This window comes from Rhinolophus sinicus, chromosome 13 (genome assembly GCF_057876585.1).
Source record: "Rhinolophus sinicus isolate RSI-liver-muscle chromosome 13, RSI-T2T, whole genome shotgun sequence".
NCBI classification, from domain to species: domain Eukaryota; kingdom Metazoa; phylum Chordata; class Mammalia; order Chiroptera; family Rhinolophidae; genus Rhinolophus; species Rhinolophus sinicus.
Window position 1 is genome coordinate 339,623 of NC_142513.1, and position 103,767 is coordinate 443,389.

At 59.8% G+C, this 103,767-nt stretch overlaps 7 protein-coding genes across 41 annotated transcripts; 2 read left to right on the forward strand and 5 right to left on the reverse strand.

Annotated features, from left to right (window-relative positions):
* Positions 1-1,427: 1,427 nt before the first annotated feature.
* ZBTB46 (zinc finger and BTB domain containing 46) lies at positions 1,428-46,423 on the forward strand. 4 transcript variants are annotated; one of them, XM_074318020.2, is made up of 5 exons: positions 1,428-1,648; positions 20,601-21,564; positions 29,809-30,072; positions 41,324-41,499; positions 41,709-43,792. In XM_074318020.2, the coding sequence occupies exons 2-5, from the start codon at positions 20,634-20,636 to the stop codon at positions 41,769-41,771; spliced, it is 1,434 nt and encodes a 477-aa protein (XP_074174121.2). In that variant the 5' UTR covers positions 1,428-1,648; positions 20,601-20,633; the 3' UTR covers positions 41,772-43,792. The 4 variants fall into 4 exon arrangements, with proteins under 4 accessions (XP_074174121.2, XP_074174120.1, XP_074174118.1 ...); XM_074318017.2 differs by lacking the exon at positions 41,709-43,792 and adding an exon at positions 43,799-46,423 and having other exon boundaries at positions 1,429-1,648; XM_074318018.2 differs by lacking the exons at positions 1,428-1,648; positions 41,709-43,792 and adding exons at positions 2,050-2,202; positions 43,799-46,423.
* A 1,037-nt stretch (positions 46,424-47,460) lies between these two features.
* Positions 47,461-51,027, reverse strand: SLC2A4RG (SLC2A4 regulator). Of its 4 annotated transcripts, none has more exons than XM_088789031.1 (8): positions 50,894-51,027; positions 50,459-50,598; positions 49,438-49,547; positions 48,827-49,011; positions 48,649-48,749; positions 48,462-48,571; positions 48,092-48,428; positions 47,461-48,000 (listed from the first exon to the last, which is right to left on the reverse strand). In XM_088789031.1, exons 1-8 carry the CDS (start codon positions 51,002-51,004, stop codon positions 47,889-47,891), a joined length of 1,206 nt encoding a protein of 401 aa, XP_088645157.1. In that variant the 5' UTR covers positions 51,005-51,027; the 3' UTR covers positions 47,461-47,888. The 4 variants fall into 4 exon arrangements, with proteins under 4 accessions (XP_088645157.1, XP_074173645.2, XP_074173644.2 ...); XM_074317544.2 differs by having other exon boundaries at positions 48,092-48,183; positions 48,268-48,571; XM_074317543.2 differs by having other exon boundaries at positions 48,092-48,571.
* LIME1 (Lck interacting transmembrane adaptor 1) lies at positions 51,005-54,651 on the reverse strand (the record flags this gene model as incomplete). The annotated part of the gene is made up of 7 exons (XM_019753380.3): positions 54,085-54,651; positions 53,232-53,350; positions 53,035-53,083; positions 52,871-52,964; positions 52,403-52,773; positions 52,220-52,306; positions 51,005-51,475 (listed from the first exon to the last, which is right to left on the reverse strand). Coding segments are annotated over exons 1-7 (1,200 nt in total), but the record flags the coding sequence as incomplete, so codon positions are not given.
* Positions 54,652-54,720: 69 nt separating this feature from the next.
* ZGPAT (zinc finger CCCH-type and G-patch domain containing) lies at positions 54,721-63,617 on the reverse strand. Of its 3 annotated transcripts, none has more exons than XM_074317542.2 (7): positions 63,484-63,617; positions 61,861-62,494; positions 57,088-57,221; positions 56,735-56,899; positions 55,833-55,952; positions 55,335-55,743; positions 54,721-55,127 (listed from the first exon to the last, which is right to left on the reverse strand). In XM_074317542.2, exons 2-7 carry the CDS (start codon positions 62,436-62,438, stop codon positions 54,989-54,991), a joined length of 1,545 nt encoding a protein of 514 aa, XP_074173643.2. In that variant the 5' UTR covers positions 62,439-62,494; positions 63,484-63,617; the 3' UTR covers positions 54,721-54,988. The 3 variants fall into 3 exon arrangements, with proteins under 3 accessions (XP_074173643.2, XP_074173642.2, XP_074173641.2); XM_074317541.2 differs by lacking the exon at positions 63,484-63,617 and adding an exon at positions 62,951-63,104; XM_074317540.2 differs by lacking the exon at positions 63,484-63,617 and adding an exon at positions 62,899-63,031.
* ARFRP1 (ARF related protein 1) lies at positions 63,065-69,999 on the forward strand. 6 transcript variants are annotated; one of them, XM_074317545.2, is made up of 8 exons: positions 63,065-63,198; positions 63,906-64,004; positions 64,250-64,337; positions 64,512-64,594; positions 67,502-67,583; positions 67,785-67,855; positions 68,444-68,544; positions 68,612-69,999. In XM_074317545.2, the coding sequence occupies exons 2-8, from the start codon at positions 63,912-63,914 to the stop codon at positions 68,697-68,699; spliced, it is 606 nt and encodes a 201-aa protein (XP_074173646.1). In that variant the 5' UTR covers positions 63,065-63,198; positions 63,906-63,911; the 3' UTR covers positions 68,700-69,999. The 6 variants fall into 6 exon arrangements, with proteins under 6 accessions (XP_074173646.1, XP_074173647.1, XP_019608945.2 ...); XM_074317546.2 differs by having other exon boundaries at positions 63,073-63,198; positions 63,911-64,004; XM_019753386.3 differs by lacking the exon at positions 63,065-63,198 and adding an exon at positions 63,560-63,699 and having other exon boundaries at positions 63,911-64,004.
* Positions 69,946-71,761, reverse strand: TNFRSF6B (TNF receptor superfamily member 6b). The gene is made up of 3 exons (XM_088789033.1): positions 71,068-71,761; positions 70,762-70,965; positions 69,946-70,344 (listed from the first exon to the last, which is right to left on the reverse strand). Exons 1-3 carry the CDS (start codon positions 71,744-71,746, stop codon positions 70,058-70,060), a joined length of 1,170 nt encoding a protein of 389 aa, XP_088645159.1. The 5' UTR covers positions 71,747-71,761; the 3' UTR covers positions 69,946-70,057.
* Positions 71,762-71,970: 209 nt separating this feature from the next.
* RTEL1 (regulator of telomere elongation helicase 1) lies at positions 71,971-102,849 on the reverse strand. 22 transcript variants are annotated; one of them, XM_074317522.2, is made up of 37 exons: positions 102,434-102,552; positions 101,688-101,913; positions 100,587-100,782; positions 100,197-100,290; positions 99,681-99,762; positions 99,416-99,476; positions 95,867-95,942; positions 95,218-95,302; positions 93,107-93,172; positions 92,367-92,517; positions 85,742-85,780; positions 85,590-85,668; positions 84,580-84,677; positions 83,852-83,907; positions 81,787-81,873; positions 81,411-81,485; positions 81,211-81,292; positions 79,177-79,309; positions 78,964-79,077; positions 78,844-78,884; positions 78,616-78,701; positions 78,428-78,505; positions 77,971-78,048; positions 77,432-77,578; positions 77,244-77,359; positions 77,034-77,157; positions 76,804-76,948; positions 76,489-76,685; positions 75,798-75,893; positions 74,442-74,643; positions 74,166-74,306; positions 73,526-73,642; positions 73,123-73,353; positions 72,875-73,036; positions 72,669-72,773; positions 72,493-72,593; positions 71,971-72,375 (listed from the first exon to the last, which is right to left on the reverse strand). In XM_074317522.2, exons 1-37 carry the CDS (start codon positions 102,529-102,531, stop codon positions 72,292-72,294), a joined length of 4,149 nt encoding a protein of 1,382 aa, XP_074173623.2. In that variant the 5' UTR covers positions 102,532-102,552; the 3' UTR covers positions 71,971-72,291. The 22 variants fall into 22 exon arrangements, with proteins under 22 accessions (XP_074173623.2, XP_074173639.2, XP_088645152.1 ...); XM_074317538.2 differs by lacking the exons at positions 81,787-81,873; positions 102,434-102,552 and adding an exon at positions 102,680-102,849 and having other exon boundaries at positions 74,442-74,640; positions 76,489-76,658; XM_088789026.1 differs by lacking the exon at positions 102,434-102,552 and adding an exon at positions 102,680-102,847 and having other exon boundaries at positions 72,493-72,773; positions 101,688-101,795.
* Between the last annotated feature and the right edge of the window lie 918 nt (positions 102,850-103,767).

Genomic DNA, 103,767 nt, shown 5'->3' on the forward strand with positions numbered 1-103,767 from the left:
CCCACCTCTCCAGGGCCTAGGAAATGTGGGCCTGTTGTTCCAGAAAATAGGGGTGTGCTGCAGAGGGTCTTCCAGAAGAAGGGCTTGGGAAGGGGGCTCCTGGGCCGGCAGGGCCAGGCCAGGCCAGGCAGCAGGAAGGGAGCCTGCAGAGTCATTTACAGGCGCCGCTGGCTAGCAGGGAGGGAGTGTCCGAGCCTTTCATCCCTGGCTGCCAGACCGACGTTCGCCCTTGTTCACTCAAGGAGAATTCCACCCCCCAGACCTGCCCTCCCACTGCAGCCCAATGAATGCCTCCTTACACATCCTGAGAAAGCATCCATAATGGCCCGCCGCCTCCCACCTCCCGAGGAATTCCGCGGCGCTGGGCCCACAGGGAGGCAGGGCGCAGACGGCCCACGGCGCCTCCCCATTGGATGGCAGGGCCGTGCTCGACTCCCCTGCGCGGCTGGTCAGCCACAGGCTCACCTCCCTTCCCACCGCCGCGCCCGGGAGAGGAAGCGAGGTGGCCTTTGCCCCCGCATAGGCCAGCCAGGAATGCGGGGCCACGCTTCCCATTACACCCGCCCGAGGGCTTGAGAATGGGGGAAGCAGGGACGCGCAGGGCCCATCCAGGGCAGCACGATTCCAGATAGCCTGCGGGGGGTGCGGGGCCCCGCACCCCTACTCGACAGGCGAGGCGGGAAGGATCACCGCGCACGGTCGCGGATGCTAAGTTATCCAAACCCATGACCCAGTGGCAGGCACTGTCACGCGGCCTGCGCCCCAGGTGTGCCTCTCCCTGGGCGCGCCGAGGTCCCCCGACGGCGACGGCTTGCGGTGCCCAGGTCTTCCGCACCGCGCCCTTGCGGGGCTCTGGGAACGCTTTCTCGATGCACATTCGCTGTACAGCGCGCGGCCCGCAGAGCAGCCTGGGCAGGGGGGTAAGTCGCGAAGTTTGCGAGACACGCGCGGCGCGACTGCGCGTCGGGGCTCGGGGACAGCCTGTGGCCCGGGTCCCGCGCGCCCCTTAGGAAAGGCGCCGGGGTGCGCAGTCGGGCAGGGGCTAGGGTTCCCTCTTCCCGACCCGCGTCTCCCATCCGGGTGGTCTTCCGGCTGCTCTGCCCCTCGGGAAGGGGCGCGGGTACCCAGAGACCCCACGCCGCGCCGCCTCCGCGCCCCGCCAGCCCAGGGGAGGGGGCTTCCCACAATGCCCAGCGAGCTCCAGGCCGCACTTCCGCTGTCCGGCCGCCCACAGGGGGCCGGAGGAGGACCGACCCCTGCCGCGCCCCCTCCCGCCCCGCGGCGCGGAGCCCGGGGCTGAGCGAGGGGCGGGGCGCACCGGCCGGGCCGGCGGGGGCGGGGCCCGGGGCGGTGGCCGCGGCCAGGGCGCGGCGCGGGCCAATCAGCAGCAGCGGGCGCGCGCCGGGGGCGGGGTCGGGGTCCGCAGGCGGGGCGCGCGCGCGGGCGGCGGGGGCCGCGGGGTTGGAGCGGGCGCGGGGGCGCGCGCCGGCCTGACGGACGGACGGACGGACAGACGGACGGAGCAGCCGAGGCGAGCGCGCATCTCGGACACGCCTGGACGCAGCGCTCGCCCGGCGGTGGCGGCAACCACCGGCTCCGGTCCGGCGGCCGCGGCGCCCGCCCTCGCCTGCGCCCCATGGGGTCACAGGTAAGCGGCGCCGGCTCATTGTCCGCGCGACCGGCCGGCGCATCGCGGCCGGGCCGGGCGGGGGCCGGGCCGGGGCCGCTCCGAGCCGGGGCGCGCCCCCGCCGCCTGCTGCCCGGCGCCCGCCCGCCCCGCCCCGCGGGGGCGCCCTCCTGGCGGCGATCGGCGCGCCCCGTTCGCGGCGCTGGTGTCGGCGGTAGCGACCCGGGCCGGGCCCCGCTGGTCCCCAAGCTCGGGTGGCGCGGGGCGGGGTGGGCGGGCGGGGGCGGCTCGGGGTCCCCGCGGGGCTGCTCGCGGAGGCGGAGGCGGCTGCGCTGCCCCGCGCCCCTCGCCCTCGGCGCCTCCTGCCGCGGCCGCCGCGGTCCCTCCCCCGTCACCTCCGAAAGGGGAATTTTCCAGCTGGTAATTTCTGCTGCGTCAACGCCCGGCCCCAGGAGGCAGCCCGGGGGCGTCGTGGCGCCCCCCGCCCGTGCCGCCCTGCGCACCCCCCGCCCGCGCCTCCAAGCCGCACCCGGACCCGCCCGCGCCGAGTTTGCCAAGAGTCGGAACTGCGGGAGGTGGGTGCGGGCGGGTCCCCGCGCCCTGTCCGGCCCTGGGGGTTATTGTCTCCCCCTGAAGCTGGGCACCGGCCTCGTCTCCATTTTAATTACCGACTGAATCGGGGCGCAGGGGCCTCGGGGCCGGGCGGCTAGAGGCGCGTGGAGGGGACGAGGCGCGCGGAGCGGACCGGACGCGCAGAGGGAGCGGGGTCCGCTGCGATCCGCGTCTTTGTTTCTCTGTAAATAGACATGTCAGTTTCACAGGGTAGCACGAGTCAGTATCTGACAACTCAATCCTGATGGCAAATGGGGAATTCCTGCGCCAGGAGGGGGCTCTGGCTAGTTGGGGTTCCCCCATCCCCGCCAACAAATTCATTATCGTAGGGTTAGCGGACCACGCACAATAGGGCTGCACCGAGGAGCCTGGGTGGGAACCAAATGCAGTGAAGAGCAGATATGTTCTGACACAGAGGAAATATAAACAAAAGAAAGTTTGACTGAGATTCTCAGCGAAATTTCCTCATGCTTTCCCCGCTACAATCTCAGCGACGCATTTGTGGTGGATTACAGTGGCAAGATTGTTACCGGCATTGTTTAAAGAAATGCTAATTAGGCAACGCGTTTAGCAACCGGCTGTGCACAGACACCTGTGCACCGAGTACTCACGTGCATTTTAATTGTATCAGTTTGTAGACTCGTTCACATTGGATTTATTTTCCAAGGTTTGGTAACAGACTTAAGATTCACTCTGTTGCTGGCGCGCATGCTGTCTGTGCAAGGCGACATTTCCCCGCCACGAGGGTGGAAAACAGTTTGTTCATGGAAAGGAAATGAATATAAGGGATTTTTTCACATGAATAATGAGGTAGAGAATAGTACTTTACCAAAGCAGAGCCCTTCAGTTTGGTATAGTTTATGGTAGATTGTTTTGAAGTGAAACTTTGGGGCGCCTTGTCATTTCAGAAAGGACATAGTGGGTGGTAATGTGCTTAGGCAGAAGTTACTGAAGATTTAAGTAGGAACTTAAACACTGCGTCCCAGGAAAAGCTAGTAATTACTTTCACGTCCTTCAGTGAAGGGAAGGGGTGAGGGTTACTGTGAGAGCTGGTGGAATGTGCTCTTTCCAGGCTGTCCAGAAACCCCAAATTCAGTCTCAGGAACACATTCAGGTAAGTCTCCCATCGAGGCCACGGATGGAAGAACTTTGTTTTCAGCAGATGAGGTAATTTCTGTTCAGGTTTAGCTGTTTCATGTTGGAAAGCCGGTTTCTGTGCTCAGCTACTGTTCATGTCCACTACCCGCTGCTTGGGGTCGGCCCAGTGTTCCTGCAGGGGCACCTGCCCTCTGGGATGCTGTGCCCCCCCACTCAGTTATCCAGGGTCAGCGTGCCCCCGTGCCCCTCGGTCACATGTTAGTCCCAAAAGGCTGAGGTGACACAGTGGAGCTGCTCCAAGGACCTGGGGACATACCCTGAAGTGTGACACCCTTTTATTGCTAGGTGCTATGTTGTTTACAAACATGTTAAACTAAATTAAATTTTAACAAGGGTGAACTTTCCAACGTTGTCCTTATGTGGGGTTTTTCAAATTAAGGGAAATTGGGCCACTGTGTCCCTGTGGTCTGTGTTTCTGGGACAGCTGTATGGCTCTCCTGCTTTCTTCTCAACCAGAGGTCTTAGACCGGCCTCCAAGAGCGAAGGAGACCCACTTTGTGTGGGGTGTTGAGAAAGTGTGAGCTGGCGCTGACTCCTCACTTTGGTGGTACTTTGTTCTCAGATGCCCTCTTGGCTGCTGTGTTAAAGTGACAGGAGAGTTCTAGAAACCATTGCTCCTCTTGTGCCCACACCTAGTGTCACAGCACCTGCCGCAGTGGTCCCCTGTGCTGGGGCTTATGTTCCTGCCCAGCTCATGTGCTCAGGAAAATGTCGGCTTTTTCTTGTCTCTGACTTGACATCCTTTACCCTAATGTTGACCAAGTGATGGCAGATTGTCAGGACTTCTGTGACTCTCCACTCCCCCACCCCCGTGAGGAGATGCTTCTGGTGCCACAGGTTTGCTTCAGAGGCCTGTCTACTAAGAGTAAGCGTGAGGCGAAATCTCTGTGGAGGCCCAGACGTACTTAAGTCTTTAGATACATACGGTTGTCCTGGTTTCATCCTGCTCGCATGTCCTTTGATTAGCTGTGGCTTTGCTACGGCCAGTGTGGCTGGGGTGTCAGGCCATGGGTCATTGAGTTTCTGCCCCCATCGCTGCCATTCTGGCCTAAATACTTACTGTCCCTCACACGTGCACTCGGGCTTTGTGTCCTGGTCTGCTAGTGATGACAGCATAGGCCCGTGGTTTTCTCTATAGATGGAAAAGAGAACTAACCTTTTCTGACGAACTGAAAGTTGTTCCATTGAAGAATGAAAATAAGCTAGACCAGTCAGGTTTGACCTCAGTGCGGTTTACGTCAAGTTTTCTGTTCATATCTGTCAACAGTGCCATTTCACTGTTGCTTAGATTTAAACATTACAGAGTATTTTAAAACATCATTGTTTGGATTTTTAAAAATCGCTAACCTAGGTATTTTAGAACAGAAAGTTAAGAGGCAATGTTATTGGGTTTTCAGCACAGCAGCATTTACAGAGCTTTTGTGTTTTGATGTGTTTTTTGAGTCGTATCAGCGACAGTCCCAGGGTTTCTTATTAATGACAACTCCGGCATCGTTGAGGACTTGCTAGGAGCAGCCTTCAGCCAGGTTGGGGAGAGAGTCCTGCAGAGGGGCTGGTGACCTGTTGGGATGGGGGGGCACACAGGGACCATTGAGGTGGCCTGGTATGGGTGACAAGTGCTAGTGAGAAATGGGCCTGAGAGCTCGGAGGAGGACGCAGAGCACAGCACTGGGTGGACAGAACGATCAGAGGGAAAGGATGTCACGCAGACACCCCTCCTCACCCCCGCCCAGCGCTGGACCCCACTGTCCAGCCCTCACAGCAAATTCTGTCCTATAACCAGTGAGGGGACAGGACCCTTTGGGGGCTGCCTGACTGTGGGGTGGGCGTGAGAAATGATTGCAGTTTCAGATTCTGCCTTCCCACGCTTGTGTCCCAGCACACATTGTCACTTCCTGTAGGTCCATGTGTGTAGACTGTGCTCCGTCCTTTTGGAAGAGTTCTTTTCCTGGCGTTCCGAGTGGCGCCTCCATCATGCTCGTCAAGTGAGCTCGGTGTGCAGTCCCCTCTCCCTCTTGCGTTCCCTTTCAGCAGGGTGGCACCTCCATCATTTCCAATTGCACGCAAAACGGAAAAGAGCCATGACTGTGGGAACTATTGGTTTTTAACATGTCCCTTATTTAGGTAAAATTTGGACAGAATCACCACTTGCATGAGATACAGGTATTTTTTGTTTGTGAGACATTGTTGTTTCTCTCTTTGCTTCATGTCTCTCCTTCCATATAATCTGCAGCTGCTGTGCAGAAAGTGGTCCTGCCTCAGCTGGCGTGTGCTGCACCCGAGGCCCCGTGTCACACTGTCCCTTCTGTGTGGAGCAGAAAGAAGGCACTTCTGTGTCTTGGGCTACATTCGGAGGGCTTACGGGTCTCACATATCAAGAGCTGCCCCTGTGAAAGGTGGACACGGGGACAGCGCAACCCACGTGGCTTTGGGCAAGTCACTTTGTCAGTGTGGGTCACCGGCCAGTGCAGGGTCAGCCTGCGCCCTTCCCTCCTCAGTGACACGATGCCCTGGGAGCAGGAGAGAAACGACTCCTGACTGAGCAGAAGAGGAGTCTGCCAAGCCCAGCTCGTAGCTGCAGTGCTGACTGCTGCTCTCCAGACACACTTTGTGAGCTTGTCCCACAAGCAGAGCCAGAGCTCAGGCACTGTGCTGGGCTGTGAGAAACGCAGAGCTGGTGCTCGGGTTCTGGAGTGTGGCGGGCGGGTGCCGACGGGCAGGCTTTCTCGAATCCACGCATGGCCCAGTGGCAGAGGTGCAGCCGGTGATGTGAGTGACACATCTGCACAGCACCCAAGGCGGGCCTTGCCGAGGGAGACCAGCCCAAGGGGACCTAGCAGATAGGAGCTGACCACAGCGAGAGGGTGGACTCAGTCAGTGGAAAACCCATCGTGAGGGTGGCCCAGCAGGGTCCGGGAGGAAGCGAGGGCTGTCTCGGGGCATGTGTGACTTGAGGACGCGAGGGCTGTGCAGAGTGAAATGGCAGTACCCACATGGCTGGTCAGGAGCTCAACGTCGGAGGGTCTCTGGAGCTGGGAGTCTTGCTCCGATGTGGTCGCTGCATGCCCAGGGGCACTGGGCACGTTGGCCCTGACCCGCCCTGAGCTTGCGTTCTCTAAAGAAGCCTCGTGGCCCCTGAAACCTGCCGCCTGTAGTGAGAACTGGCTGTTCAGACGGGACTGGGTCATACAGACCAGCCCCAGGGAGGGCACCCTGGGGCCACATTCTCTTACAAAGGGAGTGAGGAGTCCTGTGCTGAGGGCCCAGGAGGAGCGAGGCCACCACAGGAACTGGGACAGAGAGGGGGGGATGGGGACACGAAGCTCTGGTCTGGGGAGTGATGGCAGGTGTGCCTGAAGAGGAGAGGAGCGTGTCGTCAGGGCTCGCCTTGCCTGGGGTCCCCTCCCTCGCGGCTGCTCCCTCGCCCAGTATGTGCAGTGTGCTGGGCGCCAACCCGCTTTCCCTAAACAGCACCTTCTGACTTTCTGGTGTGTCTCTGGATCCAGGCATGGGAGGAGGCGACCCAGGAGCCCCTCAGACACCGTCTGCTGGGCCTGTGTGTGCACAGCTTGGCTCTGGGAGACTTCCAGAGCTTTCCATGAATTCTTGAATTCTCGTTTGGGGCCTGTCACACAAACAAGGCGACGACCCTGGCAGGGATCTTTCCAGGGACAGGCATTCTGTGAGCTCCGTGGCCCCCATCCGGCTGCACCCCCTCCCCACACGCACATAGTGTGGCTTGCTTGCCGGTCATGCTTCGTTCCTGCGGGTCGGACCTCTCAGTTCCCCTCCATCACCTTTCTTCCTCATTTCTGAAGTGTTGATGGTGAGAACTCACTGTTGAATAAGGTTTGCAGGTGGTGACTTTCCTGTACAGACCTTCTGAGGTAGGAGAAAGTTGTGGATATGAGTCTTGCCGAGTCCCGAGCGAGAGGCCAGAGGCCCCGCCAGCGAGCGCTGGGGCCCCTGCAGACTCGTCTTCTGTCCTGAGCAATTTCGGAACCTCATGAAGTCGCTCTGTCCTGTGATTGGATATGACTGTGACTGACTGTGTGTGCGTTTGTAATTTTTGATTTCTGAAGGGAAGCTAAGGGACTCAGGACACTTGCTAAACCACAGCCGTGGTTCTTGTCTGGAGCCAGTGAGGCTCTGCGAGGAATTCTGTCCAGCGTCACGTCTCGCACCAGAACCCGTTTATCATATCTTACCACCTTTGCTTTCGTTTTCGGTTCTGCATGGGTAACTCCATAAACAGGAAGTGGAGATTTTCCAGGAGGCCGTTTCCCAGTGCCTACGGTGATGCAGAAACACGTGTCTGTCATTTCGTTGCTTGTATGTTATTTTGTGCGAAGACTGTTTTCTTCAGCCTCAGTGTTTCGAAGAACTTCTCTGAAACCAGCAGCAGCCACACTACCCACCGGGGCACCCACCGTGCATTCGTGATGGCCCGCTGGGCACTGAAGAAAGTGGTTTTACAGTTGGGTGCGTTTCGACTTTCCCAGTTGTTTTCTTTACGTTGCTGGCAGAACAAGACAAGGGCAGTGAAAATGTGACAGTCTTTGGACGTCCCCTGTAGTGAAAGGCCCCAAGTCAGGCTGATAGCCCTCCCTGACTTTGGTCGGACAGGGCAGCAAACACTTGGGTGTCGGCAGCCGGTGTGTCACTGTGTCTGCCTCTCTCCTGGTCTGGCTTGCTGATCCCTGCTGCTGGTTTTGCTTTCTTCTGTGTGCTGGAAACCCGGACGCCAGAGGGCCTGGAACAGAACAGCTCCCTGCCCTGGGTCCTGCTTGCAGGACAACCGTGGTTCTTGGAGACGGAGCAGAGGCGGAGTCCGTCCAGGTGCGCGTGAGCATGTGCGTGTGTACCAAGCGGGTCGGGGAGGCTCCGTGCCAAGGAACCGTCCCCAGGCCCAGCCAGTGCACTCCCGCAGGTCCGGGTCAGCCACAGGCCCATGCATCCCGTCCTCTTGGATTCCTCGGAGACCGTGGCCGTGCTGTCCCTTGGAGGAACCCAGCAGGCCGAGTGCCGCCGTGTTTGCGTAACATTACTCGTAACAACCTCATCTTCTACTTAAACCATTGTTGCCTTGTCTTAGGAAGCAAGAGCATCCATGACACCAGGAGGTGGGTGTCTTGGTTGTATTTTAGGGATACGCACTAAAAGGAGCACGTAACTATTAGGTTAGATAGAGATGCATCCATGAGTTGGTCTGAAGCCGTTTTGGGGGCAGCATGGTGTGTGGACCACCCCATAGTGGTCCGGGATACGCCTGGGTCCTCCCTTCATTGCACGGCTGCCTCGGGCGGCCCGTGGAGCACGCTGGTCTTCTCACGCTCACACAGGCATGCAATGTGCACACCCCACCTCTCCCTCGCAGCCGCTGGCGGGAACAGCACTTTGGCCACAGTGTGGGGGAGGGGCGGCCCTGGTGCCGGTTCTGGATTCTGATTGAGCGGCTTTCCGGGGTGAAGGGCTGGACTGGCTCAGGCCCAGCGCACTGCTGCCAACGGGGCTGGGGGGTCTCCTTTTAAGAGCCACTCCCAGCCCGTGTCACAGCCCTTTCCTGTTGTCTTGAATGGGAGCAGTTGATGTAAGTCAGCTTGCTGTTTGTGTGAATTTCCCGGGGCTGTGCTAACAAGTACCACAGACCTGGTGGCTTGAAGCTGTAGAGATTTATTCTCTCACAGCCTGGAGGCCGGAAGTCAAATCTCGGTGTGGGCAGGGCCCCCAGGAGGGTCCTTCCTGCATCTGCCAGCATGTGGCAGCTGCCCCGGCCTGGGTGTCCTGTCTGTGGACGAATCACCCCATCTCCTGTCATGTTCTCATGGCCCCCTCCCCTCTTCTAACAAGGACACCAGTCATACTGAATTAGGGTTCACTGTAATGACTTCATCTGACTTGGTTTTATGTAGAAAAAGCCTGTTTTCCAGATGAGGTCCCGTTCCAGACACACTTTCTGTGGGACGTGACTCATCGTCGCAGCCTGTATCTGCCTGACACATCTCCACATGCATTTCTCAATCCCAGTGTTTCCTGGGACTTCTCTGTCCATCACCAGTGTCACCTGTCACGGCGTTTGTTCCCTTCATGCTACAGCAGGCCAGCGTGTCAGTGACTGCGCCCACAGCAAGCAGGGCTCCTGGTCTGGGACACACTTCCAACAAGGTCCTTGCTCTGTTGGGTCCTGTGTCCCGGCAGGGGAGTGACAAAGCCAAGACAGATGGCCACACTTGCTGTGCAGACACAGAGGTGCAGAGACGTAGTGGGCCAGGAGGGAGGGAGGGACGGTGAGCAGAGGCTGAGCGCAGGCTGTCTGCGGGGCGCTGGGGGGGCCGCGTGCTGCGTGGCTCCAAAGCAGGATGGTCTCCGCTGGCACCTGTCTTTTCACTGCTAACTGCATGTGTGCCCACCCACAGGTCAGGCCAGAGCTTCTGTCCCCCAGGCAGCTGGTGGCCCCTTTTCAGGATGGCGTTTTTAGTGCTTCCTGTAAGATACGCAGGAGAACTAAGGATAGCAGCTATTGAAATATAGTCTTCAAATTTCAGAGAAGTTTCTTTTGTACTGTAGTACCACGTGGCACTTAACACATCACATAATATCGTAAGGGACAGGTCTGAAACTCATAATCTGCAGTTGCGGTGAGTGCAGTGGTAGAAGTGTCCTGGGTACCTGCTCCAACTGTGGGGGATGGGGCCTCTGCCAGAGGCTCCTGGGTGCCTCCTGAGAACACCTTTTGCTCTTTAGAAGTCAGTCTGGAGGCCTGGGGCTTTGGCAGCCCCTCTGTGCCGGGCAGGCCGGGGGTGGGGGCAGGAAGGAGCCGCCTGTGTTCCCCCCTCATGGGGGCCCTGCCCCACGCAGTTCTCAGCTTCCGGATGAGACAGTGGTTGGCCCCGTCCTGCGGGCTCTGGGACCTGTGAGGAAAGTGGGAGCCAAGCAGAGTGCCCTGTGGTGCCGTCACGTGACAGGTCGGGTGTGTGTTTGGACGGCTCTCACATGGACGCTGAATTCTGTGTCCAGGACGTCCGTCTCCCTTGGTGCTGCCCCCCCAGCAAGCCTGTCGCCCACACCTTTCATCATCGAGTTTCATCAGTAAGGAACTTGCTTTGGAGGGAAAGGGGATTTGAGCAGATAGCCTCAGGTCACATCTTCTCTGCTCTGGTTTCTTCCCGTTTTTCTGTCTTATAAACTTCTCAGCATTGACGGAAACGACGTGTCATTGCCTCTCTAAGTTGGGCCCCGTTTAGTTTTACTGTGTCATGGTTTTCTCGGTCATTTTCTAATTGTCAGAACTTTTCATTTTCTAATTGTCAGGACTTTGTTTCTTTTTTACAAAGAGCAGTGCTGGGAGCATTTTTGAACAAACTGGTATTATCGGTTGTTTCCTTGGGTGGAGACACCACCCGTCTGCCCACCGAGTACTGCGGCTGCCTTCCGGAAGGATGGGCGTTTGGAGGTTCTCTGCTTGTACATCACCACCGTCTATGGGCCTTTATGATTTCACATTAAATTTTACCAGCTCCGTAATTCCGATTTTCCTTTGAACTCTTTTCTCCGAATCTAGTACATTTCTTTTGGTACCTTTTAGGCCCAGATACCTTTCAAATCTTCCCATTAAGTCACAGGATTAACTTGGATTTTAAAGGAAGAGAGTGGCTGAGGCGTTTGTCCCGCAGCCCACCATGACCTTCCCCATCAGTCAGGCCGGGGCAGGCACATGGGCTGGGTTTGATGACAGGGGTGAAGTGTGGTCTCTGTGGCACGCAGCCTGCACCAGGCCAGCAAGCGCTGACTGGACCCCCGGCCCCCCAACCTGGTGCAGCCCCGAGGACGGTGAAGCCACCACGAAGGACCGGGGTGGTGGGCATCCTCCCCACCGTCTGCCCTGCTGAGCAAGCGCTTTCAGTGCCGATTTCCTTCAGTGTCACTTGTCAGTAGGGCAGACTGGGAGAACCCCTCATGTACCCTGCAGCCCCAGAGCTGGTGGCCCCTACGGTGCACCCCCTCACAAGTCCCCAAGTCACTGGCAGATCCCAGTTCTTTCCTCGTGAATCATGGAGTTTCATTTCTTAAAGGTCCTTGGAGCTGGTCCCAGCCCAGGACTTAAGAGGGGCTTTCCCCGGGAGCACTCTGCCTCCCTCACATGCTGGGGGTTGGGGGTGAGATAGGGCCCTGAACCTCCCTGCCCTCCCCTGCACTGCACGCCTGGACCCAGCCCAGGGAGTAAGAACCGGTCCCTCCCTTCAGGGCCCTCTGATGTGGTGCCCGGATGACCTTGGGTCCAGATGACCCCACCCTGGGGCCCACTTCTGCCCCCCTGCCTTGGCCTCCTGTGTCTGTCACAGGTCCCTGCCTCAGGCCCCTGCAGCCTGGCCTGTGCCCCAGCTGGTGCTATCCTCAGCCCCCTTGGTCAGAGGCTCCAGTGGCTGCTGTGAGGGTCCCAGGGGCCACTGTGACCTGCTTCCTGCAGTTGGCCTGGCCGCTGGTGCCGTGGACAGGAAGCCACGCCATGAGGCAGGCCTGTGTGAGGTCCCAGCTGCAGCCTGCGCCCAGTCTGCTTGGGGCTCACCGCCCCCATGGAGTCCCCACCCCTTGCTCCCTCAGGTTCTAATGCGTGCTGACCATGTGGAGGCCGTTGCTCCTGCAGAAGTGACAGTGGCACCTGGAAACCTGTCAGCTGAACGGGCTCACTGCTGGGAACCAGAGCACATGCGTGAGCCGGTCAGCGGAGACTCGGTGTGAACAAAGGCTTGCCCCTTCGTTCAGGGTGGTGCAGGCCCGTGACTGCCATTCCTGCCGGCGGTTTCCGCGGCTGCCTTCTCCCGCCCCCCCCGCAGGTGGGCAATGTGCAGTGATGCAACTTTTAAGGAAAAGTGACTGATGAAGATGGTAGCGTGTCCTTTGATATAAGCAAATGTTGCAAAACGCTAACAAATGGTGCATCTGGCTAAGGGGCAGGTGGCGGTTCTCTGAATTATTCTTGCAGCTTTTCCTCAGCTTGGAAAGTGTTTCAAAAAAAAGTTGAAAAAGACAAGCAAAGACTCCACCGTGTTGCTCCCACGTGGCTTTGTTTCCCGCGTAGACACTCGTGGCAGCAGGCAGCACTGTGTTTGGAGTGAACATTTCAAGTCACAGCGTCACTCAGATTGAAAATACCCAGAAGTCGTTTTTCTGCCTTGTGGAGCCTGTCAGCTTTCTATTAAAGAAAACGTAATTTCTAAAGGTGACGTGTGGCTTTTCAACTAGGGCTTTTGTAACAAAGGCCCACAAAGTGATAAAACAATGGAAATGTATCTTCTCAAGTTCTGGAGGCCACAAGTTTGGAATCCAGGTGGGAAGGCCTTGCTCCTCCCGCGTCCCCGGGGGTCCTCCTGCCTCTTCAGCTGTCCAGGTGTCCCAGTCCCTGCACTGTGGCCACGTCCCCCCGTCTGTCCACCTCCATCCTCACATGGCCTTGCCTCTGTGTGTGTCTGCCCAGATTTCCCCTTTTTATAAGGACCCAGTCCCGTTGGGTTATGACTTCATCGTGGTTAAATCTACAAAGACCCTATTTCCAATTAAGGTCACAGTCACAGGTACTGGGGGGTTGGGACTGCACCATGACTTTTTTGAGGACGCGATTCAGCCTGTGGCAGCAAATAGCTGTCTGTCCCCTCCCCCGACTTTGCTGTGAGCTGTGGCTAGCCCTGAGCATCAGAGCCCACCTTTCGGCTGCACGTGTGATGTCACACTCTGATGCCCAGAGCGTGTGTGCTGTTACATCCGGAGGACATCGGGGGAGCCCTGGTGGCCGGAGCTGGGATGTCTTGGGTGGGCGGCTGGTGGGCACGTGGCCTCCCTGCCCACCATCCAGCCCTTTCCCAGGATCAAGAATTTGCCATCTCGTCTCGTCCTGTTTCTACCAGCACTTACTGTGGGACGTTTACAAAGTAAGATTGCGATATTGCATGTTTAATGCACAAAAGATGTTATAGTTGTGTTGACCCCGAGAGCATGCACTGAGCCTGTTCAGCATCGGAAGTGGTCCCTGTGGGGAGTGGCAGCCACACTCAGGTCAGTGCGTGCTGTCGTGAGGGGCCCCAGAGGCTTCCTGGAGGAGGCGGCAGTCCGGCCAGAAGGGGCTCCCCAGCCCTCTTGATTCCACCCAGAACTTGCCTTTCCAGGTCTGACCTGTGAAACGAGCACATCTGTACAGCTGGATGCCTCCTGCTTAGCCTGGGTGAGCCGAGAGGCGTTTCAAGGATGAGCGTGGTTTACAGATGGAAGGTCCAGAGTGGACCTCACAGGAGGTGCGAGGGAGCACGAGCAAAAAGTGGTGACCTCTTCCCTTTTCCCTTCCCCTCCCCACAAAACAAGAAATTCCCCAGACCAACTTCCCACCCGTGGAAGGAAGCCGAGAAAGGGGAAGTTCAGAGAGCTGCCCTCAGGTGGGCACACAGCCCTTTATCAGAGGCCCTGCCAGGTCCTTTTCTGTGCTCAGGGCCCCAGGCCACTGTCCCATGTGCTGGAAGCTGAATTAGGACGCCTGGGAACCCTGCTGATGGCTGCGCTTGGCGCTGGCCTCTGGGTTTCCCGTCTTGGTGGCTGGTGCCCCAAGCACCCTGAGGCCTGGCACAATCCTCGGCAGGCCCCAGCTCTGCGCTGGTTGCAGAGTCTCTCGCTGGCCTGCCCCTCTCCTGGTCATGGTCACTGTCCTCACCCTGCTGTCTCTGGCCAGATTCCCCGCGCACAGTGCTCTCGGCGCCTCTGGGTTTGGCTCCACTCCGCCTGTCCTGAGGCTCAGGCACATTGTCTCTCACAGCTCTGTGGCCAGCGGGGCCCGGGAGGTGCTGCTTCTGTCCCGGTGATGCTGGTGGGCTGCAGTCCCGGGCTGGGGCGGGTGGCTCAGCGGTCTGGCATCTCAAGGGGTCAGGGCTCGGCCTGGCCGTTGGAGTGGCTGTACTTCTCTGTCCACACCGTCTCAGGTCTCTGCTCCTACAGCGAGTAGCTGGGCACAGACCCATCCAAGTGCAGAGTGGGTGCCACTCCTTAAGGCTCAGGCCGGAACTCGGTCAGTCCTAGGCCCGGGTCAGTGTGGGGGTCGCCCAAGGCCCTGAACCCCGGCCCAGGCCTCCCCAGGCCTGACTGGTGTGTATCCCCTACTGGGAAGCGGCCCCCAGCCCAGCCCCTCCCCTGCAGCACCTCTGTGCTGACCTGCAGGCACTCTGCTCTGGCTTTGCCCTCTTGGGGAGCCCTGTCTGGGCAGGTGGGCAGTGACCTCAGAGCAGGCCCGTGCTTCTGTGCACAACTGGGGCTGATACGTAAACAGATTGGGGTAATGTGTGAAGCGGATGAGATCCCGGAATTCTCCTACAGTTAGAATTTCCAAGGCACAGGGCCGTGTGACGGGAGGCAGGGCCAGGAGGCAACACCCCGCAGTTTTTGGAAAGGAGGGCTCTCTGTGGTCAGGGTGGGGTGCCTCAGAGAGGAAGTGACATGTAAGCAGGTGGGCAGGCACTCCAGGCCTCGATGGAGGTGAGGGAACCGAAAGAGGCCTCAGCAGCAAGGGACGGGAGGGGCCGGGCAGCAGGCAGTTCGCCAGTCACAGGTTGGCATTTTTAGGTCATGCTGGCTGGAGTTGGGAGATGTCAGGTCCAGCAACCAACGGTGTCAGCCTGTGCTCACAGAGAAAATTCGCACAATAGCGCTTCCCGTCCCCCATCTGAAGACTTCTTAGAGTGTCTTTCCAGTCAGGAGCTCACTTTAAACCTTAAACCGGAACCATGAGTGTAACAACAGGGTGCATATAAATGCCATAAAGTGATCGCTCATCGCCCACTGCTGTGCCGTAAGCTGGGCTTTCCAGCACAGAGGACACATGTCGGAGTGGGGGTGGCATCCCCTCCACACAGCCGGACGGAGCCTGTTCCAGTGGGACAGGGACCGAGGGGCTGATTTCCGGTGGTGACAACGACCGGTGTTTTCCTACACACCGAATTACAGAATCACGCTGCTGGCTTCGGCAGTGTGCCTGGTATGTAAGAATGGTGTGGGTGTGCTGACATTTCTTCTCTGACCATCCCGGAACCTGAGAAGGGTCTCCCCGGCCTCTCTCCAGCGTCTGGTGGCCCCTGGATTCAGGGCAGTGGCACCGTCCGTCCCACCCTCGCAGACGCTCTCCCTGTGCATCTGTGTCCAAACCTCCCCCTGGACGGGGTCAGGACCTACCTCAGTGACCTCAGCTCAGTCCCATCAGCAAGGATCCAATTTCCAAAGAAGGTCATGTTCTGAGGTCCTGGGGTTGGGACTTCAGCACGTCAAACTGGAGGACACGATTCAGCCTGTAACAAATGTCAACAAATTAGCACAGTTGTGTAGTTGAACAAGAAACTTTCCACAAAATCAGGTTTCTGATAGCTCTACTGAGGTGTAATTTACACATAAAACTTCTCTCATTTAGAGAGTGTGATGGATGAGTTTGCTCACAGTCCTGAAACCACCAGGTAAAGGTGTCCCTCCCCGGAAGTCCCCCAACCCTGGGAACTCACCCCTCCCAGCCAGGGCCTCCGCTGACCTGCCTGTGCTTCCCTCTGAAGACTGTCTGCACTTTCTAGGCTTTCATGGAAAGGGGCTCATACACTCTCCCTTTGGCTTTCCTGCAGCACAATTATTTTGAGATTCATTGTGTGTATGTGTGTGACGTTTAGCTGGGCACAGGGGTGGGAAGGTGGCAGTGTCCCCCTTCCCGCCGGGTGTGTCCCCCTTCCCGCCGAGCATGTCCCGCTGTTGGAATAAACCTGCCTGTTTATCCGTTCACCTGTTGATGCACATTTGGTTGTTTCCAGACTTTGCCTTATGAGTAACGTGCTCGAATGTCTGTGTGTGATCCTTGTGTGGCCGGCCTCCACTTCTTGGGGTGGGTTCCCAGTGTTGGAATTGTTGGATCCTATGGTGTTTGTTCAACTATTGAAGACACTGCCACGTTGGTTTCCTGCATTCCCACCAGCAGAGTGAGGGTCCCAGCTGCCCCTCAGCCCCCTGACCGCATGTGGTCACCCTTCTGCTTGTGATGGGTGTGTGGAGACATCTCACTGTGGCTTCACTTGCGTTTCCTTAAGGGCTGATGAAGTGGAGTGTCTGCCCGTGTCTGGCCATCCGTGTATCTCCTTTGTGATGTGTCTGTTTGAAATGTGGCCCATTTAAAAAAACCTCACCAACATCATTACGAAGAGCAGTTTTTAGCGCAGTAGAGTGACCGGCTCAGACGTCTGCCGCTCACCTCCCTCCTCGTGAGGCCGAGGGAGCTGCTTGGCCACCGTGACCAGGCTCAGATGGGGTTTGGTCCTGCACCAAGGGCATCTTGCTTCCAATTTAAAACATTTGTTACCTTTCATTTTAAGGAAAACTTTGAATAAGCTAAGCCTAGCCGACATGCAGAAGTTAGAAGTCAGAGATGAGAAGGTGAGATGAAGCCTAGTGTGAAGCAGCTTTGGGAGGGAATGACTGGACCTGAGGGAGGAGCCTGCTGGCCTGCAGGTCCCAGATCCCTGCACAGACCTGACGCTTGTGTGGCTTGAATGGGGACACAAGGTCTAAATTGCAGTTTACACTTTTATTCTAACAAATTGCCTTCCTGGTAGAACTCATTAGGGGCAAAAGAAAAAATCACCCCATCCTGCTCCCGGAATTAAGACTTTGAATACACAGTGCAGCAAATGAAATATATTCATAGCGGTCTTCTCATTTCATGGTTCGTGTGCATTTTCCAATACGGTGATTTATTTGGCCTTTGCCCATGAGGCACTCGTAGCTGGAAATGGCACCGAAAGCCTCAGGCACGTTGCCCTCCCAGACAGGCCGGGCCTTCAGCTGGCATCCCTTCCTATGTGGCTGCTTGGTGACGTGCACTGTCACCGTGGTCCTGGTTGTCTGTGGTGGGCATGGGCCAGCTCACGAGCCCCTGGCACTGTTCAGGCCAACGTGACTCTTGGGGTTTGGTCTGCAATGTGGATTCAAGTTGGTTTGGTGCCAAAGTAGTTGTTTCACAAGTGATTCTGGCTGAAACTGAATTATCCTGAGATTAGTGAGTTGTAAATAAAGTAAGTAGTAGAGAAACTACAGGAGAAATACAAGCGGGGAGTTTGGGAACTCAGCATTAAGATGGTGCCACTGGCAGGTGATGCTGGCATCACTTTCGTGCCGTCTCAGGAAGCAGCGCTGTGACAGGTATCCCCTTCGCCCCTTGATCTCACCCAGCCCTTAGCTTAACCTTACAGTGACCGGGCATCTGTGTCCCTTCATGGACCACAGGCTCCCCTCTGAAAGAGTCCCTTACTCATAAGGGTGCCACACGTGGACCTTTCAGTGCATGAAAGTGCCCTGTACCCTGTGCGTCAGCACAGAGATGATGATCAGCTTACCCATCCACAGGTGTGAGTTCACATGTGTGTCCTATGGACAGGTGTGTCCCTGGGACAGGTGTGTGTCCCCGGGACAGGTGTGTGTCCTGCGGCCAGGTGTGCCTCCATCAGACAGTGTACACCACCAGGGCAGGGCAGGTGCTCTGCTGTCCTTGCCCTCGTGCTGTGAGTTTACTTTAGTTTCAAGTGTGTATCTCACTTGTCAGTGGTTACATGACACGACTGCTGTTCTGCCCAGGGCACCTCCATTTTTAGGGTCGCAGCTGCTGAAAGGCAATGGCAGCTGGCCACAGGGCAGCCGCTCTTCCTCTGCGGTCAGGTGGGTGGGACCCCCGCGATCGGCTTCCTGACTGTGAAATGCACATGTGCCCGCTCTCCTGAAGCTTCCGCAGGGTCCATTCCGTGCATCTGCTGGGTTTCCACAGCAGGCTGATCTGTGTTAGAGGATCACTATTTTAGATTCCTTTTCTTTTTCACAGACAGGCAACTTTTTCCCCAATGAAAGTTGTACTGTTTTCTTACTACCAAATCTCTATGCAGTACATAGCTGATTTTTAAGCTGCCCTGGTTGAATGATAATTTGTTTCGTAACTTTCCATAGGAGTTGAATTCATTTTAGCCCTGTGAGGTTGTTGTTGCTTCTACAAACGGCACTGGGCTTTCTTCTCCTTCTCTGTGCTCTTCCTAACTCTTGAAGGATCTGTTTTACTGGCAAGTGAAGAGACTCGTTCAAGTCGGATCTCAGATTGTGTGACCTGCGTTGGCTCATTTGCGTCTGTGCCTGAAGCTGAGGTCCTCCCTTCACAAGGAAGGAGCAGCTGCCACTCCACGTGGAACATTCAACTGAGGCCTTGAGTGTAAATGCTTGATTTCCTCAACTTGAAGCATGTTTGGTCCCTCCCCAGGTGTGAGGGATGAGGCCACTCCTGGATGGAATGTCTGTCCTTGTACCGACTCCGACACAGGGTGGGGGACAGATGCTGGGTTATAACCCCGCTTCTGGGGCTCTGTGCACTCGAAGTCCAGATCCCCTGGTGTCGTCTGCGGGCACACGACGCCTCCCTGCAGCCCATCTGAACATTCTTCATATTCTCCTCTTCGGTGGCCTGTCCTCATGGGGGACAGGCTCAGCTGCTGTTACTGAAAGGCTGACACAGGATAGAGGCGGCATGTTTACTTCCTGTCTTCGAGTCTGGGGGCCAGTCGGGGCGGAGGTCCGGTTCTCACTGTGACCCCAGTGCCTGGACAGCACCAAACTGAGGGGGCAGGTGCAGTGGGAGGTCACCAGGGCCTGGGCTGGGTGTATTGGCTCCACTCTCACAGCAGGTGCCGCCAGCAGGTGCAAAGGGGATAGTGGGAACGGCTGCCTGTGGGAGACAGAGTGAGTGAAAGCCTTTTGCGCTTTCCTGCCTCACTTTCCCTGCCTGTGAAATGTGAAACAGTAACTATTTTTTTTCACAAAGCCCTTTAAAAATGATTTTGGGTGTTTAAAAACACTTTGTAATGACTAGAGGAAGGCCTGTGTGTTGTAACAAATTTGAGCCAACAAAGGACTTTTTAAGCTACAACGGGCAGAGTGCCCCTCTCACCCCCCAGCCTGGGCCCCAGACACAGACTCTCCCTGCACTGGAGCGCGTAGGCTTCTCCCATTAAGCACATTTTGGGTGAGCGCTGCTGCTGGACGAGCTGGAGAATGGAGCATTTAACAGGGAGCATCAAACGCTACCAACTCTTTCTCCAGGAGTATTGGGGCCAAATGTGTCCCCTCAGAATTCATGTGTTGAAGTGCCTCAGAGTTTGACGGAATCTGGATGTAATTAGCTAAGATGAGGTCACACTGGGGTAGAGTGGGCCCTAATCCAACATGACCAGTATCCTTATAAGAAGGGGACACTGGGACAGACGGGCACACCGGGACAGTGCCATGTGAAGATGGAGGCCAGACGGGCGATGCTTCTACAAGCCCAGGGGCTCTCAGCAGCGGTGGCAGCAGGCGTGATGGGTATCCTCCTGCGGCACCTTCAGAGGGAGCAGGCTGCCGACCCCGTGGTCCGGGACCTGGTCGCCAGGCTGTGCAAGAACACAGTTCTCTTGCTTAAGCCACCTGGGCCGTGGCACTTGGTCCCTGGGAAACCAAGGTGGGCGGCAGAGAAAGGCTGAGGCAGGAAGGCTGGGAGACGCAGGCGAGGAGCACAGGGCGAGAGGGGTGCCCAACGGGGAGGGGTTCTGTGCCCCAAGAGTCTGACCGGCTGTTTCCTGAGGATGGTGAGGCGCTAGTCCCCTCGCGTCCATTCCACTTACTGAAAACCTGCCCTGGAGGCCGAGCTGGTGCCCGCAGCCCGATGCAGGCTGCCCGCCTCTGGAGCTGCTTGGGCTGCATTCGGGCAGTTTGTTGGGTGACGGCAGTTACAGCTGCTTTTGGTGGGGAGTCTGTGTCTGTTGTGATTAAGGTTGTTCCTTTTAGGGTGAGGGATGAGGACACAGATTGTCTAACCTGGATGTGCCGTTGGGGTGAGGAAGCCGCTTTACCTACTGACGGGCGCTTTCCTTGTTTCTGGAATATCTGCTTTTTGTTCTGCGTTTGCTGCGTGTGGGATCCTGTCCAGGGCTCCGTGTCCATTATGACGGCGGCAAAGCCTTCAACCCAGGGCCTGCCCTCCCGCTCGCAGCCGGTGGAGGCCCGGCACCCCTGGCAGGGCGCTCGGTTGCCTGTGGTCACGCGCCTCGGGAGGCCTGCCCTGCGCCGTCCCCGCCCTGCCTGGCGGTCGTGTCCACTGTGGTAACTCTTGCCTTCTTCTCGTCTGCAGAGTCTGTAGGAGAGGCAGCGGCGAGGCTTCCCCATGAACGACCGGAAGGAAGACATGGAAATCGCGTCCCACTACCGGCGCCTGCTGCGCGAGCTGGACGAGCAGAGGCAGCACGGCGTCCTGTGCGACGCATGCGTCGTGGTCGAGGGCAAGGTCTTCAAGGCTCACAGGAACGTGCTGCTGGGCAGCAGCCGCTACTTCAAGACGCTGTACTGCCAGGTGCAGAAGGCGTCCGACCAGGCCACGGTCACACACCTGGACATCGTCACGGCCCAGGGCTTCAAAGCCATCATCGACTTCATGTATTCCGCCCACCTGGCCCTCACCAGCAGGAACGTCATCGAGGTGATGTCGGCGGCCAGCTTCCTGCAGATGACGGACATCGTGCAGGCGTGCCACGACTTCATCAAGGCCGCGCTGGACATCAGCATCAAGCCGGACGCCCCGGACGAGCTGTCGGAGTTCGAGGTGGGCGCCCAATCTGGCAGCGGCGCGGACGCGCTCATCTCCGCCGTCATGGCCGGGAGGAGCATCTCCCCATGGCTGGCCCGGCACACGAGTCCCACCAACTCCTCAGGGGACTCGGCCATCGCCAGCTGCCACGAAGGAGGAAGCGGGAAAGAGGACCAGGAGCCCAAGGCCGATGGTGCCGACGACATTTCCTCACAGTCGCTGTGGCCGGGCGACGTGGGCTACGGGTGTCTGCGCATCAAGGAAGAGCAGGTGTCACCCCCACACTACGGGGGCAGCGAGCTGCCTTCTGCCAGGGATTCTGCAACCCAGAGCTCCTTCTCTGAACAGGCTGGAGGGGATGGCTGGCAGCCCACAGGCCGGAGGAAGAATCGGAAAAACAAAGAGACCGTCCGGCACATCACACAGCAGGTGGAGGATGACAGCCGTGCCGGTTCCCCGGTGCCATCCTTCCTTCCAACATCCGGGTGGCCGTTCAGCAGCCGCGACTCAAGTAAGCCTTCGATTTGTCATAGGTGGGGCTCAGACCCTGTCGGGCGCCAGTGGCCCAAATGCTCTGTGTCAGTGGCCCTGTGGCTGCTCATTTTGTAGACGAAGCAGCACATTTCCAGGCTCACATCTGCAGCTTCCCGTGGGTCACCTCCTTGCACAGTAAATTGGTGTGAGCACAGGGAATGTGACCAACGTGTCCCAAAGGCCAGTACAGTGTTGGTGTCACCGACACACACGGGCTGCCTGGTGGGGCTTTTCTGGAGCCCAGGGCGGCTTGAGCTGTGGGACCGATCTCTGGAAAAGTGGGTGACACTTGGAAGGAGCCCCCAGCATGAGGGCTGTGAGGTGGGCTTTCCCTTGTATTGGAAGCCTTTCAGAAGCACTGGTTGGGTAACTTAACTTTAAAAGATTTAAATGGTAACATTTTAAAGGTGAGAACATGTATTAAGTGGCGTGACTGAAGGCGGGGGGCACCCAAGCTCGCTCCACGGGCTCTCTCTGCCGTCACCCGCCTTCAGGTCTGGATTTCCCGTCAGCAGACTTGTGCCTTGGTCACTGTCATGAATATTGAACAAAACGTCACCTGCATGTGTTTGGTCCTCAGTAAAAAGTTTGCTTTGACCGGGCGTCCTGAGGACGTAGGGCCATCATCATAGGGCCATCGAGCTCCCCTCACAACAAGGGGCCCTTCCTACTTGCCAGCAGGTGTGGCTTCAGTAGTTCAAACTAACTGACATGGGGCTTTCTTCTTGTCTCCCGGACTAGTAAACAGCAAAGGAAATGTTTACTAAATGCCAGGTGCCCCTCCCCGTGCCGAGCATATAATTACATTATGCAGAGCTTTCCGAGTGGCAGGAGGGGCATCAGGCACAGTGGGGACGTGAGGGCTGCGGCGGGGGCGGGGGCTTAGGGACCAGCAGAGCTTGGTCCAGAGTGGGACGGAGGCTTCTTAGCAAGTGCCTGTGGAGAGAGGCCCCTCCAGTAAGCTTAGAAATCAACAGAGTGAATGGATGCAGGTGGACGAAGGCAGCAAACTGCCCTGAAAAATGTCACAAATGTTAAGCATGCTGTGTGCTAGGGACACTCGGTCCCCCGCCCGGAAGGCTTCTTGGGGCTCCTGGGTGAGCCCCAGTCCTGCTCTCCTTAGCAGGAGGAGTGCTGCCCAGGCCTGCCCCCACCACCCCACACTGTAGCATTAGTTTTTGTCATAATACACGCATACCATAAACTTCATCCTTTCAACCATTTTTAAGTATATACTTCAGTGGCATTAAATACACTCACTGTTAGGCAGCCATCACTGGTATCCATTTCCAAAACTTTCTGCGGCTTCCCCAAACTGAAACTCTGTATTCAGTAAACAGCACTGCCCCGGATACACGGCAAGATACACCGCAGCCTGTGTCATGCACCCCTGCACGTGCCTCACCAGTTGCTTTGACCAGGGTCTCTCAGCCTGGCTGGCTGCTGCTGCTGTGGGGCCATTCTGGGCACTGTAGATGTTCCAGCGACCCTGGCTTCTGCCCACGGGATGCCAGTAGCAACCCACCCCCTAGTTGTGACAACCAAAAATGTCATCAGACATTGCAAATGATCCCAATGGACGGCCCCCCAGAACCGTTGGACTTTAACTGAACTAAGAAGTCTAGGTGTCTGAGCTGATATGAAAGCCACCCGTCCCCCTGCTAGCTGTGACGAGAGGGACAGCAGTGTCCCCGCCAGCTCCTCCGTGCTCTTCCACCAGCACACTGACACCTGAAAAGCAGCAGTGTCTGCCGAGTGACGAGGACAGGGCACCCCTTCACCCCTGTCACCCGTGGGCTGTGGTGCTGGAGGCCTTCAGATTAGCGTCACCGACGTCAGAAGAAATGTCGGCTCCTTCAGCCCATGGGCTTGATGTTTTAAATGCAGTTGTCGAACAGAAGGTGTTTTTAGAATCCAACAAGTGATTTCGGCTGGTACTTTTGTTAACGTCTTAAGTCCCTTGGGTTGTCAAGGCAACTGTGAGCCGCTCCTGCTAGATTATTCCGAGTTGCTAAGAGGAGGACGTGAGCTTGTGGGCTCGCGTGGGACGGCTTCTGCCTGCCTCATGGTGGCCGTTCACTCCTGCCTCCTGGCCCCCGGTGGGGTTTAGAAGTGTAAATTGTGCTCCCCAGTGGAGCCCAGTTTGTTTTCATTAAAGATTATTACATCTTAGAGAAGAGTATTTTTATTCTCGTCCTGCTGGTAGGAGACAAGGGCCGTCTGCAGAGAGACGTGTCAGGTGGTTACCGCACGTCACTTAGGGCGCTGGACGCACATCCTGACTCCTCCGTGTCCTCACCTGGATTTGTGGTGACTTGGACCTGTCAGCGTTTAGAGTGACTTTTTTCTGAGCAAAAGGCCAGTGTGTTTTAACCCAGCAGCTTGCGAGGAAGAGAGCATTGGAATTCACACCTGATCACAGCAGCGGTCTGGGACCCCAGGGGTGGCTCAGGGCCTTCCACTCCTAGTTCAGAAACCGGCACAGGAAGAGCCCAGGTGCCTTGTGCTGACGGCCTGATATCCCGCACACATCTCACGTCCCTAAGCGGCTCTGCAAACATGAGGCTCTGGAGCTGGATTGAAAGGTGTGGGTTGGTAAAGTGCGTGTACCTGAACCGAGATGGTTGGGCCAGGACAGTGGGAGTGTAAGACGCTTGGAACCACAGAGCAGCTGTGGTGGGTGAGCAGCCTCCTGGCTCCTGGCCAGCAGTGCCCCTGGCAGCTTCCCTCCTGCTGGGGAGGGGAGCAGCTGGCTTAGTGCCCGGGGTGGGGACTCCTCTCACTGTCCCTGGATAGTCACTGGTGCTGAGGGAGGAGCTGGTCCGAGGCTGGTGGCCTGTCCTCCCTCCTCGAAGGTGGGAGGGAGGAGTCATCTGGCCTGATTGATTGTCAGAACGGACTGCTGTCCTTTAGGACGCAGCATGAAAGGACTTGTTTGGAGAAGCAAGACCTTGTGAGGTTAACTGACATACCTACCTGATTGGACCCGTGAAGAATGAATGGGGTGCGTGTACCCAGGGTTCCCATCCTCCTGGTTTTGGGGAGAGTGCAAAGGTGCTCTGTCCATTTGTGGAAGAGGTCGTCTCTTGATCATGTCTGTTGAAGAAAATCGAAGTGATGCCACATGCTTTGCCAGTCTAGCGGGGCTGGTACTAGACCTGCTTGCAGGACTCAGACTGATGGGGCTGTTCCCGAGATGGGGGTGGGGGACTTCAGCTGCTGTGCTGCTCAGTCCTCAGGTTTGAGCACCTGCTGACCCCCACTCATCTGAGCACCCGCTGACCCCACTCATCTGAGTACCCGCTGACCCCACTCATCTGAGTACCTCCTGACCCCACTCATCTGAGCACCCGCTGACCCCCACTCATCTGAGTACCCGCTGACCCCCACTCATCTGAGCACCTCCTGCCCCACTCATCTGAGCACCCGCTGACCCCCACTCATCTGAGTACCCGCTGACCCCCACTCATCTGAGCACCTCCTGACCCCACTCATCTGAGCACCTCCTGCCCCCACTCATCTGAGCACCTCCTGACCCCACTCATCTGAGCACCCGCTGACCCCCACTCATCTGAGCACCTCCTGACCCCACTCATCTGAGTACCCGCTGACCCCCACTCATCTGAGTACCCGCTGACCCCCACTCATCTGAGTACCCGCTGACCCCCACTCATCTGAGTACCCGCTGACCCCCACTCATCTGAGTACCCGCTGACCCCCACTCATCTGAGTACCCGCTGACCCCCACTCATCTGAGCACCTGCTGACCCCCACTCATCTGAGCACCTCCTGACCCCCACTCATCTGAGCACCCGCTGACCCCCACTCATCTGAGCACCTCCTGACCCCACTCATCTGAGCACCCGCTGACCCCCACTCATCTGAGCACCTCCTGACCCCACTCATCTGAGCACCCGCTGACCCCCACTCATCTGAGCACCTGCTGACCCCCACTCATCTGAGCACCTCCTGACCCCACTCATCTGAGCACCCGCTGACCCCCACTCATCTGAGCACCTCCTGACCCCACTCATCTGAGCACCCGCTGACCCCCACTCATCTGAGCACCTCCTGACCCCACTCATCTGAGCACCTCCTGACCCCACTCATCTGAGGACCCGCTGACCCCACTCATCTGAGTACCCGCTGACCCCCACTCATCTGAGTACCCGCTGACCCCCACTCATCTGAGTACCTGCTGACCCCCACTCATCTGAGCACCTCCTGACCCCACTCATCTGAGTACCCGCTGACCCCCACTCATCTGAGCACCTCCTGACCCCACTCATCTGAGCACCTCCTGACCCCCACTCATCTGAGCACCTGCTGACCCCCACTCATCTGAGCACCTCCTGACCCCACTCATCTGAGCACCTCCTGACCCCCACTCATCTGAGCACCTCCTGACCCCACTCATCTGAGCACCTCCTGACCCCCACTCATCTGAGCACCCGCTGACCCCCACTCATCTGAGCACCTCCTGACCCCCACTCATCTGAGTACCCGCTGACCCCCACTCATCTGAGCACCTCCTGACCCCACTCATCTGAGCACCTCCTGACCCCCACTCATCTGAGCACCTCCTGACCCCCACTCATCTGAGTACCCGCTGACCCCACTCATCTGAGCACCCGCTGACCCCACTCATCTGAGCACCCGCTGACCCCCACTCATCTGAGCACCCGCTGACCCCCACTCATCTGAGCACCCGCTGACCTCCACTCATCTGAGCACCCGCTGACCTCCACTCATCTGAGTACCCGCTGACCCCACTCATCTGAGTACCCGCTGACCCCACTCATCTGAGCACCCGCTGACCCCCACTCATCTGAGTACCCGCTGACCCCCACTCATCTGAGCACCTCCTGCCCCACTCATCTGAGTACCCGCTGACCCCCACTCATCTGAGCACCTCCTGCCCCACTCATCTGAGCACCTGCTGACCCCCACTCATCTGAGCACCTCCTGACCCCCACTCATCTGAGTACCCGCTGACCCCACTCATCTGAGTACCCGCTGACCCCACTCATCTGAGCACCCGCTGACCCCCACTCATCTGAGCACCCGCTGACCCCCACTCATCTGAGCACCTCCTGCCCCACTCATCTGAGTACCCGCTGACCCCCACTCATCTGAGCACCTCCTGCCCCACTCATCTGAGCACCTGCTGACCCCCACTCATCTGAGCACCTCCTGACCCCCACTCATCTGAGTACCCGCTGACCCCACTCATCTGAGCACCCACTGACCCCCACTCAGGTCTAGGTATTCACTGACCCCCACATGCTTTTCCTCCAGGTGTGAGCTATGACCTGGAATCCCTCCTGGTGTGTCAGCAGTGCCCTCCAGTGGGACGTTTGGCCGAGACCGTGAGACTGCGGAGCCTGGGGGCCGTGGGTGGCTGAGAGGGCGGGCGCTGACCTCTGCAGACAACCGCGCCGTGACCGGCAGTCTTTGCAGCTCTGGCTCATCCATGGCCAAGGCCACACGTTTGAGTCACCGCCTGCACTTATATTGGTTTTGTTGCATGGCCAGCATAGCTACTTTTGCCGCTCCGGGGACGCCCTACAGAGTTGGGGGTGGCCACTGTCATGCCCCCCCCAGAGTAAGCGCTGCGGAAGCACCTCAGTGCGTTCTGTGCTGACGGAGGACAAGGCAGGCCACTTGGCAGGCCCGGTGGGGGCGTTGAGCCCCGCATAGGGAGGGGCAGTGAGCGCAGCAAACCTGTCATTCGAGGATCCGCGAAGCTCCTGGCGCTGCCCCCTGGACGTGGTGACCGGTCACCGCGGGAGACGGCGTGCTGGAGCGTGCGCGTGTGGCGTGGCGTGTGCGTGTGGTGCGCCGTGCGTGTGGCGTGCGCGTGCGTGTGGTGTGCCCGTGCGTGTGGCGTGCCGTGCGTGTGCGTGCCGTGCGTGTGGCGTGCGCGTGCGTGTGGTGTGCCCGTGCGTGTGGCGTGCCGTGCGTGTGGCGTGCCCGTGCGTGTGGCGTGCCCGTGCGTGTGCGTGCCGTGCGTTGGCGTGCCGTGCGTGTGCGTGCTGTGCGTGTGGCGTGCGCGTGCGTGTGGTGTGCCCGTGCGTGTGGTGTGCCGTGCGTGTAGCGTGCGCGTGCGTGTGGCGTGCCCGTGCGTGTGCGTGCCGTGCGTGTGCGTGCCGTGCGTGTGCGTGCCGTGCGTGTGCGTGCCGTGCGTGTGCGTGCCGTGCGTGTGGCGTGCGCGTGCGTGTGGTGTGCCGTGCGTGTGCGTGCCGTGCGTGTGCGTGCCGTGCGTGTGCGTGCCGTGCGTGTGGTGTGCCGTGCGTGTGCGTGCCCGTGCGTGTGGCGTGCCGTGCGTGTAGCGTGCCCGTGCGTGTGCGTGCCGTGCGTGTGCGTGCCGTGCGTGTGCGTGCCGTGCGTTGGCGTGCCGTGCGTGTGGCGTGCCTGCACGTGATGCGGTGCTTGCTGGTTGTGGTGCGAGCTGCTCTCCCCACGCCGACCGCCGTCAGCGTCTTGTCTTTGGGACGCGTCCCTTCACGGCGCTGTCCGGTTTTCACTGCTGAGTTGAAAGTTCTTTGTATGTTGATTACAAGTCCTTCGTCAGGTATGTGTTTTGCAAACACTTCTCTGTCTATGGCTCATTTATACTCAACATTGTGTTTTGAGGAGGCTATTTTATGAATTTTGTTTAAAGGTTTTATTGGGGGAGGGGAACAGGACTTTATTGGGGAGCAGTGTGCACTTCCAGGACTTTTCCAAGTCAAGCTGTTGTCCTTTCAGTCTTACTTGTGGAGGGCGCAGCTCAGCTCCAGGGCCAGTTGCCGTCGCCAGTTGCAGGGGGCGCAGCCACCATCTTGTCACACATTTATGGCCAAATGATGGGGGCCAGAGGTGCTTCTGGAAGCTGCGTGTCTGAGCCGCACAGCTTTCCCAGCTCTGTCATTGGCATCTGCCTTCTGCCTGGCGGAAACCTGAAGGTGGGCACACAGACCAAAATTGCACTTTGAGTCGACTTTAAGCCTGGAGGTTAGGTTTGTACAGAACAGCCAGTGACAGGAGCCAGTGCTGGTGCCAGTGACAGGACTGCTGCATTGGTCAGCGTCCCCTGGAGTGTTGTCAACGGTGTTAGCTTTTTCGTAACCGTAACAAGAGCGTAGGTCGTGGCTTCATGCAGCATCGGACTCTACGCACAGATCAGGTGCCATGGAAACGTTGCTTCAGCTTCCTGTTCTGTTGGTAGGACTTCTTTTTGACATTGTCGTCTTAAATTCCTTTTTCTGAATTCAAGCTGGGACCGAGGAAGACCCGGGAAGCCGAGGAGCCTCTGCGTTTCCTTCCTGGGCACCTGGCTTCGGCGGAGTCCCGCAGCTGTGTGCCCGGAGCCCGCTGGCCCCTGTGTCCCCTCTGCCTGGGACAGTGAGAACCTGGGGGGACCCGGGGCTGGCCTCAGACTCCACCTGCTGGGCACTTTCCCTTTGCTTTCTCATTAGAGGAATAGTAAACTCTGGAAAGGCCCACCCCTTCCCCCACTTCCAAAAGGAACCGCCAGAGTAGACACAGAGGCCAACCAGAGCCAGACGGCGGCGCCCGGAACAGTGGTGGCCATGCCTGTCACTGATTTGGATGCTACGAGTGTTCAGACATGTCAGACTTCTTCATTTGTCCTCCTTTACAGTCCCAGTCTTCAGAATGGACCAGTTACTTTGAAGTGTTATTCAGACAGTATTATCCTTATGTTAGGAGGTGTCCTAAATATTCTTTCCAGAAATCTGGGGCGTGACTTGTGTCTTGGGTGCCAGCAGAAAGACTCTGGGACGTTGGAGATGCAGCCCTTGGTGGCATGTCTTTGCTTGTAGCTGGATTGCAGACAGTGGGGATGCTTCACGTGTTCTAGTACAAAACGCCACTTCTGGCTGCAGGTCTCTGCACTGCCTCCCGCGGACGCCGCGGAAGTGCCAGCCCGTTTCTGTATTAAAGTTTGCGGTTTGCTGAAGGCGGTCTGACAGCAACACAGGCCTCCCCTTCTCTGATCCTCAGCGGCCCCCATTGTTCGCAGTTGAGCCCCAGTCCGCGGCCCTAGCTGTGACTTTGCCATGTCCTGGGGTACATCAGCGACCTGGCTGGCAGGGTGGGGTGGGACCTTACAAGCAGCTGGGAGGTTGGGAAGCTTGTTGCCATGGCTCCTCCTGAATGTGCCTCTTTTCCGCTTGAAGAGTCTTGACGTGACCTTCTGTTCTGTTTCCTCCCGCAGACGTGGACTTGACCATCACTGAGGCTGGTGGCTCTGACAACCGAGGGGAGAGGGCTGACCTGTGTGCCCACGTGGACGAAGGTCTCCTGGGCCCGCCCCTCACCCCTGAGAAGGACGACGTGCTGCAGCAGGCCACTGCGGTGGCCAGCCTGCGGGCGGCGCTCATGAGTAAGAACAGCCTGCTGTCGCTCAAGGCAGATGTGCTGGGGGATGACAGCTCCCTGCTGCTGGAGTACCTGCCCAAAGGCGCACACGCCCTGTCCCGTAAGTGCCGGCCCAGCTGGGCTGCTCGGCTCGGTTCTGAGTGTGGAAAGGTGCAGCAGGGATCAGGCCTCAGCCAGACAGTGGCTGAGGGTGTAGCGTGTTGGTTCTGGCCATCAGTGGGGGGTTGCAGTGCCCTCAGACCCCGCTGAGGTTCGTCAAGAGGTCACACGGGACCCGTGTGCTGTGGTGCTGGGTGCCCAGGGCCAGAAGGCAGTGGACGTGGGGCCGTCAGTGTGGCCGGCATGTGCCTGTTAGAGCATCTGTACTTGACACTGAGGCATCTAAACCTAAAACCTGACGGAGCTTAGAGTGCGCGTGCACTGAGCAGGCCTGGGACAGGAGCCCTGTGAGTAAGGATGAGCCTGTGAGGCAGGGGACGCAGGAGCCTTCCTATAGGAGGGACGGGTCAGGCTCCCTCTGCTGGCATCTGCCCTGCCTTTGCGCCGTGGGGAGAGGTGCCAGGGGCCTGAGATCAGGGTGCATCTTGCGTTTGTTCCCACTAGACAGTGCTGGTCGCACGTGGATCTGTAAGAAGCAGTGGACATTGTGTTTGCAACTTAAATGTCTCCAACCAAATTCCGGTTGCCCGGGATCAAATGCCGAACCCAGAAGCGGCTGGGGTACAGCCGTGCTGTTGGGCAGGGGCTCACCCCAGATGTCCTCCCAACAAAACGCGAAGGCGTTTTCACACCCACCACCCTGCCCGCCAGCCTGGGGGTGCCAGCCCGAGAGCGAGCCTCTTTCCCGTGTCACAGGTGCTCTGAAGAGCCATTCTGGGGACACGCATGGCAGCTGCCCATGTGCTGCTAAAGGAGGCACTGAGCGTGTCACCGGGGAGAAACACTGTTTAGTTGATACTCAGTGTGGGTGTGCAAGAGTGAAGTGTGGCCCTGTTTCTCTCCATGGGGGCCGGACGCACCCCAACATGGGAGGTGCCGAGTGCGGAGGGGGGCGGGTGCCCTGCCCGGGGTGGCTGTGGGGTCTGCATGTCGGGCGGAGGGGCCTGAGTGACCCCTGGTGGGAGCGATGCTTTGCTGACTGTGGTTGAAGTAAAGGAAGACCCGGCAGCGGTCAGATGCTGGGATTTGGACAGTGTCTTTATTTTCATCTCTGCTTTGAAAAACAGTAGTTTTATAGCTTGTTTTTCATGAACACTCGAACGTTTCAGGTTTTGTGTTGGAGTGATGAAAATTGCGTATAGCTAATAAAGACTATGATTGGAGAATAATTTTCCTGTTCCCTTTATTTCTGTGTCCTGCCAGTGTCCAGGGCAGGCTGGAAGCGAGGCCACGAGACAGGGCGTGGCTGGGAGTCAGCCGGGCTGTGTGGCATGTGCTTTTCAAACCACAGTTAGGCCCCGTTTTCTGCATCTGATTGGCAGTGGCGTCACTTACACAGCTGTTGTGAATTTAAACACAACAGCGTTTGTAAAGCATCGGATACGTGAGTGAAGTGTGTGCATGAATGTGCCAAAATGTCAGCCCCTCCCCCTCGCGAATCAGGGCTGCACTTGGCAGAGACCATTGGACTTGTGCCGGTCCTGGGAAAACTGAAAGGGGTGGTTCCAGGGCATTGGGGGCATTTGGCGTTTACAGTAGGCACGTCCAGCTGCTGGACTTCCAGCCGAGGGGACGACTGGGCAGGTTTTGTGGGTGACGAGGAAGGGGCAGGTTGGGGGCCTCCAGCTGCATCTCTGCTGTGACGGGCCCTCACCATCTCCTGGGGGCCCGGACACTCATCTGTCCTGTCTGTTTCTTGCCGCTCCGAATCAAACACCATGCGTCACAGACTCCAAGAGGGTGGCACCAGCTCTCTGCTGCCCCCACGTGGCTGATCTGTCTGTCACCAAGAGTGACAAGCGAAGGGATGGTTTCTTGGTGCTTTTTCCACTGTGTGTATCCAGGTGGGCTTGTGCAAAGGCCTATGCTGCATCTGTGCGGGAACCGTGCTGTGGACACAGCCGAGGGGTCCGGCCAGACCCCAATCTCACCACCTTCGGTCCAGCAGCAATCGTGTGCCGTGGACATGGCTCGGGCTCTGGACAGATGGGCTCAGCTCCAGCCGCGGCTGCCTTGGTTGCTGTCACACCTCCTGCCTCGGTTCCTCTGTCGCCCCAGCAGAGGCCCCATGTCTCACCCTGAGTCGTGACCCTGTATGGTGGGGCCTTCCAGGGCGGGTTTTTCTCTTAGATCTTGACCTTGTCCCATGTGGTCACTGCACTGTGTATTTTGTCAGTCTTGATGTGGGGCTGAGGGTGGCAACACCTGCTCTGAAACACGTGTATAACCACCTCACACACGTGTGTAACTGCTTCACACAAGTGTCAGCACAGCTGGAGTGGCTGAGAGCTGTGGCGGTAACCCTACCCTTCCATTTCTCACATTGCTGTGAAGTTGGCGAGTGGGTTTGGTGCTTTGTTATTTCTGTATGTTTAAATTCCTTGCCCTTCATATCCTAAATTTACTCCTTTTCTCATAAGATCCTGCCCCTTTGTTTCCCATACACGGTGAGAAGCGGGCAGAATCCTTTGCGGGTCAGCTGACCATGTGGGCTGTGTGGCTCTCGACGTCCGCCCGCCAGAGAGGCCGTAGAAACTGATGGGTTATTTTAAAACATCATTTTCTAATGTCCTAAGTAAAACCTGCCTGTTTCTGGGCATATGCTACAATGAGGAATGGAAATACCCAGAATAAAAGTTTATTTTCTGTAATCCTGTGGTCATCCTCCTGTGGCAGGTGGGTGGCTGGAGGAAGCCTGTGCACGGAGGCTGTGGTTGTGGGCGGGGCGCTGGTACACGGTCTGCCACACGAGAGAAGGGCTGAGGCAGCGGCGTCGCACGTCCGTCCAGCTTTTAGCTCCTGGGCGTCAGTTCCCACAAATACACTGCCCCGTCCCCTCTGCTCACCGCTTTCTGTTTCCAGACCTGCCATCGTTGGCAGGAGTACGTTTCCCATTGAAGGTGTTGTGAAGGGACAGGCTGGTGACTTGCTCAGGGTGGGGGCTGTGACATGGCAGGGTCTGGGTCCAGCTGGGGGACCCTCCTGGGAGCTGCACTGTAGACTCAGTCTGGAGACGCCCCTGCACCCCCAGGCACCCCCATGGCGGCCATCCTGTCCTCCCAACCGCTACCCTGCTGAGCACAGGGATGGTGTATATTCCTAAGGACCCGAGTACACGTTTGAAGAAAAGAGAAACGGCCTAAACTGGGCTACGCTGATCACAAAGCAGAGGCTTTGCCGCCCTGCTTCTCGCTGTGGTGGGCGAGGGGACAATGCCGCTTCCTGGCAGGATGCTGTGGCGGTCCCAAGCCGTCCCCGTGCTGCCTGGTCTGCTCGAGGGGACACTGGTGCATGAATGTGGTCTGGTCATGGCAGTGGTGCAGAAGAAAGGGAGGGAGGTTGCAGGTGTTTGAGAGAACCAGTGAATATGGTGGCGGTGCTCAGAGGCCCTTTCTGGATGGTTCTGGAACCTTCCTTTTAGAAAGTTTCCTTGTTTCCAGAGGTCTGAGTTCACAGATGGGTTCTTAATAGATTATGGCGCCTGAACTGATTTCTCCGTAAGAGGACTTCTGTTCTTTTCTTTGACTCTTTGATTGTATCACATGTTTAGCATCAAACTGACGTCCTACTTGTTAATAGTTGTTGTTCACTGAATAGGAGCCATGAAAAGCGTCATTCGTGGGTTGAAACGCCTCGTTTAGGAGTCGTGACTGGTGTGCAGTGAGCGAGGGGGACTTTGACCCGTGCGCCATCTTCTTGGGGCCTTAAAAATACCATAAGGACATGGTCACTGCTCGATTTCTGGGGAACAAACTGCTGGTAAACCAGCCCACGTGGATACAGGAGGCCGAGTGCTGGGTGGGACTGACGTCATCCCGAGACAACCCAGGCGCTAAAAGCATCACCTTAACTGTGGTGGGCGTGCGGCCCCCTGACACCACCTGCAGAAACAGTGTGGACAGTGTGGAGACCCCAACAGTTGTGGACAAATGGACCAAGTTCCCGCGAGCTCTTCCGGGAGAGAAACCTCAGAGGGCCCAGGGGCAGCAGGCGGGCGGGGCCTGCCGCCGTGCTCTCTGTCCACAGGGCGCCCAGCTGTCCAGGAGGCACGTGCGGTAGCAGCCGCAGCCCACCCTTGTTTTGGCCCTGGTTCCAGGAATATTTAATAAAGGAGTCGGAGACCTCTAGTGGGTCCTGGACGGACTCTGGGATGTTACAGTTTCTCGTTAAAGGGCATTTGGCAATGTGACTACACTTTTGATAAACAGCCAGCTTGACAACCCTGTGCATGCTTCTCAGCCCATGCTCCGTGTTCTCACAATGCTCCTGACTTCCTGGGCGACAACCTCTGTTGTACCATTTTGCCTCGGAGAGAGACCCCCGCCCCAGACAAGTCAGGCACGGAGACCCGGCACACCTTGCTTTCAGGGTGCGAGCTGGTGAAAGAACCCAAGTGCCTCCCCCTGCGAGACCTGGGCTTTGTCACACATGAAGGCGCTCTGCTCACTGCAGGAAGGTTAAGGATGGCGCTTCCAGAACGTTCTAAACCCACCAGCTGCTGCTCGTTCCCGTGGTTGAGACGCGTTTCCTGTGTTCCCAGGACCTGGCACCAGCCCAAGTCATATGTGGGGATGTGATGGCCGAGCGCCCCTCCACCCTCCCCTCAGCTGGGACACTGCACTGGGGCTGGCCAGACCGAGGCTGAGGACAGCCAGCCCCCAGCCCAGGTGAGACGAGCACACGGCCGCTCGGCCCAATCACCGGGCACAGTGCCCTGACCACGTGCTCAGCGTGTCCAGCGTGTCCCGAGCTCTGCGGAAGCAGCTGCACGGAGCTCCTGCCCCACACTCGGCCCAGCGGGCAGAGAGCAGAGCCCTTCCAGGCTGACCAAGGGCTTAGATTTTGCAGTAAATTCGTTTCATGCTCACAGCGGCGTGTTACTGAAGTTTATAGTTAAATGAAAATGCTCCTCTGATGAATCCTCCCCCAATGAAAAGAAGTCTGGGCCATGTGGCAGCAGGCAGGACAAGCCAGCTCCTGAAGCTGAGCGGCCAGCCATGCTGCGTCCACGTGTGTCGCTACCCCCGCCGATGACCCTGCTGACTCAGGGACCTCAGACAGGCCCTTCCTGTCCCTGAACACACAGTGGCTTATGTAAGGGGGTCTGTTAGATTCATTTGTCTCCTGAGAAAAAGGAAACCTTCACGAAGAGCTTAACCACGTCGCTTGGAGTTAATTGAATGCCGTCCCTGTGCCGTCCTTTCTAAGGGACGGTTTTGTGGGAAGCCTTGTGTTCCGTTAATGTGCGTTTTTCTTCCAGCGTCTGATGTGGAGAATTAATTGCAGGGTTCCTTTCCAGACACATGACAGGTCGTCTTTTTGGTGACTGGACAGGGACCTGGTGAGTAAGAGGTGACAACACGCTTCTATTCTCACAGTCTTCTCGATTTCACTACTTTCTGATGGCTTGTAACTCGTCTGTCTCTCATTCTAGATCAGTGCCTCTTGAGACCTGGAGACCTGGGCTGAGCGGCGAGGCTCCCGGGGTTTCGAGGGGCTGTGGCCTGTGCAGGACACTGGGCCTCTTTCCCCCACGCCGTGCGGCCGGTGCTCTTCCCACAAACCCAGGGGACATGCCCAGTCTTCTTGGGTGCTTGCAGCTTGGCCCTGAAGTCATGAAGGCCCCATGAGGAAAACACCCACAGACACCGACGCCTCCACTGCGACAATGGTTTTGGGGCGAGAAAGCCTTGACCAGGCGCCTTTGTGCTGGAGCAGACGTCGCATGTGCTCCCTCGGCGGCCAGGCCTGGCGTTCAGGTCCAGGTGGCCACCGGCTGATGGCAAAGCCACATTAGGAGCTGGGCCTAGGCATCTGTTTGTGCCTTTAAAGTGGTCATCCTTCAATCCCCACTGGCAGCCAGGTGAAGCCCTCTTGGTGCCCACGTGGGCAGGTGTGCCTCCAGGTGGCTGGGCATCACATCGCATTGTGGACATGTGGGGCGGGGGTGGGGGGGAGCAACAGGGAGACGCACCACAGTTTCCTGGGACAGAAACAGGTGTCCTGACCCATTACTTTCTCGGAAGTCCCAAGGACAAGCCCAGCACCACGGCCTGGTGTGCTCGCCGCACGGCCTCTCTCCAGCTGTGAAGGAGACGACCAGCGCTGCTGCTTTTGAAACAGTGCTTTGCTTGCTGTTGTCCCCTCGTTGCATGTTGGGCCCCACGCCTGCTCACTTGCACAGAGCAGGTGGCTGTGGACATGAGGGCACTGGGCTGGGGCAGAGGCTCGCCGTCCTTCAAGGAGCAGGTGGGTTAGGAGGAGGCACGTGGCACCTGCCACGCTATGGAGGAAGGAGAGTCGTGCCGTCCGGCAGGGTGCAGGGACTTCGGGGAAAGCTGTGCTTCCCATCAGTCTGACAGGTGCCCTGTGCACGCCCATCCTCAACTGGACGCCATCTACATGGGGGCTCGGTTTTCAGAGAGGCTTAGGGTGTTGCTGCTAAGGCAACCTGACTCCAGTGGACTCTCCAGGAGTTAAAAGGTGGCTCAGTTGGTGTACACCTCACTTTCCAGAGGTCAGGTTTATGTAAGTGGTCATTTGCGTTTGAATATCATTTCTAGAGATGTCCTTTTCTTTTTAATTTTTATTAGGGAATATTGGGGAACAGTGTTTTTTTCCAGGGCCCATCAGCTCCAAGTCGTTGTCCTTCAATCTAGTTGTGGAGGGCGCAGCTCAGCCCCAAGTCCAGTCGCCGTTCTCAATCTTAGTTGCAGGGGGCGCAGCCCACCATCCCATGTGGGAATCGAACCGGCAACCTCATTGTTCAGAGCCCGTGCTCTTACCACTGAGCCATCCAGGTGCCCGAGACTGCCTTTTCTTTTCAGTTGGTCATGATGGTTCTCTGAGCTATTAGGTTGCTGGGGGAGGACGTCTAACCCTGCGGTTACTCCGACTGTGGCCTCTGTGTTAATGGCCTGCACCTGCTTTTCTTGTTCGTTTGGGTGACTCTTTCCAAGGCACATGGAGTGTGGACCAGGGCCAACACGGAGACCTGCATTGTGCAGGGTCTCTCTGGGCAGTTGGGCTGAAAGGCCTTGGTTAAATTTTAAAACAATTTAAAATGTTCAGACTGGTTCCCTAGTACCTAAAAGACATAGGTTTGCAGTAGCTGGTAAAATAATGAGGGATGTAGGAAACATTTTTAGAATAAATAACGGTTTGATTTTGTTCTTATCGCTAATATTATTTCCCGTAAAACTGCACGGTCATCCAACGTATAGAACGTTCAGCGGTTCATTCAGGTACTCCGTCTCGTATACTGTTGAATTTCTCACTGAGAGACTGTGGCTCGGGTTGATTTCAAAGAGTTCTTAAACGTATCATTGTGTAACATTAATCTTTCCTGAATATACAGACTTTCAATAATGAAGGCTTGGTTCTTCATTTAGGTCAACTCACTTCCACAGAATTTGTTCTGTGTCTACATCTGTTTTGGGCTTCTCAGGGTATTTATTGTCCTCACAGAATGGGAACGGGTGGCCTCACAAACTTGGGTGCCCATCACGTGTGTGTGTGTGTGTGTGTGTGTGTGTGTGAGGGTGAGTGTGTGTCCTCGTCCTCGTTTCCATCTCAGAGTGGGCAGCACACTTGCTCTATTGGGTGATAACAGAACCGGCCGCGGAGGGTGGCGGGACAGGGGAGTCACACTGCTGCTTGACGGACAGGGCAGTCAGGGCAGACGGCTGGCCTCCTCTGGAGCTGTGGCCCGAGTGACAGTCGTTCCCTGCAGCTCAGCTCCTTGTGTGCGTCCCGCACCACACATGTCCTTCCCCCTCTCCTGTCTTGGCCACTTTTACAAACGAGCCTCCTGGTGGGACCCACCGGTCAGGAGGGCCCAGCCCAGCCTGGCCCGGGTGCTGGGGCCCCTTCCTTTGGGAAGGGTTGGCTCCTCCCCAGTGAAAAAGCTGCTGAACTGCTTGGGCTTTCCTTCCTGGCCAGTAGGCCGAGTTTACAGAGAGCAGTTATGGTGACAGCAGTACCGTCGTCTGTGTCCCATCTACTGGAGTGTGGCCTTAGTGGGCGCCCCACCCCACTCTGTGGCAGGGCCAGCGGTGACGGCTGCGCGCCATGTCCGGCGGGGACAGATGGCAGGGAGGGCACTTCTCACAGCTGGTCATCAGGAGGCGATCAGATCCATTGTAGGGACCTCCTTGCAGTGTTACTCACCAGGGTGAGATGAAAGGGAGGGGCCTCTGCTTACTGAGCTCAGCCTCAGCAGTTCCGACACTGCAGGGTAACGTCGTAACGTGGAAAGGTCGTCACAGCGTGTTAAGTGGCACGCGTTCTATGTAACTGTGTGTGTCATTGTCCCACTTTATAACTTAAAAGTTACATGTTTATGCGTAGAGAGCTTGTAAGACAGGTATTTCTAACCGCAGTCACTGTGGTGGAACACACATGATTCCTCAGCCTCCTGTGTGCTTTCATGTCCCTTCCACGGCCTTCACCACACGCACACATGAACACTGAAAGCCCCTGAAGGTAAGAAAATGCTTTCCTTCCTAGGACGGGACTTAGAAATCTGGCAGAGACCTGGAGAGCCTGCTTCTCAGGCCTGGTGGGCACTCAGAGGCCCTTTTCTGGGATCAGAAACCAGATGAGTGCTGGCGGGTGCGAGCTGTGGTGCTGGCCACACAGCTCAGTCTTGGGCCGTGATGGCCTCATGTCTGGCCTGGTCGTGGACACGGTCATCCTAGCAGCTGTGTCCCTGGCGTGCGCTGCCTGTCGTGGGGGCAGGAGACTCCAGAGCAGAGTGCTCTCGGGGACGTGAGTGGTTGGATCCCCTGGCAGGGCTTGCAGATGGTCTCACTGACACATGCTCTGGAAAATGTGGACATTTGCGTTGTGTGATTATTTAGATACCGTGTAAGGGTTCTTGGGAGAAAATTTAGGGCTTGTTTAAGAAGCAAAACAGAGTGTCCCGCTCAGGTTTTCCCCATGTTTAAGCAGGCGTGTTTCAGGAGCAGGCTGCAGAGTGACACATGCGCAGACCCCGGGCATGTGCATGGGCCCGTGCGCTTGGGGTCACTGCCCGGCACCATCCCGTTGGTGCCATGTCACAGCGATGTGGCTGCGGCTGGGGTCTGAGCAGCAGATGGTTGGGGGCCATGGAGGCATGCTTCACAGAGATGGTGGTGAGGGGTCCCTGCCTCTGTGTGATGTGGGGGCCTGAGGGAACCATCACGTCACTTGCAGCTGGCTAAGGGCCCAGGGCTTTGGGTCACCGCAGCCCTCTGCCCCTCCCCGCTCTCCTGGGCTATGATTTGCAGTGTTTGTCCTCATGTCTGCCTCCCTCTTGGTGCCTCCAGGGGTGGTCGTGACTGTGGCCAGGGCCTGCCACGTGTAGACGTTTGGTAGGGGTCTGAGCGTGTGCTGGGAGGCCACCCTGACCTGACCAGCTGCTCCCACTCCTGCTGGTGTTCGTTCCACAAGCCACCTTCGGCCGAGTCTGCTGCTCTTGACCCTGGTCTGTCCTCTGGGGACAGATCTGGCTGAGTGCTCTGTGCTCCTGCGGGTTGTGGGTGGCATGACGGCCTGGGTAGCCGCATCCAGACCGGGGGCCAAATGTCTGCCACCAGACTCCTTGCACAGGAGGAAATGCAGCTGCAGGACTTGCTCTCGGCTGTCTCAGTGAAACCCAGGAGGTCTTTGGCTTTCAGGGGTGCCAGGAGGACGCCCTTCAAGCTCAAGAGGGATTGACGTCAACTGTGATTGAAAAATTTAATAAGGGGGTGGGAAGTTCAACGGAAATAAGAGGTTCAAATTCCAGGTATAAAACACGTCATGGGGATGCAGTGTAAGCATGAGAGACATAGTCAGTGGTATTGTGACAGCTGGCACAGTGTGAGGTGGTTGCTGGACTTATCGGGATCACTTCTGTAGGTCTACAAAGGTCGAGTAACTGAGGTTCACCTGAAACTCATATAATATCGTATGTTAGCTAGATTTTCATAAAATCCATTTAATAAATGAAAAAAAAAGAGCGGTTGACCATGGTATCTGCACTGCCACTCGGGGTGAGCTGCCCCACTGCGGCTACCACCTGGGCCCCTAGCCCCTCAACCGCCCCCAAGAGACCACCTGACGTTGGAATGAGATGCCTCCGAGGCCATAGCGTTGTCCTGCTGTGGAATGTGGCCTCAGCCACAAGGCCGAGCTGGCCGCAGGGTGACCCTCCAAGCCCATGGCCTGGTTTCTTGAAAAGGCCGAGAGGTAGAAGGGGCGCCAGCCTCTGTCGAGGCAGAGGCCGCTCTCTGCTTCCACCGCGCGTTTCGGGCGGCCTTGGCCTGTCGCTCACTTGGCCGTGTCCACCAGCGGCACCTCCCTCTGCATTCACGGAGCAGTGCCGGTGGCCTGCGGATCTGGGGGCCCGGCCGTGGCTGCCTTCGGCCTCACCAGTGCTGACACTCTTTCTGTTATGATCCCATGGGTGATGTCACTGTGTTTCTGATGCTGACATGTAAGAAATTGGCTGTGTCTGAGAAGTGGATGCAGTCGCCTGTGACCTTTCTTTGTCCCAGGCCACCCGGTACCTCTGACACCTCAGGAGGAAAGTCCTGTGCCCTCAGGCCGGTGGAGACAGTGCCAGCAGGGGCCCTCGTCCGGTGGGGACGGTGCGAGCAGGGCCTCGGCCGGTGGGGACGGTGCCAGCAGGGCCTCGGCCGGTGGGGACGGTGCCAGCAGGGCCTCGGCCGGTGGGGACGGTGCCAGCAGGGCCTCGGCTGGTGGGGACGGTGCCAGCAGGGCCTCGGCCGGTAGGGAACGGTGCGAGCAGGGCCTCGGCCGGTGGGGACGGTGCGAGCAGGGCCTCGGCCGGTGGGGACGGTGCTAGCAGGGCCTCGGCCGGTGGGGACGGTGCAAGCAGGGCCCTCGGGCTGGTGGGGACGGTGCAAGCAGGGCCCTCGGGCTGGTGGGGACGGTGCAAGCAGGGCCCTCGGGCTGGTGGGGACGGTGCGAGCAGGGCCCTCGGCCGGTGGGGATGGTGCCAGCAGGGCCTCGGCCGGTGGGGACGGTGCGAGCAGGGCCCTCGGCCGGTGGGGATGGTGCCAGCAGGGCCTCGGCCGGTGGGGACGGTGCAAGCAGGGCCTCGGCCGGTGGGGACGGTGCGAGCAGGGCCCTCGGGCTGGTGGGGACGGTGTGAGCAGGGCCTCGGCCAGCGGCTGTGCGGTGACTCGCCTGCTGCCTTTCAGTGAACGAGTTCACGGTCATCAGGAAGAAGTTCAAGTGCCCGTACTGCAGCTTCTCGGCCATGCACCAATGCATCCTGAAGCGGCACATGCGGTCCCACACCGGCGAGCGGCCCTACCCCTGCGACATCTGTGGGAAGAAGTTCACACGACGCGAGCACATGAAGCGGCACACACTGGTGAGTATGGCGGGGCACAGCAGGGGACAGCCCGCCGGGCGTGCAGCCAGTGGTGCGGAGCGCCACAGAAAGCCCTGAAGTGAGGTCCACCCCAACCCCATGTACCCCGCGGGCTGTGACCCCAGGCCTGGGTGCAGAGGCACCACCCCCCGGTTGCCTTTGGGGCCCCTCTGCTCCCGCCTGACCTCAGCAATGCTTCCTCTTCTCAGGACCTCTGTCCTTGGCCCGCCAAGGCTCCCCACACGGTCACTTCCTCTGTGCCCCTGCCCTGAAGTCACTGTAGGAGCCCAGTCCCACACCTCCGTGCCCTTGAAAGGTGTTGATTACCTGTTTCTCGGGGGCGCTGGCTGGAAGTTGTCAGGTAGCAGGTGCTAAGTGCTGGATGTGCTTGGCCAGGAAATGATAGAAAAGGTCATCCTTGAAATGGAGGCAGATTCCAAAGGAACGCCAGGGTGCGGGACCTCTGTGTGGGTGAGATAAACCAAGGAGTCTGGGGGCTTGCGCTGGGGCCAGACCAGGAGGCTGCCCGCGGTGACTGAGCCCCCTTACATGTGCACTGGAGGTGGGTGCAGGACTGCAGGTGGGCCAGCTTGGGCTTGGAGCTGTTTGAGGGGGGGTGGTGGTGGCAGCCCTGGGCTCACGTGGGGCTGGGGAGGGAGAGGCCATTGGGGTGGTGGTGTCAGTTTGCAGTCTTAGGGGTGTCCAGAGTCATCTGTGGGTGCACAGGCGTGGCTGGACACCTGTAGCAGGCTGACCTGCTGACCATCAGCAGCAGACCCACCAGCGGTGTGGGAGCGAGGCCAGCCAGGCCAGTCTGGAGGGGCCATGTCATACTGGCCAGCATGACCCAGGTTGCCGTGGCACAAGAGTGGTGGACTTGGAGGCTGGGCCACGACAAGCGCCTCAGGCCTGGCCCCTGGCAGGGTGACCACTTGAGTGAACAGGGTCCTTGCCATGTGTGTCCGTCATTGTGTGAGCAGAGCCCACCACCTGGAGAGGCTCTGGCTGCATCGGGGTCCCGTCAGACTTGGTTCTCGTTGGCTTCTCGCCACCGGGCAGCCTCATCTAGCCCAGCTCAGCAGGGCACTTACTTGTGGGTGAGGACACCTGGGGGAGATCCCTTGAGGTCAGTTCAAAAAGCTGGCGGGGGGAGACAGCCCTGGGAGTGGGGGCCCCAGTTCCCCCAGGTGGGGTCCAGCAGAGGAGGAGAGCGACAGCCCTGGACCTGGAGGGCACGGCTGCCGGGCCGCTGGACATGGTGACTTCCCAAGTCCCTTTTGTCCGGCTCTGCTGCTTCTGCTTAATTCACAAAGAACTGCAGAGGCCCCACTAGCGAGTGCTTTAGAGAGAGGGGTCATGTCCAAAGAGAACTGCCTCTGTGAGTCACACTAACAAGTGCTGCGAAGTCGTAGTTACATGGATTGCTACATCTTTTCTTTAGCAAAAGCACATTCATACTTCAGTAAACACCATCCTACTCCAGGCTCACCATCCGCCTTCCGCTCAGCTTGGATGGGGCCAGACTTTTGTCCTGGGTTTGTGGATGGGCTTCCGGAGGGTCAGCATCCCTGGAAGTGTACTTGAAATGCGATGGCTCGTTTTTCTCTGTGGAGGGGTCTCCAGCATTCCCTTTAACTTCTCCAGGGCCCCGGACCCCGAGGCGGTACCTGAGCCCCCACTTCCAGCAGACGCAGGGGCGGCTTCCACTGGAGCAGTGGAGCCATGGTTGCCATGGCGTCTGCATCCCTACCTCTCCCTTCCTTCCAATAGCTCATTCAGACAAGTACCCAGCCATCTGGCCCTTGTCACTTGTGGTGTCCCTGTGGCTGGCACTGCCCCCGGCCCCACCCTGCCCACCAAACAGTATCCCTGTGGCTGAGCCTTTCGCTTTAGTTATTTTGTTGGGGGAGGGTTGCAGAAGCCCTGGATTTAAAATATATGAAAGAAACAGAGAACACCCAAGAGAGTCCTGGGGGCCATGTGGTTTGACACTCCATTTCTAGAATCGGCAGGCTCTGAGGGTCCCGCCCACCTTTCCCTGGGGGCTCCCCCCCAGGCCGTCCCCAGACCCCATGTCTGCTGCGCTGGGTGGCCCCACTCGGTAGCCTAGGAGGTCGTTACAGGGTCTTGGGCCAGGTGTGACGGGATGACGTGGGGGGCACCACCGAGTCAGGAAGTCCAGGGCCGTGACCCAGCCGTCCGGCGTGTTCACCACACAGCCAGGGCAGCTCAGCGGCCCCGTGCCCACCTGAACCTTGGTCACGACCCATCCCCCTCACGGGCTGCCCCGTCCCCACAGGTGCACAGCAAGGACAAGAAGTACGTGTGCAAACTGTGCAGCCGTGTGTTCATGTCAGCCGCCAGCGTGGGCATCAAGCACGGCTCCCGGCGCCATGGCGTGTGTGCCGACTGTGCCGGCCATGGCATGGCTGGGCCGCTGGACAGCGCTGGGGCCGACGGCTCCCCCGAGCTCTTCGCTGGCGACGGGCCCTACCTAGAGGACCCTGACGACCCGCGAGGGGAGGGTGAGGAGGAGCTGGGCGAGGACGAGGATGACGTGGGCCTGGCCCACGAGGACGCTCTGCTGGGGGACGACAAGGACGACGAGGACTCGCCCCAGGGGCCCCGCAGCCCCTCGGGGGGGCCGGACAAGGACTTTGCCTGGGTCTCCTAGGCTCCTGGCTGGGGGCTGGCGTGGGGGCAGTGCCACCCCTCCACCTGTGTGCGTGCTTCGGGGCTTCACTCGCCTGGCAGGGCCGTGCTGACCCCTCGCGTCCCCTCCTCCAGGTCTCCTCTATTCTGCTCCTGCCCCCAAGACACACACAGAGAAACCAGCCCTGTGGTCTCAGAAGCAGGTGTGGCCCAGCACGTGGGGGGCTCTGGGACGGAACATGAGGTTGGTGGGGTGCAGGGTGGGCTTGAGTGAAGGGAGAGGGTGTTCCCACCGTCTGTGGGAACAGCAGCGTGTGTGAGCTGAGCAGCAAGGAGGCCCATGGGCCCGACCTGGCCTCGGGACGCCTGATGGCCCAGTAGCCAGATCAGGGTCGGCGCTGCTCGGGTCCGAGAGATGGGGGGGGAGTTCTTTGTACTCCCGCGCTGTGTGCCGTGCTCCAGCCCACCCCGTCCCCGCACGCCCCTCGCAGCAGCCTGGTCACTGCCCGGAGTCCTCTGTCCTCATGGCTCTGCCGCCCGCCCGCAGAACCCAGGTCCTGTATCCAGAGAGGCCCTGGGCTTTGGTGCTCCACACGAAACCGCTGCAGAAGCCCCGCCGGGCTGAGGGCTCCCAGGTGCTATCTTCTGGTGGAGGCAGCAGCTGGGGACCTTGCTCCCCACTGCAGGCCCACTCGGGGTCCCTTCAGGGGACCCCACTCTTACTTCTGTGTGCACTTCCTTGGAGAGCCTGGGGCCGGCCCTGTCCCTGGGCTCTGCCCAGCCTGTTGCCCAGGCCACGCCTGCTGCCCCTCCCCACCCCTGCGCGCTTCCTTCGTTGCTGCTGGCACCGGAGGCCGTGCTCCTGACTGCCGGTGCTGCTCAGCCTCCGAGTGGGTTAGCGAACTTTCTAAGTAGTCATGCAGAGGCAGTTACGTGGAATTGTTGGGTTTGGCATTATTTTCCTCACTTGACAAAACACAGAGTTGTCTTTCCTTTGGCTTGTTGTCAAGTCCCCTTGCTGTCGGTCACACACGCTCACGACCTGTCTTCTCTTTTCCCCTGTGGAGAGCAAAGGCCCACCTCGTGCACTGCCGGCCACAGGACAGGCGCCTGTCTGTCTTCCCTTTTCAGGCTGCGTTCGACACCCCCTCGTTGCTGAGACCGTCCACCCTCCCAGCCACCTGGCTCCCACAAACCTGCAGCTCGCCCCACGGGAGGACTCACGGTGCCTGGCAGGAGACAGGGTTTTTATTTTCTCCCACAGACCCTAAACCAAATGGCTTTCACACGTTTGCTATTGTGTCACACCTATTCCTTCTAGGTGGAAAACTCCACAAAACCTCGACGCAGGTTCTAGTGGTGGCATGGGGCACTAGCCATCTGGGCTGCTGCTGGGTGGCGGGGGGCCCAGGCTGGCCCGTGCCGCTGCACACACGTGGTGCTGCCCTGGAAGTCCTGCCCGGGGGACAGGTCTCAGCTCTTGTCTTATTTATTTATCAGTAAAATCAGCCGCTGTTTCTATGAGTTCCAAGAGGGTGTCCCATTGGAGCTGTCACCTGGCTTGCCTGCCCCCCCTCCCTCCGCTGGGGACTCTGAGTTCCTGACACTGGTGTCCTTAAGAGAAAGGGCCAAGGTTCTCCCGAACGTGCTGGGGGCAGGAGCCGGGTGGGCGCTGAGCCCTCCACACTGCCAGCTCCTCCCGCCCTGTGGGCCAGGCCCACGCAGGAGCTGATGTGCTCCCCTGGCCGCCTTTCACCAGGGAGGCCTGGCTGACCGCGCCCGCCCCACCCCACCCCCGCTCCCGGGCTCTCAGAACTCTGTACCTCCCCCACTTTCTAACCCCTTTTCTAAACAGACCTACTTTCTTGTAAAATGGAACCAGACCTTTGTTATCAACAGGTGTCTGGGCTTTGCACCCATCCCACCTCTCAGGCCGTCCTGCCCACGCCTGGGCCGCCTCTGCCTCTGCACTCAGGACGTCTTGCTCTTTCTGACCTGCTCACTCCTCGCTCTGGACGGCCCTTGCTCACCTTTCTGGGGGTCCACTGTCAGTGCCACAGGGGTGTTTTCTTCCTTAAAACCAATACTGTACTGGAAGACTGAGGGCCCCCCGAGCGGCCCTGGTGTTCGCTGAGTGGCAGGTTCACATTCCGTGTGGTGTCCCCTCTCCAGAGGCATGGAGGGAAAGGTGTGTCATGAAGGGTTTTTTTATGTGACTGATCCTTTTTTTTTCAAATCAATGTTTAAACTAATAAATATTTTTTTACGAAGAGGAAGTGTGTAGCTTACATTTCACATTTTGTACTTTTTCATTTGTGTCCGTCTGTATCTTGGTGTTTGCAACACCTAAGTGGGAAACAGTCCTGCGGGTGGTGAATTCTTGGGGTGGGGGTGGGGCCGGGACCCAGACAACTTCTGCACCAAACTCGGATCCCAACCAGGTTGTACATTTGGACCCTGGGTTTTGGGAGTCACAACACTGCCAGGACTCAATAGGGACCTTGGGACCTTGATTCAAAAGACACAGCTACTGCTTCCAACTTTGCACATCTTTCTTTATATAAAACTCTGAGAAAATGCAAAAACTGGAATTTTTTGCAATATTATGAAAGATAATCTTATTTTCGCTCATTCTGTGACATGTGCAACTCTTAAAAAGCCATACTTAATGGTTGTTTTTTTATTTTTTGACCCTATGTTGTGTTTCGTATGCAGCCCTTTTAGAAATACTTGTAGTGAGGGTGCTGTGTGTGTGCTTTTCTTAAATATTTATTTTTTCAACATGCTTTCAACCTGTCAAAAAGACAAAGGGCAGTGCTTGAAGAGTGTTGATTTTTTTTCTGGGGATAATCTATATTATACTGACTTTATATTAATTATTATAAACCTGTGTTTGTATTGGAGATGTGTTTCTTATTGGGGGGAGGTTTCGTAATGGGTCGGTGGGACGTCAGGGCTGTCGCCTGCTTCTCTGTCGCCACAGGACAGGTAAACAACCTTCTCTAGTGGTCTTGCAATGTCTTGTCTGCCTGGGCTCCGGGCCTGCCTGCGGGTTTCCTTTCTGTGACGGGATTAGCTTAGACATTCTTGCAAAGCGATCACTTTCAATAAATTGGGAAATTGCTGCTCAAGCAGACGCCTCGTGTGTTTCAGTGTCCTATCCTCCAGCCTCATACTGGGCGGATGTGGCCAGAGTGACCCCCAGCACTCTGCAGCCTGTTGCTGGCCTTCCAGGCCTGCCCAGCCCACCACCCCTGCATGTGGCAGAGTCGCAGTTCCACGTCCTTCCCCCCAGGAGGCAGAGACAACTTCTGGAAAAATCGCAAACCTTTAATTTTTCTCCTCGCCTGGCAAGATACCTGAGCTTTGCAAACATGGTACCAATGTCAGCCCTGGGCCCTTGAACCATCAGGTCACCTGCGGGCTGGGAGGCTCCTCCCCGAAACCCCTGAAAGTGCACCCAGGACTGGCTCCCATGTGACCTCGATCCCGGGTCTATCCGCTGCACCCTTAACAAGTCCATTGACAGGCAGGGAGGGCAGTTACCCGGGGGGACCCTGGGGCTTTAGTGCAAAAGGCTGGTTTCTTCAGAGGCACTTTGAGTGGCGGGCCTGTCCTCCACCTCTGGGGGACCCCATTAAAAAGTAGACCCTGCAGCTAGGAGAGACCCCAGGCGGGGGCTGGGGGTGGAGCTTGGTGTCCTCTAACTCCCGAGGGAGAATGCAGGGCGAGGTGGCTCAGTCCAGAAAGCGCCTGCAGGCCTTTTTCCAGCGGCAGGCCGCGCACCACAGGTCCCGGCGCTCCGTGCCATACACCTTCCGGCACTTCTTGGCGTCACCTCGGGGCTTCCTGGGGGAGCACACAGGGGCAGGGATTGCTGTTGGGCCGGGACCTCCCCTGCCTGGCGCCTGCCCGGACCCCTCAAAACACACACACGCACCTCAGGCTGGCACCAAGCTTGGAGGGCAGGGCGGGCACGCAGGCCCCGCCTGTGGTGGGCTGTGGCTCCAGCTGGGTGGGTGCCAGGCAGCCCTGAGAGGCGATAACGCAGTGGTCTTGCTCCCCTCCAGAGCGCCCCGAGACCCGGCCCCAGTGGCTGCCCGTGACCTCACCCACCTGGTAGGCGTGGTCACTGTGGCACACCTGGGCGGTTGCCACAGAGCTCAGCCCAGGGGGTGGGGATAGGGCCAGTGGGTGCAGCAAGCCAGGCAGGGCCCGGGGCTCCGGCAGCTCTACGTGGGGGCATGCGGGCAGCATGGAGGCTGCGGTGGACATCGGTGTCAGGCTGGAAAGCCCACTGGTGGACGTAGGTGTCAGGCTGGAAAGCCTGCTGGTCAGCGCATCCAGCCCAATGTCCAGCTCCGTGTAGTAGAAGTCCTCTTCACCATCACCATCGCTCTGCTCTGGCTCCGCCTGCCGCCTGACGGGAACACAGCAGGTGGGAGCTGAAGCGGTGGCCCACTGGCCTGCCCCACCCCCACCTGCCGGCCACCGCACCCCAGGTGCACCAGGCGGATGTGTCTCTGCATCGTGGACGCCGAGCTCAGCACCTTCCCACAGCGCTTCCACAGACACTGGAACAGGACCTGCACCGAACTCTGGGTGACAAGGGCCAGGGTCAGGTTCAGCTGCCCACCCGCGTGTGCCCAAACCCAGTGCTGCCCCCAGGGCTCACCTTCCTTTTCCTAGGGGCAGGCTCCCCAAACAGGAAGTGGGCTGCCTCAGGGGGCAGTGGGGGCGACGGGGTGGCTGGGGAGCTCTGCTCACTGGCCAGGTCCCAGCCCCAGTCCCCACTGGGGCTGCTGCCGTAACTGCCTCGTGGCCTCACCAGGCTCTCCTGCCAGGGCTGTAAGCCAGGCTCTGCGGGGACATGCCAGGCCAGTGTCAGGACATCCCTGGGTCAGGCTGCTGTGCAGAAGCTGCAGCCATCAGTCCCTTGAACTCAGCCTCATCTGCTTACCTGTTCACAGGTGAGTTTGGTTGGCAAAACCCTCTTGGAGGAGGCAGTAGCCAGGAGGAGCTGGCCACAGCAGCTTGGGTACTAACCTCCCTAACAAAGGAAGGATAAATGGGGAAGGCCTGTGTGGGGCAATAACTGGCCAGCCAGGTGTATATGGACAGGTCATGGAGGCTTGTGGCCTGGGGCACTGGGGCTTTGGCCTCAGGGAGGGGGGTCCTGATGTCGTGTTTACAATGTGATGCTGTTCCCCGGCCCCAGGTTCTGGAGGAACAGCAGCCCTGGGCCCTGCCTCCACCCCTGCGCCATACCCTGTCTCTAAGTCTCACCTGTGCTGAAAGCTGCAGCTGGAGCCCCAAGCAGGAGGGGGCTGGTGGACAGGCTTGTGAGGGCCGCGGCTGCCATGACCTCATCCAGCCAGGCTTTTCCTAGGGGGGCTCTGGAGGAGAAAGGGGGTGGGGGTGGCGGGTGGGGCCCAGTAAGTACTCCAGACCCCTCCCCTGGCTAGGCATACACGTGCAGGCCTGGGCACGTGTGTGCACAGCAGGTTCCCTGCTGCAGGCGCTGGGCAGGAGGCCCAGCTCCACCCCCAGCTCGGGTTGCAGGGCCCCAGACCTCCAGGAACCCCCAGGAGCTTGGCCTGGGCCGGGGTCTCCCTGAAGCCTGAGTTATCTGCATCCATGGCTTTGTTCCTGGTGTCTCCAGACCCTGGTGCTGGACGGGGGTCTGAGGCCCCACTGGTGGGGCCAGGGCACGAGAAGCCCAACCCTCTCCTAATCACACATTAACCAGGGCTGTGAGACAGCAGCTGTGGGCCTAGGGCCAGGCGCGGAGGGGGGGGGGGGCAGGAGCAGCTAGCAGTGAACAGCAGCCAGGGGAAACGCCTCCAAGCAGAAGTGGGTCTCCAGGCCCCAGCCGGCCGGCCAGAGCACACTCCTGCCTGTGCAGCCAATCCAGGCTGTTGGGCACCCAAGAGGGTTTCACTGCAGGGCTGGAGAGATGGCGTCAAAAGCCTGGGGACTCCTGGGCAGTGGACCCCACGCCGGCCCACAGCCTCAAATGCACACACAGACTGACAGCGGCCCCCTCCCAGCTCTGGCCTATGGCCCCAGGGATTGAGGGGAACAGAGATACTAATACACTTATCGTTTCTACTCAACTCTTCCAGGGCTGGAGAGCTGGGGGTGTGGCCAGAACCAGTTCGGGACCCTGACCTGCGCTGAGACAAGCCCCCCCCACCCCCATCACCGTGGGGGGTGTCAAGAAGACGTGCCTGCGTCCCATCCACCACCCCTGCACACAAGAGAGCACGTGTGCGCACGCCCACCTCGGCCAGGCGTGCCGGCTCACCTGTGCGCTGGCACCTGGCTGTGCGTCGATGGTGTCTGGGCTCTCGCCGCCGCCCCCGCCCACGTCCCCGGGTCCCGCGGCTCTGGTTCCTGCGGGGTCGCGAACTCCAAGCCCGCAAAGCCGCCGCTAACGGCAGAGCCCTGCAAACCGGGTGTGCTCAGCGGAAGCAGCGGACCAGGGCCCCCAGTCCCCACCCCAGATCCGCTGGGAACCCCCACAAACTGCGGCCGGCGCGCCCCTCCCTGGCTCCCCGGCCGAGCGGGCGCGGCGGGAAGCGCCCCCGGCAGCAAGTGCCCCCAGCGGTCCGGCTCAGCCCCGCGGACCCACGGACACACACCGGCCGCCGTCCCACCCCCGGGGGCCCAAAGTTTGTGCAGTCCCGACGCCATCTTTGCAGCGAGCGCACTCTGGGGGCCCGCCCCCGGCGCCCGGTACCTGCGGCGGCGCGGGCACCGACACGAGCGCGGCCGCGGGGTCCCGGCCGGCAGCCCGGGGCGGGGGGCGCCCGCAGCCCGGCCCGGGCGCCGGGGGGCGCTCGGCCTGCATGGCCCGCGGGTCGGGAGCCGAGGCTGCAGCGGCGAGGGCGGACACTCGGGACGCAGCCCCGGGCCGGGCCGGGCTGGCGGGGCCGCCGACCCCCGCCCTGGATCGACAGCCGGCCGCGCCGCGCTGCCCCAAAGCTGTGACCTGCCCCGCCCCTTCCGCGCGGCCCCGCCCCCGGCGCGGGCCCATTGGTCTGCGCGCTGTATCAATATTCTGAGGTGGACCGTGGCCCGGGCCAGCCGCGCTCCCATTGGTCTGCGCTCCGAGGCCCCGCCCCTGGCCGGCTGCTCCCGTGCGGGCCGCGGGTGGGGGCCCAGATCGTGGCACCCGCCCTCCGGGACGCCCCTGGCCTTTTCGAAGTCCTGGCCGGCACGCGCCGCCACCGCCGCCGGGGAGGGCCGGCTTCCTCGCGGTGTTGCTCTCGTGCGGAGCTGCCAGATCCGGGGAAGGGGCCGCGTCTCCTTGGCGGGCTTCCTGGGAGCAGGTTATTCTTTAACGCACGACTACCCCCCCTTATGTAACCCAGGGGCTGGATGGTGGAGCCCTCCTTTGGCGTTCAGGGTCCAAGTCCCACCCTAAGGCGGCCACCCTGCCGCCGGCGGCACTGCCTATAGAACTGATTGTGCCTGGGGACCACCACGCCTAGGCCTGCCCCACTCCCTGCGGTCTTTGAGTCTGACCGAGGGCCTGTGGCCTCAGGTGACAGGGCCCAGGCACCCAAGGAGGGAGAGCGCTTGCGCCCGAGGTAAGAGGGTGTCTTTACTCCTTCCAGACAACCCCACCCCTCAGGCTTGCAAGAAGAGATGGCTGTGAGGCGCGATGTGTCCATCTTCCCTGAGCTGGGGATTTATTTAAGAAGCGGCTGGGAGAGGCCAGGCAGCTAGGGCCCTCAGGACGGGCAGCCCTGGGATCTGGGAATTTGTGCTGCCAGCTGAGTGTGTGTGGTGGGGGGCCGGGCCCCACACTGCAGGAACATCTGTACTTGATGTTCAGGGCAGGGAGGGAATGGAGTCGCCTCCCTAGGCTGCGGGGTGGGGAGGAAGCAGGAGGCCTTCATGTCTACTCATGCTAATAGCTACATCTGGGGGGTTCCTGGCGCTCAGGGGCCCGCATTTCCTGGATGCTCTCATACACGTTTTCCAGGAGGCCCTTGTCCACACTCAGGCCCCTGAGTGGGGGGGCCTCACAGGCCAAGTTGCTCCCCGGAGTCAGACTCACTCCCCCGTCCCTGGGGTCCTGCTGGTCTGTGGCAGGTTCTGGGTCTCTCCTTTTCGGCTTGTTGACCCTGGAGTACAGGATGTCCACCTGCAGAGAGAGCCAACCCAGGGAGAGGTCAGCACCGTCCACTCTGATGAGGACATGCCCAGCTCCTTCCACCCCACCTCACACCCTCTGCTTTACCTGAATGGCTGGGGTCCCCTCGGCGCTCCCCTGCTCCAGGTCTTGGGGCCCCAGACCTGCTCCCTTGAACTTCTGGATGCAAGCATACTCAGCCACCACGGACCTGGCCTCAGGCCCAGGTCTGGCACAGCTTCTGGTCAGCCGTGCTCCTGCCCACACAACAGGGCTGGCTGCCAGGCTGGCCCTGGGGATCGCAGCCAGCCCCACGTTGGAATAGGTGGCCTCATGGCTGATGGAGGGCTGGATGGCAGAGGTAGCAGGCCCGGGCCGGGGCAGTTCCCGCTTTGAGAAGGCTACCTGGGGCCTGGTGGTGCCTCTGGACCCCTCCAGACATTGCAGGTGCAAGAGATCCATGCTGACAGGCCGCGGGGCTGGGGGTAGAGTCACGGCAGAGGTCAGTTGGGTGGGTTAAGGGGGCACGGTGTGGCAAACCCCACCCACAGCCTGACCACTCCCAGCTCAGCTCACCCCTGCAGCCTGGAGGGCTCCGGCATAGCTCATGCAATCTGGTGTCCGACTTGCTGAGGGAGCAGAGGTGCGGTTGCCTCAGCAGTGGCAGTGACTGGGGGCAAGGAAGGCTGGTTGGTCCCCTGCTGACCGCGCCCTGGCCCAGGGGACAGCCTGACACTCACCTGCATCACGCTGCCCTGCAGCTCTGACTGCTGCCTCCGTGCCTGCTTCCTGGGGGCAAGAGGGTGGTGAGGCCAGGAAGGCAGAGATGGGGGCGGGGGCTTCAGCCTCTGGTCCAAGGAGGGCCTGCCTGGAGCCCTGCCCCCTCTGGCCACAGAGCTGAGCCAGGCTCCACGTGGAACCCAAAGGATGGACATACCTGTGGCAGGCTGTGCATAGCACCCAGAGCCAAAGGACCAGGGCCAGGCACCCTAGGACCCAGAGGGTGGGTGGGGCCGAGGACATCTGTGGCCCCATCCTGTGAAGTCCTGCACCAGCCTGGGGGCAGAAGACAGGGTGCTAGGGGCTGACTGAGAGGCTGGGCCCCCCCCCCCCGGGCAGCCTCACACTGTTGGGCGCTGTGACTCAGCACAGGAAACCCCAAGCGCAGCAGCCCCTCCCTCCTGCTGAGGCCGAGAGGACAGCCTCAGCGCCCACCTTCCCGCCTCTGGCTGGGGGCTCCTGGGCAGGTTTGAGGTGTGCTCTTCCTGGTTCCCAGGAGGAAGCACCCAAGTCATCGAGGATGACCCAGATGGCCACAGAGTGTGGCCAGTGAGGAGGGGGGGCAGCTGTGACGTGGCCAAAGCCTCCCTGTGGTCACTGCGGCCCAAACCTGAGAGCTGGGGAGGCCTCTTTGGCCACATCCATGAGCCTTGGAGCGTCAGGCCAGCCTCACCTGTAGCCATTCCTTTCCCAGACGTGTGTCAGGTGATGCCCCCTGGCCATTTACTAGAGCCGGGAGTCCCGAAGGGCTGGAGTCAGGCCTCTTAGCAGGGCTGTAGGGGACGGGGGTCCACCCACAATTGGCACAGCCCTTTAGTCCAGTCTGCCCAGACCCAGGGAGTGGGCTTCCCACACCAGAGGGCCCAGGCTGCTCACCTGATCACAGCCCAGGTCCCAATGCCCTGACCTGGTAGGCCCTAGTCTCCCAGAACCCAGCACTTACCTGCCCCCAGGAGGGCACCAAGGGGCCTGGAGACCTGGCCAGGCTGGAGGCCAGAGCAGGCACTTACCAAGGCCATGGGCACAGTGGTACCTCGTCAGCCCTATCTGGGGCAAGCCGGTTAGCTCGGCACCCCAAGGAGTGGTGCCTTTCTGCAGCTCTCGGCAGAGCTCCCCACCTCACTTCCTGCCTGTGGGTCTGACTGCATCTCAACGCGGGTGCAGCTGCTCCTGCCGCAGCCCGGCAACCTCACCCACCTGCTGCTGCCCCCGCCTGGGGTCTAGACATTAGTCAGTGGGTGTGTGCTGAGAGCCGACCTCCCGTCATCACCCAACCAAGTGGGCATGCGCAGGCGAGGAGACAGACATGGCACAGGAAGGGGTGGTCTCATGCCGCTGAGGCTCATGGGTGTGGCTGGGGGTGAACCTGGGCTCCCAGACCCACCCCCCAGGTCTTCCTGCCCATTCACAGCTCTGTGAGGGCCTGATATGGGCCAGTCACCTCCCACCAAGCACCCCGTTTGTGGCTGTCAGGCATCATGGGGGGACCCTAGGTTCTGATCCTAGGCTCCATCTCAGAGCCCCATCTGGGACAGCAGGGAAAATGAGTGCTCCTGGGCTCTGGGCCCCTGGCCGCGGCCTCACCCGCCCCTCCCTGCCCCGCCCCACAGCCCCTTCTCCCCAAAGACAGTCAGCCGGGCCTCCACTGACACCACAGCACGGTCACTTTAATGTCCTTCCCAGCAAGACTCCCTAAGACACTGGCGGGTAGGCTCAGTGGGCAGGTGACGTGAGAACGTGACCCTGCAGCCCGTCTCCATTTGGCAGTGTTCACAGCCCCAGGATGGCCAGAAGGCTGCCTGCAGTCTAGCCTGGGAGTGGCTGGCCGTCTCCTGGCGGCATCTTGTTGCTGGGCAACGGCTGGTCTTCCTGAGGGCAGCTGGGAGCCAGCCGAGCCATCCACGTGTGCAGGGCTTAGAACTCTGTCATCTTCCTGTGGGTGTCTGCCTTGCCCTGTGCCCGCTGCAGGCCCGCCTCCTGGGCCCGGAGCTGCCCCAGCTGCCGCTGGGCTCCTGCCAGCTTCTCCTGCAGCTGGGCCACTGTCACGCTGTACCTAGAGAGAGGCCTTCAGTCACACAAAGCCCCAGGCTGCTGTGGCCACGGCCCGTCCTCCCGCCAACACCCAGAGCCTCCTCAGAGGCAGCCCAGCGCCCTCGGTTGGGGCAAGCTCTTGCAGATGAACTGTGGGCTGGGCACCCAGAACAGGGCTGGAGGCACGGTCACCCTGGGCCCTGCCCTCTGCAGAGTGCCATCCCCGTACCGGCCGGTGTTGCGGGCGAGGGCCTCCTGGATGCTGCGGATGTCCCGCTGGGCCTGCTCGATCTTCTCCTCCGTCTGGAAGAGCCGCAGGCTCAGGGCACGCTTGGCGTTCTTGCTGGCGTGGTACATCTCCTTGCCGCTCCCCCTCCCTGGGAGGGCTGACCCTGCCTCCAGCGCCCCAGGGGCCTGGCCTCGCAGCTTCTCGTTCAGAAAGTCGAACACGCCCCGAGGGGGCGGGCGGCCCTCGAGCCTGCCACCTCGCCCCCGGCACTTCGGGGGCCTGTTGGGGCGAGCCTTGCCGCCCTTGGCCCCCTTCTGCAGGGTCTCCATGCACTGGTCCAGCGACTTCCCTCGAGGGAGCACAACAGCGTGGATGGGTTCCACCCGGCCCTCTCCGTGCCGGCCCAGACCTGGGGACACATGGGGCTGGCACCACTGCTGCTTTGCCCTGGCGGTGCTGTGGCAGCCCCACCCTCTCCCTGCTGCGGCACAGACTCACCCTTGCCAAACTCGTAGCCCATCTTGGCCAGGAGCCTGGAGCCTATACCCCGGGTGTGCACCTCCCAGCCAGCGAAGGTGGAGCTGCAGGGCCCGTGGTCGGTGGCGCTGGCTTCCACCACTGCAAGAAATAGAGAGCAGTGGCTGGGCCCAGCTGGACTCAGAGTACCCTGGGCTCTGGCCAACAACATTAGCCCAAAGCTCACAGCTCTGGGACAGGGCCATGATCCCCTGCTCCTCGGCCTCTGCCCGTGGTGTCGTGTGACAGTAGGCAGAGCTGATGGCAGAGTCTGACACAGTCGGCCCAGGCCACAGGAGTACCGGCCTTTCCCCACAGGGCCCCCCCACCAACCCCCTTCCCACGGCCAGTGTCACATGCTCAGCTCAGTGCCTCCCTCCATCACCTCGGACATGGACCATCCCACAGGACTGCCGCCTCCCCGCACCATCCTAACTAACCCCGCCGGAGGGCTGTACAGTGCCAGCCAGTCCCCTTTCCTGGAACGCTCTGTCCCTGGCTGACCCAACACAGCACCTCTTCTGCCAGCTAGGCACTGAAGGGGCAGCTCCTTCCTGCACTGCAGGGCCCCACCCCACGTGAGCCCAACTCCCTCGGCATCTCCTGCATCTGCGTCCCTCCCCCCATGGCCTCCCCTCAAATGTGCACCACATGGAAATGTAATGGCTGCCCATGCACCCTTGCATCTGTAGGTCTCCCCACCTCCCGTGGGGCCCCACCAAGCGTCATGTACCAGGTACAGCTTGCTTCTCTGCCATCAGCCTCTCCGACTGTCTGCTTAGTTGGTCAAGGTCCCTGCCTGCCGGGAGCCTCCCAGTGGGCCCACTGCCAAGACAGCCCCTCGCCCCCTCTCTAGCTTCTGGGACCCCAAGGTATCGCCACACCTTTGGCATAGCTGGCGTCGCCCTCGTCGCCCTCGTCGCCGCTGTCTGAGTCAGAGGACCCTGCGGGCTCTGCACGCAGTGGGGGCAGGACACTGTCCCCTTCTAGCACAGCCTCCTTCAGCAGCAGTGACTCAAACTTCACTGTGTAGTAGCCACTGTCCACATCTGGAGACAGGGGACAAAGACAGGCCAAGTCAGTGGCCTGAACAGCTGGTAGGAGCCACACTGGGAGTTGGGAGCAAGGTGGGGCCGAGACCGGGGACAGTCAAGGAGTGGTCATCGGGGAATAATGTGTGAAGAAGCAGAGGGCTCCCCAGGGAGGGCCCTGCCAGCGAGGCCCAGGGCAGCCTCACCAGTGATTCGTGCTGGGTACCAGAGACCATCCTGCTGCTTGGCCAGACACGCCGAGCCAGCCTGCAGAGAGCTTAGGTCCGGGTCCTGGAAGGGACGCAGCTCGTCCATGGAGACCACCTGCCCGTGGGAGAACCTGCAGAGAGGGCCCCAGGAGAGGGGATCAGACACGGCCCAGCAGGGGCAAGAGAACCCAGGAGAGCCAAGCCTACCTGCCTGGGCATTGCCCTGCCGGGAGGGAGACAGGGACACACACGTGCACACACGCACACCCGCATGCACACATGCACACACATATGCACACACACACACCCGCATACACACGCCTGCCCTCATGCACACATGTATGCACACACACCCGCACACACGCATGCATGTATGCACACGCACACCCACACTCACTTGCACACACGTATGCACACACGCACACGCATGCACGTATGCGCACCCACAGAAACCACCAATTAAACCTTTCTGCAGAAATCTGTAGTGATATTAGAAACCTTAAAATTTGGTATACTCCTTAAACCCAGCACTTCAAAACAACAACTCTAAAATAATAATAATGAAAGTGTGCAAAGGTTCAGCCACGAGGCTGTTAGCCCAATACTAAAGACTGGGAAATGACCAAAATTTCCAATCACGAGAAGCAGTTAATGGCAAACCCATAAAATGAATTCAAAACTCAGAGAATGGGCACGCTGGCCCATGGCATGAAGAGCCCCACGCATACAAAACTTCACACAGGACAGGAAGTGTGACAAATGAGTCAGGAAAAGGTGCACTACGCATTTCAGAAGGGAAAACGTAAAATTGGTTTTTTCATATTAAAAAAAAAACCCAACTCAATCACCCACCTCACAACATTCACAGAAACACATACCAGAGTAAGTAAAAACTTGAACCTGAAAACAGGCACCCAGAACTACAGAGAAGATCCTGAGTTCCAGCCATGGTCAAGTATACAGAGGTCATTGAATGCTCTCCAGAGAAATACAAGGCAAAACTGTCAAGCTCACAGCTTCAGAGCTCTGGAAACTGAAGCAAACACATACTGAGAAGAGATGATGCCTGAAAAACTGCCCAGCTTTGGGACAGAAGTGGGGGGACTGCTCCCCACTCGCCCAAGTCACCCAACATGAGCCTCACTGGCAAAAGCAGCTGCAGAGGCTGGAAACCAAAGCCTGGCAGCTAAAAGTGGTGAAACTGGTCGACACCACAGAGAAGATGGATAGCTCTGGAGCAGGCACTGGGCCTACTAGGCATGTTAACAGGCAGACCATGAAAATGAAAGGGCACCGAAGGGACCCACTGTCCACAAGCCCCTGGCTCCCTGGGAAACTTGGTACATGTATCAAGAACTCCAGGACACGCCAGGACAAAGTGAAAGCAAAGACAGACTGGGGCTGGTGAGGTGGGAATGAGCCCCTAATTCACACAGATCAACTGGCTGAGGGCGGACACCTTTTGGGAAAGAAGTATTAGAGCACAGTCTCTGCCTAAATCACTGGCTGACCACTAAGTTACACAGACACAGAGGAACTCCTAAGAAGCCAAGCTAAAAAAGAAAATTAAAAATCTGAGCAGATGGGCCGGCCCGGTGGCTCAGGCGGTTGGAGCTCCGTGCTCCTAACTCCGAAGGCTGCCGGTTCGATTCCCACATGGGCCAGTGGGCTCTCAACCACAAGGTTGCCAGTTCAATTCCTTGAGTCCCGCAAGGGATGGTGGGCTGCACCCCCTGCAACTAAGATTGAACACGGCACCTTGAGCTGAGCTGCCACTGAGCTCCCGGATGGCTCAGTTGGTTGGAGCGCGTCCTCTCAACCACAAGGTTGCCAATTTGACCTGGAGCTGAGCTGCACCCTCCACAACTAAGACTGAAAGGACAACTTGACTTGGAAAAAGTCCTAGAAGTACACACTATTCCCCAAAAAGTCCTGTTCCCCTTACCCAATAAAATCTTTAAAAAAAAAAAGAAATAGGGAATCATAAAAATGGAATTTATATAAAAGGAATCAAATGGAAATTCCAGAGCTGAAAAGTCAATAACTGAAATGAATTCACTACATGGGACACTTCTGGTTTCTGGTCTGGCATGGAAGAAGCCTGGAAGTCACCTCTCTGTCCTCACAAAAACAAAAAGGAGAAAATAGAACACACGGTGAAGGCGACAACTCTTCTTAGAGCCATTAGAGAAGTGAGGTCCCAAAGCCAAGTGCTACCCCAAGTGTGGAGAGTCCGACAAGCAGACGCAGAGAATCACCACCCGTCAGCAGCAGCCGCCCCAGGACACAGCCCGGGACAGGGCGCTGACTGCCGACTGCTGGACGAGCCTGAGAGCCAAAGCCTCTGGGGCCTGTCCTCAGCCGGCTCCACACTTTTGTGTTTTACTCTGGGACCTCCACCAGGTTCTCACAGTAAATACTGGAGAAAAATTCCCTGCGCTTGGGCAGAGAGAGAGAAAAAGGAGCCGTTGTGAAACACACCAGGGCACTGTTCTCGGCAAGGCTGGCCCTCGGGAAGCCAGCTCCCCACAGCCTGGCCTGCTGGGGCCCTAGCAGAGCCGGACAGAACTGGGGGTTAGGGAAACGCCAGCTCCAGCCTCTTCTCGCCATCCTGCGTCGTGCATGCACATGTGCACACGCGTGTGTCTGAGACGCACACATGCAGTCCATAGTCCTGAGGCTTAGTTTTACTAAAACAGAGATCCACAAAGTATGACAATTAAGTTCGCGAACTTGCTGCAACGATGTTGCTAACCTTTGTTGATACCAGAGGGATTATTCATTATGAATTTGTACCAACTGGACAAACAGTTAACCAAGTTTACTACTTGCAAGTGCTGAAAAGGCTGCATGAAAAAGTTAGACAACCTGAACTTTTCGCCAACAATTCACGGCTCTTACATCACGACAATGCACCAGCTCACACGGCACTGTCTGTGGGGGAGGTTTTAGCCAGTAAACAAATAACTGTATTGGAACACCCTCCCTACTCACCTGATCTGGCCCCCAATGACTTCTTTCTTTACCCAAAGATAAAGGAAATATTGAAAGGAAGACATTTTGATGACATTCAGGACATCAAGGGTAATATGACGACGGCTCTGATGGCCATTCCAGAAAAAGAGTCCCAAATTGCTTTGAAGGGTGGACTAGGTGCTGGTGTCAGTGCACAGCTTCCCAAGGGGAGTCCTTTGAAGGTGACCATAGTGATATTCAGCAATGAGGTGTGTAGCACTTTTTCTAGGAGGAGTCCCGAACTTCACTGTCCGACCTACAACCACAGGCCTACAGGACGCTTCCCCTCATTACTCACCACATCACTGCAGGCCTGTTTACAGTGGTTCCTTCTAGCCAGTACATCATGTCTGACTATCAAGAAAAAAATTACAAAGCATACTAAAAGGCAAAAAACACAGTATACCAAAACATGAATAATGGAATGCCAAAAGGAGGAGAGAAAGGCACAGAAAAATGTTTGCAGAATTAAAGAATAATGGCTGAAAAGGTCCCAAATGTGATGAAAGACATGCATCCGAGTAGTATAAACTCATGAAGATCCACACCAGAACACACTATGATCAAACTAATGGAACCCAAAGACAAAGAGAAAATCTGGAAAGCAGCAAAAGAGAAGTTAGTGACTCTTCACTGACCAGGGGCCTCAGTGAGACAAAGAGGATGGAGGAACGCCCCCGAAGAGGTTCCCACTTGCCAAGGGTGGGAAAATGTGAGCCTCAGTAAGGATCAGAATCACAATGGATTGAAATTTATCAAACATACTTAAATCCATGGGTCCATAAGGATATTAAATATTTTTAGAAAGCTGACTCCTCATCTTCTCAGGATGAAAGAGAACCAATTCATTACCTTGGAAACTAAGTAAACGAAACAGAAAAACCCTGCCTTTTCTGCATGAACTGTATCACTGGGTAGACAAATCATAGGCGAGGGGAAGCACCTCTTTATAACATGCCAGTAATAAACAAAACGAACTCATAGAATGGAAAGGTCTCTATTTTACAATCCCCCCGGAGTCAATGGATGTGGCATGGAGTGTCAATGGCTGCCACGATGACAAAAGGCAAAGTGGCCCAGTGGTCATCAGGTGCCTCCTGGTGAACGAGCAGCACCTCCAGGCTTGCCGTGAGTGTGATCGAGACCCTGGACCCCGCCCCCAGCCTGGGGGTACACAAGAGCGTGCTCCACGGCACTGGGTTGTTCACTGATGGCCCAAAGGTCCATCAACAGTGCAACTGTGAGGCCAGGAAAGGCAGGGAGAGGGTGTGTGCAGCCACACTGAGACACAGCAGGCATGAACCAGCGTGGCCACACCACAGTGGTAAGCCGCAAAAACTCGAGGAGGTGACCACCCTAAAGGGCAGGACAACGGTCATTTCTGGAGGAGGAAGAAGGCTGTGTTGGGCTGTGATGTAAGGAGGGACTCCAAGGGCGCTCAGCAAACTCGTAGTTTTGATCTGAGTGGTGATTACGAGGGTGTTACAATAATTCCCCATACTGTACGTTTACTTCCTGTACCCGGTTTTATTTTATAACGACAAGATAAAAACTAGCAGTCTGCGTCCTTACTACATTTAGAAACTACTCTGAGTTCTGCGCACATACTAGCGCATTCCATCGTCTGTTTCACAAACCCATCCAGGAGGACACTGCTGTAAGGACCCACGGGCCTGAGCTCTGTCCCCGTCAGCGCTGTGCTGGCCAGAGGAGCACCAAGGGCCGGCCATGGGCCCCAGGAGCGAAGGGCTTTACCTGCAGTGCTCCTTGAAGCGGCACTTCCCCTCCAGGTAGAACGGGCAGGTCTTCAAGGCCTTGTGGGTGGGGTACAGGTAGAGGACGCGGACGCCCGCGGAGCCGTCGCTGGCCTCTTCTGTGCCCACAATCATGGCATTGTGATACTCCAGGGTGCCCCACGGGCTGTAGTAGGGGGCATTCACCTTCCTGCCACTCAGCTCTTCCTCCTCCTCCTCCTCCTCCCCTCCCTCCTCCTCCTGCCCAGGCTCGCTGGGCTCTGGCCCCGCCTCCGTTTCAGGAACAGCGTCCACTTCTGCCCTGGGGGCTCCTGCCCCCTCAGCAATGGCCTTCTGGAAAGCCAGGTGCTCAGCACCGTCCTGGGCTGGGTGCTCTCCGTCCAGTGCGGCCAGCAGCTTGCTCTTCCTGACGGACACCAGGCTGGCCTCCGTGAGCTCGATCAGCTCCTTCAGGTCGCCCTGGAGCTGGCGCAGGTCCGCCAGCGCGGAGGGATCCAGGCCGGCGCCCAGGGCCAGCTCCACCTGCTGCAGCTGCGCGTCGTAGGTCTGCAGGGCGGTCTGCAGGCTCTCCTCGTCCATCCTGTCGGGAGAGCGCTGACTTCCCCGGGGCTCAGAGGGGCGGTGCGACAGCAGCGCTGCAAGGAAGAGGGAAACCCGCTGAGCCCGGGACCGGCCGCCCGAATTCCCAGGCCATCGCTGAGGGCGCCGGGCGGCCCTGTGCCGACAGCTGCACTCAGGGGGCCTCACGACAGCCTGCGGCACCGTGTGCCTTCTCTCGCCGTCTTGGGGCGAGAAAACAAGCTGGAAGAAGTTACCAGCTCCGAGTGGAGAAATCAGAACCGGGCCTTGGCCGCCGGCCCCACGGCCTCAGCTCCCTTTCCAGCCGCTTTGGGCTGTCGCGTTAGGTTTCATCGGAGTCTCCGCGTCTCGGCCCCGCGCTGGGGGTCTCCCCGCGCCCCCCCCAACCCCGGGATCCTCTCAGGACGCCGCCTCCCCGCCCCCAGCCTCCCGGGCCGCCGGCCTCCGCTGGCCCCGTCACCTCGGGCCCGGGCCCGGTCGCCCAGACCGCGCCCCTCTTCCCAGGCCGGCACCTCTTCCGCGCAGTCCGGCCGCGCCATAGAGTGCGCCCCGGCCTCCTCGGCTAGAGCGGCCCAGCGCCGGGCTTCCGCCGTCGCAGCCCCCGAGCACTTCCTTCCGAGCGCCGCCGCCGGAAGTGCCTGCCGCGGGGGCCGCCGGGACGGCTCCGCCCCTCTTCTGGCGGCCGGCCGGGTCCCATCGGGCGCCGCGCGGGGTCAGCGGGGTCAGGCGCGCGGTAGCTCCGCGGCCCCGGCGGGCACAGGTAGGCCGGCGCTGGGTCGGGGCCTCCCGGGCGGGCGGAGCAGGGCCCCGGGCCCGAGGGCGGGCGGCCGGTCAGGAGCAGCTTCCGGCGGCCGGGTTGCGAGCCCCGAAACCCGCTGTCAGGGCGGGGTGTCGGGCTCCGAGGCCTCCCGCCGCCGTCTGTCCACGCCACCGGCCTCCTGCCGGGCTGCTCCGAGGCCGCAGCGACCGGCCACGGCGCGCACACCCGCCTGCAGACACGGAGCGTCCCCGTTAACGCTGGCAGGGGGTCCTGCTGCGTGTTTACCGGGCGCCTGCTGTGCCGGGCGGCGCGCCGCCCCGAGGGGCGTGACCGCAGTGGGGCGAAGACTCGGGGGCCCAGGCTGCGCGGGAGCCAGCGTGTCCCTGTTGTGTCCGGGCGGAGGGCCGAGCGGGCGCGAAGCCTCGAGGGGCGGCCTGGGAATCGGTGCTGAGCGCGGCAAGCCCCGGCTGCGGGCCTGAAGCCGGAGCGAGCCGAGGCCTGGTCGGCACCCGGGGTGCAGGACGCCTCGGAGGGGCCGGGAGGGGGCGCGAGGAGGCCGCCGCTGGCCGGGTGGGAGGAGTTATGGGGCGAGTGGGCGGGACGTACGCGGGGCCGGGGCGGAGGGACGGGGCGTGCCATTGGCCGCGGCGCGGGGCGGGCGGGCGGGCGGTGAGACGGCGCCCTGACTGCCCTCTCGCGGCGCCCAGGGCAGGATGTACACGCTGCTGTCGGGGCTGTACAAGTACGTGTTCCAGAAGGATGAGTACTGCATCCTGATCCTGGGTCTGGACAATGCTGGGAAGACGGTAGGCGCTTGCTCCTGCGACCCCAGCCCGGGGGCTTTGGTCCTTTGGTTTTATCCCTTTAGCTGCCTGTTCATTGCCCGGACAGAATCCAAACCCGTGGGCCACGGGACAGTCACCACCAAGAGCTTTAAAAGCAAAACGTTCTGTTCTGTTTTTAAAAAATAGGCCCCGGAAGGGGCATTTGGGAAGCTGACTTGTAAAGCCACACCAGCCCTTATCTGCTGCCTGTCTCGCTCTCTCCTCAGACCTTCTTGGAGCAGTCAAAAACCCGGTTTAACAAGGACTACCGGGGCATGAGTCTCTCCAAAATCACCACCACCGTGGGTCTAAACAGTAAGAGGGCCCCTGAGGGCTGTGGTTTGGGGGCAGACCCCCGAGGACGCTGTGATGCCCACAGGCCTGCAGGCGGCCCGAGCCCTGGGTACAGCCTGTGCTCCCTCTGGCCGGTGGTCAAGAAGCACCCGGGAGAGCTGGGCCACAGCCTCACCCCTGTTCCTCTCTCCCCAGTTGGCACTGTGGACGTGGGGAAGGCTCGCCTCATGTTCTGGGACTTAGGAGGGCAGGAAGAGCTGCAATCTCTGTGGGACAAGGTGAGACAGATGCCACATAGCATCTCCAACGGCACCTGTGGTCTTTGTGCCTTTTCTGAGAAGTCCTCAGACCACCTTCCCTTCTGGTCAGCAGCTTCCGTCAGGCCTTGTTTCCCTGAGGCTTCCCCCTCAATCCTGTCCTGCTGCCTGAGTCACTCCCCTGAGAGTGACGACACACTCAGTTCCTTTGGGCTTAGAGATTTTGTTGCCAGTGAACACAGGACGAGACAGATGGCCGAGAACAGACGTGGGGAAGGCACAGCCTGGTGCCAGCTTCACTACCAGGCCTGAGGCTCCCCACTATCTCCTCTCCGCTCTGGCCTGGGACTGGTCCTCCATGGTGTCCCCTTCCGCACCAGGGGAGGATGTCCTCAGAGGCCCACCGCAGCTGCCTTCTCTTTTCACATAGAGTTTGGCCATTTCTGAGATTCTCCCCACACTAAAGCAGTAGTCGGTCCCCAGCTCAGCCTGTGCCAGGCACTGGGGTCCAGCAGTGAGCAGGACAGACCCAGCTCCTGCGCTTAGGGGCTCTTCCCCATGGACTGGCTGTTGGCTTCGGTGCAGCCCAACGCTGGGGGCGCAGACGTGCCCTCCCCAACACTTACTGCCTGTGTACTTAGAACTGAGTGTCAAGGTCCTGAACTCTAGACTGATCCCAAGCAGCAGGTACCCAGTCACCCTCCCGGGTCCCCTCCAAAGTGTCCCCTCCTGCTCTGACTTCCAGCCACAAGGGCAGCTTCCGTCCAGTGGCCACAAGGTTCAGCCATTTCAGTTGTACTGACACCAGACCATGCCAGGGTCTTCTTGTCTGAACCCCAGACCCACATGGGGAGTGAGACACAACCTGACATTCTGTCACAGGGCAGGGTCTCAAGAGCTGACGCTGAGACGGAGGGAGGGGTGCAGGGTGCTTGTCAGCTTCTGGAAGGGAGTGGGCAGGGGGAGAGGTCAGCTCGGGTGGCTGGCCCATTGGGGACCCCTGGAAGAGAATTGCTCCCCGTCGGGCCGAGCTGGCCAGGACTCCATACCACCTGGCGGGTCACCATGGTGGACAGCCCTGGGCAGCTTTGACCTGGTAATGTGGCTCTTTGTGGGTCCTATAGGAGCCAACGAAGGGCTGTCTACTTGGCACACTGCCCACCACCAGGCAGCAAGGCCCAGTGGATGACCAGTTCCTGTGTGGGCCACAGCCCAACATGTCCCGCTGGCTTCGTGCCTCTGCTATGGGGAATGGCTCCTCCAAGACCCAGAGCCTCCTGAGGGGAAACTGGAAGAGGGGGAGGAAAGAGGCGAACTGTGGTTCCCCTTTAGCGACCACTGTGTGGTGGCCTGAGCCCTCATTGTCTGGTGGACCCCTGGCTTCCTGAGGTGCCCCCCAGCCCTGCTACCGATGAGGTCAGTTCTCTCCACCAGGGTGGGGTCTCTGCCAACGTACCCAGGAGGCAGGCACGATTATAACTCGGCGGGTCTCCTGCTGTGCCCCGGTGATGACTACAGCCCAGAGCTGTGGGGATGGTGGCAGAGTCCCTTGTGTGTCACCAGGAAGGATGAGAAATGGGACTCCTGGTCCCTCCCCAGTTCTCACACTCGGGCCATGTCTTCCCACGAGGGTGAGCACCTGGCCGTCTGCCACACGAGGACTTCGGACCCTGTCCCTTTAGGCCACACCCAAGAGACATCCGGCATGTGCCCATCCAGAAGCCAAGCTTAGGCTCTTCCCTCTTCCCACTGGTTTTGTAGGATCCCCCATGTGGCCATGGCTGATGGGCCGTTGGGGTCTGGGGCGTGGTTGGTACCATGGGGCCAGGGTAGCCTGCTTTGTCCCCGGTCCTACACATGCTCATCCCAGATGTGCTGCACCTGTGACGGGGGCCGTCACAAGGGCCCAGTCACACGGGGAGTGAAGTCTGCCACCCGAGGGGCTGTGGTGATTTCCACCAGGCTGCAGACCCCACACTGGCCCTTTCTGCACAGACCTCCTACATTGCAGGGCCTAGCAGCTGTCAGGTGTAGCCAGACAGCCAGCCTGCCGCCTGGAGTCCCCATGGAGGAGCTGCAGCCCTCCAGAGGATCCCTGTGTGTGGGACTTGTGGCCTGTGAAACCCAGGGCCGCCTTCTCTGTAGCAAGTGCAGACACAGAGGCTTGCCTTAGACTGGTGGGGTCACACCCAAGAATGTGCCAGAGCGTCCTCCAGCTTGGTGACCGCTGGCTCACCCTGCCCAGCTAGCAGGACCTCTGGCTGTGATGGGCAGGAGAGCCAGGGCAAAGTGGCAGAGATTCTGCTGTCTGCCCCACGTGAGTGCGGACGTTGGCAGTGCTCTGGTGGGGCAGACAGTGGGCTCGCCAGCTGCATGGCTGCCCCTCGAGAGCCCCTGCAGTGCCTCTGGCCCTTCCTGCAGACGCCAGGCTCCTGCAGGCCAGGCCTGTGGGGGCTCCTGTGATGCTGCTGCTGGCCCCAAGTAAGACCACAGATCTCTGAGCCCGGCGATCTGCTTCTGTCCTTGTCGGGACAGCTGCTTGGAATGTGGCACTGGCCTAAGCGCCTTGGTGGCCGTTGTGGGCATGAGGCTCAGCAGTGGCTTGAGGCTCCCCTGGCATGCAGTCCCCATTTCCCGGTCTGCATGGGGACTGGTGTGGTCTGGACTCTTCAGTCCCCAAGCCTCACCTTTCCCCTTGAGCCTCCACCAGGCCGGCAGTCTGTGGGAGGTTTGCAGGAGCAAATGCTGAAGTAGGTTGGGTGCAGCGCCCAGGAAGTGGGCAGGGGAGGTGGCTGCCCATCCAAGGCCAGCAAGCCCTGATAGGTCTGGGGATGCAGCTCCATTCCGCCCTAGTTCTCCACCCCCAGAAAGCCCTCCAGAAGGGTGGCTGAATGCCCAGGGTGCAGCCCCCTTCTTGCCCCTCCCCAGTACTATGCGGAGTGCCATGGTGTCATCTATGTCATCGACTCCACGGATGAGGAGAGACTGTCAGAGTCCAAGCAAGCTTTCGGTGAGCACAGCCCGGTGGGGCTGGGGGATACTCAGGCCATGTGTCTGGAGTTGGGCCCATGCTAGGTCAGGAGGGCCCTGGCCACAAGGGATAGTGTGCACTCCTGTGGAGAGGTTGCAGGAATGTGGGGCCCCTGGGTTGCGATGGGCCGGGCAGTTGGGTGGATGAAGGGTGCTCACTGCCGCTTCTCCCCCATACCAGAGAAGATGGTCGCAAGTGAGGCTCTGGACGGCGTCCCCATCCTGGTGTTGGCCAACAAGCAGGACGTCGAGGTGAGCCTGCCCATTGCCCGGGGTCCGGGGGCCCGTTCCAGGGGAGGGCCCACCCCCTCGGATACCCTAAGCCACATGAGTGGGGGTACACAGCTCTCCTGAGGCCTCCCCTTCCCTCCACTGGGGGGGGGCAGCGCCCTGTCCTTCCCTGTTACACTCAGCTGCGTGTGGCAGAGCCTAGAGTGCCGACACCCAGAGGAAAGCTCTGGAGAAAAGACCAAGGCACCCCTGCCCTGTCAGCTGCCATCCCTGGCCCCCAGAACCGGGGGGGGGGCAGTCTGGGGGAGGGCACATGCTCCTGGGACTGTCCGCCACACCCCCAGGGCCAGTCTCAGCTGACCAGCCACTGCTCAGTGACTGTCCCCGTGGAGGGGACTCTGTGCAGGGCGGTGGCCCGTTTGGAACCCGTGTCCTGGCTGCCAGGCAACCTGAGGGCCCAGGTGCATCTTAGATCGCTCTGGTCGTCCACCCTCTGAGGCCAGTCGCTGGCAGGAGTCCTGGGCAGAGAGGCCGCAGGGCCAGTACTGCTTGCCACCCCCTGGCCCCCGGCCCGGCAGCCTCCAGCCCCTCTCGTCTCGCCTCCCGCAGCCGTGCCTCTCTATCCCCGACATCAAGACGGCGTTCAGCGACTGCATCTCCAAGATCGGTCGGCGGGACTGCCTGACCCAGGCCTGCTCGGCCCTCACGGGGTGAGTGAGGGCCTCCCCTGCGGCCGGGCTCCTGGGCGGCCCCCCCTCATGCCGCTTGTCTCCACAGCAACGGCGTGCGCGAGGGCATTGAGTGGATGGTGAAGTGCGTCGTGCGGAATGTGCGCCGGCCGCCACGGCACAGGGACATCACGTAGGCGCAGCCAGTGCCCAGCAGCAGGGTTCCTGCCGGTTCCAGCCACCATCCTGGGGTGGGGTTGGCTTCGCCTTTTTCTGAACACAAACTTTTCTCTGCACCCAGAAGCTTCTGCAGAATGTTGGGGGCAGCGGGCCTGGGGGCGGCTCGGCATTGACATGCCCGATGCGCCCGGGGAGAGGCTTGAGGGGACCTGCAAGAAAGTGGGCTTTTCCCTCGGCGTTGGGGCCCGGTGATCCTGGAGTGGGCTGGGAGCTGGCGTCACCTTGAGGGAGATCTGGCCCACATCCCCCAAGGCCAGCAGGGCTAAGTGTGTGCAAAGTGGATGGGCAGTGTGGCTCCTGTCTGTTGTTCCTCCAGGCACCTGAGGCTGGGTTGTGGCCACCCGACAGTACAGTGACCACAGCACAAGGGGCTCCCTCGCACTGCCTTCCTGCTTCTGTGGGAATGGCCTGGCCACAGCCACAGACCTGGTGGCTTCATGTCCTAGAGTCAGGTTCCTCCAGACTGGCCCGCTCGCTTCAGTGGGGGCCTGAGAGGAGCTGCTGGGAAAAGGGATGAGTCCGGTGGGGGGTGGGGGGTGGGTGGGGTGGGGGGTGGGGAACCCAGCTGCAGGTGGAGTGACTCATGAGTCCTGGGCTGTGAGGTCCCATCCCTCCCTCTGGGCCCCTCAGGTTGAGGCAGGGGCTCCTGGGCCTGTGGGGAGGGGAGTGGAGGGGAGGGCAGCCAGGGCTGGACGTCCCATTCCACGCCCCTCTTGCGCTGGAACAGTCTGCCCCAGAGGAAAGAGCCCTGTTTCCCAGAATGTACACTGGCCCCAGGGAGGTGTTTGGCTGGTCCCTCCTGGGAAGTCCCCTGCCAGTGGGGCGTGGGTGGAACTCGAGGGGGGAGGGGCCAGTCTCGGGTCCTGTTCCACAGCGGAGCCCTGGCCTTGGGGTGATCCCACCCGAAGCCCTGGCACTGCCCCCTGTGCTGCTCCCAGGCCAGCCCTGAGCCACCCTCTACACTGTCCTGATCACCGAGAGCTCAACTGGGGGCTCACAGTGAGCTTCCGGGTCCCCTGCTGTGCCCCACAGCTGGAAGGGGCAGACCTGCCACCCACTGGCCCCTCGCACGACCCTCCCCCCATCGAGTGTCTGTCCCAGGGTGCGAGGTAACCTGAGGACTAGGGAAGCACCGGTGCCACCCAGGTGTTGACTCACCAGGTTTCTCCACCGGCTTCTGAGCAGACACCTCATTCAACTGTACACGAGTTTTACAAAATAGCTTTATAAAAAATAAACAGTGTGATGGGAGCCGGATCAGTAGCCTCTTTTGGTGCGGCTGGGGGACGGCTCACTGAATAAATAGGGGAGGCGGTCAGGGGTCCTGGAGGAAGTGCGCCCGGACAGTGCGCTCCAGCCCAGGCAACTTGGCCGCGTGCAGCGCGTGCAGCAGCTCCACTGCCAACGCCCCAGGCCGCGCCTTGCGGAGCTCCGTGAGCTGCTGCCACAGCTTCTGTTGCAAAGCCGCACGGCCTTCCCTCAGCGACGTGGGACTCCGAGCCCCTGGGCCCGCCAGGGCCTGCTGCAGCCGCTGGAGCCTCCTTAAGGCAATGTCCTGGAAAGCCACGAAGTCCACGAGGGCACGCTCACACTCCTCGGGTCCTGCAGGGGGTCAGAGCGAGGTGGGGGTTCCGCCGGTCCTGCGCAGACATAGTCCACCCCCCCCCCCAGGCCGTGGAACTCCCTGTGCCCACAGCTGGGGAGTGACATACAGGGATTGCGCTGTTCCCCAGGGGCGAGATGCGACACAGGATCTGCCACTTCACTGCAAGCTATTTAAACTCTCTGGGTCTCAGCTTCCCAACGTCCGTCGGGGTGTGGGGGAGATAGCATCCCCTGCCAGCGCGGAAGCCCCCAGCGCAGTGTACTCGCTGGTGCCTCCCCGGTGGTCCAAGCTCCCCGTGCGGCTCCGGGGCCCCACGAAGCTTCCGGAAGCCTTTCCCAGGTGCTGCTAAATGCCTCATCGCTCCAGGCCTGGACCCAGGCACAAGCTGATCCCGCCGGCCCCACCTGCCTCACCTGGTCCCCCCGGCTCTGGCGTGCTGAGCGGGAAGCCCGAGCAGCTGGTACACAGGGCGTCGCGAAAGGGGGAGCCTGGCACGTTGAGGGCCAGGCCCAGGGCTGTGCAGTTGCGGTGAGGCAGGCACGGCTCCGAGCGGGAGCTGTTGGCTGAGAAGGTGCCCGGGGGACACGGCTGGCACTGCGTGTTCTGGCTGGGGGTGCCTGTGGAACAGATGGAGAAGACAGGGTCAAGGGGAGCTGGGGTGTCCTCGCTGGGGGCTGGGGTCTCGGCCCGGCTCCGCTCATCAAGCGCCCCGCACCCACCGGGGGCCACCACACCCGCGCCGGGCGGGCAGGGCGCGTGCTCCAGGCAGAAGCCAGCATGCGCGAAGAAGCCCGGGACGCAGCGGCAGGCGCGGTTGTGAGTGGCGGCGCACGGCCGCGTCTCCTCCTCGTGCTCCCCGCAGATGACGTTGCAGTAGCGGCAGCGCTCCAGGTAGTTCCAGAATTGCGTGTAGTGGCGCTGCGGACAAGCGCCGCACGTCGTGGGGCCGTCCCGGCGGCACGGCCGCTGTACGAAGGTGCCCGGGGGGCACTGGCCACACACCAGCCACTCCCCCGTGTCGGCGTCCCGCCACCGGTAGGTGGGCGCGCCCGCCGCCGCCCCGCGCACAGCTAGTGCCAGCAGAAAGGCGGGCAGCGCCCTCATGGTCCTCCCTGAAGCAGGGGCAACGGGACTCAGCGGGGACGCCAGACGTGCTACGGTCCCGCCCGCCCTACCTGCAGCCGCCCTCGCGCTCCGGCTCCCGCCCTCGGCCTCCTTATATGGGCCAGCCCCGCCACGCCCCGGGGGAGGGGCCGGCGACCTCCAGGGTCCACGCTCTGATTCAGTTGTGGGCCACGTCACAGCCCCCTCTGCCGGCCTGGCGCCAGCCCTCCCCACGACCCAGTGCGGGGGTGCGGGTGGGGGCAGTCCTGTGAGCCCTTCCCAGCACCTTCCCATGACCCAGTGACCGGATCAGTCAGCAGGCTGGAAGTGGGGGGTGTTTCAGGCTCCTTTATGCTCTGGTGTCACCGTGTCGCCCTGTCCAGCTGTGGACTGAGGCTGAGCCAAGTTTGAACAAAGTGCTCTTGGGACAGTGGGAGGGGGACCCTGCACAGACGCCCCCATCCATCCTCCCTGGCACCCTCAAACCCCACCATCAAGCTCAGGCCACGTAGACAGAGCCCAGTAGTGCCAGCAGCTTTATTAGAGCATTGCCACCTGACAAAACAGGTCCACTTCCCTGGCACAGGTCCCAAGAATGTCCATCCTTCCAGGTCGTGGGCTCAGCGTCAAAGCCCCTGAGGCTGACCCACAGGCCAGCAGACAGACCCTTCTCCCAGGCGTGCCCAGACTCTGGCCTCCCTGACGGGTGGGCTCTGGCAAAGAGGCAGCTGGGGCTGGGCCTGGCCTGCCCTCAGCCAACAGGCAGATGTCCAGTCTGGACCTGGGAGGGGGCAGCCTGGGCCTCCACAGACCCTGCAATGCTCAGAGGGTCCCCACAGTCACTGGGGCTCCAGCCAGAAGATCTGCGAGAGGCTCTGCTTCCTGGTGGTGGCATAGCAGGCAGGGCACATCCTCCTATTGGCCTGTGAAGACACAGAGGGCGCTGGACATGCCTGATGGGCACCGCTGACCACCCCACCCCTCAGCCCACCACATGCAGTGGCACCAGGCAGCCGTGTCCCTGAGGTCCGGACACCGACCTGGAGGTGCTGTTGCCAGCAGGCCCGGCAGCAGTGAAAGTCACAGGAGGGGCACTGGAAGGGGACCGCTTCCTCCACCCTGCAGCCGGGGCACACCAGGCCTGCCGCAGGGACCGCTGTGAGCACCGCCGGCCTGCTGCTTGGGCCGGCCTCCCACGGCCCCACAGGAGACCTACCACTCTGGGGCTGCGTGTGTCCCAGGGGGGCCCCGGGGGGCCCCCGTGTCAGGAAGGAGGAGATCTTGCTCTGAGTCGTCCCTGGCCTCTCCTGCTCTGAGGGGCCTGGAGACAACCATGGGTCCGAGGGGCACCTGGGCACACATCTACTGCCACCCCTGCCCAGCTGAGCGGGGTTCCAGGGATGGCAGGACGGGTCACCCTACCTGGCCCAGCAGCCCCGGGGGCGAGGTCAGGAGGCACGGTGGGGCTCCCTTCCCGGGGTCCTGGCAGCTCGGTGCTCGTGCCTGGGGCAGGTTGGCCGGTCAGGTCTGCGCACGTCTGCCGGAAGCGTTCCTTGTGGTGCGGACGCACAAACATGCTGAACCCTGCGGACGGCAGAGGTGGGCGTTCAGGCCCCGCCCGTGGTCCGCCCACCGGCCCGCCCCCCACCCCCAAACCCCTTGCCACTTGCTCTGCAACAGGGCCAAATCCTCTGGCCTCGATGTGGTAAGTGCCGCCACCACAGCCACCACCTTCTCAAAGTCATCGTCCCGTTTGTAGGTGGTCAGTGCTGCCAGGAGCTGGCTACAGCCTGCAGAGCCCAAGGCCCGGCGGGCATCTGCCAGGTAGGCACTCACGGCAGGCTGGCCCCGCGCCTCTGCTCCAGCGGCTCCAGACCCCTTTTGCCAACCGCCAGGGTCTCCTGGAGGGGAGGTAACAGCTCAGACGGTGTTGGGGTCCAGGAGCCTGGGGTCTGGGGTGCCTGTGTCAGCCTCCCTCGCTCTGGGGTACGGAACTAGGGCGGCCCCCAGGAGACTCCTCCAGGGTTTTTCAGCTCCTGGTTCTGACCCGAAGCTTCTTCAGGGACCAGGTACCTTGGGGTGGTGGCCTGGAGGCCAGGTGGGGCCCACCCTGGTTCAGATGTTCCCCAGGGTCCAGCTGCCTGGCCGCGCCCTGGGACAGTGTCAGTTTGGAGTCACGCTGCCTCCTTCCTGAAAAACATGGAGACGCAGGAGTCACCCAACTGGTCCCTGAGGGTCCAAAATGCTCCCTAGGGAGGAAGCACGTCTGTCCAAGGGGAGACGGTCTCACAATGCTCCTGGGACCACAGCAGGAGGACCTCTGACTCACATTCCCATGAACAGCTGGGAGGGGCAGGTGCAAGAACATCCCAATGGGCACAAAGCCCAGCGGGGGGGGGCGGGCGGGCGCGGGACTCTCGGGCTGGAAAGTCCCCTCCCACGAGCAATGGGATCTTCCAAAGCCAGGCTCCCTGGCTCTGCAGGTGCAGGGCCCACTCCAGGTAGATGGGGGGCCAGGGCCCCAGGACCCCGCTGGTGCACAACGCCCCAGCAGGACGGCCAAACTCCCCACATGGTACCAGCCCACAGTGATCTGCCAGTTCTCAGGCAGGAACAGGGAGGCTGGCCCAAGTGAGGACCCGGCCCAGGGCCCCACCCACTAGGCCCCACCCGAGGGTGAGTCTGCGGGTCCTGCTGATCAAGCGCTGCTCACCACTGGGCTCCAAGGCCAGTCGTGCCCACTGCCCAGGGGGAAGGCTGTGATTGGGCAGGTTACCGCAGCCCTGGCCCGTCAGCTGCAGGCAGAGCTGTTCAAAACGCTCCTTGTGGTGGGGCCGCACGAACTGGTAGAAGCCTGCTGGAAGGGACGCTGCAGCCAGTGCCGGGCTGGGGCCCTGCGATTGTGGGCCACCGCCGACACCTCTTCTAGGGAACAGGGACGACATGGAGCCTGGCGCCCGCCCCGTGCCCACCGCACCCCCCAGGGCACCTTGGAGCAGCTTGTGCTTCCTGGGGTCCTCAGCAAAGAGCGGGCCAAGGCGGTCTGCCAGGGCCTGGAAGTCATCGGAGCCCTTGTAGTCTTGCAGGGTCTGGGTGAAGACGGCGAAGCTGGCCTGGCTCAGCGCCTGCTTCACGGCCACCATGAACAGCCTGGCCCTGCCCGCCTGGGCTCCAGCCGCCGGCCCCTCCTGCTGGACACACGGCCGGCCGGCCAGTGCCCCATCAGACACACCGACCCTGCCCTGTCCCAGGGCGGGGCTGGCCACCAGGCTGGGGTCCCAGTGAAAGCAGCCAGGAGGGGCCTACAGGGAAGACGGCCGGGGAGCAGCTTCTAGCTTCTCTGGCCTGGGGGCTCTGCTCCTCTAAGCTCCCCACACCCATGGCTCAGGGCATGGTCAGCTCACAGCAAGTGAGGTGTCTCAAGGCACTGGGGACTGGAGACACCCCGGGCCCCATTTGATACTTCGATGAGGAAGCATGGAAATCAGACCAGCTTCCCAGGCCCCGTCCAGCTCGACCCTCAAAGGCCCAGGCCCTGGGCGCCCAGCCCACTTCCTGGCAATGTCAGTCCCCGGGCTTCTGGTTCTTCCCAGAAGCGAGGGAGACAGACAGAGGTGGTGCGTGGCTTTCTGGAGGCTTCTGGCTCAGGCTGTCACTCAGTTGCTTTAACTGCCATCATCTGAGGCTGGGAACGCAGACCCTCTCCACATTCGGGCATGTCAGTGTCCACCTCATGCCAAGAGCCAAGCCAGCACCTCCCAGGGGAGACAGCCTGGCTGCAGGCCCCTCCCTAACCCAGTCTCAAGGGCGGGGCCTGCCTCCCACCCTGCTGGGCAGGCAGAGCCTTCCGTGGAAGGAGCCCACAGCTCTGTGGACCCCACTGTGCCACCTATGAAGGGCTTGCCCAGAAAAGCAAAACAGAATGAAAGGCCCGGGTCCGGCCACAGGTTTGCAGGACGAAGTGCCCAGAGCAGGATGCCGTGGGCATGGCCCTGTCCACTCGGGTTTGGGGGGTTCTGCATGTTCTCATAGGGAAAGGCTCAAGTGGAGAGACGTGGGGCTGTGCGGGTCGGTCCAGGAACCCCAGGACAAATACAGACATCTGGAAGTGGCTGTGGCACCGAGGCCACACTGCGTGAGGGCCCCGCGGGAAGGTGGCATGGAGGCACAGTGCTCACCACTGCCCGGCCAAGCCCCCTGGCAGTTAGAATGACAGGTAGGTATGGCCTGCTCACATCTCACTCTGCTTGCTCGGGGCCACTGGCTGTGGGCGAGGGCACCGAGAGCCACACCAGGCCCATGGCTCCTACCACAGCCCAGATGCGGCTGTGGGCAGCTCACCTACCTGATTGCTGACCAGTCTGATCTTCCTCCTCCCTCCTCTCTGCTCGTCCCCAGACCTCTTCTCTCTTGGGAGGGATGAGGTGGAGCAGCACTGTGCCTGAGGGTGACACAAGCATGGTCCCAACCCACGCCCCGAGCCTGGTGTGATGAGCTCACGGTGAGGGAGAAGGGCCCTCCCGAGTCCCGCCATCACCTCCCCGATGGCTTGCTTGGGGCAAAGCGCTAGAGTAGGTCAGGGCACGCAGTTGCATGGTGACTGAAGGAGCCAGTGACAAGGTAACAAGAGATGCCTCTGTGGGCAGCTGGGCTCACTCCAGGACCCAGAGAGCAGGACAGGGAGGGGAAAGGAGGTGCCACCAGCAGGAAACAAGGAGCTCCGAGTCAGACCAGAAATGACGTGCTTCTGGGCAAAAGCCCTAGGGCAGGAGCTGGGTCCCGCCCACAGCACAGGTTACTGGAGGGCACAGCAGGAGCTAGACCCTGAGTGGCCCGTGCCAAGCTGTCTCCCCAAAGAGAAGCCACAGGGGTGTGTCAGGGAGCGGCAGCTGGGGGGGGCACAGTGCTGCCAGGCATATGCTGAAACCCCCAACCGCCCGCCCACAGAGGGGACCTCCAGGGGTGAGTGTGAGGTGCCTGAGACCAGGCGGGCAGTGCCTGGGAGTGTCCATGTCCAGGGCCCCCCATACCCGCACCTCTTCCTCCCTGGGCGGGGCCTCGTCCCCAGGCCCCCCGGCCAGCTGCTCGCTGTGTTCCAGGGCGGCCAGCAGCCCCACGGGCCTCCGCTGGGCGTGGGTGGGCTCCTGCTCATACCCCACACACAGGCTGCCCTCGGCGTCCTCGGTGTCCCGGGCGGCTGGCAGCCCTGTGGGAGCATGGGTGTGGGGCCCACCTGGGGGAAGGGCAGGGCAATCCAGGTGCCCCCAGCAACAGTCAGTCATCAGGCCCAGTGGGCCACCAGTCTTTTGTAAGCAGCCCCCTGCCCAGCCGTGTCAGCCAGCCACACGCACCTGTGGGTGTCCGCCTCAGGCTGGGGACGTGCACATCCAGACTCTTGGCTTTCCTGGTGGAGAGGGGCCCGGGCGACATGGCCGTGACAGCAGCTTCTCCCTGGCCCAGGCTCGCGGCAGCAGCCAGGGGGGCCGGCACCGGCATCTGGAGAGTCATATGGTGGTTGGGGGCCACCTGGCCCCTCCCCAGGGAGGTCTCAAGGCAAGTCAGCTGGGCTTTGGGGACTCACTGTTTTCTGGGCAACACGGAAGAACTGGGCCACGTCTCGGATGATGTGGCCGAAGTGATCGTACACCTTGACGTGGGGGCGTACCCAGGAGGGCAGCTGGGCTCTGGCGTCTGCAGACATGAACCTAGCAGGGAGGGGGCGTCAGCCCAGGAGTCCGCCGGCCCCAGCCCACCTCCCAGGCAGGGGCCCCCCAGGGTGGAGGGGCTGCACCTGTGGTCACAGAGGAAGATGGCGCCATAGTCATGGCGATGCCGGATGACCCGCCCGATGGCCTGATTCACAGCCCTGGACGCCTGCTGCCGGTACCAGTCTTGCCCGGACAGGACCTGTGGGGGGCTCAGTCACGGGGGCTCCGGCCCTTCTGGCCGCCCCCCCTCCCCACACCTGTTGTACCTCACCTGGCCACCAGCCCTGCTCTGGCCCTTCATCTCATCCAGGAACTGCATCTTCAGGACCACCCGGGGGTCCTTGCGTGGGGGGTACGGGAGGCCTGTGACGACCACCCCTCGGCCATTCATGTCTGCGAAGTCCAGCCCCTCACTGGCCTGGGGATGGGACGCACACTTCACCTGGCTGCCCTGCACGAGCTCACAGGCCTTCCCCAGGGCCCGCCCACAACCACACATGTGCGGGGATGGGCAGCGGGGGATCCCTCCATGCTGGGCCCGACCGGGGCTGGGGGGGGTGTCACGCTCCCAGGACCCCCATGATATCTTATGTTCTGGGCATCTCCTCAGCCCGTGCGTGGGGCTCAGGGCCCGGCTGGGGCTGGCCCCACCCCAAGTCAGTAGGGCTGCTGTCCTAACGCGTGTTGGCAGGACGTGGGACCGACGCAGAGCAGCGCTCCTCACAGGATGCAGCGCCTGGTCAGAGCCATGAGCACCCTTGGGTGGGGCAGACGGGCCTGAGTGCGGGACCCAGACCCTCAGGGCCTCACCTTTCCCCGGCACACAGCCAGGAAGGCAGCCCCACGGGATGCAGGGGAGGCAATGCTCGCATAGTAAGCACCCATCACCTGGAAGGAGAGGCAGGTCACCGGGAGCCCAGGCCCCTGGCCCCTCCTTGTGAGCGGGGCCTCGTTGTCTAAGATGGAGGACTGTCCCAGCCATCGGGGTTTCCCAGTGACTTGTACCCAGCACCCAAAGCCTGCTCAGCATTCCCCAGAAAACACAGGGGCCCCGAGGCTGGTGGGTGGGGAGCCCTGCTTCACTGCCAGCTCCTCAGATTCTAGGGTCTGCTGCCATCATCCCCACGTCCGAACTTTCTAAAAGGCAACATGCCAAGGCCAGGCAGGACCTCAGCCATGCATAACCTGCAGCTGGCCAGAGCCCCTGGTAGGGACAGCGGCCAGCTCGGGGCGGCCATGAAAGGAGCAGAGCCCAGCGAGTTTGGACCTCTGAGAAGTCAGCCTTGCTCCTGGGCTCCACAAACACAGGTTTCAGGGCCTCCAGCTTCCGGGCAAAGTCATGGGCCTGTGGGAGGAGGCAGGGATGGGGACCTGTCACACCCATCAGGTCTCACCCTCCTGGACCCGTGGCCGTTTGAGGCCCCCTCACCCCCAGGACACATGGGGGTAACGCACCCGCCAGAATTCCAGGCTTTTCTCCATGACCGGGTATGAGGGGAAGAAGACCAGGAGCCCATGGGGGACGACGCGGGCGATGTTGCCTGCAAGGGCGGTGGCCGTGGTCAGCAGGAGACACCCCTGGGATGAGTGAGCAGGGCCGCAGGCAGGGGCAGGGCAGGGTCACGCTCCTGGGCGTGGGCCCAGGATGGGCAGCCCTGACCAAGGGCCTCCCTGGGCACTCACCTAGCGCCTTCCCCAAGGAGGATAAGCAGCCATCAGAGAACCTGCATGGAGCCAGGGGGCTGCTGTCAGGGCCGTGTCCCGGCACCCAGCCCGCCCCCACCCCCTCGCCTGAGGCCCCACCGTTTGTCATAGGCGGAGCTCAGCTGGACTTGGTCAGGGCCTTTGGGGACGATTCCCACCCAGATCTGGTGCTTGTCGATGACATGTGGGTTTTCCAGGCAGACTGGGAAAGGGCTGGATCCAGAGGGTGGGAGGCAGGGGTGCCTGTGAGGTCCTGAACCCCTGGGGCCTGGCCTGGGACCCCCCACCCCAGGGCGGGCAGGGCAGCCTTACATCTGCATCTCCAGGGCGAGCGAGGACACGGGGGCCAGCGTCCCGCTGGTGAGGATGAGGGAACGGACGCCCTGGTGGGCCAGCTCACGCATGCTGTGCCCAGGGCTGAAGCACCAGTAACTGAGCACCTTCCCTGGGAGCGAGTGGGGACGAGGTCAGTGAACATGGGGGCCCCGCCTGCCATCCTCACGGCTCCTCCACAGGGCCCAATGCTGGTGCACAAATCAGACCAAGGGGGCCAGCCTGAGCCCAGAGCCCAATGTGAGCTGGGGCCCTCCCTCGGGGATCCGGGCAGCAGGGAGCAGACACTGGGGTCCCCTCCAGAGAGGCCAGCCGACCCCAACCCCAGACATCCAGAGATGGATGTGTACTCAAGGCTCGCTGAGCACACAGAGGCCACCCCAGCCACGAGCAGGCGGTGCTGGGGTTGCGAGGGTGCACGAGCCCAGGTTCCAGGAGGCAGGAAGCCAGCAGCGAGGCCCCAGCATGGAGGCCCCGTCACAGGGACTGGCGCTCCCTAAAAGGCTGGCGGCTGGGGAGCAGACTGAGCGCGCCACCGCCCCCACAGCAGGTAGAAGCCGACACACTGCCTCCCCTTTGCTCCCTGCTGGCTCCAGAGCTCGGAAATGGAAACGGCTCAAGTAGTAAAATGACTTTATATGTGACCCTGAACCTGTGTAACTTGACCAACAAATGTCACCCCAATAAAATTAAAAAAAAAAAAAGTGACTCTGAAGTCAGGACTGGGTCAAAGCTCAGCAGGGGCATTTCCAGAAAAGCCGCCGCGGGAGTAACATTTCCCACAGCTGCCGTGACTGGGGTGGGGAGGCGGGGGCGGCCCATTGTTCTGGGCCAGCCCTGGAACGGCAAACACAGGGTGAAGTCATGTCACCTGGAGCCCCTGGCTCAGGGCACTCACTTCCCTGCTCAAAGCGCTGCCCCCGCTTCCAGCTTTTCAGTAAGGGACTCATTTCCTGTGAACACCCAACCCAGGGAGTGACCATTTCTGAGAATTCACAGGCTCTCAGAGGAACACGGAACTCAGGGCTGACGGAACCCCACTAAGCCTGATGTCAGCGTGACCTGTTAGCACTAACACGCGGCCCCACGGGGAGAGCTGCGGCACAGACAGCCTCCCATGATCAAGAATGCCCCGTGAGGGGTGACCAGTCTCCCTGATGCCCACACAAGCCTCTTCCTGCTCGAAGAGGCTGAGTGACCAGCTGAGGCTACACATGGGCCTCTCGCTGGCAGCGGCCCTACCCACACTCCCAGCCCTTTCCCTGCCCAGCGCCAGAGGGAGGGCAGGCAGGCAGCTGGTGGGAGGGCGTGACTGCCAGCAGGAGTCTGGAGGGGGCTGTGCTACATGCTGAGGGCTGGTTGCAGGGCAAAAGGGCGCACGGCCGGGGAGTGGCCTGACCGCGGACCATCACCCCGGACCTGTTGGGCTGCAAACCCCACTCAAAAGGCCAGGCCTAAGGGGCGGCCAGGACACTTGCCAGGACTGGACTCCACAGGAACACGTGCCTGGGCCGGGACAGGCCAGCCCCACAGCAAGAGCCACAGCACCTGGCGCAGGGCAGCAGGTGATATGAGGAGGGCGGGCTGTGGGGCATGGCCTGAGCTCAGAGCATGTGCCAGCAAAACCCAGCGAACTCCAGAGGGACCTGAGACACCATCCTGAGGCCTTGGGAGGGGGCTCAGCCCGAGCCTGCCCCACATCTGTCCTTCTGGTTGGACGATGTGAAAGTAGCAACTGGCGCCTCCATGTGCATCGTCAGTCTGTGACAACCCTTTTAGGAAACGTCCTCAGTGGTGCAGGGGCCTGGCTGTGCTTAGCTCGGTGACTCCGGGCAGGCCCTGTGCCATTGGACCTCCTGCAAGGCCGTCTGTCTGACAGCTGAGAGCATGACAAGGGAGGCCACCCAAGGAGGGTGTACTCAGGTCCACCACGACCGACAGTGGCCAGGAGACCCACAGCTGGATGTGACGCCTCAGTGGCTGAGCAGGGCTCGACCCCGCCGGGTGACATACCTTGCCTTCTGGCTGCTGTGCTGCCCCAGGCGTCTGACAGCCGAGCTGTCTTCCGGTGACTGGCGTCGGGGTGAATGTGCACCTAGAGGGTGGAATGGACAGGTGTCCTGACGCCCCGCCTGGAGGGCCCTCCTGGAGATGGTCCCCCCTTGGAGGACTGAGACCCCCGTCCGGGAGCCCCACTCCTGGAGTTGACCCACCTTGTAGGACTGAGAGCCCCCAGGCCCCACCACGGGAGCAGAGCCACCATCAGCAGGATCTGCGTTGAACACGATCTGAAAGACAGATGAGGGACGAGGTCAGCAGGACATCAGAGGCGAGCGCCACCCACGGAGGCCAGGACGCTCAGGGCATCGTCATCACCAGCCCCTGCCTTCGAGCCAACAGCACTTCTGGCTGGGGGACCCCAGGCCGACTGGCAGGAGCTCACATCTCGTGTCCCCTTCCCCAGGGACCCCACCCACACAGGAGAGGCAGCCGCCCTGTAGGGCCCCCTCCTCAGCAAGCCCAGGTGAGCAGCCAGCTCTCTGCCCTCTCTCCTGGGGCTAGGAGCCGGGGGAAGGAGCATGAGCTGACCACACAGAGGCCTGGTCCGCTGGATCCTTCTAGAAACAGAGGCAGTGGAGGAAGCCCATGCTGGTCAACATCCAGGCAGGCGAAGAACTGCCAAGGAGAAAGCGACTCAGGAAAAGGATGTGGACAGAAATGTGGGCGAGACATCAGCAAAGAACAGCAGGTAAACCGCGAGGCCACAGCCTGGCAACAGGTGCAGGGAAACAGCGCTGTGGATGAGAACTGAGGACTAAATGCACACGGGGCTCGGGGGAGCACTGGGAAGACCCTGCACCGTCAGGGGGAAAACGGGAGAACCAGGCACAGGTGGGCACGTAGCGCTGCCCAAGGCATAGCCCGTTTCACTGTCCAACCGGCCACACGCCTGCCCTGCCTTTTACCAAAGCACTGCCGGCAGGGACAAAAAACACCCAGCTGGACGCTGCTCTGGGGCAATCGGTGGCCCAGGAGTGGCCCTCATGCCTCAAGGGACAACAGGCAGTTTTAGGCCACAGCCAGCTTCCTGTGGCACCTGTCGCGGCTGTCTCCCCCTTGTCTCCCTTCCCCACCCGCCACCAAGCTTCCAGGCTGCACAACCCCTTTTACCTAGGGACAGCTGCGAGTAGCACTGTGTATGTGACTTGGGAATGGCCCATCCTGCCTGGTGTCCCCAGGGCCTGCAGTCATGCTGTGCCCTCCGCAGCACCAGTGACCAGCAGCATTCTGTCTGATCTGGTTCAGCAGGTGAGTGGGGGTCACACCATCTCAGCGGTCCCCCGTCAATGCCTGCTCTGTCCTCTGAGGCTGGCCTTGTCCAGTCTCCAGCTCAGTTTTAGACCCTCTGTCTTGCACAAATCATGTGGGTCTGAAGAGGTGCAGGGCTGTCCAGCCCACCTGGGGACCTCACGGTGCAACCCTGAGCTCCTCGCACGTTCATCACAGGCTGCCTGTCTGACCAGCCCACTGTGGCCCCACTGAGCTCAGCGGCACGCCCTGTAACCCTGTCCATGCCTGCCCAGCACACCCGCGTTTGGGGGGCCTGTGCCAGCACCACTGGTGCTCAAGAACCAGGTGTGGGAGGAGCAACTGCCAGTCACACATCCTGCAGCTGGAGGAGATGCACCAGCATGCACGTCAGCTGCAGGCAACCCCGGGCAGGCAGGGAACAGTCATCCGCCAGGGCTGACTCAGAGCAGCTGCCACGGAAAATCCAAGCCAATGGCTGAGCTGTTTGGGTTCCAGAGAGCCTGGAGGGCGAGAAACCTGCTCCAGAAATGGGTATCCGGGAGGGGAGGGGCTTGGCTCCTGTGCCCTGGTTTCAGCAAGGACCTATGGCCACTGAGTATCCTCTTTAGAAAGCCCCTGAACACAGTGGCTGGCCCTCCGCAGCTGGCCAGGCAGCTGTCCACTGAGGAAAAGCGGGTCTGGCCCGTCCACTTGAGCCAAGGAAGTGGCCCAGCTGGGCATACGGGACAGCACGCTGGGGGGCAGGAAGTGGCCGTGTCCAGCGCCTCTGAGGCATGACATACTCGCTGGTCACCTGGCCAGGGAAAGGTGGGGTCTGCATGTGGCAGAGGCGCTCAGTGACCCCTGGCAGCTGTCCCCACCCCAAAGAGTGAGACTGGCTTGCCCTGGGGCAGGGGCCGTGGGGACCATGCCCGCTGACTCTGACCACCATCCCATGGGCCCTACCTGGGCTCACTGGTCTTGTCTGACACCATCACCCCACTGATGGGCCTGCAGTCAGACATGGGGCTGGGCGGACAGAGCCCTCCTCCACCCTACATTATGGGCTCATGCTCTGAGTTTCCTCTGAAGCTGTTTCAGGAAAAAAACTTGAGAAAAGGCTGGGGCCTCTGCCAGGCCATCGCCCCTCCCGGCCCCCCACCCCAGTGCAGCCCTGGCCCGAGGCCTGCAGTGTGCGTTCAGTGCAGGGAAACGAGCCTGAGGGCGGCTGATCTGAAGCACGTTGTATGTGCACCTTGGCCCTGCCCCAAGTCTAGACTCAAGGACAACTGCTGGAGGAAGAGGTGACCCCCCACTTCCAGCAGGAACGAGCCGTCTGTGTCCTTGGTGTAGCCCATCCTACCTGGATGATGTCCGAGAGCTTCTGCAGCCCCACCGTGCTGGTGAGCAGCCCTGCACCTGTGGGAGCAGTGGGCGCTGACCATCCCCCAGCGCTGACCGTCCCCCAGCGCTGACCGTCCCCCGGCGCTGACCGTCCCCCGGCGCTGACCGTCCCCCGGCGCTGACCGTCCCCCGGCGCTGACCGTCCCCCAGTGCTGACCATCCCCCAGTGTTGACCGTCCCACAGCGCTGACCGTCCCCCAGCGCTGACCGTCCCCCAGTGCTGACCATCCCCCAGTGTTGACCGTCACACAGCGCTGACCAGCCACAGCGCTGGAATCATAGGCACCAGACCTCGGCATCTGTGACACAAGCCAGCTGGTACGTGCCAAGCTGTGCCTCACCCACGTGGCCCTGGGCACACATTTTGGGGGTAGCTGGCCTGCTCTTTCCTGCACGTCCCCAGGGGAGCAGCGGGTGAGGTCAAGTAAGGCTGGGGCTGCCCAGGAGCAAGCAGAGGCCGGCGGGGCCCGCAGCTCAGTGACCCACCCAGACCCCTCCTGCTCCTCCCTAAGAGGGCTGACCTGCGACTGTGCTTTACACAGCACAGCAGTCACATGGCCCCAGTGCATCCACATCCCAGTCAGAAGGGAGCTCGAGGCCAAGCTCCAGCTCAGTGCAGGCAGCAGGCCGCAAGCTGGGTCAGGGCCGCCAGCAGGAAGATTAAGGGTGCAGGGCGCGGGGACTCACGTCCTGCCAGGTGTTGGATGACCTGGTCCAGAGAGTCCAGGATGCAGCTCTTGGTCTGAGATGTGATCTGGGCCTCAGCAAACAGCTCAAAGATAAAGCTGCAGGGAGAGAGGAGACTCAGGCCCCATGGGAGACTAGGCTTGAGCCCAGCGACCAGTGGCTTTCCAGGTTTTCTTCACTCAGAAACAAGCTCTGTGCCTCCAAGGGAGGCACCTGGCAGTGACAGGCCCCTGCCCTCAGGAGCCCTACAACTCGGGCCCCGGAGCAGGGGTCAACAGGTGGTCATCAGGGCCTCCCTGGGCAGTGGCTCTGGACAGGGCCCCCAAAGGACAGCTTTGGGCAGAGATGGGAAGGTGGGCACCAGGTCTGGGTGCTGTGGGGGGAGTGGGGGCAGGGCAGGCCGAGGAGCTTGGTTCACCTGGGAGGCAATCAGGGGCCCTGCAAGGGTCTGAGCACAGAGGAGCAGACAGGCAGCCCAGCACTCCAGAACGTTCCAGAACATTGTAACCCTCGACAACCGGGCCTGGATTCCAGCACAGCCATCAGCTGTGCACGAGCAGAGCTACAACCAGCCCCCGGCCACAGGCTGGCATCTGTCTAAAGGACATAAACCCGCCGCCCCAGACTGCTGAGCAGAATCAAGGCCTGTGGCCCGTCCAGGACATTCTGGGCCCACTGGAGGCCTGAAGAGGTGGCTGGCGTGACGGCACCTCCGTCCTAACAGAAGATGTGCTTCGAAACAGCTGTTTCTCTCATTCTAAAAGTCACCTGCAGGGCGGCTGAGCACCAGAGGAGGGGACACGGCGAGAGCCGCCACAGGCCTCGCATGCGTGCTCTCAGCGCGGTCAGCAGATGTCCGAAACAAAAAGACCTCACTGGTGTGTGCAGCCAGTGACATTCACTGGGCAGCCCAGGAGGGACAAACACTGCCGGACAGTCCCCCGAAACCAGCACCCGTCCCCAGCTCCAAGCGGGGCCTGGGGCCAAGGATCCACCTCCCAGCCCCTCACCTCCCTGGCTTGGTGACACCTCTGTCATCTCCGGGCAGCTCAACAGCATCAATGGCCTCCTCCAGGCGAAGCAGGATCACTGTGGGCAAGGGGTCATCAGGGACGTGGCCCTGTCACAGCGGGGATGGGCCTGGGGGGGTGGCAGCACTCACTCTTCAGCTTCGCGAGGTCTTCCAGCTCCATGTTCAGCACTGGGTGAGAGAAAGGCAGCAAACATACAAGTCTGCGCTGTCCCCACTGGACCAGCCCTGTCCTACAGAAGTGGGCCGGTGTGGAGGGAGGGACACTGGGGACACGGGGTCCTCGCAGCCCAACTGGGACCTGGAAGCAGCAGCATGAGCTCACAGGGCTCTCGCTGGGATGACAGCAACAAAGACGGTCCCAGCACCCCGCTGTGCTGACACGCCATCTCCCATTAAAAGCCAGGGCTTCCTGGAGGCATGGCTGACTCCGGGCCTGGGGCAGGAAAAGCACAGGTGAGGCTGGATATCGTGACACACACTGAGGACGACCAGGGCCCCGAGGACAGAAGCAGCATGTGTGACAACAGTGGAAGACGGGACACCTGAGTTCAACAATGATGAGACTTACAATGGACTGAAACCATCATCTGTGTTTAGATACACGTGCCCCGGATGACAGTAAAAACTATTCCCCTCCTGAGGGTGACAAGGGACCAACAAGAAGTTAGGGACAAATTCAAACTTCCAAATTTGAAAATTGGGAAAATAAAGGGGGAAAAAAATCAAGCACTTATCCTGCCTTTCCTATAAGGACGGCATCACAAGTAGCAAAGCACGTCTTATAAACTCATTCGCACCAGTAAGTCAAACACCGAGTTGGCACACCCGCCCTGCAACGCCTGGAATGAGTGGGTCTAGGCACCAAGCAGAACGATGGCACCATCCAACGGCAAGAACTGGTGCCTGCACGCCTCCCGGTGACACAGCACTGCGCCCGCAGCCTGACCGTCCACAGCCAGAGTGAGAGGCCACCCAAACCCAGCCTGCAGGCTGGTGACCGTTAAGTCTGCGGTACCATCATGGCTGCAGAGCAGACAAAGGCATGCAGTGACCCGTGTAACTGGGCGGGGCACTGCCTGTAGTCCAGGGGCCACAATGTGTGTCTCCACCAGTGACATGCAAAAGGTCCGACTGTCCCACGTCCTCATTGACACTTGTCATTGTCCCCTTTGTGATCACAGCCATCTTACTAGGTGTAAAGCAGTGTCTCCCTGGGGTGGGACCTGCACTGCCCCAACGACGGACTGTCACACACATGCTGTCCAAGGACATCTCTGACCGAGTGTCTACTCACGTCTCCTGCCCGCTTTTAACTGGGGACCTTTTTACAGACTTATAAGAGTTTCTTACATATTTTAGGTACAAATCCCTTATCTAACGAGTCATTTGCAAAAATCTCCCCGTTCTGCGGGCTTTTTTTTCCCGGATGGTGTCCTCTGGAGCACGAGTGTTTAATTTTGATGCTGTCCAATTTACCTGTTTTCTTTTGGTGCCTGTGCTGTTGGCGACGTTTCTAAGGAACCCCTGCCTGAGGCACGGGCACGGCGGTGGGTGCTAGGCATGTAACCCCACGCTTAGCGGGGGCTGTGCTGAGGGACCCTTCCCAAAGAGGACAGTAGACAGAGGACGGGAAAAGGGAGTGGTGGAGAACCTGAAAAGACCTCAGCCAGGCGACCAAGGTCAAAACCAACTGCGTAAATCATGCTGAGTTGACAGTGTGGACAGATAGGATGTGACAAAAAGGGGATTTTACATCTGTGCCCCTCCTCCCCAAGTCCTGTAACCCCAGTAAATCTATCAGAAAAACACCAGACAAATCCCAAGTTAGGGACAAGCCACAAAACACCTGACCAGTCCTCCTCCAAACCATCAAGGTCATCAGAACCAAGGAAAGTCTGAGGAACTATCCTAGACAAGAGCCGGCTACGCGGTGACAACGAGTGGCATGTGGTCTCCTGGGACAGAACAGGATGTTAGGTGGAAACTAAGGAAATCATCCACTTCACACTCATTAGGATGGTTATTATTTAAAAAAAAAAAATTTGTTCCCCTTAAACAACTGAAAATATGTTCAATTCACTCATAAGAGTAAAATAAATCAGAATTACACAGAGGCCCATTTTTCATTCATCAAAGTAGCAAGAATTAGAAAGCCTGACGACACGTTCTGTTGGTGAAGCTATGAGGACACTTGTGCCCACTGCTGGTGGGAACGCAGACCGGCTCCCCAGCTGCCGTGACAAGGGGTCTGACTATTGACAGCGGCAGGCACGCATAAGCCCAGCTGCCTCAATTCTGGGAATTCGCCCTGAAGGAGTACCTCGAACTAGACAAAAGTACATACACTCAGTTACTCATTACAGTACTGTTTGTAATTGCAAAATGCGGAAAACAACCTAAGAGCCATGAAAATAGTCGGACAGACGCGGGAGAGCCAAAAGCGGGAGGCTGGCAGCTGGAGAGGGAACAGTCTGTACAGGGAGACATTCACAGGACACATTAGGGAGTAAACACAGCCAAATGCAAACAAGTGTGTACAAAGTACAGGGAAGGAGAGCGTGAAAAGGCAAGAGAAACAGAAAGAAGAAGAGAGAGTAAATAAAATATACAGTATAGGCACTGAAGGAATAAACCAGAAGCTAACAAGACACTTCTCTTGAGTACACTGTGACCCTGACTTCTGGAACCATGTTAATGCTTCAAGTACTCAAACAAAACAACAACAAACCAAAACAAAACAAAAACACTAAAATCAACATGGAGAAAAATGACACAGAAATAAATTAGCCTAAAACGAATACTATAACCACAGTGAAATGGGAGGAAATAACCAAAGAAACTTCTGAGTGTTGTGTTTGGACCACGTGCTCTCAGACCCATGACAAAAGGGACGTGAACCAGTACGTAACCCCAGGGAGTGGACTCACTCATAAGGACGGGTCAGGAATTTTAAAATAACGGCTGGGTATTCGAGGATCAAACAGTAAGTAAAATACTGAGGGAAATGGAAGCTGGTTTTCTCACTGTCCCCAAGGGCATTAGTTACACGGGTGAGGGACAACCAGGGAGAGCAGCACAGCCCATGAGACCAGAGCTGCAGGTGACAGCCCCCGCATCCCATCCTGCACACTGGCGGTGCAGGCATGCGTGGCAGCGTCACCTCTCACTGATACAAATACGTAGAAAGTCTGCCATACAGCAGAGTCCCAGCTGAGAGGTGGAGGTGTGGAGGGTGCAAAGACTCACCATTTGGCAACACGGTAATCATCCATTCAGGGAAGAACCAATGAGTGCCATAAACGACTAAAGAATTACAAATGGAACAATAGAAAAACCCACAGTCACCACTTACCCAAGTGCTAAAGTGAGTATCACAAACAATGCGACAAATGCTGAGCCTTGTGACATGATGGGCGGGGGACACAGCACTTGTGGGGTATTCCTGCCCAAAGTACGTCATAACCTGCACTGCATCATGAGGACACAGCAGACAGGCCTGAGTCACAGGCCATTTGACATAAGTCTTCAACAACGTGCGGGCTGTGAAAGACGCCACCTGAGACCCCGTCCAGATTGCAGCCCAGAGAGCTCAGCTCCTGGACCAGCACATTCCGCCTGGCTGTTTCAGGTTCTAACGAGGACAGTTGGAAAGACCCCAATGTGGTCTGTCAATTAGACGAGAGCGCAGAATCGAGGCTGATCTGCCCACTGGCCGCTGCGCTGCACTCACAGGAGAAGGTCCTTGCTCACAGGAGGCACAGAGATAGAGAGGAAAGGGGCTGTCTGCACTGGCCCTCCCCAAGGCAAGAAAGACGGCCTGTCTGCACAGGGCGACGTTAGCCGGGGAGTCTGGGGGCAGGGCTGCCAGAGTTCTTTTCTAGCAACTGATCTGTAAGTTTGACATTAGTTCAAAATAAAAGTCATATAACACAAAGAAATGAACATTTCAGTACAAGATACAAGACATGAAACAACACAGATCGGATTTTCAAAAACTCAGAAATAAAGTGACAGAACTCAAATGGAACTAGAAGGAAAACAAAGAACTATTCTAGAAGAGATGATTAAACTAGAGGGGGCACAGAATCCAATACATGCCACCAATGGTGCACAGAGAAACAGGAGGGCACGAAGTCGAATCATGTGGCATATCTGAATCCATATGCCAATTAACCGTGTTTCCCAAAAAATAAGACCTAACCGGAAAATAAGCTCTCGCATGATTTTTCAGGATGACATCCCCTGAACATCAGCCCTAATGCATCTTTTGGAGCAAACCTTAACATAACACCCAGTCTTATTTTGGGGGAAGCACGGTATTCCTCAATCAAAAAAAGAAAAAAACAGCGAAGGGGGGAACTTTTAAGACAAAGAAAAACAGAGATAAAAGGATTGGAGACTGAAGTTTTGAACTCTGGTGGAGAAAATGCACAGCACGCGTCCGTGAAGAAATCCAAAGCACAGAACACAGTGCCAGAAAACTCCAGACAGAGATCCGGCACAGACGCTGAGAGGACGTCACGAACCAGACAGTATCAACACAGAATAGGCAACACTGACAATCGATAACAAAACAGCTGGGCCTTAATGAGAAAAACCACCCAACAAGAACATGACTTTTAAGTAAAATTCACTTTTACAACAAGGTTTAAGAAATGACATGACCATCCGCCCAGACGGCCCGCCTCTAGATGTCCTGGAAACACTCACCTCTTAACTGAGACACCTGTGTTTGGTGCTGAATGCAGCTGACTTGGATTGGACATTCTGACCACGGGGAAATGGTTAAGTAACGGCAGCTCAGCAGCGTGGCCGAGGGACCTGGGCCCTCACACCCAGTCAGGACGCTGCAAGGCCAAACCGCTCTTCTACTAAATGACATGCTATTTGTCCTTTTCTCTCGTTCTTTCGTGAATATACAGTGCGATTTCCAGAGGCTGCATGGGGAAGGCTGGTTATGACCCCAACATGTCCACACCCTCAGTCCCAGAGCCTGTGAGCAGGTCACCTCACTCAGCAGATGGGACTCTGCAGCTGTAAGGCGCTAAGGACCTTGAGATGGGAGGGGCTCATCAGGCTGGGCCCTAGATGCAAGCACAGGGTCCTTTGAGGAGGGAGGGAGGGACGTCAGAGGAGATGGGACAATGAGAAGAGGTCACAGTGATGTGGGGCCCCTAGAGGCTGAGCAAGGCCAAAACGGCTTCTCCCGAAACCGGCCAGAAGGCGGTGGCCCTGCTCCTGGGAACTGTAAGATAATAAGGCTGTGCTGCTTCCAGCCTGAGTCTGTGGTGACCTGTCACAGCAAGCGCTGGACCCAGCACGCGGTGATACATCAGATCCAAAGCAGAAAGCATGAGATCCCACTGGCTGCTTGTTAGTCAGCCAGGTAGTAAAGAGATGTGCACAACTGTAAAACAATGCCACTCTGCTAATTGTTTAAAATAATTATTTTTCAAGAAAAACATCATTTATGTTAGCATGTTATAGGCTGGATTGTATCCTCCAAAAAGATTCGTTCACATCCTAATCCGACAGCTGTGAATGGGACCTTATCAGGAAACAGGATCTCTGTACATGTGACCAAATAAAGATGGGGTCATAGTGACTAGGGTGGGCCCCAAAGCAAAGAGTGGGGTCCTTCTAAGAAGAGACACACAGGGTGTGAAGGAGTAGAGTCTGGAGTGATGCAGCCACAAGCCCAGGACTGCCAGCAGCGGCCAGGAGCCTGGAGGGGCCTGGAGCAGACACACGCCAGCCCCCCACTCAGAGGACTAGTTTCTGTTGTTTGAAACCTCTCGGCACTTGATACTATGTTACAGCAGCCGGAAACTAATGTAACCAAAATGGCTCAGTACTTAAATGAGTAAGTAAATACATCTTTACACTGTTTCAGTTTCCATTGTAAACAGTAATTATCGACAGATGCAACTCACAGAAACCAAGTTCAGTAAGTTTTAAGAATGTAAAAGGTACTGAAACGAAAATGTTTGAGAACTTCGGTGCTAAACCAACAAATGCCACTTACAAATGCTCCCTCTTCCAATGCAGATGCGTGAGCGACTCAGAGGAGACCTGCAGATGTGCTCATGACTCGCCCTGGGTGAGAGGGGCAAAGAGGGAGCCTCCCGGGGGCCCTGCTCCTTCCAAAGGCTGTTCAAGTTTGTGATCAAAACAGGAACGAGGACCCTGAGATTGTTCACGCCTGTGCCCCATGCCCAAGGGAAGGACGCAGCAGAACATCTGAAGACATACATCGCGCAACGCACGAACACCAAAAACACCGGGAGCAACTAAGTGCTGGAAAAACGGCCTGCAGCATGGCCTGGCTGAGCACATCTGCATTCCTCGTCGGCCCGACAAAGGCCATGGAGACCATGTGGACGGACCAACCGTGTCCACCCAACCTTCCCACACACACCGTGACTGCCGCTGCCTGTGAGCATAGTGGGGGGATACACGTGGACAATACTCGTAGGTCATGAGAAAATGTCTCCATGGGTCACACATCTGTTTTCACTTTCACACAGAAGAGGGAAAAGGGAAAGTATATACCAGCGGGGAAAGGATGGAAAGGTCTTCAGGAAATGCCGGAATGGTTGGGTGGTACTCACCCCATCCCCAGGCTGTGAGGCCGAGAAGCCTCTTGAAGAAGCTGGCATTGTCCCCTAGTGCCAGCCTGAAAGGCCCCTGGGCCTACTCAGCCTCCAGGCCCCGAGACCCCGTGGCGCCATCTTGTTTCCTGCTGGAAACTCACCTGAGCTGGAGTCGGCGCCGAACGCCGGGCCGGGCTCGCCCTGCTGGGCCGCCTTGGCCTGCTCCTCCAGAACCTGGTCCACAGCGCTCAGTCCAGAGGCCACGTCGTGGGGGGTCAGGTCAAAGGATGCTGACTCCTCGCACATCTTCTCCTGAGAGCCCACACACACCGTGTCATGGGGGAACAGGGGCTCAGGGGCTGCAGGGGGCCGGGGCGGAGAAGGTAAAGGGAGTGGAGCCCCAGTCCCACCCCACAGCCTCTGAGGCCAGGGCACAACTTGGTCCCAAGATGGCTGCCACCGAGGCCAGTGCTTGAAAACCATTTTACTTGCACCACCAACACTTCCTAATTGGAAAACTGCCCATTAAAATCTAGACTCCTGGCTGTGGTCATGGTCACATCAGCCCACTGGGCCCACCGTCCCTCATGGCGACCAGTGGGGGCTGAGGGCGGCCGCCACCAACTCAGGACAGCCAGTTCTTGCAGAGATGAGCAGGGCCACTCGAGCAGCCTTCCTCTAGCACCCTGGTCAAGGCTGGCGATGCCGGAACCAGGGCCCTGACAGAGGCCACACAAAGAGGTGGGGCACGGCATGCAGGTGACAGGCAGGGCAGCGCCTTTCCCAGACTGGCTTGGTCCTGATAGCTGGGGCCACAGGGGCTGGGACAGAGGTCTGCACTGTCTCTGCAGGAAAGCAGGGGGCAGGGAGGGCAGCATCGAGAGGCCACCCAGACACTCACCACGTTGTGAGCTTCATCAAAGATCACCACCGTCCCCTTCAGGTCGATGTTGTGTGCCCGGCGACTCTATAACAAGGAGGATGGAAGCAAGGTTGGCACCAGCTGGGGAAGTCACCGCCCCTCACAGGCCTTCGGAAGCCAGGCAGGGAGGGGAGACCAAGGCACGCCGCAGGCAGGGAGGCCCACATGGCTGGGGACACAGGAAAAGGCTCCTTCCTGTCGACTGCCACCCAGCACTGAGCTGGACGCACTCACGCAGCATGAGGGAGTGGCCCATGACCCCTCGCCGAGGACGCTACACAGCCACAGAGTGAGGCCAGACCAGCACCCTCCACCTGACGCCCACTTGGGGAGGTTTCCAAATCCCCGAGTGTGAGGGAAGTGATCTGGGGTGGGAGCTGGCATCCATCTCTTTTCGTCAACTTAATCTGAAGTTTAATTTTCATTAAATAAAGTGCACATTTTAAGTGTGCGGTTGAGTTCGCAGACGTGGGCCCCGCGAAGCCACCACCTGAGTGGGAGACGACATCCCCGCCGTACGACCTCGGAGCTGCTTTCCGAGCCGGCGGGGCCGGGGCTGCCTGTGCCCACCGTCCTGGCCACAGACTCCTATGCGAGCGTGTTCCTGAGACCTGGGCCTGTGGCCGTTCCAGGGACATTGCCTGTCGATGGTGAGGGTTCCCCTGGCTTTGGCGACTGTTACAGCTCCACCTTGGACGCAGCTTCCTTCCTGGCCGTGACTCAGAGCAGGCCACCACGTCTGCCCTCCGCACCCCACATCCTTGCTGACACCACGTAGCTGAGGTCTTGTTAACTTCTGTCGTTTGGGGGGCAATGTTGTGCCATCGACCTGGCTTTTCCCCTGCGTTTCCTGAACGCTCACGCACAGCTGACTGGGCCATCCTCTCTTTCCTGTGACATGTCTGAACTCCTCCAATGACCAGCTGGGTTCTTTGTTGCATTACAAGAGCACTGGACAAACCGAGCACAGCCCTTTGAAGGACTAATGTACCAGGAGCACGTCTCCCTTCCTCTGACTACCTTCCAGGTTTCTTCATTTCCCCAACTCTTTCAAAGAAACCTCAGCCCCAGGCCGCTCAGGGCCTCCCCGAGTTGGAGCTTCGTAGCTTCCACACCTCCGTTTACACCAAGGGGGGAGCTTGAAGTGCTGGCTGAGAGTCTCTTTTCCAAACACACACGAGGCTATTCCAGCATCACGTGGGGGAGCGACCCCACCTCTGCTTTCCCACTGAACTACCTGGACGAGGCGCCGAAGCCCAGGTGCCCGTGCCTGGCCTGGCCTCGCTGTCTGTGTGTCTGGCCTCTGCAGTGAGTCCTGGGTCAGGAGTGGGGGCCGCCCACCCTCACTGCTTCCTCAAGGCTGTCCCTGTCCTGCTCTGAGATCTGCGTTTCCGCGAGTTTCTGGAATAAGCTTGTCAGTTGTGACAGGACTGCCCCAGGCCACCAAGTTGAAAGCATCACAGCAGGGTCATGCAGCCACTCAGCAGCCCACTCTGCTGTGCCCGAGTCGGGCACCTCAGGAGCCCCTGTGCTCCCCCCTCGCCCCAGCTGTACCCGTGCTAGCGCCACCTCCCCCCCTCGCTCACTTCCCCACGGCCCTTAGGCCCTACCGGCTGCTGTGCTGACCCTTGCTGTCCACCCCCCACTGGAAGCAGCGCTCCACCCACTACCCTGGTTTTGCTCACTGTTGCCTCTCCACCCAGGCCTGTGCTCAGCACCGCAACTGTCAACATGAGCCCCGGGCAGGGACACACCCACGGGTTATCATTACAGAACTATCAGCCGCTGAACACATGCAGCGTGATGCTCTATGTGAAAATAGGAAGCCGTGTACACGTCTTCCTAAAGGCCAAGCCTGAGGACGCTCCCTGGGCTGCCCCAGGGTCCGACTAGAAAGACAGAAGCCGAGCTGCCCAAATGACCAGCCTTCGGCCCAGGCTGGACACCGAGCCCTAACCAGTGAGGGAGGCGGGCTGCTGTCCCGAGCAAGGGTCTGATCCCAGGCCCTAAACCAGCAAAGGCTCTGACGGCCCCTCACAAGCCCGGGGCGCCCCGCCATCAGTGGCCAGCAGCACGGGCTGAGGCCTCACCTTGGCGTCCAGCAGGTAGTTGTACGGCATGAAGATGATGTCCGCCTGCTGCCTCAGGTTCCGGGACAGGTAATACGGGCACAGCCTGGGGGGCACGGGGAACACGTGAGCCGCACGTGCAGGACCGCAGTGCTCCCACGGGCCGAGGCGAGGCCGGCAGTCAGGATGTGCCGTGACCCTGGGCTGCGGCCGGGCGGGCGGGACGCTGGGTCCCGATGGGCACTGCACGGAGGCTTGACGGCCAGAGCCTGGGGCCAGCAGAACAGCCCACGGCACTGCGTTCAGACTGTGTCAGTCCTGTCAGTGCCTCACCTAGTGAAAAACACACACCACCAAAACCCCAGCCCTGTTCCTGGGGAGGCCAGTGAGGTCATCAGAAACCAAACGTCTGGCTCCTCACAGCGTGAAGCCAGAGAGGAGGTGGCCAGCGGGCTAGTGCGCACGCACAGCGGCCACCTGGGGGGCTGAGGGTGGGAGGGCGAGGTCCCCTTCCTACGTTCGAGTCCTCAGGACCGCTTAGAACTACTGAACAAGTGTTGGTCTCACGATTCAAAAAGGAAAAGAAAGGAGGAAAGAAACGTGTGCCTCCACTCGTGGGAGAACCGGCTGGAAGGACGTGGCGGACGCAGCCTCGCTGGGAGTGTCTTACTTGTGCCTGTTCCCACTCCTGACCAGGTCCTCGATGTCCATGATGGGGGTGGCCAGCTCCTGCTCCAGGCTCTTCTCTGGGGACACACGCAGCAGTAAACACACGCTCTCCTGCCCAGAGTCTCCCAGACCCCGGGGACGTCCAGGACAGAATGGTTCCTACACAGGGCGCACTGGGTGCACCAACCGGAGACCCTCCCTCGGGGCAGGACTGGGGCACCCAAGCCACCTGGGGACTCACCAGAACCCATCCTCTGGGTCTTAGGGTCCCCTGGGGACGTGCTCCTGAGGAAGCCCTGCTCTGTACCCCAGAAGGTGACCAGTAGCCCAAAGCCGAGCACGAATCGGAGATGGATGCTGATGCGGTCCCCAAGGGACCACGGGAATGGGGTAGAGGGTGAGCCCTCAGCCTGTCACTGCTGCCCCTGACAGGCTCAAGGACACAGGGTCTCCCACAAGCCCTGAGCCATCTACCCAGGATGCAGTCCGATAGCAGGTGGCTTCCATGCACCCCACTTTCCCACATCTCCCTCTAAAGGAGAGCCAGCTTCCACAGAGCAGGGCAGCAATGCGGGTGGCACTGCCTGCCAGGAACGTGCAGGGACGGCGGAGCTGAGGGCACAGCCCACCCAAGGCCTGCCAGCCCCAGGGCCCCTTCTTCAGGGTGGCCCTGGCAGAAAGGGCCTCGGGAAGGGGAACAGGCCCCCAGTGGGCCGGACCAGGGGGTGTCTGCTGAGAAGTACCCGGATGGCTTCAGGGCAGCCACACAAGCAAACTGGCCCAGGGCTCCCGGCATCACTGTGGCAGGTACCAGCCCCAGCCCCAGAGGCGCCCCAGAGGCTCCCCAGAGGCAGCAGGCGAGGGGGAGGAGGGAAAGCATCCACTCCGCAGTGCCATAGCAACCGACCAGCCAATCCACATGCTGCAAGGCTGTAAGGGGGGTGGGGGGAACAAGGAGGTTCCCCCACAGCTGCCTGGGGTAGAGACGCTGCACGTGGGCTTGCCCTCCAGGACGAATGCCAGGCCGGTTCTAGCTCTGTCTCTCCTTCCTCCCACACAAGCCTCCCTCTCTTCTCAGACCCTCTCTGCCCACCTCTCTCCCCTCCAAGGGCTGGGCAGCTGCCAGAGACACCCACTCCCATCCCACAGGAGGGGGGGAGGGGAAGCTGAGACACAGCAAGCACGCTCAGGTTTACAGTGAGCAGAGCCCACCCTCAAGAGCCCTGGCAGCGAGCGCCAGAGAAGAGCAGGTGGGTTGGGGCCTGGGGAGGAGACAGCTGGAGGCTGCAGCCAGCAGGCTATGTGGGACAGCCTCTCCTGCTCTGCCCTGGGCAGCGGGGATGGGCTCTGCAGCCCAGGGGCCAACATGCGCCCCTGCTGTGGGCTGAAAGCTCCACCTCAGCCCCACCCCCACCTCCCCTGGCCCCTCCCTGCTCAGGGACCCTCCAAGTGAAGTGTGGGACAGTGCAGGTGAGAGACGCTGCAGGTGAGGGCTGGACCAGCAGAGTGAGTGAGCTGACCCACAGCAGCTGTGGACAAGAGACTGTAGCAGTTCCCAGAGCTGCTCAAAGGCACTGGTACACGGTGAGCGGGGCTCCGGCACGCCACCCCCTTTGTCAGGTATGTGGATGGGAAGGTGGCCATGGTGGGGCAGAGGGGACAACTCCACGGAACATACGGGTGCAATGCTAGGGCCCGGCAAAGGCAGGGCTGAGGGGGGAGGGCTGTGAGCAGAGGGGGGACAAGGCCCAGGGGAAAGAACGCCTTCAGAGGACCCCGATACCCACAGGCCTAACACACAGAGGAAGCAGAGCGAGAGTCAGCGGGCTCTGCCTGGGATCTAGACCCGCTGCCACAGAAACCAGGGCTGCCCTCGTCCAGGGTCACTGCAGGCCAGGCGGCTGCACTACTCTTCCCACGTGCCCTTCACTGCTGTCCCAAGGGTCCTCGGTGCCACCAGACCAAAAACCAGAGCAAACAAGACGGGGACGAGGAGCGAGTTCCGGGAGCCTGAATCCTTGCCAGTGGCCGAGCTGCAGGAGACGGGGCCCTGCGCAGCCCCATGCGCGGGAGACGGGACCCTGCGCAGCCCCATGCGCGGGAGACGGGACCCTGTGCAGCCCCATGCGCGGGAGACGGGACCCTGTGCAGGTGGCCAAGCTGTGGGAGACGGGACCCTGTGCAGCCCCATGCGCGGGAGACGGGACCCTGTGCAGCCCCATGCGCGGGAGACGGGACCCTGTGCAGCCCCACTCGCAGCCAGTCACACCTGAGGAGGGTCTGAGCCCACCCTGGCTCTCCAAGGGGCAGAGTACAGGGACCCTGGTGCTGGAGGTGGGGGACCCCCAGCTTGGGCCTCTGGGAGGACAGTGCTGTCCTAACCCTCTGCTACCACAGGCCTGGCACACTGGACACGCCAAACCCCATACAGACGGTGGCCTGCAGACCACCAGTGCCTGAGAATGCTTCAGGGCCCATGACACCTCTGTGGCAGAGTCTGAGACCCCACCCTGAGTCAGGAAACAGAGGGAAGCTGACCACCCGAGCCACAGAGCCCTGACTGCAGACGGGAAAGGTAGAGGCCACACCCTACAGGCCTCTGGCATCGCCTTTGGCTCCAGACATCTTGACAGACGCAAGGGGCAGTCCCCCAGGGCAGAAGCCGAGATTAGGGCGTGAGGGCCCCAGGAAAGTTGGCAAGAAGAGAATAGGGTCCCCTTCACGTGCGAAGCAAGGTCAGCACGGAGACTGGAGGACAGTTGGCCCTTCCCACGGCACCTGCGGGCACGCACATCAGGCAGCACCAGGGCAGCTGTCGTCACCTGTGCTCAGTACTGTCACCATCTACAGATGTGGCTGTTCACCCCACAGCACCAAAGGCTGGAGGACCAGCGAGGAGGCCATCAGGAACTCAGAGCCACACCCATGCACTGACGGTGATGCATCGCAGCGAAAGCACAACCCCCAAAATCCACGAACAGAGGACACCCCCCAAAATCCGAGAAGGAAGAAGCATGCAAAGGAGTCCAGGAGACCAGGCACAAGCTTCCAGAACCCTCCCCGGCTAACTCCCCAGAATGCTGCACCCCAGGAAGCTCACCTGAGACCCGGCACCCAGGCTTTTTCTCCTGGGGGCGAGTCACGTGGGCGCCCCTCCCTGGCAGGCACTCAGTTCCAGACTCCCAGAGGGAAGCAGGTGCTCAGCACAAACCACATTGTTTGCAGGCAGCTTAGGCCCAGGGAGCCCCTCCTCCCAGGGGGTGGTGGGGACCCCCAAAATCCATGTTCCCAGATGGGTGAGGCAGCTTCGCTAGCGGGCCTTCTGAGACGGCAGCCTCAGGCCCACCGTGTGAGCTCTCCACACGCCGTCCCACACAGGTCCCCAGTCAGGAGACGTGTGGGCACCCGCCTCCCCAGCTGAGGCTGCTGCAGCCACACAAGTCCCAAGGGGCGAGAGCCAGCAGGCCGTGGGGCCACCAGGCTCAGCCCTCTCCCCCCCACCCTGCTGCATAATGACTCGCGGCAGGAGCAGCTCCTAGGAGCCCCTTACCTTCAACATTGTTGTAGAAATGACAGGAGTGGCTCGCTACCTTCTTGCGGCACAGGTGGATCTGGGAGAGAAAGGACACGGTCTCAGCTAGCTTTATGGCCATGGGCCCGCCACCGGCTGTGCTGCCTGAATCTACGGCCTGCCCTGGTGGCTCCACCCCAACCAGCCCTTCGCCCACTGTCCCCCAGAGGCACAGCCGGGAGCTCTGAGCCTGGCAGCACCACCCAGCAGAACCACAGGATGGGCGGGTGGCCCAGCAGCCCACCTGCAGATGGTTACTCTCTTGCTTCTTCACCTCGGGGTGGATGCACAGCTGTTCCCGGGAGCCCAGAACGCACACCCTGGGCCTGGGGAGAGAGCCGTGCAGTCCACACAGTGCCGTCCAACAGCATGAGCTGTGTGGGGACACACGGGAGCACCGGGAACCGCGGCTCACTCGGGCAGCCAGAGGGAGAGGCCGTGGCCAGAATGTGCCCCAGACTTAGGAGGGGCTTTCTTTGTGGCATGGCCCAGGGTGAACAAGGAGACATGGCAGATGGGAGCAGACTCGTGGGCATCTATAGTGACCCTGCTGTCTCCAAGCTCCCTCACATGGGAGGCCAGGTGGGGCACACTCACAGCCTGCAAGGAGCTTGGGGTGCGAAGCAAGGTCAGCACGGAGACTCGAAGACAGTTGGCCCTTGCCATGACAGCGTGCCCTTGGGCGCGGTCCAGGCAGAAGACCCTCAACCGAGGCCACCCCCACACAACCCTGAGGCGGGGTGAGCACTGCCTGACCCACCGGTAGGAGGTGTTCCGAAGCTCGCTGATGGCCTGCGTGAGCTGCGAGTGGGTCCTGGAGGCATAAATGACCTTTGGGATGTCCATGGAGCAGGCTGGCCAGGTACAAGGAAGCAGAACAGGTCAGGGCCCCTGAGACAACATCCCACGTGTTGCTAACCCGGGGCCCTCTGCTCACGCCACCCTTCAGATGGCAAAGCGTCCTACCTGACACTCTTTCCCAGGAGGGGGTTAACTGGGTATCAGCAGTGTCCTAATTTGGCCTAGGGCTCAGACCCTGGCTTTACAGCTACAACACTGCCCGTTCAGCTCTGCCCCAGGGCCCAGCCCGCGGGCTCCATCCCTTCCGTGCCTCCCAGGGAAGGCCAGGAGGGGTTGAAAGGAGCGTCACCTGTGGCGTCTCCATCTGAAGCAGCATTCCCCCAGGATGATAAGGGGCGATGGAGAAAGAGCTCCCCTGGCACCCTCTCAGCGATCTTGTGGGCAGAGATGGCATCGCGGAGGTGCTCCCGCCAGGCCAGCGTGGCACACAGCAGGCACAGGGTCTTCCCTGTACCTGTGGGGCTCTCCAGGATGCCGTTCACTTTCTGAATGGGGTAGGCACAGGGTTACAGGGCAGTGGGGTAAGACGCAGCAGGCCACAGCCCGCCTGAGATAAGCCCGCTCAGGCACAGCCCCATTTTCACTCTCAGACCAGGAGCTGTGGGGCAATTTAGCCCTCATTAGCAAACCATCTGCAGAGCATTTTTCAGCCTAATATAAATAGTAAGATGACTAATTAGGTGCCAAGTCTCAAAACAGGAGATTGTTCTGTGAGCTGGCTGCAGGCTTTCACACTAGTGGATGGAACCCATGGCCTACAAAGGTCTGCCATGCGAGCCTGAGCAGGAAACCTGGGGAGACACGGGGACAGACCTGCAAGGCTGCCCTCCCAACCCCCGCAGAAATGGGCGCAGGCTCCTTGCAGCAGGACCCCTGCAGCAGTCAGCCCTCAAGCTGGGGGCTTGAGCAGGGTAAGAAGGCACCCTGAGAAACCCCGCAGAGAGCAAGCTGCACCCCTCCCACCCTCCTATGCACCCTTGAGGTTTAAAGACCTTCCAGAATGAGGGCTGGGTGCCACTGTCCCTCCAGGTGAAATACTGTCTCCAGATCTACAAAGGGCCCCGCTGCTCCTTGTCACTTGGCCTCAGCTAAAATGCCACCTCCTCAGAGAGGCCGCACAGCTGCTCCCAAGCCTGTCTCACTTAATGTCTTTTCTTCACAGCATTAACTACCACTGAGAATGGTCTTTTCTTGTTTCCTTATTGTCGCCCTTAACCAACCTAGAACATCGGCCCTATTTATGATGGAATCCCATGTCCAGAAGGATCCCTTTCACCCAACAGGACCTGGTCAGAGTGACTAGGGCGGTGAAAGAATGTCACGTCTTTGCTGCAGCTCTGCCCACACTGACCCATCCCCTGGGTACAAACCCCTCAGTCTGTAGCTTTACCTTCTGCAGACACTCCAGAACCTTAGTCATGTACTCCTCCTGGCATCTGTATGGCTGGAAAGGGAAATCCACCATCACACCGTTCAGGGTTATCTTGGGCATATTGGCCTGTCCTCGGGAGAGCACAGAGGGTGGCTGAAATGCAGGCTGTGTGGGTCTCAGCCACACCAGGTAAGTGATACCAGCCCTTGGCGTTGGGACATGATGCTGTTCTCCAGAGGAACCCCTAGGGCACAGAGGTGGGGACAAGACTGTAGCCAGCCTGTCTAGGGAGCCAGGCCACTTGCCCCTCTCTGGCATCCCCGCCACGGACATCCTATCACAAGGAGCTCTGGGAGGTCCAGAACTGAGCGTCAGCCCTGCCTTGTTCTTCTTCCGCGCTCCACAACCCCATCCGGCTCGGGGAGCGGCTGCCGGGCTCGGAGACAAAAGGAGCTGCCGCCGGCACAGTCCCCCAGCTCCACCAGCAACACTAATTCACTTCCTTCCACCAGAACTTCAGACACCAGATTCCAGCAGCACCCTCCCCAGCCTGGGCCTGTCTGAACCTCCTACCCCTGCATCTCCCAACCCTCTGCTCCCCAGCCCCGGAGCTACACGCGTCTCCCAAGTGAGCAACCAGGTTTAGCGACAGATCACGTGTGCCTGCTCTGACCTGGGATGCGATTCCGTGTGGCCCCCAGCAAGTAACTCAACGTCTGTAGGCCTCACTTTCGCCTGGACGCCGAGACTAACAGACCATTCACCTAAACACGGATTGACCGCCCTTCCTGCAGGGCCGGGTCACAAAGAAACCACCGCCAAGAGACCGGTTCAGCAATGCGCGGCGGCACCCAGAGCCCATGAGCGCAGGAAAACTGCCGGCCCCAGAATGCAGCGCGGCCAAATCGCCGACGCGCGGGCCCGAGGGCGGCGCGGGGCCTGCCGGGAGCTGTAGTCTAGGAAGCCGCCGCTCGGGTAAAAGTACCAGTTCCAGGGTCTCCGCGACTCACTGCCCACTTGTCTCCACCCGGAGCTTTCCCCGAACGGGGATCAGCAGGAATTCACCCCAGTCCTGCCGAGGCACCGCCAGCGCGTCCTCCGCCGTCAGCCGGTTCAGATTTCGCGGGCTTAGGCGCGCATTCGTCACTAAACGTGAGGCGCTTCTGCCTCTAGTTCCGGTCCGCGGCGCGGTGCTCCCAGCGGAAACCGTTTCCCAGCCGAGGGGTCCGCGCCGCGCGTGCGCTGGACTCCAGGCCCCACCTGCCCCTGTCTTTGACCCTGAGCCCGGGGACCCGCACCTCCATCCCTCGTGAGCAGGAACTTAGGGTCTCGCCGGTCTCCTCCGTCGATGTCATTCGTCCCCACCAGGTTCTTCGTTCTACTACCCTCCCCTGGGCCAAGCCACCGCCGTTGCCTGGACAATTGTACTTCCTTTTAATTGGTTTCCCTTCTTTTCTTGCAAAACCCACAACTCTATTTAAGACCGGAGTCTGAGCCGGATCACTCTCCTTAAAACCGCAAATGCCCTTGCCATGACCTGGCTCCTGAGAGCCTCACCAGCTCCTCTCTTTACTGTCCCCTGGATCCAACCGCTTTTTCTGGTCAATGTCCCCCCACTGGTCAGGGTGGGCCGCTCTGAAGCCCCAGCACCCAGCAGCAGCTGGCAGCCAACAGGGGGTCCCAGAAATCTGCACAGCTCTGTGGAGTCAGAGATATTTGTGTAGGTGACCCCAGCATGTTCTAAATACACCAGGAAGAAATTGATGCTGAAGTCACGGCCCACAGCCAGCTGACAATGCTGATTTCAGAGCTTCTCATGGGCTCATTTAATGTCCAGCTGTTTTCCCGCTGATGGAGCGTTTATGCCACATGTGTGTCCATGCTAGTGTGTGAGATCATGCTTGGGGAAGCGTGTGACATAAGCTGGCATCCACCCTCACCCGCCTGTTCTAGTGAGGGGCCTGTGGAGTGTCTGTCTTAGACTCTCAGCAGGAAGCTTAGAGAAGATGAGGAGATCTGGCCACACACTCGCTGAATTCTCACTAGCCACCGGCTTCAGTACCATCTGTGCAGGCACTGACATGATTGTCCTTCCAAC

Coding starts and splice junctions, on each gene's coding strand:
- ZBTB46 (XM_074318017.2), top strand. CDS start 20,634: ATGAACGACCGGAAGGAAGACATGGAAATCGCGTCCCACTACCGGCGC. Junction 30,073..41,323: donor AGGCGCACACGCCCTGTCCC/GTAAGTGCCGGC, acceptor GCTGCCTTTCAG/TGAACGAGTTCACGGTCATC. Junction 41,500..43,798: donor ACATGAAGCGGCACACACTG/GTGAGTATGGCG, acceptor CCGTCCCCACAG/GTGCACAGCAAGGACAAGAA.
- SLC2A4RG (XM_074317543.2), bottom strand. CDS start 51,004: ATGCAGGCCGAGCGCCCCCCGGCGCCCGGGCCGGGCTGCGGGCGCCCC. Junction 50,599..50,893: donor CGGTGCCCGCGCCGCCGCAG/GTACCGGGCGCC, acceptor CCCGGTTTGCAG/GGCTCTGCCGTTAGCGGCGG. Junction 48,750..48,826: donor CTGCCCCTAGGAAAAGGAAG/GTGAGCCCTGGG, acceptor CTTGTCACCCAG/AGTTCGGTGCAGGTCCTGTT.
- ZGPAT (XM_074317540.2), bottom strand. CDS start 62,977: ATGGCGCGGCCGGACTGCGCGGAAGAGGTGCCGGCCTGGGAAGAGGGG. Junction 62,495..62,898: donor CGACCGGGCCCGGGCCCGAG/GTGACGGGGCCA, acceptor TCTTCCTTGCAG/CGCTGCTGTCGCACCGCCCC. Junction 55,953..56,734: donor CGACGCCAGCTATGCCAAAG/GTGTGGCGATAC, acceptor TATTTCTTGCAG/TGGTGGAAGCCAGCGCCACC.
- ARFRP1 (XM_074317545.2), top strand. CDS start 63,912: ATGTACACGCTGCTGTCGGGGCTGTACAAGTACGTGTTCCAGAAGGAT. Junction 64,595..67,501: donor TGCAATCTCTGTGGGACAAG/GTGAGACAGATG, acceptor GCCCCTCCCCAG/TACTATGCGGAGTGCCATGG. Junction 68,545..68,611: donor GCCTGCTCGGCCCTCACGGG/GTGAGTGAGGGC, acceptor TTGTCTCCACAG/CAACGGCGTGCGCGAGGGCA.
- TNFRSF6B (XM_088789033.1), bottom strand. CDS start 71,746: ATGGGAAGGTGCTGGGAAGGGCTCACAGGACTGCCCCCACCCGCACCC. Junction 70,966..71,067: donor CGCGGGTGTGGTGGCCCCCG/GTGGGTGCGGGG, acceptor TCTGTTCCACAG/GCACCCCCAGCCAGAACACG. Junction 70,345..70,761: donor GCCAGAGCCGGGGGGACCAG/GTGAGGCAGGTG, acceptor GACCCCCTGCAG/GACCCGAGGAGTGTGAGCGT.
- RTEL1 (XM_088789014.1), bottom strand. CDS start 102,531: ATGGGCTCTGGGTGCCGCCGCGCATTGCTGAACCGGTCTCTTGGCGGT. Junction 100,291..100,586: donor TTCAGATGGAGACGCCACAG/GTGACGCTCCTT, acceptor GTACCTGGCCAG/CCTGCTCCATGGACATCCCA. Junction 99,763..100,196: donor CTTCGGAACACCTCCTACCG/GTGGGTCAGGCA, acceptor CTCTCTCCCCAG/GCCCAGGGTGTGCGTTCTGG.